This window comes from Hirundo rustica, chromosome 32 (genome assembly GCF_015227805.2).
Source record: "Hirundo rustica isolate bHirRus1 chromosome 32, bHirRus1.pri.v3, whole genome shotgun sequence".
Taxonomy (NCBI): Eukaryota; Metazoa; Chordata; class Aves; order Passeriformes; family Hirundinidae; genus Hirundo; species Hirundo rustica.
The window spans coordinates 154997-295312 of NC_053481.1; the positions used below are offsets into that span (position 1 = coordinate 154997).

The 140316-nt window shown below is 52.9% G+C and overlaps 5 protein-coding genes, 2 long non-coding RNA genes and 2 pseudogenes across 11 annotated transcripts; 6 read left to right on the forward strand and 3 right to left on the reverse strand.

Annotated features, from left to right (window-relative positions):
• The first annotated feature begins 22934 nt into the window (after window positions 1-22934).
• Window positions 22935-26352, forward strand: LOC120764591 (N-acetylmuramoyl-L-alanine amidase-like; annotated as a pseudogene).
• A 2487-nt stretch (window positions 26353-28839) lies between these two features.
• On the forward strand, window positions 28840-31497 carry LOC120764592 (zinc finger protein 664-like). 2 transcript variants are annotated; one of them, XM_058423842.1, is made up of 3 exons: window positions 28840-29311; window positions 29705-29786; window positions 29975-31497. In XM_058423842.1, exon 3 carries the CDS (start codon window positions 29977-29979, stop codon window positions 31231-31233), a length of 1257 nt encoding a protein of 418 aa, XP_058279825.1. In that variant the 5' UTR covers window positions 28840-29311; window positions 29705-29786; window positions 29975-29976; the 3' UTR covers window positions 31234-31497. The 2 variants fall into 2 exon arrangements, with proteins under 2 accessions (XP_058279825.1, XP_058279826.1); XM_058423843.1 differs by lacking the exon at window positions 29705-29786.
• Window positions 31498-33456: 1959 nt separating this feature from the next.
• LOC131378727 (zinc finger and SCAN domain-containing protein 20-like) lies at window positions 33457-36170 on the forward strand. Its single transcript, XM_058423849.1, has 3 exons — window positions 33457-33847; window positions 33954-34032; window positions 34941-36170. The coding sequence occupies exons 1-3, from the start codon at window positions 33604-33606 to the stop codon at window positions 35257-35259; spliced, it is 642 nt and encodes a 213-aa protein (XP_058279832.1). The 5' UTR covers window positions 33457-33603; the 3' UTR covers window positions 35260-36170.
• Window positions 36171-45425: 9255 nt separating this feature from the next.
• On the forward strand, window positions 45426-52058 carry LOC120764609 (zinc finger protein 501-like). Of its 3 annotated transcripts, XR_009208566.1 has the most exons (5): window positions 45426-45822; window positions 46481-48841; window positions 49107-51024; window positions 51434-51508; window positions 51593-52058. XR_009208566.1 is itself a non-coding variant. In XM_058423841.1 (2 exons), the coding sequence occupies exon 2, from the start codon at window positions 46495-46497 to the stop codon at window positions 47809-47811; it is 1317 nt and encodes a 438-aa protein (XP_058279824.1). In that variant the 5' UTR covers window positions 45426-45822; window positions 46481-46494; the 3' UTR covers window positions 47812-51098. The 3 variants fall into 3 exon arrangements, 1 of the variants encoding a protein (XP_058279824.1); XR_009208565.1 differs by having other exon boundaries at window positions 46481-51024; XM_058423841.1 differs by lacking the exons at window positions 51434-51508; window positions 51593-52058 and having other exon boundaries at window positions 46481-51098.
• Window positions 52059-59625: 7567 nt separating this feature from the next.
• LOC131378729 (uncharacterized) lies at window positions 59626-77450 on the reverse strand. The gene is made up of 4 exons (XR_009208569.1): window positions 77428-77450; window positions 61879-61962; window positions 60249-60401; window positions 59626-59747 (listed from the first exon to the last, which is right to left on the reverse strand). It is a non-coding gene; the product is annotated as an uncharacterized LOC131378729 (long non-coding RNA).
• Window positions 77451-77584: 134 nt separating this feature from the next.
• Window positions 77585-89931, forward strand: LOC120764621 (zinc finger protein 271-like). Its single transcript, XM_040088626.2, has 3 exons — window positions 77585-77905; window positions 78574-79549; window positions 88901-89931. Exons 2-3 carry the CDS (start codon window positions 78588-78590, stop codon window positions 89685-89687), a joined length of 1749 nt encoding a protein of 582 aa, XP_039944560.1. The 5' UTR covers window positions 77585-77905; window positions 78574-78587; the 3' UTR covers window positions 89688-89931.
• Window positions 83387-91786, reverse strand: LOC131378730 (uncharacterized). Its single transcript, XR_009208570.1, has 3 exons — window positions 91756-91786; window positions 85133-85227; window positions 83387-83713 (listed from the first exon to the last, which is right to left on the reverse strand). It is a non-coding gene; the product is annotated as an uncharacterized LOC131378730 (long non-coding RNA).
• A 22097-nt stretch (window positions 91787-113883) lies between these two features.
• LOC120764612 (zinc finger protein 239-like) lies at window positions 113884-116711 on the reverse strand. Of its 2 annotated transcripts, none has more exons than XM_058423848.1 (3): window positions 116426-116711; window positions 116049-116133; window positions 113884-115903 (listed from the first exon to the last, which is right to left on the reverse strand). In XM_058423848.1, exons 2-3 carry the CDS (start codon window positions 116101-116103, stop codon window positions 114909-114911), a joined length of 1050 nt encoding a protein of 349 aa, XP_058279831.1. In that variant the 5' UTR covers window positions 116104-116133; window positions 116426-116711; the 3' UTR covers window positions 113884-114908. The 2 variants fall into 2 exon arrangements, with proteins under 2 accessions (XP_058279831.1, XP_058279830.1); XM_058423847.1 differs by having other exon boundaries at window positions 113885-115903; window positions 116049-116130.
• Window positions 116712-130691: 13980 nt separating this feature from the next.
• Window positions 130692-137519, forward strand: LOC120764599 (zinc finger protein 850-like; annotated as a pseudogene).
• The last annotated feature ends 2797 nt before the right edge of the window (window positions 137520-140316 follow it).

Genomic DNA, 140316 nt, shown 5'->3' on the forward strand with positions numbered 1-140316 from the left:
CCCCACCCCCATCGTCCTGAAAGTCCAAAAATTGTCTCTTTAAAGGGCATTGAGATGCCCAATGTCCAGCCTGATCACACAGGAGACACATTGTTTGTCGCAGTGTCCCTCACGCCTGGCAGGCACTGACCACAGGCTAGCTCAGTCCTGCACTGTGGCTAACGTGAATTGGTCGGGGTTGCAGGCAGGGCAAGCAACCTCCTCCCTGTGGGGTCTTGGTTCCCTACACCAGTGACTGGACTGCTGCCTTCGCTGAGGCGTAGCGACCTGGTTCAGGAATGACATGGGGACCACCCCAAGGACGCTCAGGCCATCAGCTCACAGACACCAATGTGGTGGACGGCAAACGGCATTTATTAACGAGCTACATGGTGTTATAAAACTTCTGTTCACTGCGTCACTTCCATCTGCTTATGTTACAAACTAGGTGTTGCTTAGCTAATCAAGGGGAGTAAACAACTAACTGTTGATGGAGGGGTTCTGTCTATCCGTACAACGCAATATCTTCCGATCACCTGTCCCTAAATCACCCACACTGGACCTGCCCCATGATTAAGTAAAAAATGTATAAAAGTATAAATGTTATAAAAAATGCAAAAGCTGTTAAAATTAGTATAATAGGATACTAGCATGATATAACATGTTAGTAATAAGCACACTTCACGGTAATTGCAGGCGTTCAACAAATAAGATGTCGATTTTCTCTAAACGGCTCCTAACAAACGACACTAACTTGTTTAGAATGCAAGGCCCAAAAATCAGTGTCAGGAGTGTCATGGTGAGAGGGCCTATTAAGGTGGAAACAAGGGTGGCCAGCCATGGGGACTGGTTGAACCATGACTCGAACCATCCTTGTTGGGCTTCTCTCTCTCTTTTTCTCTGGGCTAGTCTTTCTCTTAGTTCGGCCATGGAGTCTCGCACGACTCCGGTATGGCCTGCATAAAAACAGCATTCTTCTCTCAAGGCGGCACACAGGCCTCCTTGCTGCATGAGCAAGAGGTCCAGTCCTCGCCTGTTCTGCAGCACGACTTCTGAAAGAGAGGAGATAGATTTCTCTAGAGAAGAAACGGATTTTTCAGTTCTTAACAAGTCTTTGTCAATGGTCATTTGCAGCTGAGAAAGTCCTTGCTGTTAGGTCACGAGAGCTGAAACACCTGTGGCTGCAGCAGTGGCCCATAGGCCAAGGAGCATTGCAATGGTTATACCTGTTATTATTTCTCTTTTGCAGAGCTGGATGGTTTCTTCTAAAAAGTGATACATTTCTTCTTCTTGGTGATACAGGACTCTAGGAACAATTAGAACTTGGACACAAAAGTCAACGTTATCGAATTTACCAAGGTACACACAGGGGGTTATTCCAGATTGTTGACAGACCCACATTCCTGGTATGAATGGGACCGCCCACTTATGGGTCTTTTGACTAGGTTGGATGAACTCAGTACAGATATTGCCCATTTGCTTTGCTAAGGTTACACTATCAAAGCACTTGCCTCGGCCTGTGACTTGACTCAGGGTAATTTCCCTCCGGGGGGTGTCCCACCTACATTTTTGTGGATTATCTGCTGCTGAATATTCAAAAGGAACATCAAGGGTGAAGCCCTCATAAAAAGGAGGTTCTGCATTATAACATAACCAGCATGATTTTGTAAAGTTTGGGTTGGATTGGTTCAATGACAAAAAGGTAGCATTTAACACACTAAGAAACGGATTATAAGGAGCTGACTTAGGTTTTTGGTAAATAGCTAAAGGGCTGGATGAGGAGGAGGTGCTAGGTGTGGCTTCCCTCTTGTGTCTGCGTGCTGTAAAAATCTGATAGGGTCTAAATGATCGGGGTACTGAAGGTAGGAGTCTGATAATTTGCACATTCGCCCAGATGTTGCGAAAGTCACGAACAAACGCTGACCATACTTTTCCTGTGGCCCAACTTACATGGGTCGGCTGCAGAATCATCATTGTGTAGCTCTTGCAGGTGTGTTTTCTCCCGTCCCAGAGCTTTCGTACATTTGTCCCATATATCTGGGTGGAGAATGTCCACCGGTCGGTCTATGACCCCAAGTTGCAAAAGCCTCGTCACAGCGAGGGTAAAATCTTTTGCTTTACAATCAATCCCCCATTGCTTATGAATCTGAGATACGACCTTCACGAGAGCTTCCATCCTCCTCGTTGGTCTGGGGGCGTCCCCCCCGCCGAGCTGGTCCAGCCGCTCGGCCGTCGTTCACCCATCCAGGTGATTCCCGTTTTCCCAGGCGATGTCCCGGGGTTTCATCACCACATGCTGCCTTCGCTGAGGCATAGTGACCTGGTTCAGGAACGACACGGCGATGACCCCAAGGACGCTCGGGCCATCAGCTCACAGACACCAATGTGGTGGATGGCAAATGGTGTTTATTAACGAGTTACATGGGGTTATAAAACTTCTGTTCACTGCGTCACTTCCATCTGCTTACGTTACAAACTAGGTGTTGCTTAGCTAATCAAGGAGAGTAAACAACTAACTGTTGAGAGAGGGGTTCTGTCTATCTGTACAATGCGATATCTTCTGATCGCCTGTCCCTAAATCACCCACACTGGACCTGATGGTGTCACGACTGTGGCGACGGACAAAGGGTCGACTCTCTCCTGAGCAGGAGGTTTAAAGGTGGTTTATTAAAGGGAAGTCCAGCAAGGAGCTCCGCCTCTGACCATTGCTGCCCAGAGAGAGCCCGTAGAACTGAGCTGCACGAACTTATAAACGGGGGAGGATCAAGGGGTGGCAACAACCGGTGAGCTAATCAGGGAATACGGTGGTGTAACAGGGGGTGTAAACTTTTAAACATCGGATCAATCACAGGACGGGAGAAGGGGATTTCCCAGGCGCCAGCATATCACTCGATGCCTCCCCTGGATATTTCCAGAAGCCAGGGAGGGTCCCTGAAGTGAAAGACAGGGTGCCCAAGAGGAGAGAGAGGGGATTGACAAGGACTGGTGGAGGAGTGGGGTGATTGACATAAAACGACTTGTTATATAGCAAACTCATAGAGGAGTAACCATTACAGAAAATGGGGGCACAGTGGAATGAACCATTACAAACAACTTCTTATAAAACATACAAAAATTACTTAAGAACTTAATAAAACAACTCTTGCACCATCACATCTCCCCCTTTTTTGTTTTTTAAGAGGAGGAAAACCGGAACTGGGGAGGAAGATACTCGGAGTCTGGATATGACTCGGCGAACCACTCCAGTTGTGTGGGCCACCCCATCTGAGGTTCTTCTTCGTCTGGGTTTCTGCCTTCCTCTGAGTCTTCCTCCAGTTCCATGCCCTCCTCCCATTCAGGCACGGATGGCATAGCGACTTGGTTTACGGAGGGGGAGTGTGTGGTGCTAGAAATTAATCTATTCAACATTCTTTTGATAATACCAATCATAATTAAAAGTAATACAATAATAAACAAAACTAACAGAACTGATCTTAAAATTGAGCCTACCCAGCCCGAAATGCCCCAGTTCCCAAACATCCCACTCAGCCAATCACTAGTCTCTTTTTTGATGTCATTCACCATGTCCCGGATGCTCTGGATGCCCTTGTGGACATCCTCAGCCTTTGTCGACAGATTGAAACAGCATAACCCCTCGAACTCCTCACAACGATGTCCATGGAGAAGGAGGAGGAGGTAGTCGATTGCTGCTTGGTTTTGCAGCGTTGCCTGCCTTGTTACCTCCTCGTCTGCTAGGAGGCCGGCCAGTGCGTTGGAAGTTAAATTCACTTGTTTAGCCACCCAACACTCTAGGGGAACCAGCTCACCTAGAGACTTCACAATTGATAGCCAAGGTAAAAAGACTGTGACTGCTACTCCTTTTACTTTCAACCAATGGATAATTTCTGAATCACAGTCAGCATCGAGCGAGGCCAAATCTCTTCTTTGGACCTTTATGCTGGTGGAATTTTTCCGCCACCTATTCATGAGAGTGGTCTTGTAGGGGGAAAAGAAGCCCAACCGTCCAAATGTACATGATCCTCCTACAAGGCGAGGGGGGATGCCTGCCCAGGCTCTATCCCCACAAATCAAAAACACACCTTTAGGAAGGATCAGGGGTTTCTCCTCAGTCGTCGATGCCATCTCCACATGGGCGATCCGGTCGCACCATATTCTGGCTGTGTAGACCTTCTTGGTCTGATAGAAAAACTGATAAGACTTCTCCTGACCTTGAGGGGGGGTAAACATAAAATGGACACAGAAGGAAGCATTGGAGGAACCTAAAATTTCCAACTCATTGGGGGGAGAACCTAAGGTCGAAAGGGTGGAAATATATTTCTTCCACAACAAAAACGGATTTCTAACGGGCAACGTAACTTTAACCTCAAGAAAGGAATCAGGTGGGGATAGCAGGGATACGGATTGACCATTAGAGGCACCCTCTCTATTAGTCTGCTCTGTGATCTCCAAGAGCTTGGCAGGTAACTCCTTGGGTCCATACGGGATCCTCACAAGGCAGGTGTTGAGGGTTAAGTTTCCTGTAGAATTTTTTTTCCCCCATAAGTTGCTAGGAGACTAAATACTGGTAGTTAAAGGGTGCTTGACCCGGACAAAAGGGAGTTGATCACTTAGTTTTGGGAGAGGAAAAAAAGCTCCTGGAGAGCTGAGGGTGGGGGGGGCTCGCTGCTCTGGGCTTCCAGGGAGCACGGTCAGGCGACTGGTAGCTGCCTGGAGTCCACGGCTAACGGAGGAGTCTGGTCCTGGGAATTCTATCATCTGTTGGAGCGCCCAGGAATTCAGAGTTTCTTCGCTGACCTGCTGGATTTTAGGTCAGCCCGGGTCCAGCCGCTGCGGGTCCTCCAGCACTGCCCATTTCATCTGCCAGGGCACCCCCCTGCCTGCCAAGGACAAATCCACCGCTTCCAGCCATCAGTACCGGAGCTTCCACTGTTTGCCCCTCGGGGTTCTTGGTTCTGTTTTACTATTATTATAATTGCTGTTGCTGTTTGTCTGTCCTGTTATAGTTACTAGTAAAGGACTGTTATTCCTTTCCTCATAGCTCTGACTGAAAAGGTTTTTTTTAATCTTCCAAATTAAAATAACACAGAGGGAAGGATTTAAATTCATCATTCCTAGAGAGGCCTGCCTCTCCTTAGCAGACACCTGTCTTTTCAAACCAAGACAGCAGGTCATGAGCGGGCTGTCTGCCGACGTGGCTGAGAGGCAAATGTGGTCCTGCCCCATCTCCCTGGCGAGAGTCGCCCAAATGTTGGCTTTGGGCTGGGGCACCAGCCATCCAGTGACAGGCGCAGCGAGACTGGCGAGCAGGAGGACGCTGAGGAGCAGGTGGAGTTTCCTCAGCATTGGGGACCGGTGCTGGACAGGTTCCATCGGGGCTGAAAAGACTGAAACAAATAATCAGTATCTGAGCAGGGGGTTATCTAGGAAAGGGAGCCCATCCCAGGAAAGATCTTCACTCCTTCTCCGTCTAAACGCTGCCTGGGTGACTTAGGGCTGTTTCTTCTTCTCCCCCAAGACCTTTGGGACATAGGGCCTCACCCATTTTGAGGGTAACCAGCCCCGTGGGGATGGACACGCAAGCGTATCCACGACCCTACATGACCAAATCGTGAGGTCCTTCTGTCCTTCCAATCTCAGGGTCCCGGACCATGACCAGTGGCCTCTCCTTGATGTTTAGTTATGGGTTTGCCACAAAATGGCAAACGATTGGAGGGTTCAAAACCTCAAAGGTGCAATTTAAAAAATTCAGGGTGAATAGAGCCCTGGCCAATCAGGTCTACGGTGTTCCTGTTTTTAACACTGGTTGTTGTTGGTTGAGGATCCTCTTGATCTCACGGTGGGTCCTCTCCACCATGGCTTGGCCTGTCAGGGAATGGGGGATGCCGGTCTTACGTCCCACTCCCCATTGTTGCAGGAAGCTGCTGAACTCCCTGGAGCGGTATGCCGGGCCATTATCAGTCTTTAACTCCTTCGGGATGCCCATGAAGGAGAAAGCCTGGTTGAGGTGTTTTATAACATCCGAGGTCTTCTCCCCTGTGTGGGCGGAAGCAAAGACTGCACCGGAGAAGGTGTCCACTGAGATGAGCATATATTTGGATCGGCTGAACTGGGGGATATGTGTCACGTCAGTCTGCCACACCTCACAGCTCTTAAGGCCTCTGGGGTTTACTCCCGCACTCAAGGTGCATGCTGGTTGCAGGAGGGACACGTGGCCACAATGGCCTTAGCCTGTTCCCAGGTGATGTGAAACCGGCGAACACGGCCAGGCGTGTCTTGATGGTAAAGCTGATGGCTGAGCTTTGCCTGCTCAAAAATACTAGGCAATGTGGCCATTGCTGCAGGAGCAGCAAGAGCATCAGCTCTTCTGTTTCCCTCAGCAATGAACCCTGGCAAATCAGTATGTGATCTCATATGCATCACAAAAAATGGCTGCTCCCTGTGGGAGACAAGTTTTAGAGAGCAGCTCAGAGTGGTGTTAGACACTTCCTGCAGTATGGCCTGATCTGCCCTGGATACCACTCCCACCACATAAGCAGAATCTGTCACTAAATTGAAGGGTTCGGGGAACCTTTCGAAGGCCCTGACAACAGCGGCCAACTCAGCAACTTCTGGTGATCCCTCCACCTCAGCAACATCTGCCTCCCACTGCTGAGTCTGAGGGTCCTTCCAAGTCATGACTGACTTGTGGGACCTTCCGGACGCATCAGTGAAAACTGTCAGGGCCTCTAAAGACTTCCTACTCCGAATACTTTTCAAACTCAATGTGAATTTGGCATCCTGATTAAAAATTTTATGGGCTGGCCTATGAATCAAAATTTGTCCAGTGAAGGAATCCAGAGCAAACTGCAGTGCTTTGTTCTCCTGAAGCAGGTGTTCTAACATCGCCTTTGTAATTTGGCCCGATCTTAATCCAATTGGAATGTGAATGCATTCGAAATCACATCCGGCCAATTCCCTGATCTGGACTCTAGCCTTCCGGATCAGTTCAGCCACCAGTTCCTGTGGACGTGTCATTCTCTTGGACCTTTGATGACTGAGAAAGACCCATTCTATGATTAAGAGCGGGTCTTCTCTGCCCTGGTCCGTCTTGATGTTGTTCCTCCATTGGAAAATGACCCCATGGAGGTGTGGCAATTTTCCCATTACTATGAATTTGAAAGGCAGGTTCGGATCACACCGGTGAGCCTGCCGAGTGGACATGAGATGCTGTACCTTTTCCAGTGTGTTCTTTGCTTCCAGGGTGAGTTTCCTAGGAGAACTCAGCTCCTGTCCCCCTTTCAATAAATTGAAAAGAGGGGCCAGGTCCTTGGTGGTCAGACCTAGCCAGGGTCTCACCCAGTTCAATGCCCCACACAGCTGGTGGACATCTGCGAGGGTCTTGATTTTTGCCTTAATTTCCAATTTTTGTGGCACAATGGTCCGCTTGCCGATTTCCAGCCCAAGGTACCTCCAAGGTGGCATCCTCTGAACCTTGTCTTCTTGCAGCTCGAACCCTGCAACAACCAATGCATTAATTGTCAGGTCAAGCGCGTGGGCCAAGACATCATCGGTGGGAGCACACACAAGCACATCATCCATATAATGATGGATGATTGCTTTCTCCGCGGTTATGTGGACCGGGGACAGCAAGGAAGCCACATACCACTGGCAGATGACAGGTGAATTCTTCATCCCTTGGGGGAGAACTTGACAATGGTAGCATTTCCTCGGGGCCGCTCAGTTAATGGTGGGAACCGAGAATGCAAAACGCGGGGCATCGTCAGGGTGTAGGGGAATTTGGAAGAAACAATCTTTTATATCTATAACTGCCAATTTCCAATTTTGTGGGAGCATGGTCAGGGAAGGCATCCCAGGCTGGAGAGAGCCCATGTCTTCAATTATGTTGTTAATTTGTCTGAGATCCTGGAGGAGTCGCCACTTGTCCTTCCCCGGCTTCTGGATGACGAAAACCGGGGAGTTCCAAGGGCTGGTTGTCTCTACAATGTTGCCTTTGGCCAACTGCTCCTCCACAAGCTCCTCAAGCGCCTTCAATTTTTGTTTTGAAAGCGGCCACTGTTCTACCCACACTGGTGAATCTGTTTTCCAATTCAGCTTGCGGGTCGGGCGCTCCTCAGCGGCCGCCACCCAAAAATCCTGTGAGGGGTCTGGGATGTCAATTGTGACCCCCCACTGGGCCATCAGGTCTCTCCCCAACAAGGGTTCTTTATAATCCAAAACAAAAGGGCGTAAACTGGACAATTGCCTTTTTGGCCCCTTAAGTTGCACCATGCTCTTTGATTTTTTGGCCAATTGCATTCCCCCTATACCTTGCACATGTCCAGCCACGTTTTGCAAGGCCCAATGTGACGGCCAATACTTGGTAGGCACGATTGTCACATTTGCCCCTGTGTCTAGGAGGCCAGTAATGTTAAGGGCCTCCCATCCACACTCAACTCACATACCACCTGGGGCTTCATCTCTGTGATGTTGTGTACTGGACAAGCTGTTGGTATGTTGTCTTCTTCCGGGTGTTCCCAGGCGGGTATGATCTGGGCAACTATCTGTCCTTTTGGTATAAATATTGGTGGGTGGGTGCAACGTAGCCAGAGAACGAATCTCCCGCGATTGTTGTAGTGTTCCCGGAAGGATTTCGATCTTTTGCGGAGTGTGTTTGCAATCCCCTACAATAATGAGCTTACCTTTGACCCTTGGCCAAGTGCCCTGCTCACCGTTGTCCACTGACATAAATTTCCAATTGTCATCTTTCAGGAGCAAACCCCCCGTGAGCTGTAACCTGTAGGGCGTGTAGTAAGAATTACTTGTCAAAATCAGTTGTGCAATGTCATGGTCCGTATAAGTCACCTCTGGGAAGTTATTTGTGCTGTCACCCCGAATGGGGCAAGGCAGCTTTTCATTCTTTTTCTCTTGGCTCCCTTCCCCTTCCCCTTCTGCCCGGTCCACCCCATTTTTATCATCACGCAGGGTGGACCTGCGCTCCCCCATTAGTTTTTTTGTGAGAGTTTAAACCCTCTCCCTTTTTCCCCTTCTCCTCCCCCTTTTTTGTTTTTGAAGTCCTCAAATTCTTTCTTAAGGAGGCATTGGGAGGACCAGTGCCCCAATTTCCCGCATAAAAAACATTTTTGTGAGCCTTGAATAGAAGGCTCCCTCCTGATGTTCAGTGTTTTTCAGGAATCTTCAGCGTCCATGGCCGCAACGTGGTGGGATTTGGGCCGCTGTCCTGTGGAGATGCTCGTGAATGGGACCTTTGACTGACATACCCAAAGCATGTCCTGTAGAGTGGGTGGAGGGTCTAGGGGAAGACTCAAAATTGCAGCACGACATAAATCATTCGAATTCGAAAATGCAATCTCCCCTAGGATGCCCTCCCGTGCCCCTTCACTTTTGACCTGGACCTCAATGGCCCTGGTGAGCCACTCCACAAATCAGCAAATGATTCACTTGGGCCCTGTTTCATTTTTGAATACGGGACCATGGGACCATGGGGCTGCGTCCCAAAGAATGCTGTCAAGGCTGACTCTTTCACTACATGGAGGCACTGCGGGGGAATGGCAACTTGGTCGGTTGCTACCATCCACTGCCCCTCACCAGCGAGATGGTCAAGAGTGAGGGGATTCCCTTGATCATCCACCCTAGTCTCCACATTGTTCAGGAGACCGGGCAGGGCGTCCCTGAGCAGCTGCTTCCATGCCCCCTCCCAGAGTTTATACTCTGTGGAGTTAAGCAAGCATGAAAACAGTTGCTTTAAATCAGCAGGGACTACCACTGCCCCTGAGAGATCTGCACGCAGGAGACCCCTGAAGTAGGGACTGTCTCGCCCATATGCCTTATGGGCTTTGCACAGATCTGTTATGGTGGCCTGTGGGAACGGGTGGTAAATTGCTTTGATGTTATGGCCTCCGCGTGAATTTCGGTAGGTGACAGGGGCTAGGGTAGGAGTGGGGGAGGATGGCGGCTGCCCCATCGCCTCCGGCACCAGCTCCCTAACTTCCGAGTCTGGACTGTGGGAACCGGAAGGAGGGGCATGGGAACCAGGACTCCAGGATAACCGCCTTCCTGAGGGGGGTGTGGTTCGCTCAAAGGGTGATGTCATCCAGGGGGAGGTATGATGGGCAGGTCTTGTGGCAGGGGATCTGGGAGGAATTTTTGAAGAGGGTGGGGAGGGGAAAGTGGCGTCACTGAGATAGAACGGGGTGAGGGGCAGGAAAGGATTGAGGGAAGATTTGGCAGGATAAAAGGGATTGTGGGAAGAAGGGCTAGGGGATGGCGATGATCTCGCCAGGCTATCGCCACCATTTTGTGGATAGGGGAAGGGGAACCCATCTTGTGACTCTGTTTCCCCATCAAGAGAAAAACAAACTTGGGGTTTTTGAACTGGGAAGCGTGGGGATGGGGAAGGCTCTCAAGCCGTCTGGCCAGGGCTGCCCGAGAGATCCCGGGCAGTCCGGCAAGGACTGCATGGGCGGGGGGATCGGGGCATTCCGGGGGAGCCTGAGCCGGCAGGTTGGATCCCTGCCGCTCCCTTCAGAAAGCTCTTCTGGGGACAAGGGGATTGGGTGGAGGGACAGGAGAACCGGGGAACGGCCGTCCGCAACCCGGCCCTCTCTGCATTCCCTTCAGGGACCTGATCGCAGAACAGAGCTGCGCGGCCAAATTAAAATACTTCGGAGCGTCTTTGTCTCCTGACCCAGCCAATTGAATCATTTTCTTTTCTACAGCGCCCCAAAATTCGGCGTTGCAGATCTGGTCAGGGGACACTTGCGGGAAATGCAAAAAGAGCCAGCAGACAAACTGCTTTAACTCACCCTTTGAAATTTTCAATTGGGCATTCTGAATAACCGAAAGAAAACTATAATATACACCCTTTTGAGCGACTGAGTTTCACACCCATCTCTCCCGACAAAAGCGTCGCCCCCAACTAACACCCAGGCAAACTCAACACACAATTAAAATCCAACAGCAGTTCAATCTCCTAAAACCGAGCAGGGGACCCCTCCCGCTTGCTCGGGGAGCTGCAAAAACAAAATCGGTGGCCACAAAATCTCAAAAAAATGCCACCATTCGAACCCGATTTGCGCCAAACTAAAAGATTAAACAACAAAAGATAACGAAAGAGGGTCCACAAGAGGGTTTCCAGCAGGGACTGGGGCTAACCTCCACCCCCTGGGCTGAGCAGCTGGAATCCTTTATGAGGATTCTTGAGGATTTTTCCTCCTAAATGGGTCTCCCTCTCCTGGGGGAACTCCACCAAAAGTAAGTACTGCTTGCGGGCGATACTTACCCCTCCTGGGACCTGGGAAGCCTGGGGTTGTTGGTCCGTTGCCTGAAGAGGACTCCGAGGACACTCCGGAGCTGCCCTCTTCTCCCCCAGGAGCGAGCTTCCGTAGGAGCCGCTTCCGCCAGGGGTAGCGTGACGCCCAAGGACTATGCTTCGGGCTCTTCAGTAGCCCTAGTCCGTGCCGCAGGGTGCGCCTCGTCGCCGGGGGGGCCCCATGCTGGGTGCCAGGCTGTGCTGTCGCAGTGTCCCTCATGCCTGGCAGGCGCTGACCACAGGCTAGCTCTGTCCTGCACTGCTCCTAACGTGGATTGGTCGGGGTTGCAGGCAGGGCAAGCAACCTCCTCCCTGTGGGGTCTTGGTTCCCCAGACCGGTGACTGGACCTGATGGTGTCATGACTGCGGCGATGGACAAAGGGTCAACTCTGTCCTGAGCAGGGTTTAAAGTGGTTTATTAGAGGGGAGTCCGGCAAGGAGCTCCACCTCTGACCATTGCTGTCCAGAGAGAGCCCGTAGAACCGGGCTGCACGAACTCATAAACGGGGGAGGATCAAGGGGTGGCAACAACCGGTCAGCTAATCAGGGAATATGAGGGTGTAACAGGGGGTGTTAACTTTTAAACATCGGATCAATCACAAGATGGGAGAAGGGGATTTCCCAGGCACCAGCATGTCACTCGGCATCTCCCCTGGATATTTCCAGAAGCCAGGGAAGGGCCCCAAAGTGACAGACAGGGCGCCCAAGAGGGGAGAGAGGGGATTGACAAGGACAGGTGGAGGAGTGGGATGATTGACATAAAACGACTGGTTATATAACAAACTCATAGGGGGGGAACCATTACAGAAAACGAGAGCAGAGTGGAATGAACCATTACAAACAACTTCTTATAAAACATACAAATATTACTTAAGAACCTAATAAAACAACTCTTGCACCACCACAGTTGTTCTTCTCTTGGGTGGTGGCTGTGGCGCAGGCACAGGTGGCATGGCGTCTGATGCGGCAGCGCTTTGCGTAGTCTGAATGCATTTCTGAAACTGTGATTAAGGTGTGCAGTCATGGAAGGAACTTTCTGGGTACAAACATGCAGCATGTCATCTGAGGTTGGCACTGGTGCCAAGGGCAGGCTGAGGATGGCTGCCTTGCACTGTTCATTTGCATTGGTCAGTGCCATCTCCTCCAGGACATGTTCTTGAGCTCCTTCATTCTTAACCTGTAACTCGATAGCTCGGGTTAATCGCTCCACAGACCTTACAAAAGGTTCTGATGGAAGCTGCTTTATTTTACTGTAAGGTTGGAAGGACCCATCGGGCTGGATTGAGAATGTTTTGGAAGCAGCATCTTTAATGAGCTCCAAAACAGCTAAAGGAATTTCCCGAGCCTGCTTGAGTGCTGAGACCTGTTCACCATCACCACATAGATGTTCTAATCGAATTGGCAACTTGTTATTATCAACAATCCATTTCAGGGTTTTGCCACAGCTCAGGAAGTAAATCTCTTAACTTTTTTTTCCATGCTGCTTCCCAAAGTCTAAAATCTGTGGACATTAGGAAGGAAGAGAAAAGCTGCCAGATGTCAAAGGAAACTGTAGGAATCCCTGCTGTTTGCTTTTTAAAGGTTGCGAAAGTATTCGCTTTTGCGTCCAAATTTGATATGAGCTTTGCATAAATCCTGAATCGCTTGTTGGGGGAAGGGGTCCCAATCACCATGGACAACACCTCCCTTTTTTGACCGTTGATATGTGACGGGGTAATTAATGTGCACTGCGCACCAGTATCGACCAAGGCCTCAGTCTTGTGGTTCAGATGTGCCAGGCCAACAAATCCACGCAGTCCAAAAAATGCGGTTTTCCCGAGCCTCTACCTGGCTAGAGGCAGGGCCCCTCTAAGCCTGGTTATCCTTCTTTCCTTGAGCATATGTCTTAGACATTCCTTCAAGGGGGTCGGACATATCACCATCATCATACCTGGCAGTTCGGCTACGGGCAACTGGAGCCCTTTTGGTGGAACTCCCTCTTTGAGTCTTGACTTCCTTCAATTCACGCACCCATTGTGCCAGGGCAGACGTAGATTTTCCATCCCATCTGTTCATACTTTCTCCGCAATCCTGCAGGAAGAACCACAGCTCAGCACGTGGAGTGTATCCTCTCTCCCTAGCCGGGGAGCGTCTGCGTTGGGTACCAGAACCTCTGATCTGTACTGCTGAGATTTGGAGAAGGTCCTCTGTAATCTCCTCCCTGAGTTTCTTATGATTCTCATCTATCTTATCCTCTAGTTTCTGTAGACGTGTTTCTACAGCTGCGATCCTGGCGTGTGTTGGGCCATGCACAGCATCTGCATATGCTCGGAGCTTCTTCGCCATATCAAGCACCGTCTCCTCCATGTCCTCCCGCTTCATTACTGCTAAAGCAGAAGCGTATTCTAATGGCCCGAGTCGTATAAGTTTTCGCCACCTCACAGATGTACATGATACCAAGTCTGGGTTCCTAGTGTTTATGTCATCTGAGAAGACCATCTCTGCCACTGCCATTTCTCTCAAGCATTGAATCCCTTGTTCTATGGTCTTCCATGGGGTTTGCTGCATATAGAGATCATCTGCACACAAATATCTTCCTGCCACACTTCCTAGGACCCGTACCCAGAGACTGCTAGGACTAGCCCCTCTCATCATCTCTTGGTCAATGACTGGATCTTGTGACAGGGATCCCAGACGTCTCGCTTCAGTGCCATCCAGAATTGTAGCCTCGCCTGCAGCACCCCAAAGATGGACTAACCAACTAATTATAGATTCATCAGGTTGTCACTGGTAATCCTTTCTTAGGCCCCGAAGGTCCTTCAGGGAAAAGGAATCAATATTGGCTTCTGATCCTGTGCTAGAAGCTTTGGCTTCTGATTTTGGTGAAGGTCCTTCTCTTGGGTCATCATCATCCACTGGTCGATCAGTTTTGACTGTGTGCTTCTTTGCCGGAGCAACTGCCAGGGGCTTAGGCTTACTGTCTGCTTTAGCTGCCTACTCAGGCTCCAGTTCTAGTTTAGCTGCTGGCTTCATAACTGGGATGTTGGCTGCAGCCTGAGTGACTGGGGTAGCTGTTGATTTGTATCCCTTCCCCCCTGCCCCCTCTGTCTGCTGCCCTACAGTATCTAACAATGTGCAATAAGCATATGCCAGGGCCCAGCTTACTGCAGCCATCTTTTCCCCCTTAGAGCCATCATGGTACCTCTCTTTCAGGTATTTCCCCAGCTCCACTGGATTCTGAATTTGTTCCTATGGAAAATCCCAGACTACAGGGTCAGAGAATTCCTTGAGGAGTTGGCCCATGTCCTCCCATTCTCCATACCACTCAGGATTTCCTCTGCCTGGGTCAGGAGTTTCATCAGCCCCTCTACAAATCTCAGCCCATATTCTAGAGAAGCTGCAGACTGTATAGAGGAGGCTTACCAGATGACATACCAGAAAGATGGTCTCTTTAACACTCAGGGGGAACTCAACATTCTCCAGCAATGATTTAACCGATTCAGAGGAGAAGAAGGAAACTAAAGACTGCAACGCTTCATCCTCTGCTCCTCCTCCCACAAACAGGGTGAATAACCATAACCATGACGCATGAAAAGACTAGGAAAAGATCTCAGCACCTTTATAAACTTCCTACAAATCATTATCATTAAATCAAGGCCAATAGCTACTCTAATCTGTGTCCCTCTACTGTAAAAACTGCATATTAGTGACAATATTGGGGCTATCTCTGGATATGCAAATAAACCTAAGGACCACAAAGGTATTAAGACCTCAGAGAAGCCTAAGGATCCAAAACACATCAAGGCCCCCACCCCAAGAGACATGAGGTCAAACAGCATAGTTACTGACTGCTAAATACTAATCAGTACAGGGTTTTTCCACTCTCTCGAGCCCCACATTTGGGCACCAGGAAGTTTGTTTTGTTTTTAGGCAGATTTTGGGAGAAACCCTCCCACGGGGCTCCCCTTCCCTCCCCCAGCCGGTTCGGGAAAAGACTTCCTCAGAGAGAAGTGGAAAAAAACTGTTTATTAAACAGGCAAAGCACTCCCAGCACAATACCCGATGACAAGAGCTTCATGCCGCTTACGGCGGGATAACAAACTTAAAGAAAGAAATTCTCCTCTTGAAGATAGTCACTGTGTTCCACCGCTCCGTCTCCGCTGGCGCTGGGAGAAAAGGAGATGTGCAGGGCTGGTCTTGGTGGGGTGGGTCCCCTGTGGAGGCCGTCGGTGCTTCCCCCAGGTCCTTAGTCCAGAGAGATTGGAACAGTTCCGAGGAGAGGGCAAAAAAGAAAAAAAGGAAAGGGAAAAAAGAGGAAAAAAGAAAAAAAAAGCAGAAAGCTTCAGCTATTCTACAGCGTCTAACTATGCTAGCACTAAACTAACTAACTAACTGCCAGGGAAAAAAACAACAGAGCTTCTTTAGTCTTGCAGTGTTCCAACTCCCCTGCTTCAAGGTCACTTCGATGAGCAGAGTTTTCCTGGGGGAAAACAAACAGCGCTTCCCCTCCCCTTTGCACCCAATAGATGATTGGGGGATACACAGTCACCCTAGGACAATCAGGTATCCCAAAAATTCGTCAGGGATTCCAGAAACCCAAAAACCCCATCAGGAATCCCCTTGGACAGGTCCCTCATGGTGTCCAGGACTGGGGATCTCAAAAACCCCAAAAATTCATCAGGAATCACAAAATCCCATGTTGAGGACATTCCCAGGGTATCCTCCCCTCCCAGTATTTCCTATGTCCCCTCCTTCCTTGGGGACATTTCAGGACACCCCCCTTTCTCTCCCATGTTGGGGACATCCTGGGGTGTCTCTTAACCAGCTGAGGACAATCCCAGGAAGTCCCCCCCATCCCCTGCCAGTGTGTCCCCCCTCACCCTCCCTTGTCAAGGACATTTAGGGATACCTCCCCTCACCCTCCCTATGCCACGGACATTTGGGTACCCATTTGGGGACATCCCCCTCAGCCAGGTATCACTTCTCTGGGTCCCTGGCGAGCTGCACAGCCAGGCCCAGGCCGATGCCCGAGGAGCAGCCAGTGAAAAGGACAGTGCGGGCCAAGAGGGTAGCCATGGTGTCACCTCCCCCACCCTGGGCAAAGGCTCTTAACGGGATCAGCACTCACATGGCACAGGCATCAGGGTCAGGATGAGGGGGGACAAAGCGGGGGGTGACACCCCAGGATGTCCCTAACATGGGGAGAACAAAGGGGGGAACCCCCCCCTTGGCTGCCTCAGGGGGTGGTGGAGATTTGAGGACATTCCTGGTGACAGCACAAAGTGTGGGGTTGACCCACCCCCCCCGGGGACCCTAAATTTGCCCCCCCTTCCCCACCTCAGGGGACTTTGGGAACACCAAATCTTCGCCTCCCCAAGCAGCCAGAGTAAGCTCCAGGACCAAACACTGGGAGTACCTGGACTGGGCTCCAAGCTCAGAGACAGAGCACCTGGAAACCACCAAGGACTCCCAGAAGGGGCTCCAAGCTCCCGTACCAAGCATCAGGAACCCCCCCGAAATCCACCTGAGATCCTTCATGCTCAGTCCAAGCACTAACACCAGAGCCCAGACGCACCAGGGACCCACGGCCTGAAATTTGCACTCCGGTACTGAGCACCAAGGACCCCCAGCATCCCCCCAGAACTCCCCCCACAGCCCCAGTATGTTCCCCCTGGGTCCTGTAGCCCAGTCCCAGCAGGTACTAAGCCCCATGGGGGTGACCCCACCCCCACCACAAAAATCATCCCCAGGAGGGAAATTTGGGGTCCCCAGAGGCCCCCAAGGGTGGGGAGGGGAAGGTTAAGGGGCCCCAGAGTCCCTTGGCAAAGGTGAATTGGGGGCTCCTGGCCAGATTTTGAAGGTCCTGAGGGTTTTGGGGGGTGGGATGCCAAAACTTCAGGTGGGGCCCTAAGCCCCAGGTAGGCACTTGAGCCTGAGAGTGATTCCCTGGGGCTCTGAGGAAGGGAAGGGCCCGAAATTGGGGGTGGTCCCAAAAACCCTTGCCCATCCTTGGTGGGGGGGGTTGTTAATAAGGCTTTGAACAAAGCACTGTGAAAGAACTGATCAATATTTGCACAGCCGCACCTACAGGATTCCAAAAATGCCCCACAACCAGAATAATTACAAAAAATGGTGCATGCGGCTCTCCGTAATGCCAGCCAATCATCGTGCAGTATTCGCACCTGTATTTGCATAACCAAGCCCTTTGGTTTGACCCCACCCATCACCAGCTGTAGCCAAGTCAGGGCGCTGTTTGCTCCCAGTTCCCCCAGTGCGCCCAGTAAGAGTAATACTGGGAAGAAAAGCACTCCCAATTCCTTCCCGCTGCTCTCAGGATCGCTCGCAGTGCTCCCAGTATCACTCCAGGTGCTGCACAGGGCCGCTCTGGAACCCCACCCAGGGCAGAGCCCAGCTGCTTTTGGTGTCAGCACTGCCCAGGCCGGACTGGGAGTAGAGGAGGAGCACCAGGGGGAGAAGGGACAGAGGAAGAGGAAGAAGAGGAGGAGCTGGAGGAAGAGGAGCAGCAGCAGCAGCAGCACCAACACCGCATGGTTCCACTGCCCACCTGCCCAGGCCACAGTTCTCCCGACTCTGGCAGCATTGTCCCCCCCGGAACCCACAGCTGAATGGGGAGAAGGAGCTCGCCCCAAATCCATGGGGAGAGGCGGTCTCTGGCAGGGTTTTTTGTAGGGCAGGGGATGTTTGGATATTTCAGGACCCCAAAGATGAGCCGGAAATGCTCCTGGAGGGATCTTGAGGGGTCTCACATGGAGATTGCCTGACACTAGCAGGAAGAGGGGCAATAAAGGATTTGGGGATCCCCCAAAGAGAGAGCTGGAGGGGAACACAGGAGCCCTAGAGCGGGGAGAGTGCAAAGGGGTGATCCCAGAGCCAGGGGGAACCTGGCAGCCTGGAGGGGTGGGGGAACCTGGACACAAACAAAGTGCGGGCCCCCCGAGGCTGAAAGGGGCACTGACTTCTCCAGCAGCACTTAGGCAGCAAGACCATCAAACCGAACATGCTCAGCCCTTTTGTCCCCCCCAAACCAGGATTTTCCATTCCCAAACTTTGGCCAGAGGAAGGAAGAGGAGGCTGCAAGGAATATGAAGATGGCTGGGGAGCCGCAGGCAGGTGAGAAGGAAGTCACTGCCCCTTTCCCCCTCTCCCCTGCTCCATCTCCCAGACCAGCCTGGCCCCCGGCTGCAGGACAACTCCACTGCCAATGCCATCCTGCCGGGGATGCATTGGGGGGATCTCCTTCCCCTTCCCTGTGGCACAGAGGCAAATCCCATCCTATCCTTGTCCTTCCTCAAAGGAGCTGAGGATGGAGGCCAGGGAGGACAAATCCCCATGGCAGAACCTTGTGGAAGAGGCTGTTTTGAGCAGCTCTACAGCACAGGAATCCAACAGGGAGGAAAAGCCACAGAGATACTAAACAAGGAGGAGCAGCAAATGCAGATCATGGGGATCTGAGTAGGAAAGACCCACCCTGGGCTTGGGAGACAGATGGATATGCAGCTGGAGCTCAGATCTGTGAGTCCATGAGCAGCTTCATGGGAGAAGCCCCACACTTGCTCGAAATGCAGGAAGAACTTCAGCAAGAGATCCTACATAAATTGCCGCTGGAGAATCCACACAGGGGAACGGCCCTATGAGTGTGGGAAGTGTGGGAAGGGCTTCAGTGAGAACTCCAAACTGACTGTTCACCAGAGGAGACACACTGAGTAAAGGTCCTAGGCGTGCAGGGAGTATGGCTAGAAGCTTGAGGTCTGGGTCTGATCTGATTGTCCACTAGAGGAGCCACACCAGTGAATGACCCTACGAATATAGCTTCCACCAGAGGAGTCACACCAGGGAGAGGCCCTACGAGAATGATAAATGTAGGAAGAGATTTCAGACCAGCTCCACTCTCCTCAAGCACCAGCGGATTCACACAGATGAGAGGCCTTTCTGCTGCTCCGACTCTACGAATGGATTCAGGCAAAACTTCACCCTCATCACCCACCAGCAGATCCACATCGGGGAGAGGCCCTGCAAGTGTCCCGAGTGTGGGAAGAGCTTCTCCAGGACCTTTGCCTTGATCCAACTCCAACAGAGCCCCCACTAAGGGAAGCCCTGGGAGTGCCCCAAGTGCAGAAAGAGTGCAGAGAGAGTGCAGCTCCATCCCCCATGGTGGATCCACACTGGATGATCGCCAGTGAGCTCTGGTGGGCAGAGTCCTGGTGATCTGTGGGGTCGGTGATCCATGTAGAAAAACGCCTGGCTGGGGGGCTTCACATCCTCCTGGCTTCCTGTGGGCACCTGGGCACATTCATAGATCAACATCAGAAATCCATTGTGGAAAGTGGATTTGTCAACTTCTGACCCCAGGAAAATCTCACTTTTTGTGTCTTCTGGTGGCATCAAGCAACACTGGATGGCCTTGGAGGTCTTCTCTAACATAAATCCATCATCTTCATTCTCCCTGGCCCAGAGGCGTATTCTACAGGCAAATGGGGACTGATTGTGGTAAAACCCATGACTGTAGAGACAGTGGGGTGGAAACCCGTCCTAAAGAGAATCTTCCCACCCACCCAAGCATGTGGATGCTTTGCCGGCAGGGACACAGAATTCATTTTCTTTTGGCCTTGAAAAGGTTTCTGTTCATCCATTTGAAATCCCTGTCACTGGGGTAAAAATAAAGACTTTGAACTAAGGCATGGATGGGGACATGTGGGGGACAATTACATGGGTGGGATATGGGAGGACATGGATGTAGATGGGGACACGGCCATGGGTGGGTGTCCTAGGTTGCAATGTAAGATGTGCCCAAAGTTGTATTCTATCACCATCTCCATGAGCTGTTGAAGCTAGGTTGGGCAGTGTTTCCCCTGTCCCCTCCCTCCAGACTATCTTCTGTTCATGGCCCATCAATGCCCTGCTGCATGACTCATAGATAACTCCCTCTGGGGGCTATCTCTGTTTAATGGGCAATCAAGGACCCATTGCATGACTCATAGAATGATATCAGCCCATTGTGAGGCGCTCTGCCCAGGGGGAGGAGCCAAGCATTCCCACCTGGATATAATCTGGGATTTGGGACAGCACAGGCAGCCTTACCCACTGGATTCCAAGAGGACAAGAGCTACCCGACCTTTCTACAGGATCACTGCCTCAACAAGACCACTTCATATGGACTGCTACCACCACCACAACTAACAAGGTGTCAGGTTGTATTCTGACTCTGTCAGTGATTTTTTTGTACTATAGCTTTTTTTTTTTTCTTTCTCCTATTAAATTGTTTTTCTGACTTGGAGGAGTATCTCACTGGTTTTGCTTTCAAGCCAGCACAGTGGGTTATGGCGAGACATAGACATGGATGGGGACATGGGGGAAAAGACATGGGCTGGACATGGACATTAGTGGGGACATGTTGGGGACAAAGACATGAATTGGATCATGAAGTGGGACAGTATCAGTGCCACCAGCACCTTCATCTTGGCCATAGCAAAGCACTGCCTGATGCAGTTCCTGCCACCATGTCACCACAACAGTGTCCCAGCCGAATGTCACCACCCACCAGGGTAGGACAGGGAACTTGTTCAGCCGGGGACAAGTGGTTTTAAAGTGGGTGATAGCCATCAGGGTGTTCCAGGGCCACCACACTTTGGGGCCCCAACCACCCCTGGGGACAGGCTGGGGAGAGGGCAAGGGTCATTGTCAGCCAGGGGGTCACATGGCCTGGGCAGCCTCCCCTAACACATCCTGGTGACTTCATGCACTGACATTTCCTGGTGGCAGCGTCCCCACAGGTGTGGCGACACTGTCCACTGATGTGTGTCCTGGGGCCATGGTGTTCCCTCCCCTCCGTGTGTCCCCATCCCATCCCCATGTCTCCCTGTCCCCTTTCTCTCTGTCCCTCTCCCCTCCTTGTCTCCCTGTCCCGCCATGTGCCCCTGTCCCTCTTCTGTGTGTCCCCACCCCCCTGTGTGTCCCCCGTCCCCCCTGTGAGTCCCCATCCCCATCTCCCCCCTGTGTCCCTGTCTCCTTCCTTCTTTCCCTGTCCTTCCCTCTATGTCCCCATCCCCCAACCCCAGCAGGGCTAAATTCCCCAAGATCCGAGGCCCATGTCCTGCAGGGTGTCCCCGTGTCCCTCAAGGTGTCCCCAAGGGTGTCCTCGTGTCTCTCAGGATGTTCTCATGGCTGCTTCTGGCGCTGAACATCTACACCCACCCCAGCACGGGCAGGGACATGCCTTGACACCCTGGGACACTCTATGACACCTCATGACATCCCACAACACACTTCGCCCTCTAATTTTGGGTCCTTTCCCCCGTATTTTGAGTCTCTTTTTCCTATTTTGTGTCTTTTCCTCCTTGTTTTGGATCTTTTCCCCTCTGGTTTTAGGTCTTTCTGACTATTTTGAGTTCTTTCTCCCTGTTTTGGCTCCTTTCCCCATATTGCATGTTTTTCTCCCTGTTTTAGGTCCTTTCCCCCTTATGTTGGTTCCTTTCCCCCCTGTTTTTGATCATTTCCCTCTATTTTGGATCCTTTCCCCTATTCTGGATTCTTTGTCCCCTATTTTGTGTCTTTTCAGCCTTGTGAGAAACGACACTCACTTTTAAAATTTCAAAGGTTTATTACATCTTAACAAAATACAATGAAAGACTGAATAAGGAGAGCAGCGCTCGGAGCATAAGACTAAACTGCCATGTGCTTATTTACAGAATGCATGCTTTGCCTTTTCTACTCCCAGCCCCTCCCAAAGTCTTGTCCGCCAACTCCTTCTTTGACGTCCATTGGTGGAGATCAATTTCTTACATCTTGATTGGAGGACAGGCGTTACGATAGTAACAAGCTGGCCTTCCCCCAATACCCCGACTACCAAAGCCATACCAAAGCCATCCCGTGACAACAGTGCAAGGTTGAGGGGAAAGAGGACTATGGGAGCGCATATCACTATAACATAACTATACATCTATAAAACTTCTCTTAACATACACATAATATTCATCCTTTAATTGTGAGAGCCAACTACTGCATTGCTCATCTATAACACCCTCTTTTGTGTTATTCTGCCCTTATCTTGCTTCCTTTCCCCTTATTTTGGGTCCCTTCCCCCTTTTGGATCCCTTCCCCCCATTTCCATCCTCTCCCCCAATTTTTGGTTCCCTCCTCTTGGTTTTGGCACATTTTTGAAAGCTTCCCTCCGCTCCAAAACCCTCCCCATCCCTTAACTCCTCTCACCCCCCACCCCCTGTCCCCCAAGTGTGTCCCGAGCTGTGATTGGGACACGCAAAGCAATCACATGGAGACGAGAGATTTTGCAGGACAGAGAGTTCCTCCAAGAGAGCTTAAGGCTGAGCTAAGGCCGAGAGCCTCTGCTTGTTTATTTCTTACTTTTTATACATTTGTGGGTCTGGCTGTGGATTGGCTTCTGGAGTTATCCCCTCCCAGCTGAATGGCCAGACCAACTGTCAGTTACAATTGTTTTCAGGTTAGAAATATGCAAACAAAGGACAGAGAATGAAAACCAAAGGATTTGTTTATGTTACATGTGTGAGAAAGGCAGAAACTGCTCCTAATATTGTACAGTAGCTAAAAGGTCTGACTCCATCTTATGAACAATCAAAAGGCTTTAAAAAACTCAGAAAACCCAGGGTGACACCGAGCTGACATCCTTCACCACATGGACTCGGTGCTCCACATCCTGGACTCCCTCAAGTCCCCAGCCCGGGGAGGCTCACCTGACACCGTCGCAGCACTGGGGAGGGGGCTGGAGGTCTGCAGCACCCAGGGGTGCTGGGCGGTGCTGGACAACCCACCCTGGATCCCCGAACACCCCCTGGCTCTTACCCTGAGCCAGTGGCAACTCCTGATTGAGCTCCTCCGGCACGACTCGACGACACAGGAGCTGGGGGCGGCGCTGGCCCCCGATGGCTCCATGGCGGCCCTTGGTCCCCGTCTGGCCGGAATCGAGGTGGGGCTGAGATCTGGCGGCTTGTAAGAGTCGGTCTGAAGTTCCCCTCCTTTGCCTCACAATCGTCACGAGGACGCCGAGGACCCCACTGCAGTTCTGGCCTGCTCGAGGTGGATGCTCGCCAATCGTCCGCAGGTGCATTGTCCTGTGTCACCACGTCACGGTACACTGGCTTTGAGCGGTGTAATGGCGATTCTGTACCTGAAGTTTGCACCTGCTTCACGGTCCCTGCTTCACGACAAGAGCCTATGAATTTCCCCACCTCTTGGCCAAGTGGACTTTCTGGGGTAACTCTGGTGGTCCCCCACAGAAAATCCCTCATCTGCTTCACAACCACCGTGACAGATGGAGATCAAAGTCCCCTCCCAAGGACTGAGATTGAGACCTCTATACAAAGCCCCTTTCAAGGACTGAGACATGAGATCCCTACACCTCCAGTACGGGGGGGTGGGGGCTGACTTAACCGAAGCGAGATGTTTGCCTGCAGGTGTGGTCATTGGACCAAGAAGACAATGGCTCTCGCTTACTGCTGAGAACATGGCCTACCTGTTCCCCCTCGGTGGCTTCAAAAAACTTATTACCTGTTCCCCCCATGATGGAGGACTATAATAAAAACCCCTGAGTTAACCAGAGATTTCCAGAGACTCTCCCCGATGTGACAGGCGGATCCATCGACCGGACCACGAGGACTTTGTCTCCACATTTGGTAGCTATATCCCCTCTTTCCTCTCTCTCTATCTTTTTCTCTCTCTCTCTTACTCCCTCTATCACATTTGCTGTGGTCAATCAATAAAAGGTGCATTTCTTTTGATTAATACTGAAATCCCCTCTGTGTTGTGTTTTGCACTCTGAGATTAGTAAACAAACCATCATGAGCCCTGCGTGTACGAGCGGATTGTAACACAGCTTTGGGCGACCTCTCTCCACCTTTGACCCGCCTGCTGACCCCCTCTTGGCTGTCACCATTGCGAAGGCTTTGGGGACATCCTGCCTCCTGGCACAGGGGAGTGACAACAATGCCACCACACTGGGACCTGGCAGCTGCTGGGGTCACGAGAATCCCCAAAATTACATTTTGAGGGGTCCCCCATCCCTGACCCTGTGGCCATTGGGATCATGGATGGAATGGTGCTGGGGGCACAGCTGGCCCAGGGACCCCTCCCGGTGGCCAAGCTGCTCCAGGGCTACTACAGGACTGAGAACGGCTTGGAAGCAGGGAGACCTCCCAGCAGTTATGGGTGCCAGGATTTTGAGGCACTGGCAGGACAGGGACAGCTAAAGAAGGAGGTGGCAGAGGTTTGGGGCATGCTGAGGACCCTGTCACCCAGCCCAGAGCTCCTGTCCTATGGGGACAGAGGAGGTGGTGGCTGCAGCTTGTTGGGTGGCGTGGGACTTCTGTGAGCACTACGTGGGTACGGGTGGGATGGCACCTCGTAAATGGGGGTCTCACCCCTCAAACAGGGGTTGTCAGACCCTAAACAGGAGTTGTCACCTCACAGACAGGGATTGTCACCCCTTAAGCAGTGGTGTAACCACCTAAATGGGGTGGTCACCCCCTAAACAGGGACTGTCACCACACAAATGGGCACTTTCATCCCCTAAATGGGGTTGTCACCTCTCAAACAGGGATTGCCACTACTCAAAAGGGCATTGTCATTCCCAAATGGAGTTGTCACCCCCTAAAGTGTTGTTGTCACCTCCCAGACAGGGGTTCTCACCCCCTATGTCCACACAAGGCCTCTTCCATATTCCCAATGATTCAGCAGACATATCCAGCCTCTTGTCCCCACATGAACTCTACCGTGTCCCCATCAAGCCCCATGTCCTCACAAGGCCTTTGCCGTGTCCCCAAGATCTCAGGTGACACCTCCACCTCCTCATCCCCAGAGAGCACTCAGCCATTGGGCCCCATTGTCTGTGGGATGCCTGTCCCTAGCGGGGCACCCCAGCCCCACTGCAGCCTCACTGGGCTCGGTGTCCCTGCACCACACCCTGGAGCCAGCACAACCCTGCTGGACCTTTGGTGCCTGCGCCCACGCCATGATGGACATGCAGCGCTTCCACCAGGACACTCGCGGCTGGGACATTGGCTACAAATCACTGTCACCTCCCCAGGGTGATGGCACCCACCACAGGCCCAGTACCCCCTGTGGGGGTGGCCATTGTACCTCTGTTGGGACTGTCACCCCCTTAGTTCCTGTCACCTCCCATGGGCCGTGTCATCCCGTGTGGTTCTCATCATCTCCTTCAGTCCCTGTCGCCCACCATGATCTTTGTCATCCCCGGGTGCTGGCACCCACCACAGTCCCTGTCAACCTCCATGGGGCTGGTCATTGCACCCCATTGGTCATGTCACCCCCACTGGTTCCTATCACCCCTCATGGGGCTGGTCATTGTCTCCCCATGGTCCCTGTCAACCTCCGTGGTCACTGTCATCATCCTGTGGTCACCATAACTGTCCCACCATGGTTCTTGACACCCTCCATGGTCCCCCTGCAGTCTGCATCACTGTCCCCTCATGATCCCCACCACTGTCCCCATCCCTGTTCTCCTTCTGTCCCTGTAAGCCCCTATAGCACTCACCATTGTGACCATATTTTCCCCACCACTGTCCCCCTTCAATCCCTTCAATCCCTACCACTATACCCTCACTGTACCCATCCCTGTCCCTTTGAAGAAACCACCATTGTCCCCCCACAGTCCCCACGATTGTCCTCCACTGTCCCCCTCACTGTTCCCATTGTGCCATCATAGCTTTCTGGTGGGGTCTGACAGGTACCTGTTTGAGGGCCAGGGGTGGCACTGGGGAGGTGCCCACACCAACAGCTACAAGACCCAAGGCTTCGGCATTGGCAATGTTGGGGACTTCATGGCCACCCTTCCAGACCCCAACACGCTGGCCCTGGTGCAGGATGAGCTCCTGCCCTGCGCCATCCACTCTGGCCACGTCTGGCTGGACTTCACCCTGGGCAGCCACTGCCAGCTCAGCCACACTGACTGCCCCGGCAATGCCTTCTTCCAGATCAAGAACTGGCTTGGCTTTCAGGGGACACCTGTGGCCCTGGAGTTCAGGGCGGGTGGCCTGGTGGGGTTGGTGGGAGGGGGTTTGGGGTCATCTTGGGACTGACCATGGGTCTTGTCCACTCTGCAGTGAGGAGCAGCCCCAGCTGGGAAGCCAGGGATGGATGAGGGCATGAGAGGTTGGACATTGGTCCAGATGGACATCAGAATCAGGGATCCCAGGTGGACTCTGGTCTGAACAGCCCCTGGCCCTGCAGCCCCCCAGCCTGACCAGCCCCCACCCCAGATGACCAAAAGCCTGGCACCACCCTGTTCCACCCCACTAGCCCACCAGCCCATCCCAGTAGTCCCAAGCCCAAAATTACCCAAAATAAACCCAATTCCAGAGCATCGACTCTGGGTGGTCCCTGCAGAGCGCAGGGGAAACTGAGGTACAGGCTGGGGGTGACTTTGTGGTGATGGGAGGGGACTTTGGGAGCCATCCTGGAGACCTGAACATCCCGCAAAGGGAGCACCCACTGCCTAAATTGTCACCTGCTGCATCCTGGGGACCCCAGCCACTATTTCAGAAGAGGAGGAGGAGGAGGAGGAGGAGGAGGAGGAGGAAGAGGAGGAGGAGGAGGAAGAGGAGGAGGAGGAGGAAGAGGAAGCAGAAGAGGAAGTTGAGAAGGAAGAGGTGAGGGGCTGAAACTCCTGCCTGGTCACATCAGGAAGCCACAACAGGAACTGAGGTCAATCACCAGCAGCAAAGTACCATGGGGCACCGGGGGTGGGGACACGGGGACAGCCCCCAAGGTCCCCCTGGGGGGATGCTGCAGCCAGGGCAGTGCAAGGGTACAGGGGTCAAGCAGCATCTTCAAGGGGATGCAGGGGGCTGGAAGTGGTGGGGGTGACCCGAAAATGTTGTCATGCCCTCCCTCCATAGAATGTGGGCCACCCCCTGCTTTTGGGTGCTGGTGACAAATTGGTGGGTGGCTGTGACAAAAAGCACAGGTGCCACCTCAAGGATGGCACAGAGAGGGGGTCCTGCGGTGCCACCACACCCTGCCCCCCTGCTGAGGGACACCACAGGGTGACAAAGGAGCATCAGGGGTGTCCCCAAGGGGTGAGTGGAGTGGTGGGAAGGGGGGAAGCGTGGTCAGGGCATGTTGGAAATGCCTCTGGTCCCACCTACACCTGGGGCACGGGCTGGCGGGGCACCTATCCCCCATGTCACCCTGTCTCCCTGGCATCCTAGCCACTTGTGCCCCTGTCACCCATTGTCATCTGCTGTCACTGACTGTCACATCTGCTAGGCAGGGAGGAGTGGTGGCAATCCCAGGGGACACCCCCATAGCCCATTGTCACCAATTGTCACCTACTGTCACTTCTGCTGGGCAGCAAGGGGTGGTGGCACTTCCAGACGGCCACATGGGTGTCCAGGTGGATCTGCACTTACCTCCTGTGGGCACAATTCCAAAATGTGACCTGGGGACACAGGGTGGCACTCACTGTCACTTTCACTGCCATTGTCACCATCACTGTCCCTGTTATTGTCACTGTCACCATCACTGCTATTGTCATTGTCCTGTCACTGTGTCCTGCGGTGACTTTATGATGCTTCCATCCCCAATTGTCTGTTCTGGTTTTGCTGGACATTAAGTTCTACGCCTTTAAGGCTGGTTCTGAGAGCGAAGGGGGGGAAAGAAGCAGCGCAGTGTTTGTTTACAGAAACCGCACTCACTCCTCTGCATTCTGCTCCTGGACTGTGCTGCCTACAGACAGCGAGAGAGAGCTCTCCTTTGCTTTTTAGCTAGTTTTTGGCTAGCTTAGGCACAGGATTTCCCTGGACTGTTTTTCTTCTTTTTCTTGGAACTGCTTCAACCTGTTCTGGAACTGAAAACCCAGAAAAACACCCGGAGCCCAAGCCTGCAGCCCACTGGGGCTCAGGATGGCATTTTCCAGTGCCCGTGGGATTTTTAAGAGACTGGGCAAGCTGAGCTGCAACCCACGGCAAGGGGGTTGCTCAATTTTGCCGTCTCTCTTCAGAACGGTGAGAAGCTTTGTTGTTTGATATTGCACATTGTTTTTGTGCTTGTGGGCGCTTTGCTTGTTGAATAAACAGTTTTTTCAGGTTTTCTCTAAGGATTTTTTTCCTGGACCAGTTGAGAGAGGGGCCACTTGGGTTTGCTTTCCAGAGGGACCCCATTCGGAGATTTCCTCCCAACTGGCCCTAAACCAGCACACCGGTCCCTGTCCCCACTCCCTAAGCCATTCCCGCTCCCAGTCTCCATTCCCTCTTCCCGTTCCTGGTCCCTGTCCCTAATCCCAACCCCAGTCCCGGTCCAAGTCCCCATTACCAGTCCCATTAACGGTCCCTGTCCTCATTACCGGCCCCTGTTTCCATTCCCTTTCTCAATCGCTGTTCCCGGTAGCAGTCCAGGTACCCGTCCCCATTCCCGGTCCCCGTCCCCATTCCTGCTCCCTCTCCCCTCAATAGATGCCGCCACCATAGCTCCGGCCGTCACGTGACTCAGTAAACCCCTCGCTACGCCCTCCCACCAATCACAGCGCGCGATCGCTCCCGTATTTGCATAACCACGCCCTCGATCTTGGCCCCGCCCAGGGCCGGCTGCAGCCGCCTCCGGGCGCTGTTTGCTCCCAGTTCCCTCCCAGTGCTCCCAGTACGGGCGATACTGGAAGGGAAAGCGCTCCCACTTCCTTCCCGCTGCTCCCAGAATCGCTCCCGGTGCTCCCAGTGTCGCTCCGAGTGCGGGGCCGCTTTGGAACCCTCCAAGGGCAGAGCGCGGCTGCTTTTGAGTGTCAGCACCACCCGGGCCGGGCTGGGAGCGAAGGAGGATCAGGAGGAAGAGGAGGGTCAGAGGAGGACAACAAAGAAAGGGAGAGGCAGGAGCAGGAGGAGCAGGAACAGCACAGACAGAGGAGGAGAAGGAGGAGGAGCGGGAGGAGGGGGAGGAGCGGGGGGAAGCGGAGCAACAGCAGAACCACGTGAATTCCCCGCGTGGTTGCTCGGACCGCAGCTCCCCCGGCTCCGGCAGCATCGCCCTCGCCCCCGGAACCCGCCGGTGAGTGGAGAGAGGGAGCTCGCCCCAAATCCATTGCGGGGAGGGGGCCTCCAGGCGACTTTCTTTGAGGACCAAGGGCTGTTTCGATATTGCAGGACCCCAAAGCCGAGCGGGAAATGCCCCTGATGCCCCTGGAGGGATCTTGGGAGAATCCCACGTGGCGATCACCCAGTACCGGCGGGCAGAGGGGCGATATCGGGTTTGGGGATCCCGGGTGAGCCAAGGAGGAACGCAGGAGCCCCGGAGCGGGGAGAGCGCAGAGGGGCGATCCCGGAGATGATCAGAGTCCGGACCTCCCGAGACTGAAAAGGGGCGCTGACTTCGGCAGCTGCACTTGGGCAGTGGGACCATCAAACCGAACGTGCTCAGGGCTTTTTTCCCCCCCCAAACCAGGATTTTCCATTCCCAAACTTTGGTCTCATAAAGGAGGAGGAGGTCACAAGGAAGAAGAAGATAGCCCTGGAGCCCCAGGCAGGTGAGGAGGAAGTCAGTGCCCCTTTTCCCCTCTCTCCTGCTCCATCTCCCAACCCAGCCTGGCCCCCAGCTGCAGGACAACCCTGCTGCCAACGCCGTCCTGCCGGGGATGCACTGGGAGGGGATCTCCTTCCCATTCCCTGTGGCAAGAGGCAAATCCCCATGCTCTCCTTCTTCTTGCTCCCCCAGACATGGAACTGAGGATGGAGACCAGAGAGGACAAATCCCCACAGCAGAACCTCGTGGAAGAGGCAGGTTTGAGCGGCTCCACGATGCAGGAATCCAACGGGGAGGAAAAGCCCCGGAGATCCCAAACAAGGAGGGGCTGCAAATACAGATCACGGGGATCTGAGCAGGAAAGACCCACCCTGGGCTTGGGAGGCACCCAGAGATCTGGCCGGAGCTTGGAGCTGGAGGTCCATGAGCAGCTTCACAAGGGGGAGAAGCACCACAAGTGCTGGAAATGTGAGAAGAGCTTCAGCCAGAGATCCCACTTGATTTGCCATTGGGGAATCAACACTGGGGATTGGCCCTACGAGTGTGGGGCCTGTGGGAAGAGGTTCAAGTCGAGTTCCACCCTCATTGTCCACAAGAGGATCCACACTGGGGAGAGGCCCTATGAGTGTGACCAATGCAGGAAGAGGTTTTTGAGGAGCTCCAATCTCCTACTGCACCAGCGGATTCACACGAATGAGAGGCCCTTCCGCTGCCCCGACTGCAAGAAAGGCTTCAAACAAAACTCTGCCCTCATCTGTCACCGGCGCATTCACACCGGGGAGAGGCCCTACAAGTGTTCCGAGTGTGGGAAGAGCTTCATCCAGCGCTCCACCCTGAATATCCACCAGAGAAGCCACACGGGGGAACGGCCCTATGAGTGTGGGGAGTGTGGGAAGAGCTTCAGGTCGAGCTCCGCCCTGACTATCCACCAGAGAAGCCACACAGGGGAACGGCCCTACGAATGTGGCAAGTGTGGGAAGAGCTTCAAGACTAGCTCCAACCTGCTTGTCCACCAGAGGAGCCACACAGGGGAACGACGCTATGACTGTGGTAAATGCAGGAAGAGATTTCAAACTATCTCTGATCTCCTCAGGCATCAGCAGATTCACACAGATGAGAGGCCCTTCCGCTGCCACGACTGTGGGAAGGGCTTCAGGGATAAGTCCCACCTCGTCAGGCACCGGCGCATCCACACTGGGGAAAGGCCCTATGAGTGTTCTGAGTGTGGGAGGAGCTTTTCCACCAGTTCCCACCTGATCAGCCACCAGCGAATGCACACTGGAGAGAGGCCCTACGAGTGTCCCGAATGCGGGAAGAGCTTCTCACAAAGCTCTACCCTGACTGCCCACCAGCGCATCCACACTGGAGAGAGACCCTACAAGTGTCCTGAGTGTGGGAAGAGCTTTAGGCACAGCTCAGTCTTGAAAAAACACCAACGGAGGCACCATTAAGGAAGTCCTGCAAGTGCCCCAAGTGCAGCAAGAGCTTCATGTGCTGCTCCAGCTCTGTCCCCCGTGGGAGTATCTGTGCTGGATGATCTCCAGTGATCCCCAGTGGGCAGAGCCCCGGTGATCCGTGGTGCCAGTGATCCGTGTTGGGAAGACACCTGGCTGGGGGGCTCCACATCTTCCTGACTCCCCGTGGCCTGGATTTTCTTTTCATTTCTCTTTATACTTTCAAAACAGCCAAAACCGGGGTAAAAATAAAATAATTTCACTAAGACGTGAATGGGGACATGAAAGGATCTTTGAGGGGATGTGGAGGATGCTGGGTGTGAGGGAGTTGAGGGTTCCTGGGAGGGAATCTGGGAGGTTGCTCAGGGTTTTGAGCACCCCAGGCCAAGTGGCCCGGCTGCCCTGGGAGACCCTGGCGGAGGTTCTGGGGCAGCTACTCAAGGACCCTTTGCCCTTTAACTTGTTCCCATGTCCCCCCATCCTGGTTCCTGTTATCCCCTGTCCAGCATCCCCCTCTCCCTGCTTTTACCCCCCTTGCCCACACTCATTCCCATGTTACCCCACTCCTGGTCCTGTCCTACTCACTCCAGTGCAGATCTCATTCCTGGTCTCATTCCTTCTTCCTGTCCAGTTTCCTTCTCTCTGGTTTCCGGTCCCATATTCCCAGTCCCATATCGCTGTCATGTTCCCAGTCTCTCATTCCCGGTCCCTCTGCTGGTCACACATTTCTGTTTCTATATTCCCTGCCCTGTTCCCGTATTTCCATTCCCAGTCCTGTTGCTGTATTCCTGTTTCTGATCCCTAGCCCATCTTCTTAATTCCTGTCCCATATTCTCTCTCCAGTCCTGTGTCCAAATTCCCTGTCCTGTTCCCATATTCCCATCCCAAGTTACATTCCAGGTCTCTCTCCCACATTCTTGCTACGGTTCCAGGTCTCTGTCCCCATTCCCAGTCCCATTCCTGGTCCTGTCCTGTATTCCAAGTCCCATTCCCAGTCTGTGTCCTCATTCTCCATCCCTGTCTCCATTCCCAGTCCCTGTTTCCTATTCCCAGTGCCTGTCCCCATTCCCAGTCCCATTCTCAGTCCCTGTCCATATTCCCGATTCCAGTCCTATTCCTGGCTGCAGTGCTTTCCCGGTCTGATTTCTGGTTCCATTCCCGGTCCCATTCCCCATTCCTGATCCCAGTCCTTGTCCTTGTCCTGTATTCACGGTTCCTGTACCCATTCTCGGTTCCTGTCCCTATTCCAGGTCTCTTTCCCAAGTCCTGCCTCTCGCATGGGGCCCTGAGGGCTCCACAGCTCGGGCTGGCGGTGGCACACGAACCGTTCAGCCCCGCTGCTGTCCTTGGCCAGCTGCAGAGAGCAAAAGGCTTTGGCCATTCCTCAGAGGCCCCCAGCTGGCCAGAGCAGCCCCTCCTGCCAGCACCCGCTGTGGCTCAGAGCCCTCCCTCATGCTGGAGACATGGAGCGGACATGGGCCTGCAGGAGGCTCCTGTTCTTGAGACAGGAGCAAGGCTGCAGCTCCGGCCTTTGGGCCCTGGGCCGCAGCAGCCCAGGGGAGGCCCAGCTGCAGAGCTCGCAGCACCGGATGGGTTTCAGAGCAACGCATTGGAACAATAATCCTCATCCTATATTCTCTCTGCGGTCGCTGTTTCCATATTCCCTGTCCCGTTCCCACATTCCCATCCCCACTGCCGATCCCATTCCCGCTCCCTGTCCCTCCTCACCGGACGCCGCCACCATAGCTCCGCCCCCAGGCCGTCATGTGACAAAGGAAACCCCTCGCTGCTCGCGCCCACCAATCACAGCGCGCGATCGCTCCCGTATTTGCATAACCACGCCCTTGGATCTGGCCCCGCCCCTCCCCGCCTGCAGTCGCCTCCGGGCGCTGTTTGCTCCCAGTTCCCTCCCAGTGCTCCCAGTAAGAGCGATACTGGGAGGGAAAGCGCTCCCAATTCCTTCCCGCTGCTCTCAGCATCGCTCCCGGTGCCCCCAGTATCTCTCCCAGTGCCGCGCGGAGCGGGCCCGCTTTAGAACCACCCCTGGGGCAGAGCGCGGCTGCTCTTGGGTGTCAGCACGGGCTGGGCCGGGCTGGGAGCGGAGGAGGATCGGGAGGAAGAAGAGGGACAGAGGAGGAAGACAAAGAGGAGGAGGACGAGCAGGAGGGACAGAGGAGGGGGAAGAGGAGGAGCGGGAGGAAGAGCAGCAACAGTACGCAGTTCTCCTGCCCGCCCGCTCGGGCCGCAGCTCCGCCGGCCCCGGCAGCATTGCCCCCTCTGGAACCCACAGCTGAGTGGGGAGGGGGAGCTCACCCCAAATATATCGGGGGCGGGGGTTTTCAGGAGGGTTTTTATGCGGGGCAGGGGATGTTTGCATCGTGCAGGAACCCAGAGCTAAGCCGGAATGGCCCTAGAGGGGTCTTGGTGGAGGTCCCACGTGGCGATTGCCTGGCACTGGTGGGCAGAGCGGCAATATCGGGGTCGGGGATCCTCGAGAGAGCCGGGGCTAAACGCGAGAGCCCCGGAGTGTATAGAGCACAGAGGGGCAATCCTGGAGCTGGGGGACCCCCCCGGCAGCCTGGAGGAGTGGGGGAGCCTCAAGATGAGCTGGGTATGTGTCCCTCGAGGCTGAAAGGGGCGCTGACTTCTGCAGCTACATTTGGGCAGTGGGACTATCAAACCCAACGCGTTCAGCCCTTGTTTTTCCTACAAACCAGGACTTACTCCCAAACGTTGGCAGGATGGAGGAGGAGGACACCACGAGGAAGAGGAAGATGGCCCAGGAGCCCCAGGCAGGTGAGGAGGAAATCAGTGCCCCTTTTCCCCTCTCTCCTGCTCCATCTCCCAGCCCAGCATGGCCACGGGTTTCAGGACAACCCCGCTGCTAAAGCTGTCCTGACAGGGATGCACTGGGATGATCTCCTTCCCCTTCCCTGTGGCACAGAGGCAAATTCCATCCTCTCCTCCTTCCTCCAACAGACAAGGAGGACAGAGACCAGGGAGGACAAGTCCCCACAGCAGAACCTCGTGGACGAGGATATTTTGAGCAGCTTCACTGCACAGAAATCCAACGGGGAGGAAAAGCTCCAGAGATCCCACACATGGAGGGGCTGCAAATGCAGATCATGGGTGTTGGGGGTTAAGTTTTCCTGTGGAATTTTCCCCCCCCATAAGTTGCTAGGAGACTAAATACTGATAGTTAAAGGGTGCTTAACCTGGACAAAAGGTGTGGATATCTTAGTTTAGGGGGAGGAAAAGGCTCCCGGGAGCTGAGGGTGGGGGTTCTTTTTTGGCTCTCGGTTTTCTGGGGAGGACAGGCGTGGATTCCATGGTTAACAGAGGGGTTCGGTCCTGAGAATTCTATCATCTGTTGGAGCGCCCAGGAATTCAGAGTTTTTCGTCTGCCCTGCTGGATTTGGGTCAGCCCGGGTCCAGCCGCCACGGCTTCTTCAGCACTGCTCACTTTGCCTGCTGGGACACCCCCCTGCCTGCCGGGACAACCCACCGTTTCCAGCCATCAGCCCCAGAGTTTCCACAATTTCGGTTTGGTGTTCTCGGGGTGCTGAGAGATCAGACTGCCCAGGACCTGTGAGACAAAGCCCCTCGGGGTTCTTGGTTCTGTTTTATTATTATTATAATTGCTGTTGTTGTTTGTCTATCCTGTTATATTTACTAGTAAAGGACTGTTATTCCTTTCCCCATAGCTCAGACTGGAAAGGTTTTTTTAATCTTCCAAATTATAACATGGAAGGGATTCCTAGAGATGCCTGCCTCTCCCTAGCAGATACCTGTCGTTTCAAACCAAGACAATGGGGATCCACCCTGGGCCAGGGAAGCAGCCAGAGATGCAGCCAGAGCTCAGAACTGTCAGTCCATGAGCTGCTTCATGATTGGGAGAAGACCCACAAGTGGTCAAAATGTGAGAAGAGCTTCAGCAAGAGATGCTCCTTGATCTGCCACTGGAGAATCCACAGGGGCGAACAGCCCTACAAGTGTGGGGAACGTGGGAAGAGCTTCAGCTAGAGCTCTACCCTCACTGTCCACCAGATGACCCACACTGGGGAAAGACCCTATGAGTGTGATGAATGCAGGAAGAGGTTTCCCACCAGCACTGCTCAAGCACCAGCAGATTCAAATGGATGAGAGGCCCTTCTGCTGCCCACACTGTGAAAAAGGCTTCAGAGGAACTGCACCCTCATCAGCCACTGGCACATCCACACCAAGGAGATGCCTGACGAGTGTCCAGAGTGTGGGAAGAGCTTTTCAGAGAGCTCTACTCTGACAGCCCACCAGCGCATCTACACCAGGCAACGGCCCTACAAGTGTTCTGAGTGTGGGTAGAGCTTCTCACAAAGCTCCCACTTGACCCAACACCAACAGAGCCACCACTAAGGGAAGTCCTGCGAGTACCCTTAGTGCAGCAAGAGCTTCATGCACTGCTCTAGCTCCATCACCCATGGGAGGATCTGCACTGGATGATTCCCATTGACCCTCAGTGGGCAGAGTCCCAGTGATCCATGGTGCTGGTGATCTGTGTTGGGAAGACACCTGGCTGGGGGCTCCACATCCTCCTGGCTCCCTGTGGGCACCTGGACACATCCACAGACCAGCATCAGAAATCCATTGTGGAGAGCAGATTTGCCGACTTCTGATCCCAGAAAAATCTTCCTTTTTTCATCTACTGGTGGCATCAAGCTATGCTGCATAGCCTTGGAGGTCTTCTCCAACATAAATCCATTGTTTCAATTCTTTCTGGCCCATGGGCATCTTCCACAGGCAAATGGGGATAAATGGGGTTAAAACCCACGATTCTGGAGGCAGTGGCATGGAAACCACTCCAAAAAAGTTTCTGCCAACTCACTCAAGCATGTGAATGCTCTGCCAGCAATTCCTTTTGATTTGGCCTTGAAACAAAATGGTTTCTGTTCATCTCCTTGAAACCCCATGACCCTGGGGTAAAAATAAAGACGTTAAACTAAGGCATGGATGGGGACATGTTGCGAACAATTAAATGGGGAGGGCCATGGGGTGGACATGGCCATGGATGGTGACCTTTGGGGACACAGCCATGGACATTGGGAGACATGGATGGGGACATGAACTGAGATTGCATCAATGCCCCCAGCTGTGACACAACAGTGCCACCAGCATCTTCATCTCAGCCATAGTGAAGCGGTGCCTGATGCAGTTTCTGCCACCACATCCCAGCTGTTTACACCGCGGTGTGCCAGCTGAATGTCACCTCCCACCAGGGTGGGACAGGGAACTTGTTCAGCTGGGGACAAGTGGCCCAGAAGCATGTGACAGCCACCAGGGTGTCTCAGACCCATTGCATTCAGGGGGTCCCAAGTGCCCCTCAGCACAGGCTGGGGACAGGGCAAGGGACAGTGTCAGCTGCGAGGTCACATGGCCCCACGCTGGGAATCCTTGGAGGCATCCCGGTGGGAGTTTCTCCACAGGTGTGGCAACATTGTCCTCTGATGTGTGGCATCATGTCCCCTCCCCTCCATATGTCCCTATGCCCGCCATGGCTCCCTGTCACCCCTCTATGTGTCCCTGTCCTACTCCATATGTCCCTGTCTCCCCTGTGAGTCCCTGTCCCCATCTCCCGTATGTGTCCCTGCCCCTCGCCCCCAGTAGGGCCAAAGTCCCTGAGGTCCCAGGGCTGTGTCCCTCAAGGTGTCCCCCTTTTCTCTCAGGATTTCCTCTGGCTGTTCCCGATGCTGAGCATCTTCACTTGTCCTGTCAGAGGTAGGGACATCCCATGATACTCCATGACATCCCATTACACCATTTGTCCTCTGGTTTTGGGTCCTTCCCCCTCCCATTTTGGGACCTTTCCCCCTGTTTTGGATACCTTCTCCCCTATTTTAAGTCTTTTCCTCCCTATTTTTAATTTTTCCCCCTCTTTTGGTTCCATTCCCCCTTTTTGGATCCTTTCCCTCTTTTCCTGTCCTTTCCCCCAATTTTGGGTGCACTCCTTATGACTTTGGCACATTTTTGGGTGCAATCCCCCCTCCAACCCTCACCTCCCCACTTCCTGTTCCCACAGACATGTCCCCAGCTGTGTCTTCAACTGTCCCCCCACACCACATAGACTTGGTGCTCACCATCCTGGGTGCCCTTGAGTCCCCACCCCAGGACTGCCAATCTCCTCTTCCAGGAGATCCAGAGATGGCCCAGCTTCCTGGGGACATCAATGGCCCCAGGGCTCGGGGTGGGTGGCCTGGTGGGGTTGGTGGGAGGGGGTTTGGGGTCATCCTGGGACTGGCCATGGGTATTATCCACTCTGCTGTGAGGAGCAGCCCCAACCAGGGAGTCTGGGATGGACGGGGGCAGGAGAGGTTGGATGCTGGTCCAGATGGACTCCAGAGCCATGGATCCCACTCTGGATGGGCACTGGTCCAGATGGACACTAGAGCCATGGATCCCAGCTGGACTCTGGTCTGGATAGCCCCTGGCCCTGCAGCCCCCCAGCCTGACCAGCCCCCAGCCCAGATGGCCACCAACCTGGCCAGTCCCACTAGACCACCAGCCCTTCCCAGAAGCCCCAGCCCCAAAACCCCCCAAACTAAACCAAATTCCAGATCAGCTCCACATGGTCCCTGCAGAGCCGGGGGGAAACTGAGCCACGGCCTGGGGGGTGACTTTGCAGTGATGGGAGAGGACCTTGAGACCCACCCTGGAGAACTGAAATTGAGCAACCACCCCCAAACTGTCACTGCAGCATCCTGGGCCCACCAGCTGTCACATCAGGGTGACTCCAGGAGCCACCGTGGCCCCAGAGTCCCTTTGAGGGCTGACCCACAGTGTCTGTCCTGGTGTCACCGGCGCAGTGCCAGTGGGAGAGACGACATCACCTCCTGGGGGAGGTGAGGATGTGACTGAAAACTCCTGCTTGGTCACATGGGGAAGAAACATCAGGAACTGGGACTGAGTGCCGGCGCAGCAGCGGAGGTGCTGTGGAGATGGAGGGGACACGACATGGGGACAGTCCCCAGAGTCCCCTTGGGGGATACTGTGGCCAGGGCAGCGTGGGGATGTGGGATCCCATGGCATCCTCGGGGGGATGCAGGGGGTTGGAAGTGGTGGGGTTGTCCCCAAAAATGTTGTAAAACCCCCCCAGTATGATGTGGGCCACAATTGGTGACAAATTGGTGGGTGGTGGTGACAAAAAGCACAGGTGCCACCTCAAGGATGGCACAGAGAGGATGTCCTGCGGTGCCACCATGCTCCCCCTCGATGAGGGCCACCCCAAGGTGACAATAGGGGTGTCAAGGGTGTCCCCAAGCTGCGGGGGGAGTGGGAGGGGATGGGAAGCGTGGTCGGGGTGTTACAGAAATGCCTCCGGTCCCACCTGCGCCTGGGGCACGGGGGTGGTGGGGCTTCTGTCACCATGTCACCCTGTCCCTGGCAATGGTGAGGGCTGTGGGGGGCTGGTGTGGGCACCCACAGGGTGGGGACCCCTTGGCTGGGCAAGAGAACCCAAAAAATTGAGACCCCCTGCGTGGGCAGAGCCACCTCGGGAATTTGGGACCCCACAAATTGGGAGCCTTCAAGGTGGGGATGCCAGGTTGGCAGTGCCCCCTCCCCCCACCCTCAAATTCAGCCCGTGGACTCCCCACAGATTAATCTCCCCAACCCATCACTCCCAAATTCAGCCCCCAAAATGCCTCCCCTGTCCCACCAACACCAAAATGTCTCTCCGTGTCCTACCACCACCAAATCCAGCCTTGGAGCCCCTAAAACTATTCTCCCCATCCCATCAGTCACAAATTCAAGCCCCAAAATGATTCCTCCAATCCCACAAACCTCAAATCGACCCCGTGGACCCCCCCATCTCAACTCCCCTTATCCCACCAACCCCATATCCAGCCCTTGAACTTCCCAAGTGACTCCTCCCATCTCACCATCCCCTAAATCCAGCTCCTGAACCCCCAAAACCCAATTCTCCCCCCACAACACATGGAGGTGGAAGCCCACCCGACAACCCCTGAGCCCCCCACCCTACTGAAGACCTACAAGTGGTGCACCACAACCACTGCCACCCCTGGAGGGGACCCCAGAAGGGGCAGAGGGTCTCCAGGGAGCCAGCGCTGGGCTTGGCTGCAGGGCTGGAAACGCTCCTGCAGCCACTCGAGCACCAACAGCAACAGGGCTGGTGACAGGGGTGTCCCCAAGGCCAGCGCATTCTGGTCACTGCCCCAAAGGGCATTTTCTGACCCCTCCAGGGTGCCCAAGGAGCCGCAGGGACCTGAGGCGTTATGGGGTGGGGTGTGGATTTTGGGGTGATTATGGGTGAGGAGTGATGACTTCTAGGATGGGTTATGGGATTACAGGTGCGGGTGGTGAAGATGGGTGGGAGTGATGAATTTTGGGCTGATTATGATAGGTGAGGGTGGCCATGGGTGGGCTTGATGGGTTATCGGGTGATGAAAGGGCCTCTCATCTGTGTGAATCTGCTGGTGCAGGAGACTGGAGCTGGTTGGAAACCTCTTCGGCATTTACCACACTCATAGGGCCTTTCCCCTGCGTGGATTCTCCAGGGACAGATGAGGTCAGATCTCCAGCAGATGCTCTTCCCACATTTCCAGCACTTGTGGGGCTTCTCCCCATTGTGAAGCTGCTCAGGAACCCCCAGCTCTGAGCTCCAGCCACATCTCCAGTCACCTCCCCAGCCCAGGGTGGATCTTTCCTCCTCGGATCCCTGTGATCTGTGTTTGCAACCCATCCTAATGTGGGATCTCCAGGACTTTTCCTCCCCATTGGATCCCTGAGCCATGGAGCCGCTCAAAACGGCCTCTTCCACGAGGATCTGCCATGGGGATTTCTCCTCCCTGGTCTCCATCCTCAGCTCCTTGTCGGGGGGAGGAAGGACAAGGGGAGGATGGAATTTGCCTCTGTGCCACAGGGAATGGGAAGGACATTCCCCCAACGCATCCCCAGCAGGACAGCTTTAGCAGCAGGGTTGTCATGCTGTCAGGGACCATGCTGGGCTGGGAGATGGAGCAGGAGAGAGGGGGAAAAGGGCACTGACTTCCTCCTGACGTGCCTGGGGTTCCCTCTTCCTCATGGTGTCCTCCTCCTCCATCCTACCAGCGTTTGGGAATGAGAAGTCCTGGTTTGGAGGGAAAACAAGGGCCGAGAGGGCTTGGCTGGGGATTTCTCCTGCCCAAGCCGATCTCTAGAAGTCACATTTGTGTCCATATAAATGTCCAGACCACCAAGATTCAGCCCCAAAATACTCCAGACCACCAAGACTTAGCTGAAAAAAACCTCAGAAATACCAAAAGTGAGCCCCCAAGACACCTGGATGGATCATGATCATCCCAAAAATCCACTCCAGGACTTCCCCCTCTCTGGTCTCTCCACTTTGGACTTCTGGGGATCCTGCATGGATTGAGGGTTCTCCTCTCTGGCATCCCCACCCTCTCCAGGCTGTCAGGGCTCCCAAGAATCCCTAGGGCCCCCCCTCTCTGCTCTTCCCACCTTGGGCTTCTGGGGCTCCCCCTTCTCTGTGCTGCTGGGGGTTCCCTGCAGCCCCTGGGGGTTCCCTGCCTCCCCCTCTCTGGGCTCCCCCTTACTGATGCCGGGGCTCTTGGGGTCCCAGCGCTCCCCTTTCCCCTGACTCCGCTTCAGGCTCCGGGGGTTCCCCCTCTCCAAGGTGTTCCCCTCCCCAGGCTGAATCCTGGGAGTCTCCTCTCTCTGGGCTGCACACTTTGGTGTTGCTGTGTTCTTCCCTGTCCTGCCTCCCCCCACAAAATACAACCTCTTGGGACACCCCCAAAATCTCCCCCAAGGGCATTTGTGGCTTAGCTTTGGAGTCCTTCAAGCCCCAAAAAATCCCCCTCTCTCTCCTGCATACACCCTTCCTCCCCAAAAATACCCTCCTGTGGACACCCTAGGATATTTAGAGGAGGTCCCCTTCCACGGTCACCTGCAAGATGCAGGGGAGGACAATGCCCGAGGGGGTGGGAGGGCTGAGGACACAGCGAGGGCTGGACCATGTGGTCCCTCTGCTTCCAGTTCCTGCTCCTCCCCCTCTGCTATCCTAGGTCTTCTTCCCACTCCTTTTCCTGCTCCTCCTCCCCCCCCTCCCCTTCCTCCTTCTTTTAATCCCTCCAGCCCTTCTCCCGCTGCTTCTCCATCACCGCTCCACCGTCGCCATTCCTCCTGCCCCATTCCCCAAACCTCTCGCAAGTCGCGGGAAGAGCAGGGATAGAGCTGGGACAGGTATGGGTATGGGCAGCTCGAGGCTCTTGGCTGCTTCCACCCACTGGGGCAGGGGAAACCCGGTCTGGGGAAAAGGAGAGGGAACCAGGGAAAATTGGAGCCTGCAGATCCAAACTGGGGCTTGGTAGGGACTTTCATCCCTTTGGGCTGATGCCCGAAAGACAGGATGGAAATAAATCCCCACAGACCAATGTCTAGAGAGCAGGTATTTCTTTCTTGCGGCACTGCTGGTGAGGGGGATATCTCTACCTAACTCACCCACCCTTGTCAAGTGCTCTGGTATATTTATACAGTAAGTATTCCTCCATGTCACTGTGTCATTACAACATCATCACACACCTGCCAAAACTAATTTACATTATATGCTCTAAAGGTTATTAGATAGTTCTTCTGCACTGCGCTTGCATCTTCCCAATTCAAGGGTCGTCGGGGGTCTTTAATGAAAGCTTCTAAGTTGTTCTTCACATCTGAACTTTTCAACTATGTCTTCGGAGTGTGTGTAGTTATGGTGTTTCTTGGTCCGTCTGGTCCTAACCGGTCTAAATTCTTTGTTTTGTGGCTAATTGGCTTTGCACTTTCCAATTTCTCATTAGTATTATACTTATCTATCTCTAAAGCTATCCACCTGGTGAGGTTTTTTCCTACTTTTTTAGTCTATTCAGCATTATGCAACCAGTTAACCATTTACTAGCCATTACATTGTATAAAAAGTTATTTATATCAGGTTAAACAGGTATTCAAGTTATGATTCAGGTTATATAGGTAAAAAGCACTATGAATCAGGTTATACAGGTATCAGATGATACAGATACATAAAATTATTTAGGTTATACTGATATCAGGTTATATAGAAATATCAGGTTATATTGATATAACTGAAGACATATAAGCATCTTGTACCACTGATACGAGTTATATCGGCATCAGGGCTCTTCCCAGAGGCTTGGAGATGTTGGGAGAGGGACTGCAGAGAGGGATGAGGCATCTCTGTACTGGGATTCTGGGGACAGGATCCATGGGGATGGGAATGTCACTCCCTTCCCGGGGCAGGGTCACACCTGAGCCAGGTGTGTAGGGCAGGACCTTGCCCTGACCCCAAGCCCTGTCCCACCTGCAGGATCTGCTTCCCCTCGGCCTCTTCCTCCTGCGGCCCCAAGCCCAGCTCGGTGCTAAACAAAGGGGTTGGGGCGGGGTCATCCCCCGGCGGGGGCTGCGCACCCCCTCTGCCCCCTCCCCAAATTCCCTCCTGGGGGCAGCAGGAGCTGGGGCAGGAGCCCTGTGGGGAGGGAAGAGGGAGTGAAACTGGGATGGGGGGTAACAGAAGGTCTGGGGGGGGACAAACACCACCCCTGGGGATCCCCCTCACTCCCATGGCGCCAGGAACACAAACCCCAATATCGAGCCCCTGTCCCCAGGCAGCACCTTGTGGGCGGTGTCTGGGGGTCATGACCAGCCTAAAACCCCCTCACAGCCCCACAGCCACTCCCAGCCCCCTCAAACGACCCCACAGGTGCCGGCTGTCCTGTACCCCCAAACCACTCCACTGCAATATCAATTGTCCCAAGATCCATCAAAACTCTTTCCCATCTCCTCCCCAAGACCCACTCAAATTCTCTCCAAGCCACACAGCCCTTCCAGAACTCCCAAAACTCCCCCAGACCCCTCCCCACACCACAAATGCCCCCAAGAGCCACCAAAACCCCCTCCAAATCCCCTCAGGATCCCCCAAGCTGTCTCTGGGAGGGATCCCTGGCACAGCAGGGGAACAACTCCTCTCCCTGAGCAGCGGGAAAAAACATGTGATGAACTGACCAGAACCCTCATTCCCTGTTTCCCTGCACCCACTGGGGGAAGAGGTAGAGCTGGAAAAGAGAGAGGCATGGGCAGAAGGTGCTTTTAAAGCTTTATTTTACTTCTCACTATCCTGCCTTGATTTTGATAGCAATAAATTCAATTAACGTCTCTAATTCCAAACCTGGTTTGCCCATGATTTCATGTGCTGAGTGATCAGTCCCAGTCCTTATCTCAAGCTATGAAACCTTCATTCTGTTTTCTCTCTCCTGTCCATCTCTGGAAGGGAGTGAAAGTGCAGCTCTGGTGGGTGCCTGGCATCCAGCCACGCTACACTGACTACACTTCCTTCCCTTCATTCTTTCTTTCTTTCCAGAGGGCACAGTGAAGATGTTGAGTGGGGCTTTGACAGAGGGAGTGAAGGTGGTGGGGACTAGTGGGGACAGGAGCCACAGGGATGTGGGACAGACATCAGAGGGGCCCAGGCAGCTGGCAGGGGGCAAGGCCTGTCCCCCTGGCCCAGCAGCAGCCCCGTGCCCCACCCAAGGTGCTCCCACCAGGGGCTGGGCCCCAGAGGCAGGGGGAGAGCCCAGTTCTGGGGGCGGCGTTTCTGCCCTGACCCCCGTCCAGCCCAGCCTCCCCCGTGTGTGCAGTGACCGCTGGCACGGGCTGCACAGGACAGTGTGACCTGCTGGGGACATGGAGAGCTGCCCCACTGTGACACTGCCCTTGGCATTTCACAGGCACCAAACAAATCACAGCCAGCCCAGCCCACTGTCATGTCCCACGCACCAGAGAGCATCACAGCCAGCCCTGCTCCTTGTGGTGTGACAGGCACCAGAGCACATCCCAGCCCTGCTCCTTGTGGTGTCACAGGCACCAGAGCACATCCCAGCCCTGCTCCTTGTGGTGTCACAGGCACCAGAGCACATCCCAGCCCTGCTCCTTGTGGTGTGACAGACACCAGAGCACATCACAGCCCTGCTCCTTGTGGTGTCAGAAGCCCTATGAGTGTATCAAGTGTGAGAAGAGTTTCTCACAGAGCTCAGCCTTGACCAAACACTCAATGGGGCCACCACTGAGGGAAGCCCTGTGAGTGCCCCGAGTGTGGGAAGAGCTTTCTGCTGCTCCAGCTGCATCCCTCATGGGGGTATCCGTGCTGGGTGATGCCCAGTGACCCTTGGTGGGCAGAGCCCTGGTGATCCATGGTGCCGGTGATCCATGTTGGGAACACACCTGGCTGGGGGCTCCACATCCTCCTGGCTCCCCTTGGCCTGGATTTTCTTTTAATTTCTCTTTCTCCTTCCAAATTACCCAAAATTAGCGTAAAAATAAAGATTTTGAACTAAGACATTGTAGGGGACCTGGTGGGATCTTTCAGGGGATGTGGGGGATGCTGGGTGCTAGTGACTTGAGGGTTCCTGGCAGGGACTTGGGGGTTGCCCAGGGCTTTGGGCAGCCCATGCCGAGTGGCTCTGGCTGCACTGGGAGACCCTGGCACAGGTTCCGGGGCAGCTGGTCAAGGATCCCCTGCCCTGGAACTGTCCCCATATCGCCCTGCCCTGTTCCCAGTGTCCCCTGTCCAGGACCCCCCTCTCTTCGCTGTCACTCCCCTTGCCCCCCGCCCATTCCCATGTCACCCCACTGCCTGTCCTGCTCCCATCCTAGTCTGGATCCCATTCCCAGTCTCATCCCCTGTCCCTGTCCAGTATTCTCTGTCTGGCTGCCATTCCCATATTCCCAGTTCCATATTCCCTGTCCTGTTCGCATTCTCGTATTCCTGGTCCCTCTGCCGTTCCCGCTCCCGTTCCCATCCCACATTCTCTCTCCGGAATGCTGTTGCTGTTTCCATCTTCCTTGTCTCGTCCAAATATTCCCATGCCCGGTCCCAGCCTCTGTCCCTCTCCCGTATTCCCGGTCACATTCCCGGTCCCATTCCCGGTCCCTGTCCCGATTCCCGCTCCCTTCTCACCGGACGCCGCCGCCATCGCTCCGATCCCCTCCCTGCCCCCAACGTGACCGGGGAAACCCCGCGCTGCTCCCATCCACCAATCAGAGCGCACGATCGCACCTGTATTTGCATAACCACGCCCTTGGATCTGGCCCCGCCCCTCCCCGCCTGCAGCCGCCTCCAAGCGCTGTTTGCTCCCAGTTCCCTCCCAGTGCTCCCAGTAAGAGCCAGACTGGGAGGGAAAGCGCTCCCAATTCCTTCCTGCTGCTATCAGGATCGCTCCCCGTGATTCCAGTATCGATCCCAGTGCCGCCGGCGGCTGAAGCGGTTCAGCTATACCCCCAGGGCAAAACGCGGCTGCTTTTGTGTATCGGCACCCGCACGGGCCGGGGTGGGAGCAAAGGAGGAGCGGGAGAGGAGAGAGAGAGAAGGAGGAAAAGGAAAAAGAGGAGAAGGAACAGGAGGAAAAGGACGAGCAAGAATAGGACGGAGAGAGGAGGAGGAGCTGGAGGAAGAGGAGCACCAGCAGGAACACCAGGAGGTTCCCCGCCTGCCGGCTCAGACCGCAGCTCCCCCGGCTCCGGCTCCATCGCCTCCCCCGGAACCCGCAGGTGAGCGGGGATGGAGAGCTCGCCCCAGATGCGTCAGGGGGATCTCCGGGAGGGTTTTCTTGTGGGGCAGGGGATGTTTGCATATTGCGGGACTGCAAAGCCGAGCTGGAAATGCCCATGGAGGGATCTTGGTAGGCTCCACGTGGCGATCGCCCGGTACCGGCGGTCAGAGGGGAGATATCGGGTTTGGGGATCCCTGGGAGAGCCGGGTGGGAACGCGGGAGCCGCGGTGCAGGGAGAGTGCAGAGGAGCGACCCCGGAGCCGGAGAAACCCCTGGCAGCCTGGAGCGGGGGTGGAGCCTCGAGATGAGCGGGGTCCGGGTCCCCCGAGGTTGAAAGGGGCGCTGACTTCTGCAGCTTTGGGCAGGGGGACCGTCAAACCCAACGCTCTCAGCCCTTGTTTTCCCCCCAGACCAGGATTTCCCATTCCCAAACGTTGGCCTCTGTAGGAGGAGAAGGCCCTGAGGAAGATGGCCCGGGAGCTCCAGGCAGGAGAGGAGGAAGTCAGCGCCCCTTTCCTCCCCCTCTCCATCTCCCAGCCGAGCAGGACAAGCCCGCTGCCGACGCTGTCCTGCCGGGGACGAATTGAGGGGATTTCCTTCACCTTCCCTGTGGCACAGAGGCAAATCCCATCCTGTCCTTATCCTTCCTCCCCCAGACAAGGAGCTGAGGATGGAGACCAGGGAGGACAAATCTCCACAGCAGATTCTCATGGAAGAGGCTGTTTTGAGTGGCTCCACGGCGCAGGAATCCAGCGGGGGGGAAAAGCCCTGGAGATCCCGCACAAGGAGAGGCAGCAAACGCAGATCACGGGAATCGGAGCATGGAAGATCCACCCTGGGCCCGGGAGGCAGCTGGAGCTCGAAGCTGGCGGTCCCTGAGCAGCTTCGGGATGGGGAGAAGCCCCACAAGTGCTCAAAATGTGGGAAGAGCTTCAGCCAGAGATCCTCCCTCATCTACCACTGGAGAATCCACACGGGCGAACGGCCCTACGAGTGTGGGCAGTGTGGGAAGAGCTTCAGGTCGAGCTCTGACCTGATCAAACACCAGAGGAGCCACACTGGGGAGAGGCCCTACGAGTGTGGGGAGTGTGGGAAGAGATTCCGGTCGAGCTCTGACCTGATCAAACACCAGATAATCCACACAGGGGAGAGGCCCTATGAGTGTGGGCAGTGTGGGAAGAGCTTCAGTCAGAGCTCCACCCTGATCCGCCACCAGATGATCCACACTGGGGAGAGGCCTTATGAGTGTGACCAATGCAGGAAGAGGTTTCAGACCAGCTCCAATCTCCTCTTCCACCAGCAGATTCACACGGATGAGAGGCCCTTCCGCTGCCAGGACTGTGGGATGGGCTTCAAGCAGAACTCCAGCCTTGTCAGACACCAGTGCATCCACACTGGGGAGAGGCCCTATGAGTGTCCTGAGTGTGGGAAGAGCTTCTCACAGAGCTCCACCCTGAGTGTCCACCAGAGGAGCCACAGGGGGAAACGACCCTACAAGTGTGGGGAGTGTGAGAAGAGCTTCATGTGGAGCTCCCACCTGATTGCCCATCAGAGGAGTCACACACGGGAACGGCCTTATGAGTGTCCCAAGTGTGGGAAGAGCTTTATCCATAGCTCCAACCTGATCCTCCACCAGAGGAGCCACACGGGGGAACGGCCCTTTGAGTGTGCAGAGTGTGGGAAGAGCTTCAGGACGAGCTCCAACCTGACTGTCCACCAGAGGAGCCACACTGGGGAGAGGCCCTACGGGTGTGATAAATGCAGGAAGAGGTTTCCCACCAGCTCCGATCTACTCCTGCACCAGCGGATTCACACGGATGAGAGGCCCTTCCGCTGCCCCGACTGTGGGAAGGGATTCAACCGCAACTGGACCCTCATCACCCACCAGCGCATCCACACCGGGGAAAAGCCCTACAAGTGTCCTGAGTGTGGGAAGAGCTTCTCACAGAGCTCTAACTTAACCCAGCACCAACGGAGGCACCATTAAGGAAAGTCCTGTGTCTGCCTTGAGTGCAGGAAGAGCTTCGTGTGCTGCTCCAGCTCCATCCCCAATGGGAGGATACATGCTGGATGATCCTCAGGGACCCCTGGTGGGCACAGCCCTCATGAGCCATAGTGCTGGTGATCCATGTAGGGAGAAAGCCTGGCTGGGGGCTCCACATCCTCCTGGCTCCCTGTGGGCACCTGGACACATCCACAGACCAACATCAGAAATCTATTCTGGGGAGCAGATTTGCTGACTTCTGACCCCAGAAAAATCTTCCTTTTTGCATCTTCTGGTGGCATCAAGCTACGCTGCATAGCCTTGGAGGTCTTCATCAACATAAATCCATTGTTTCAATTTTCTCTGGCCCACGGGCACCTTCCACAGTAAATGGGGACAGACTGGGGCAAAACCCATGATTGTGGAGACAGTGGGGTGGAAGCCCCTCCAAAATAGTTTCTTCCAACCCACCCAAGCATGTGGATGCTCTGTCAGCAGAGACACACAAATCCTTTTGTTTTGGCCTTGAAACAAAAAGGTTTCTGTTCATCCCTTTGGAAACCCTGAAAGTGGGGTAAAAGTAGCGATGTTGAACTAAGGCATGGATGGGCACATATGGGGGAAATTACATGGGTGGGGCCATGGGAGTAAATGGACATGGGTGGGGACATGCATGGGGACAGGATCAATGCCACCACCTGTGTCACCACAGTGCCACCAGCACCTTCATCTCGGCCATGGCAAAGCGCTGCCCGATGCAGTTCCTGCCACCGCAGTCCCACTGTCACCACCATGGTGTCCCAGCCAAATGTCACCCCCCCACCAGGGCGGGACAGGGAACTTGTTCAACTGGGGACATGTGTCCCAGAAGCGAGTGACAGCCACCAGTGTGTCCCAGGACTGCTGTCCTCATGGGATGCCAGCCACCTCTGGGGACAGACTGGCGACAGGGCAAGAGTCAGTGTCACCTGCAGGGTCACATGGCGTCGCGCTGGGTGTTACCTGAGGTGTCCTGGTGGCAGCATCCCAACAGGTCTGGTGACATTGTCCCCTGATGTATGTCCTGATGGCATCATGTCCCCTCCCTCCGTATGTCCCCATGCCCTGCTGTGGCTCCTTGTCACCCCTCTGTGTGTCCCTGTCCTGCTCTGTGTCCCTGCCCACCCCGTGAATCCCTGTCCCCATCTCTCCTATGTGTCCCTGTCCCCTTTCGTGTGTCCCTGTTCCCTGCCCCAAGCAGGGCAAAAATCCCCGAGGTCCTGGGGCCTCATCCCTCACGGTGTCCCCATGTCCCTCAGGATGTTTCTATGGCTGCTCCTGGCACTGAACATCTGCGCCCACCCCAGCAGAGGTAGGGACATGCGTCATGACACCCTGGGACACGCTGGGACACCCTGGGACATCCCACAACACTTTTTGGCCTCTGATTTTGGGTCCTTCCCCCTCCATTTTGGGTCCATTACCCCTGTTTTTGGTCCCACATCAAATCACCTTAAAACCTCCCCAAAGTTCTTCCCCCGCGATGCTCCCGCCATGACAGGTGCCGCATGGAGGCCAAGACTGCAATCCCAGAAATCAGTCAGACACCCTGAAAATTCATCAGGAATCCCAAAAACGCTATTAGAGACACCCCATCCCCCCCGCAAACTTGCCACAACAAGGCCAGCATGGTGGCCAGGACTGTGGCCCCAAAAGTCAGTCAGAAACCACAAAAATTCATTAGGGATCCCAAAAACCCCATTAGAGACCCCTTCCTAAACTCACTGTGACAAGTCCCACATGGTGGCCAGGACTGCGACCCCAAAAATTCATCACAGAAAATTGATCAGGGATCCCAAAAACCCATCAGGGATCTTAAAATCCTGTGTCAGCAATCATCCCAGCGATCGTCCTTTAATGAATTGGTGACAATTCCGGGGTGCCCCCACTCCCCTCCCAGTATTTCCCGTGTCCTCCCCTGCCTTGGGGGGTGGCAGAGATTTGGGGACATTCCTGGGGACAGCACAAAGTCTGGGGTTGGCTCCCCCCTTCAACTGGGGACCCTAAATCCACCTGTTCCACACGCAGGGGACTCTGGGGACCCCAAATCTTCCCCTCCCCAAGTGGCCACAGCGAGCTCCAGGGCGGGACACTGAGACCACCAGGATCAGACTCGGAGTTCTGGGACCGAGCACCAGGAACCCACCAAGGACCCCTAGAAGGAGCTCTGAGCTCCAGTACAGAGCACCGAGGGCCCCAGGGGTGCCCCTGGCACTACCCCCATGGCCCCGGGATGTCTCCCTGCGCCCCACAGCCTGGTCCCAGCAGGTACCGAGCCTTGGGGGGGGGACACACCCACCCTCACCCCAAAAGTCATCCCCAGGGAGGGAAATTTGAGGTCCCTCAAGATGCCCTGGGGTGAGGAGAGGAAGGTTCAGGGTCCCCAGAGGCTCCTGACAAGGGTGAATTGGGGGGTCTTGGGTGGCTTTCGAGGGTCATGAGGGCTTTTGGGGGTGAGATCCCAAAACTTTGGGAGGGTCCCCAAGCCCCAGATGGGCACTTGAGCCCCAGAGCGATTCCCTGGGGCTCTGGGGGAGGGGAGGACCCAAAACTAGGGGGGCAGTCCCCAAACCCCTGCCCATGCATGGGGGTGCTCATGGGACTTCCAACAAAGCATGGGGTAGGAACAGCTGAAATATTTGCATAACCCCATCCATGAAACCTCTAAAACCCCAAAAAACACAACGTTTGCATAACCACCCCAAAATAATACACAAAAACAACTGCACAGGGGCCTTCTTACTGCCCACAAATCACAGTGTGCTATCGCTCCTGTATTTAAACAACCGTGCCCTTTGCTTTGGCCCTGCCCAGGGCTGGCTGTAGCCGTGTCTGGGCACTGTTTCCTCCCAGTTCCCTCCCAGTGCTCCCAGTAACAGCAATACAGGGAGGGAAAGTGCTCCCAGTTCCCTCCTGCTGCTCCCAGCATCGCTCCCAATGCTGTGCGGGGTGGAGCCATTTTGCAACCCCCCCAGGGCCAAGCAAGGCTGCTTTTGGGTGTCCATACCACCCATGCTGGGCTGGGAGTGGAGTAGGAGCAGGAATAAGAGGAGAGGCAAAGGAGGATCGAGAGGAAGAGGAGCAGCAGCAGAAGGAACACCCCGTGGTTCCCCCGCCTGCCCGCTCAGGTTGCAGCTCCCCTGGCTCTGGCAGCATCAACCCCTCTGAAATCCACAGGTGAGTGGAGAGGCGGAGCTGGCCCTAAATCCATCAGGAGGTGTTTGTGGGATGGTTTTCTTGTGGGGCAGGGGATGTTTGCCTATTGCAGGACCCCAAAGCCGAGCCCTCGAGAGATCTTGGGGGGATCCCATGTGGTGATCGCCAGGTACCGGTGGGGAGAGGGGTGATACGGGGTTTGGGGATTGCCGGGAGAGCCACGGGGGAAAGCAGGAGCCCTGGAGCGGGGAGAGTGCAGAGGGACGATCTTGGAGCCGGGTGACCTCTGGTAGCCTGGAGGGGTGGGGGAACTTTGACATAAGCAGGGTCCGGGCTCCCCGAGGTTGAAAGAGGCGCTGACTTCTGCAGCTACATTTGGGCAGGGGGACATCAGACCTAACGCACTCAGCCCATTTTCCCCCCAAACCAGGATGTCCCATTCCCAAACCTTGGCCTCTGTAGGAGGAGAAGGCCAAGAGGAAGATGGCCCGGGAGCCCCAGGCAGGTGAGGAGTGTTACAGGTGTATATGATAATTTGTGCAAATAAAATTGTCATATATTTTTATGTACTGTTAAAATATACTCTTAGGAGTTTTAAAACTCACAAGCCAGAGATTGGAACATAATGTCAAAACCACCTGGACAGAGGAGGGAGGACTTCATTTACAATAAAATAAGCATGGCCAGCTCGGAGATGGATCGCCCATCAAGGTGGTCCGAGGAGCGCCCAGGCGATGAATATGTGATAAATATCTGGAGATTGAGTTAACCAGGGCCATCAGGGAGATACATCTCAATGCCGGATTCCAGGAACATGATCACGGGTGTTCATCACTTTCTGGATATGTTTTGTTCAACTTGCCACAGTGAAAGAACTCCTCATGAATACGTGTAGTCCGAAACAGAAGAAAAGGGGCTCAGCCTTGGGCGAAAAAAAGGTATAAAAATCGCTCAGACAGGACAGTCGGTGTGGAGCACAGGGACCCTCTGCTGCAGCAGGCAAACCTGTGTCTCACCCAGCGCTGACACCCGGGCTCGGCACTGACCTTTTTTTTTTTCTTTTTTTTTTTTGATAGTGGTTTTGTGTTGTTGCTCTCTAAAATTCTATTTGGACCTTTTTTAAATAAATTTCCTTCAATTAATAAATTGGAGTGTTTTTCATTTATAACAGGAGGAAGTCAGTGCCCCTTTCCCCCTCTCTCCTGCTCCATCTCCCAGCCCAGGTTGTCCCCTGGCTGCAGGACAGCCTCACTGCCAATGCCATCCTGCTGAGGACACAGTGGGGGATCTCCATCCCCTTCCCTGTGGCACAGAGGCAAATCCCATCCTCTCCTTGTCCTTGCTCCCACAGACAAGGAGCTGAGGATGGAGAGAAAGAAAGACAAATCCCTGAGGCCAAACATTGTGGAAGAGGCCATTTGGAGAGGCTCCACGGTGCAGGAATCCAATGGTGAGGAAAAGCCGTGTAGATCCTGCACAAGGGGGGTTTGCAAACACTGATCATGGGGATCTGAGTAGGAAAGACCCATGCTGGGCCAGGGAGGCACCCAGAGATGCAGCTGGAGCTCAGAGCTGGGGGTCCATGAGCAGTTTCACGATAGGGAGTAGCCCCACAGGTGCTCAAAATGGCTGATCTCTCTTGGCCAGAGATCCTACCTGATCCGCCATTGGAGAATGCACATGGTTGAAATTTCTCTATGAATGTAGGAAGTGTGGGAAGAGCTTCAGCCAGAGCTCCACCCTGATTGTCCACCAGAGGAGCCAGACATCTCTAGATTTCTAAAACTGTTCAAAAATCACCCAGAGAGGCCTTGTGATAATATCAGCAGTTCTTTGAGTATTCTTGGATGAAGAGAGTTAACCTGGTTAAAAGGTGAAGCTGTGCAGCTTCTTATGGTAAATAGATTTTTCACACCATTTTGTTCACATGGATACAATGCTGCTTATCATGGGCACTGGCAGCTACCCACAAAGAACTGCCCAAAGATATTCAAGTCAGTGCTCCAGTAGTGGATACATTGATGAAAACTGGTCACCATGTGTGGTGCTTAAGCTTAATTGGCTTGTTTGGTGAAAGAGATTTAATTCCTTCTGCCCTGTTCCAGCCCTGTAGCACCCAGGCAGAGAAATGGCTTTGGTTGGATGGAACTGGACTTGAGTAAATAACTGAACCACCTGAAAAGATCTTTGTGTGCTTTCACCTAGGGCTTGTGCTTGGGTTAGTGCAGACACACCCTTCACATTCAGGGTGGGAATACTTACAGGGTCTCCCACCTCTTAATCTAAGTGATCCGGAAATAACTTGGATATCCCAGTTGCCATGTATGGCACTGTTTGGTAGCAGTGTGCTGACCTTGACCATCTCTGTGTTCAATCCGGTTTAGGGCTATACACTCTACATCCTCTCATTCTCTCACTAAGATTCCCTACCTCTCATCTCCATCATCAAGCTCTGCCCAAGGCCTCCTCATACCATCGGACTTGGTGGTGAGCAGCACCACTGCCTGCAGCTTCTTTTCCTTCTCCTGATCATGCTCAGCAACAACACGGCCTTCCCCAAAGCCTGCTCTCCCTCTCCAGGGGATTTCAATCCCCTGAACAACAGACAGCCCTCTGCCTGTGGCACCAGAGCTTAGGAGGATCATTTACCCTTAGGAAAAGCCCTGGTTCCCAGGATCCCTGCACTTCCTCTTCTGCAACTTCTTTCTGCTCCCCAGCAGCTGCTGCCCACACTTCTGCTGTCTCTGCCTGCCCTTCCACAGCCTCTCCCTTTTCCTTAGGTGCCTCTTCTTCTCTTTCTTCCACTGCCTGCTCTCCTGCCTCTCCCTTCTCCTCCACAACCCCTTCTCCAGCTTCGTCTCCTTGTCCCACACTTCTGTCTTTTTCTCGTCCTTCTCTTCACCCTATGGATTTCCGTCCTGGCTTGGTCACTCTCTTGGCTTCTAAAAGTCTCCAAGCCTGATCCCTCCTCTCCCTTTCACCTGCTAATTCTTCCTGCACTTTCCCAACTCCTCCTCATCTGAACCGCTGTCCATGTCCTTGTGCTCACCCTTTGTGCTGCCTCCTCATCCCTGTCCGTGTACCCAACATCTGTCCCAATGCCTTCTCCCACTCTGCAGCTTTATGGAGCCCAAGGTGCATTTGTCTGCTAAGGCCCCTTTCCATAAATCAGCAGAGATTCCGATTTTGCTCTCTCATTTTGCTCTCCATCTGAATTTTTTGGAAGGAGATAACTAAATTTTCTAGAAATTTGTATCTCATCTTGCTCTTCATCCAAATGTTTTAGCAAGGAGTCATGAATCCTTTTATTCTTTTGAGCATCCATTGACGCCTTAGGATTTTAGCTTTTATATTTTCTTGTAAATTTGTAATCCTGCAATTCTTTAGTGTATAACTCTGAACTCCATAGAGAGTGTTCTCTGCTGCTTTCCCATTTTGGTGAGACAAAACAATTCCTCTCCAGGCCTGGGAATCAAGGACACCTCACTGTCTCAGGCCCTGAGAAATGTAAACAAAAGTGAGTTTGGGGGTGAGGAAAGTTGGGGTAAATGACTTCATTACCTGAAGCTGTAGTTGGAAAATTAACCCCCAATGTGCAAATGGACCAAAGTTATAAAAGTATGAAAACCTGAGACCCGTCGTCCATTTTTGGGTGTAGCCCCTGGGGGGGCTTTGTCTGCCTGAAATGTCCATTCAATAAATACAACTTCAATAAATTCAATAAATACAACTGCTTTTTATTCCCTTAATTTTGTCTGGCCTCTGTTTTTAGGTAGTCCCAAAAAGGCATCAGTCCAATGCCCTCTCTTTTCCCTCCTCTACCTCACTTTTCCTATTATTCCCTGAATCCCCAACTCCCACCCCAGATCTTGGTTTGTGGGGTCCCACTCCCCTCCCACTCCTTTTGGGGATCCCACCCCATTTTTCCTCCCTCTCCCCCACATTTCCTATGGCCTCCCCCTTCCCGTGCTCACCACTCATCCAAGTTCCCTTGGCTCCCAGCTGAAGGGTCTCCCAGCACCACCAGTATGGCCCCAGCTGCTCCCACAGGCCCCATCCGCAGCTCTGGGCAGGTGCTGACACCCCAAAAGCAGCCATGCTGTGCCGTGGGGGTCTCCAAGATCATCCAGTGCTGCTTGATGCTATCAGAAGAGTGAATAGGTGAGAAATTTTTGGAATTTAAAGTCAACAGATCTCTTCTTCCCAATCAATTTCTGATGTTAGTTTGCATCCACATAGATGTTCCTGCCCCTGCGTTCATGCAGGTGCCTATGGGGAACCAGGAGGATGTGGAGAGAACCAGCCAGATGTCTTCCCAACATGGATCACTGGGAATGTGGGACACCAGGGCCCATCCAATGGGGGTCCTCTGATGGGGGATGGAGTTGGAGCAGCAGACAAAACTCTTCCTGCAGTCGGGGCCCTCACAGGGCTTCCCTTACCAGTGGCTCTGTTGGTGTCTGGTCAAGAGCTCCTGGAGAAGCTCTTCCCACACTCAGGACACTCAAAGGGCCTCTCCTGGGTGTGGATGTGCTGGTGGGTGAGGAGGCTGAAGTTGTGGGTGAAGCCCTTCCCACAATCAAGGCAGCATAAGGGCCTCTTCCCTGTGTGTGTGTGCTGCTTGAGGAGATTTGAACTGCTCCGAGCCTTTTTCCCACGCTCGGAACACTCATAGGGCTGTTCCCCAGTGTGGATCTTCTGGTTGGAGGTCCGATTGGACCTAATGCTGAAGCTCTTTCAACATTCCAATCACGTGTAGAGCCATTCCCCAGTTTGGAACTTTTGGTGCCAGACCAGGTGAGAATTGTCACTAAAGCTCTTCCCATATTCCCACCCCTTATATGGCCATTCCCCCGTGTACACACTCTAATGGTAGAGGAGGTGGGAGCCATGCTTGTACCTCTTCCCACACTCCCAACACTTGTAGGACATTTCCCCCTTGTGGGTCCTCTGGTGGACAGTCAGGATGGAGCTCTGTGAGAAGCTCTTCCCACACTCGGGACATTCATAGGGTCTCTCCCCAGTGTGGATGCGCTGGTGCCTGATGAGGTGGGAGTTGTACCTGAAGCCCATCCTGCAGTTGGGGCAGCGGAAGGGCCTCTCATCTGTGTGAATCCGCGGATGCAGGAGGAGACTGTATCTGGTCAGAAACCTCTTCCTGCATTGGTCACATTCATAGGGCCCCTCCTCGGCGTGGATACTCCAATGGCAGATTAAGATCTCTGGCTGAAGCTCTTCCCACCTTTCAAGCACTTGTGGGGCTTCTCCCCATTGTGAAGCTGCTCAGGGACCCCCAGCTCTGAGCTCTGGGTGGATCTTTCCTGCTCGGATCCCCGTGATCTGCATTTGCTGCCTCTCCTTGTGCGGGATCTCTGTGGCTTTTCCTCCTCGCTGGATTCCCGCGCCATGGAGCCGCTCAAAGCAGCCTCTTCCACGAGGATCTGCTGTGGAGATTTGTCCTCCCTGGTCTCCATCCTCAGCTCCTTGTCTGGGGGATGAAGGACAAGGAGAGGATGGGATTTGCCTCCATGCCACAGGGAAGGGGAAGGAAATCCCCCCAATGCATCGTGCAGGACAGCATTGTCCTGCTGGGCTGGGAGATGGAGCAGGAGAGAGAGAGAGAAAGGGGCAGTGACTTCCTTCTCACTTGCTGGGGCTCCCAGGCCATCTTCCCCTTCCTCACGGCCTCCTCCACCTACAGATGCCAAGGTTTGGAAATGAGAAATGCTGTTTTGGGTGGGAAAACAAGGTGTGAGAGCATGTGGTTGGGGATTCCTCCTGCCTAAGCACAGCAGCCTACGGCTGTCTTGTTTCATTGTGCATGATGTGGAAGGCCGAATCACGCTGCAGACGCGTGTAAGGCAACGGTGCACATGAATGGTCATTCGTTGGTCGGTTCGGGAAACGCAACGCGGAGCACGAAGGTGAGACACGTGCCGACACAAATGTCTCTGCCTCAGCCCCAACCAATGGAGATCTGCTCAGCAGGCTTGCAGCAAGCACCCGCAGTTCAGCGGGTGTTGATGTCTGCACAGCCGAGTCTGTCGTGATTGATTTGGACAAAATACACAAGGTTCCCCTGGATGCCTTTGGTCCCTTGGGTGATGGCATGAGTGCTTTCTTGATGGGGAGGTCCAGTGCCACCATTCAGGGTATCATGGTGCACCTGGGACTGATTGATGCGGATTTCTCGGGACAGATTCACGCAATGGTCTCCACACCCACCCCCCCCTCTGACTATCCCAAAAGGCACACGAATTGCTCAACTTGTTCCTTTTAAGTCTTCTGTTTCCAGGACCGAGGACCGGTTGCGAGGTGACGGTGGCTTCAGCTCTACTGGGCCACCTCAAGTGCGCTGGACTGCTGTCCTGACCAAAGACCGTCCTGAGACGCTGTGTACCGTGTCCATGGCTTGGCAACTAAGTGGTTGCCAAGTTTGCCCAAGGTATCTCAGGAACCCCAAGAATCACAGTTATTCGGTTCCTCTCCTGCATCATACTGCATACATTTTTCTTTCTACCTAAATCAACAAGTACCACAATATAAAACAATATTGTGGGGAGTTTTCTGCAAAAAGATGGTGTCATCAGATAAGCCATATTGAGGCAGACAACCCATCTCACTCAAGACCCAGAAGCCTCCCTAAGGGATTGTTCTTGATTTGTGGGGATCAGGCATGGGCAGGAATTCCGTCTCGGCTTTTAGGAGGGCCATGTACCATAGGGCAGTTGTCCGTATTGACATCCAACCAAACTTTAATTGGTGAATGGACTCACAAAAACAAATTGGCAAACAAAATTTAAAAGAGGAGTGCTGACCAATTGGATCCAAATTGTAATTCCGAAATTTTTCATTGGGCCAAGTCAAAAAGAGTCGCTGTGTCCCTGTTCCTTCTGTGAGTCGCAGCAGCCAAAGCTCTAGGTGAATTGGGCCATCTAGAGTGCTGGGTAGTCAAACAGGCAAATTTAACGTCCACCGCCATCAGCTCTCTCCTAGAAGACGAAGAAATTACCAGACAGGCCACTCTCCAGAACCGTGCTGCTATAGATTATCTCTTCTTACTTCATGGACATGAGTGCCAGGAATTTGAAGGACTGTGTTGCCTAAACTTGACCTCAAAAGCTCCAAACATCCATGCTGCCCTTCGAAGCATGAACAGCTTGATCGGACAAGTGAAGCAAGAATCTGAGGACTGGATCAAAGAACTGTTCAAAGGCTGGGGACTTACAGGGTGGTGGACTTCTATAGTTAAAACAATTTTGTTATTTCTTGTTATTCTTTTCCTTGTAACAATAGCATTCAGGATCCTACGCTGTTTGATTTTCAAGGCTATCAATAGTCTCATACCTTCTACCTCAGAAGTCAACAACATAGAGTTGGCAAACCTAAAGCAGGCTGACTCCCCCACCAATTGTAATTGGTGGGAAAACCCACATTCCGTGTAACCTAATGTTCTTCTTCTAATTTTTTTACTAAGTTTTGTAGTTGAAAATGTATTTTTTTGTAGTTAGAAACTATGTATGTGGGATATTTTTTTAAAGAGAGGAAGGGGATACTTGCAAAGAGATAGCAGCCACAGGATACGTAAATCATTCAGAGAAAAAGAATTTATTACTCCCTTATCAAAAGAGACTAACTTCTCCTGGCTAGCTCAGCCCCCAAGATGCTGTAAGGATTAAGGGGAAGAAAGTGACTGACCAGAGAGAATCCTTTGTTTGAATGGAATTTATGCACCATGTATGAGATATATGAATATTCAACAGGACATTGCTTTTAAGAGTTAATCCTCTGTTAACAGGCTCCCTTTCTCAAAGCTTGTTTGCCTGGAAAAGTACCCAGACACCTGTAACTTTGTTTTTATTGTCTCGTATTGTCCTAAACCTAATTGTCTGTTGGAGTCCAGGGTATTCCTTTGGTTGCCCTGGAGGGTCAGGGACCTGGGCAGGGGGGTCTGGGACCCCAGCCCAGAGCTCAGAGAGACACTGGCTTTGATTTCAGTCCATGGGAAAAACTTCCTACACTGAGAGAAGGTTTACAGGCCACAAGAATGTGAGAAATAGTAGTTTAGGTTATCACAGAATGAGAAAATAATAGTTTTAGGTTCCTAGCATTGAAGTGAATGGGGACAAGATGGAGAATCTGGGGCGTTGTCTCCTTCTTCTCCTTCTCCTTCCCTCACTCCATTGCTGCATTGAGGTGGCACAAAGTAGTTAGTGAGGATTGGGTCAAAGTAAAGATGACCTTTTTAGTAATAGTGATAGACATTGGTAAGAAATAGTAAACAAGAAATACGTAGTAATTAGTATAAAAGATAAGGACAGCCCAGCTCGGGGGGAGACGTGAGGAATCCATGCAGCTGCGAACATCTTGTCGGACTCCGAGAAAATTGTAAGATAAGAAACAATAAACGAAGTATGCAACCTTGAAAAATCTAAACCTGAGAACTCCATCTCTTCCTTCGGCTCGGCTCGGAGCTGTGCAGGGGAGCAAGGACCCTGAAACCACCTCAATGTTGGGGTAAGCCCCCGACAGTTGTCCAAAATTTTATTACTCTAATTCTATTACTATTTTTTTAACCACTTTATTACTCTTAAACTTTTAAGATTTTAAAACAAGTGATTGGTGTTTTTCACAGTGCTAAACGAAGGGGCTGGGGCGGGGTCATCCACCGGCAGGGGCTATGCACCCCCTCTGCCCCATCCCCAAATTCCCTCACGGAGGGAGCAGGAGATTGATCAGGAGCCCTGTGGAGAGGGAAAAGGGAGTGACACCGGGATAGGGGTGGGACACACATGGTCTGGGTGGACAAACACCACCCCTGGGGATCCCCCCTCACTCCCATGCTGCCAGGAACACAAACGAGCCCCTGCCCTCTCCCCGGCAGCACGTTGTGAGCACTGTCTGGTGGCAGCTCTGGGGGTCTGAGTCATCACAACCAGCCTAAAACCCCCTCCCAGCCCAACAGCCACTCCCAACCCCCCCTCAAATGACTCCATAGTTCCCAGCCGTGCCCCCACCCCAAACCACTCCACTGCAATATAAATGGCCCCAAGATCCATCAAAACTCTTTCCCAACTCCCCCAAGAAACACCCAAATTTTCTCCAAGCCACACAACCATTCCAAACTACCAAAACTTCCCCAGAGACCCCTCCCAGCACCACAAATGCCCCCAGGAGCCACCAAGACCCCCTCCAAATCCCCTCAGGATCCCCTAAAGCCCTTCCCAGCCCCCCATGGCACTGACCAGGAGAGGTTTGTGGACAGGAACATCCACAGATGGGAGCAGTTTGGGCACTTCAGCAGCATTTTAGGCCCTTCCATCCCTTTGGGCTCTTCCCAAAGCCTGGAGATGTTGGAGGGGGGACTGTAGAGAGGGATGAGGGATCCCAGGAGTGGCCTTTTGGGGACAGGATGAGAGGCTGTGTGAGCCACTTGCTGGGGTGTCAGTCTGGGGGCTCCCTTGGTGGTACCAGGCCCCAAGCTGCAGAGCTGTCACCACCTCCTACTTCGGGTGGTGGTTCTGGGGGGGCCTCCATTCCTTGGGGCTCTTCCTGCAGCCAGAGAACTTGTAGGCACCCTCCTCCAGGTGGGTCCTCCTGGTGCTCCATGAGCTTTGGGCTCCTGCTGGAAGTGACTGGGCACTTGAGGGGTCACACAGTGGTCATACTGGGAGTGACTTGGAATGACTCCAAGCATGCTGAGGACAATTGGGGTATTATTGGGAGTGTCTGTGACCATACTGGGGGGACTGGAACCACACTGGTAAGAACTGGGACCATGCTGGGGACAACTGGGACCATGCTGGATGCAGCTGGGAGAAAATGGGAGTGACTGGGTCTAACTGCACATGACTGCAGCCCTGGTGAAAGAGATTGGGGTAATATGGGGAATGACTGGGACTACACCAGAGGCCACTGGTATCACACTGGGAGGAACAGGGAACAATCAGAACCATGCTGAGAGCAACTGGGGTCACACTGGGAGTGGCTGGGCTCTGGGAAGCCCAGGATGGTGAGGAGCAGGAGGACAACTCCCATCCCAGACCCACAAATACCCCCTATTCCCATGGATCCCCCAGGCCCTGGCTCCCTCTACTCACCCCTGCTCTGACTGTACTGGACCTGCAGCATCTCCAGGTCAGTGCTGGATGTGCTGGGTGCACTCACCAACCTGGGTCTGGGAATCCCGATATTCCAGCTCAAATCTGACCCTGCTCTAAGGGGGTCCCATCCAGGTGCACCCAACGGTGGGTGAGGAGGCTGGAGCTCCAGCTGAAGCTCTTCCCACATACCAAGCACTTGTAGGGCATCTCTCTGCCATGAAGCTGCTCAGGGAACACCAGCTCGAAGCTGCATCTGGATCTTCAGCCACCTTACCATCACAGGGTGGGTCTTTCCTCCTTGGGGCTCCCTAGGTTGGGTTTGGAGCCCCTCCTCATGTGAGATCTCCAGGGTTTTTTGTCCCCATTGAATTCCTGTGCTGTCGAGCTACTCAAAATGGCCTCTTCTACGAGGTTCTGCCACAGGGATTTGTCCTCCCTGGTCTCCATCCTCAGCTCAGTTTCCGGGGGAGGAAGGACAAGGAGAAGAAAGGACAAGGAGAAGAAAGTACAAGAAAAAGAAAGAAGGACAGAAGGCAGGAAGGCAGGAAGGCAGGAAGGCAGGAAGGCAGGCAGGCAGGAAGGAAGGAAGGAAGGAAGGAAGGAAGGAAGGAAGGAGATTCATAGTCATGTCAGAGAAAAGAAGAAACAGATTTCTCCAATCCATCCCTGCCAGGGTGGCACTGGCAGCAGGGTTGTCCTGCAGATGGGGACCATGCTGGGCTGGGAGATGAAGCAGAAGAGATGGGGAAATAGGCACTGACTTCCTCCTCACCTGCCTGCATGTCCTGGAGCATCTTCCTCTTCCTAGCAGCCTCCTCCTACATCTGGCCAAACTTTGGGAACTGGAATTCCTGATCTGGGGGAAAAAAACCAAGGTAGTGAGCACATTGTCTTGGGTGTTCCTCCTGCCCAAGTCCATCTCTAGAAGTCACCTGGTGTCTGGTGGTCATAAAACCTCTAGACCACTAAGATTCAGCCACCCACAAAAACATCCAAACCACCAATGAAATGAATAAGAACCCAAAGACTCCAAGTTACGTTGCTTGTTTTATTGTTAAGAAGCTTATACTGTTTGCTATATTGCTAAAATGTTATGCTGTTACTTACCCCATATTCCAAACTGTTCATGCTGACACTGTACCCTTAAATCCCAGACTCTTGTATTCCAAAGTTATATATTCCTCCCCAAATCCCGAATTCCCCTTACATCCCGGCCGGCTGGGCCTCCACTGCTCCCTGCCTGCTCGTCACCATCTGCTCCCCTCCTGCCCGTCAAACTACTGACACTGCCTGCTCCTCACCTGCTCCTCGAACTACTGACACCACCTAATAGGGAAATCAAGAGACTCCCATGATGCTTAGCTCCAAGCGGTAGTCCAGTTAGCACCAGAAAGCCCCTAAAACAATGAGCCAACACAAGATCTCAACTTGGAAAAGACATTCTTATATAGGCAGAACCTCAGGCTGCCCAAGAGCAGTTTTTATCTCCTCACCATAACCTAAAAGTGCTAAGAGAAAGAGACACCCCTAGATTACATGAGCCAAGGCGAGTTCCTGGGAACCCCCGTAAGGCAGGAATCCCGACTCTGCAGTGTGAGCAGCAGATTTGACTTGAACCTCCTCCTCAGCAGTGTCCAGAGGGAGCAGCGGCGGTGTGTGCCTGTGCCACCCCCTGAGTTCCCCCTTAAAAGAGCTGATTTTAATAAAGGCATTAAAAGGGAGCTGGTCTCCTGGCCTGTGTTCTTCAGCTGGGGCCTCGTCCAGGATTTAAGTCACGCCTGAAGAGGACTACAGATGGGAGGGCGCCGCCCAACCCTGGACCTCCAGGACAGCTGGCCACCCCAGACCTGAGGACAGCGCAGGACACCACTAAGGATCACTGTTGAGTCACCAGTGGCGGGGGTGGAGACGAGCGAATGAGGTGTGACAGAGACGAGGACCAGCAGCTTGGAGCCCCAAAGTGAGTGAGGACCCCTTAGAACTGCGATTCCGGACTCCTGCGAGGGGGACAGCCAGGAACGGGGGGAAGCAAAAGGCAACTGGGTGAGTGAGGTGTCTCCAGGGGCATAGTGGGCCCCCCTCCGGATGCGTGGAGGAATTTAGAGAGTGAATGGCGCATCAAAGGGTACATAATAGGATAAGCCCCATTTAAGTGTCCATATGGGAAGGCCGCTCGTGTTGCTTCAAGTGCCCAGAGGACCCTGAGCAGTAACGTGACGCACACACCATACCAGCTGAGGTTACAGCCCGGGGTCCAAGCACTGGCTGGGGTATTGACTTATTAAAGAAAGCAGGGTATTGATCTAGTATCGATACCCAACTGTGACGGACAAAAACTCTCTAACAGTTTAAAGTTAGAAAGTGTATGTTTATCACGGCGCCGGACAGTGTGTGGGATAGCTCCCAAATTCACACCGTAATTTACAGGTGATTACAGAGTCCTTTTATTTACAAAAGTATTGAATACCCAAAACACAAATGCATATTCATAACCCTGGGACATCCCATTCCCTGCTTTGTATGGTAATTAGCTCAAAAGCTATTAAGCATGCGTAGTTTGTTCCTTGAAATGGTTTGGTGGTCCTTTTCATGGGGAGGGGTCCCCAAAATGAGGAAGTAAAGAAGTCTTCCTCGCTCTGACCTTTCTACCTTTTCAATGCGAATGTGATAAATGAACCCTTGGTAGGACTCCCACTTCATGTCTTCATGACCGTTCAATGAGTTTCTGGGCAGAGGAGGCCTACAATTGTCTTATGTTCCTAAAAGCTATTCATCAGTTTCAATATTCTTCATTATAAACACAGCTAACCAAACAAAGTTGACAAGTAATCCGTTATTCTAATATGGAAGAGTGATCCCAAATCCAATTTCTCTTAGTTAATTACTAACTTTTAATTTCAGCAAAGCCTACCTATCTACTTTAATTAATTTCAGCAGAGCTTATCTCTAACTAAAATCTTAACCCCTCTAAAAATCCTTAATTCTCTAAAGTTTATGTCTCAGTATCAGCTGGAACTCTAAGGGTGGGTTGCTGGGCTACTTTTGGGGTGCTTGTGGAGACTGGCTGGGGTAACTGTCAGGGTGCGAGGAGTGTTTGAGCACTGGCTGGGGTAGTGGCTGGAACCCTAAGGGCGGGTTGCCAGGCTACCTTTGGGGTATCCCGAGTACTGGCTGGGGTCGTGGCTGGAACCCACCCAGGCTACTTTCAGGGTACTGGGGGTGAGAGAGCTGCACTGGCTGAGGCTATTGTCCGGAGTAGCTGCCAGGGTGCAGGGGGTGAAAGTTAGGGAGGTTTCAGAGCACGAGAGGCCTAAAAGTAGGGAAGAGAGAGAGAGAGAGTCATGCACTGTGTCCCTGAGTACTGGCAGGGGTAGCAGCCGGAACCCTGGGGGTGGGTTGTCCAGGCTACTTTCGGGGTGCTCATGGCATGCAGGAGAGAGTGTCTGAGTGCTGGCTGGGGTAGCAGCCAAAACCCTAAGGGTGGGTAACCGGGCTACTTTCAGGGGCTCGTGGAGAGAATGAGCAAATACTGGCTGGGGTAGCAGCCAAAACACTAAGGGCAGGTTGACGGGCTACTTTTGGGGTGCTTGGGGAGAGAGAGTAGGAGTTAAGATTTAAGTTGCCCGTCTTTAATTCCAAGTTCAAGTAGGGGCATGTTAAAGAAAAAAATTTAATTTAGAATAAGGGTCAGATATTTATAATTTGTATTGCCCTCTCTTAAAATTTCCGTTAGGGTAAGGGCACCATATAACTCTTATTTTAGACCCAGTGAGAATGGGAACATGTATGAGTAAACAGAGACAACCTGGAAAGAAGGAAGAGGAAAAGGTGAAAAATATCCCACCAGACAGCCCACTAGGGCAAATGCTACAACAATGGGACACCAATGAGGTCACTAAAGAACTAAGCAGAGTTAAAATGATTCATTACTGTATAGAGGTTTGGCCCACCCTAGATCTATCTGGAGAGTAGCCATGGTGTGGGACCAAAGACCCCTGGATGTGCTCACGATTAAACCAGTAAATAAGAACCTGAGGGGACTCTAATACTGAGCAGATCCTTTATGCTGCCTGCTGGCAGAAAGACACAACTGAGAGTGAAACAGCAAAAATTTGTAAGCTCCAAGAGCAGAAAAAGAAAGATGAAAAAGAGAAGAAGGAGAAGGGAAGCCACACTTGGGATCCTCTTGATCATTTGCCCCATCCCCCGGTATACCCAGAAGTACCCCAAGCTATTCCTATCAATTCCCCTATCTTTCCTGTAAATCCTTCTACACCCCCCCCAAACTAGGACTCCTATTCCTCCTCCAGCTTGCTCCCCGAAGAAACTACCCCCAACAACTACACCCCCTCTACCCCCTCAGTCTATCTCAAAAACTAACCCCTTCAACTTCCCAGCTCTGCCTCCAATGCCCCCGAACACTGGTCTGGTCTCTTCCCCTTCACTGTCCACAGTCCCTGCTCCTCCCCCTAGCTGGGAGTTGAGCTTGCCAACTTCTAGTACCAATTCTTCCCCTGAAACCAACAAGTCCCTATGCCGACATATCCGTTCCAAGCAATAGAAACCCCAGAAGGGCCCTATTGTAATACTCAGTCAAAGGCAAAACTTTTCCCCTAAGGGAAGTCCCGATGGGTGGGGCAGCTGGAGGGGTAGGTTTTGTAAATGCACCCCTAACAGCCTCGGAAGTTAGGGGTTTTAAGAAAGAGTTAGGGAATTTAGTTGAAGACCCCTTCGGTATTGCCAATCAAATAGATCAATTTTTAGGCCCAAACATTTACACATGGGGGGAGTTGAATTCTATTTTAAATATAATTTTTAATCCTGAAGAGGTTCGGCTGATTAGAACAGCTGGAATGTGCATTTGGGAAAGGGAGAATAGGATGGGTCCCCCAGGTGACCATAAGCTACCAGTAATTGACCCAGGGTGGAACCCAAATAGGGAAGAAGATAGGAGGACCATGGAGGACTATAGAACTTGATTGGTAAGGGGGATCAAAGAATCCATTCCCAGAAGTAATAACATAAAATTGGCATTTGATGGAACCCAAGAGAAGGATGAGACCCCAGCAGCTTGGCTGAATAGGCTCAGAAGGAATTTCCAGCAGTATTCAAGCTTGGATCCAGATAGCCCAGAAGGCCAGGTATTTTTAAAATTACAGTCTGTTACCAAATCCTGGCCAGATATAAGGAGGAAACTAGAAAAAATGGAAGATTGGCATGAAGAAAGGATAAATGAGTTGCTAAGGGAAGCTTTAAGAGTCTATTTGAGGACATGTCCTGGTTTAGGGACAAATTTGGGAGAAAGGCCCTGAAGGGGATCCCTCTGGGAAGCAAACCCAAATGGCCCCTCCCTCCAACCGGTCCGGTAAAAAAAACTTCTTTGGAGAAAAGTGGAAAAAACTATTTTACTTAACAAACAAAGTGCATATAAGTATAAAGAATGAATAATATGAAACAATAAACCCTCTCGTTCTGGAGTGAGATGGCAAATTGAGAAGGTCCTTGCCGTGGGTGGAGCTCGGCTCTCTCTCAGTCTCTCATCAGTCCCAGTCCCTCTGGCACTGCTGGAAAATGCCGAGGTCCAGGCCCCGGTGGGCCGCAGGTGCAAGCCCCCAGTGCTCCCCTGGGTTTTCAGTCCAAAGCAGGTTTAAACAGTTCCAAGAAAAAGGAGGGGGGAAAAAAAACCCATCCAGGGAACCTCTCTGCCCTAGCCAGCTGAAACTAATGAAAAGCAAAAAAAATCTCTGTCCTGCAGTCTCTCCAAGCCTCCGCTGAACACCCCGTCTGGAGAAGAATGTGGAGGAGTCAGGCAGTTTTCTCAAAACACACTCCATGCTTCTTCTTGCTCTTAGAACCAGTCTTAAAGGCACAGAACTCAATATACGGCACAAACACAACAGACGATTGGGGATACAAGCATCATAAAGTTACCCTAGAACAGGAGAGAAGAGGAAAAAACAAGAACAAAGGCAAGGATTATGGTAGCAGTGGCCAGAAAAAAGTGTAAGAGCCAGTAAGGATCCACAAGATGGAGGAAGTGAGAAGCCTCTGCTGTGGAGAGGACAAGGAGAGGTCCTACAGCCTTGGGTTTCCCCTCAGAGGCCAGGAGAAACCTGAACATGCTGCTATCATGGGGAAGTAGGACATGTGAGGCGAGATTGCCAGAAAATATCCTTTGATGAGGCTATTACCAGGGAGCAAGAAGCTGTAGAAAAATTGTTAAAAGGAGAGGGCAATGAAGACTAGGGGTGTCATGGGCTCTATGCATTAGGAGACCCAATAAAGCACTAAGAGGAGCCCATAGTAAAGTTTGAGGTGGGTCCCCATCATGAAGGGCTTGTATTCTTTGTAGACATAGGTGCAGATAAATCAAGTGTTAAGCAACTCCCCATTGGAACTGCACTTGGAAAACGAATGTGTGATGTCTTAGGAGCAGAAGGGAAACCTTTCAAAGCTCCTATTATAGAAAATGTGGAGATTAAGGGTAATTCAAGGAGGTGAGTTACTGATCTCATATACCTACCCAAATTAGACAGTAATCTACTTGGAAGGGACCTACAGGTTCAGTTGGGGGTAGGGAATTTTCCTAAAGGGGGTAAAATGATGGTTCAGATTATGAGAATGACTACTGAGGATCTGAAAGAGGTCAAACCAGAGGTATGGCTGAAGAGGGGAAATGTGGACATTTAGATATCCAGACCATAAAAATAGAAATGCAGGAAGGAGCATCCCCTATAAGTTAGGCAATATCCTATTTCTATAGAGGGCAGGAAAGGGCTAGCCCCAATCATAACCCATCCAGTCGCAAGGGGATGGCCAACTTGTCCCCAGGCTATAGCGGCCACAGCAGTCCTTGTAGAGGAAGCACAAAAGCTGACACTACAAGGAAAAATCACTGCACACACACCTCATGACCTTAGGGGCAGTGTTAAGCCAAAAGGCTCAACAATGGTTAACTGACTCTAGAATCTTAAAATATGAAATGATACTAGCAAATGCTAGTGATCTAGAGTTGACTACATCTAAGAGCCTAAATCCTGCACAATTCCTCTCAGGGGAGCCCACACCAGAGTTGGAGCATGACTGCTTAGAAGTCATAGACTTACAAACAAAAATGAGGGAAGCTACCTTGAAGATATCCCTTTACAACATGGGAGTGTGTTATTCACTGATGGATCATCTAAAGTATTAGAAGGAAAAAAAGAGTATCAGGATATGCAATAGTTGAAGGCATTGAAAGGAAAGAAAGAAAAGTCTTAGAAAAAGAAAAATTACCCTCAAATTGGTCCGCCCAATGTTGTGAGGTCTATGCACTTAAGAGGGGATTAGATTTGTTAGAACAAGACCAAGATATAATATACACAGATTCACAGTATGCCTCCAGGATAGTACCCACATTTGGAAGAATTTGGGAGGAAATGGAGTACCAATTCCAAAGGAAAATATTTAATACATAAAGAATTAATCAAGTCAGTATTGGAATCACTCATGAAGCCTAAAGAGGCCGCAGTGGTGCATATTAGGGGGCATGAAAAAGGAGACACCTTTGAAAGGAGGGGGAACCGAGTAGCTGATCAAGCTGTCAAATCAGCAGCCCAAAACTCAGGGAAGCCAATAAAAATTTTTAAGTTAAGTAACACACTGTCTAATAAAGTAAAAGAACCAATATATAATGAGAATGAGCTGAGAGAAATAAAGAAGTTAGGATTCCATCAAGGGAAGCAAGGGGAATGGTTAACCCCAGATGGATGAAAATTTTTGAATAAGGCCCGAGCTCAGAAAATACTAACAGAAATACACCACTTAACTCACTGGGGCACCCAAGGGTTGTGTGATCATTTTCTAAGAGTTTATCTATGCATTGGCGTATACAGTCTTGCAAAAGCAGTTACTGAAGGATGCTTAATATGCCAAAAAGTAAACCAAAAAGTAATGAGAAAAACTACACCAGCAGGAAGACAGGTAACATTGAGGCCTTTTCAAAATATACAAGTGAATTTCATGGAAATGTGTTGGGAAGGATGAAGCCAGAAAGCCCTATAAATATGATTGCTTAGATTCTGAGAATGTGAAACCTGTAACTGAGATAGAATTGAAAGTAAGTTTTGATGTTTGAGATGTCCTAGCTGCTGGATGCCTAGGAAAACAACCCCCAATGTATGATTTATCCCACACTTGTAACACCCCCCTGAAGTATCAAGTATCTGTAACCCCATTGGCACAACCCTGTTACAGCCCACCTCGAGACCCCTTATCAGGGGGCTGCGAGAGTGGGCCTCCCTTCTTCTGTTTCTTCTGTCTCTTCTGTTTCCTCTCTCCTCTTGTCTCTTTGTTTATCTCTTGCATCTTGCTCTTGGAATTTCCTTATCTCTCACTACCCCCACCTTCCAAGGCCATGCTTCAGCTGCGCCTGGCGGCTCTGAGCAAGGCCTCCCATCTTATACAATAAACCCCTTCTTCTAAAACCCAACTTCAGAGATCTCTCGTCTACATTCATCTACACCGTCCTGGAGTCCTCAGCAGCAGCAAGAGGCATATTTCTACAGAAATGCCTCCAGTGCAAGGATGCAAGCATCTACTCGTTATAGCTGATCACTTAACCCATTGGGTGGAAGCTTTCCCTACTAAGAAAGAAACAGCACAAGTGGTAATATTATTAGAACGCATCATCCCCCAGTATGGGTTAGTAAATAATATTGATTCAGACCGTGGCCCCCCATTTTGTCACACAAGTACTACATAATGTCATCAAAGCTTTAGGGATCAAGTGGCGGTTACATACACCCTGGCACCCCCAAAGTTCAGGGAGAGTGGAGAGGATGAATAAAACCCTCAAAAATATATTAACTAATTACAGAAACAGGAATGAATTGGCTTAAGTGTCTGCCCCTAGCCCTTTTGAGAATTTGAGTCCAAACGAGGTCCGACATAGGAGCTTCACCATATGAAATGATGTTTGGACTCCCGTTCTTACTATCCCCATATAGCACTGGGGATTATGTGGAAGGAGAGGTGGTTACACAGGAATATATAAAGACAATTGGAAAAACATTAGCAGAACTTAAGGGTATCCCTCAAACCTCTCCCTTAGATACTGACATGCACCAAATCAAACCAGGAGACTGGGTTTTAATTAAATCTTGGAATCTTACCCCACTAACACTTAGACTCGAAGTTCCGTCCAGGTCTCGTTAACTACTTACACCGCAGTGTGAATTCAAGAAAAGGGCTGGATGCACATTACCAGAGTGAAAGGACCATTACCACCCCCAAGTAACCTGTCAGGCTCAGACTCTGCAACACCAACAGAGTCTTCCTCCAAGAGGATCACCATTCGAGATCCAGAACGCTTAAAGTAACTTTCAAGAAACAACCAAAAACCCATTAAGGAAAGTAAGAGACTATAAAGGCACTACCAGTTGTTACCATGAGGTAGAAAAGTGATCACTTTTGCTCAGTTATCACTATGGTTAAGAGTCATTGTAAGCTGTTAGAGTAAATAATTATAAGGCATTAAAATAAAGTTGTAAAAGCAATAGTTATCAAACTAGAAGTTGAAATATTATTATTATTATTATTACCAATCTTCCATAGGGCACCACCCCAGGAAAGCTAACCAAAATTGATAAAGAAGTGGGAATAAACAGAGGAGAACTCTGGAAGTCCAGCCTAAGAACTCCCTGACCCAAGAGGCAAGACCAGGTGAGACCAAGAAAACCACAGGCGAAATGGTTCATACTGGACTCTTGGGAGGACTAATAATAGTCCTAATAATGAGCAAATTTGCGAAAGGAGCTTGCTCCAAATGTTACTATCCCATCTATGACAGAGAAAATCTACAGTCCTTGATAAGAGTTCACCATGTGAATCCCACGTGTTTTGACATGACTCAATTATCTATGTCAGAAGGACATGAAACAATATTGGATTGCTAGAAATGCTGCAATTTTTAAGCAGCACTTAACTAGGGAGTGCCCTATCAGAGACTGGTTTTGTTTTGAGGAATTAGATCATTTGGAAGGAGTCAAAGACTTGATAAAAGAGAGACCACTAGCGGTAAGAAAAACTGAAATAGATGAATCCCTTGGTAAAAACTTGTTTATTGATTTAAAAAAAAAGAATCAGACACGTACTGAATATAACAAATTGTTGGATATGTGGAAGCCTAGCACCCCTAGACATCTTAAGGCAGAAATTAATGAAACAAGAACTTACAAATAAAGGGGAAAGAAGAAAAGAACAATGGGATCTAAAGTCAAAAGTAATTGGGGAAGAGTGTATAAGGAGGACAGGGAAAAGGTATAAGATATTCGTGGGGAGAATGGCTTGTAAGAGGTACTTGGTGATAAAAGAGTTAGAACAAGAGTGGATCCCCAGGGAACCTAATACATTATTGGTCCATTGGAAAAAAGAAACAGGGTGAGTCTATAATGAAGGTTATCATTTAAATGAGTGCACTGACCGAGGAACCAATACTTTTTGAGGAATCAGAGAAATAGCTAAGTATTGGGAACACCCCTTTGACACCCAGAACACATCCTGGAGAGCCCCAAAACACCTATTTTGGATTTGTGGGGACAAAGCATATACCCACCTCCCAGGAGATTGGGCAGGTAGTTGCACCATAGGGGTCATTAAGCCAGCCTTCGTGAGGCAGGAATCCTGACTCAGGAGTGAGAACAGCAGATTTGACTTGCGCCTCCTCCTCAGCAGTGTCCAGAGGGAGCGGCAGCGTGTGCCACCCCCTTAAAAGAGCTGATTTTAATAAAGGCGTTAAAAGGGAGCAAGTCTCCAAGATTCTGCAAAGAAAACCCATCTGCACAGGATATCCCCATCTCTGGTCTCTCCACTTTGGGGTTCAGAGGGTCCCTCCTTGTCTGGGCTTCTGCAGCTCCAGTGTGTATTGGTATCCCCTCTCCCTGGGCTGCTGGGGCTCCTGGGAATCCCAGAGGTTCCCCTTCTCTGGGCTCCCCAGCTGAGACATTAATTTTGAAGAACTAAGGACTTTTAGAAAGTTAAGATAGTAAGTTGCTGAATTAGCTGAAGTAGATAGGCAAGCTTTGTTCGCAGTTAACAAAAGCCAGATCTTAGATAAAATATCCCAGATTTAGTAACTCATTGCTTGTCAGCTTTATGTAGCTGTGCTTGTAACAAAACCACAAAATGTGGTAAATAAGATATAAAATAACTGCAGACTTCCTGCTTAAAGAACCCATTCAATGTAGGAAACTCTAAGTTCTACCAAGGTTTCTTTGTCACGAATGCATTGAAAAGGTAGAAGGATCAGGACAAGGAAGACTCACCTTACTTCCTCATTTCGGCTGACCCCTCCCCAGAATAGACCCCCGTCTCATTTTAAGAAAAAAACTACTCGTGCTTAATAGCCTTTTTGCCAATTAGCATACGAAGCGAGGAATGGGAGGTGACAGGGGTATGAATATGTATTTGTATTTTGGGTATTCAACACTTTTGTAAATAAAAAGCTTTTTAATTACCTGTGAATTTGGCAGTGTGTATTAGGGAAATATCCCGCCGTGCTGCCCGGCCATAATAAACATACACTTTCTAACATTAAACTGTTAGAGTTTTTGTCCGTCATAGTTGGGTATCGATACTAGATCAATACCCATATTTCTTTAATAAGTCACAGCTGGGTGTCAGAGGGCCTCCAGGGGTACCACCTGTCTGGAGTCCCCATTCCAAGGCCCTGGGGTACCCATGGGTCTTCCTTGCCCATGGTCCCAAAATGTCCAGGCTGCTGGGGTTTCCCCTATCCGGGCTCACATTCCAGGGTCCCGGGGGTCCCTTTACCGACACGTCCGCCCCCGCAGGCTGCACAGGGTCCCCCAGCTCCGGTACCGCCCTTCTCCGCTCTCCCAGCTCCCACCCCCGCCGGTACCGGGCCATCGCCACGCAGCTCCGGGCTGACAACGCAGCGCCTGACCCGGGCAGTCCAACCCCCACCGCGGGAGGGTCCCACTCATCCCCCGGCCCAGCGCCGGGGCTCTGCCGGCAGCCAACACCGGGACCCCCCCAAAATTCTGCCCTCTCGGAACCACCGAGCAGGCGCCCGGCCCTTGGCCCCGAGCACAGAGCTCTGCCCGGGGGCTCCCGGGGAAATGTGGCAGCGGCCCCAGCCCGCCCAGCCCCAAAATCCTGCCCCAAAGATGCCGGCAGCTGCCCCGCTGTCGCACGTGGGGCTTTGCAGCAGGGAGGCTCTGCGGGCCCCCCCGGGCCGTGCCCCCTCCCGGGCCGTGCCCGCCCCGGTGCTGATGTTCGGCCCGGGCTCTCTCGCTGTTCCCCGCTGCCGCAGAGTCCCGGGCTCACCGGGCACCGACCGCCCGGCGCCGCAGGGCCCTGAGCCCCTGCTCAGCAAAGGGCCAGTGTCCATGGCCGGGCCCTTGCCGGGCCCTCCGGCCATTCCCCACCCCGGCACAACCCGCAGCTCCCACCGCAGCTCCATCCAGCCGGGTTCTGCACTGCGGGTTCTGCAACGAGGCAGAATATTCACTTCATGGAATCTTTGTCATCTCTCCTTACATGTGCAAAACCAGCTGCTGCTGAGACAATCCCATCTCACACTGAAGGCTTCCCACCCAAAATGCTCTATTCAGTCTTGACATACCAATAAGAAATCCAAGAGCAAAAGAGACAGCTGATTACAGAATCCTGCAAAATCACACACCAGAACATTTTGGTATAAAATCACCAATATGGACGGAAGCTGAGAAAGTCAACAACATTAGAAAACAAGCTTTGAACACTGGGACTAGAAGAGCTCAGGCAATGCCTTTGACTGGAATGGGCTGTCTCTTTCTGACATGTGAGCAATGCCATTGAATTTCCCAAATCAGGGAAATAGGGAGCCCTGGCAGCAGCAGCTTCACACAGCAATGACACAGAACAGGGCAGGGCAAGTGGCTGCCAAAATTGTAACTTCTACTTGCAATTAAGAAATTTGGTTCAAGTTCTACTATTAATATAGCTATTAGCCACTATTTATATAGAGTCAAAAGGCTAAAATATTAGGAATAGTAATAATAATAATAACTGTAATATTATTAGCATAAAAAGGCATAATTGCAATAATAAGAATTAATGATAGTAATAAAAAACCGATAATATTTATACTAGGTTTGCACGTCCAGGTTTTGGTAAGCAGGGCTCTAGGAGCGTATTCTGAGAGAGGATGCTGGAAGCAGCTGCTCCTCCACATCCCACAGAGGCAACGGCAGCAGGCTCTAGGATGGACCGGCTGCAGGCCAAGGCTGGACAAGCTAGAAATGGTGGTAACGCCTTTGGGATAACAGATTTAAGAGAACTGGTTATCATGCAGTTGTAACTGTGACCTGGGAAGAGCAGGGTGAGAACATGTGAGAGGAACAACTCTGCACACACCCGGGGCAGGGCAGGAGGAGGGGCAGGAGCTGCTGCAGGTGCTGGAGCTGATTGCCCTGAGATTCTGTGGTGCAGTCCCTGGTGTGAAGAGTGACCCACAGTGCAGCAGTTCGTGAAGAACTGCTGTCTGTGAGATGAACTCATGTTGGAGAAGTTCATGGAGAATTGTCTCTGGGAGGGATCCCTGGCACAGCAGGAGAACTCCTCTCCCTGAGCAGCAGAAGAAAACATGTGATGAACTGACCAGAACCCTCATTCCCTGTTTCCCTGCACCCACTGGGGGAGGAGGTAGAGCTGGAAAAGAGGGAGGGATGGGCAGAAGATGCTTTTAAAGCTTTATTTTACTTCTCACTATCCCGCCTTGATTTTGATAGCAATAAATTCAATTAACGTCTCTAATTTCAAACCTGGTTTGCCCATGATTTCATGTGCTGAGTGATCAGTCCCAGTCCTTATCTCAAGCCATGAAGCCTTCATTCTGTTTTCTCTCTCCTGTCCATCTCTGGAAGGGAGTGAGAGCGCAGCTCTGGTGGGTGCCTGGCATCCAGCCAGGCTACACTGACTACACTTCCTTCCCTTCATTCTTTCTTTCCAGAGGTCACAGTGAAGATGTTGAGTGGGCCTTGACGAAGGGAGTGAAGGTAGTGGGGAATAGTGGGGACAGGAGCCACAGGGATGTGGGACAGACATCAGAGGGGCCCAGGCAGCTGGCAGGGGGCAAGGCCTGTCCCCCTGGCCCAGCAGCAGCCCCGTGCCCTGCCCAAGATGCTCCCACCAGGGGCTGGGCCCCAGAGGCAGGGGGAGAGCCCAGTTCTGGGGGCGGCATTTCTGCCCTGACCCCCGTCCAGCCCAGCCTCCCCCGTGTGTGCAGTGACCGCTGGCACGGGCTGCACTGGACAGTGTGACCTGCTGGGGACATTGAGAGCTGCCCCACTGTCACACTGCCCTTGGCATTTCACAGGCACCAAACAAATCACAGCCAGCCCAGCCCACTGTCATGTCCCACGCACCAGAGAGCATCACAGCCAGCCCTGCTCCTTGTGGGGTGACAGGCACCAGAGCACATCCCAGCCCTGCTCCTTGTGGTGTGACAGCCACCAGAGCACATCCCAGCCCTGCTCCTTGTGGTGTGACAGCCACCAGAGCACATCCCAGCCCTGCTCCTTGTGGTATCAAAGGCTCTTTGAGTGTATCAAGGGTGAGAAGAGTTTCTCACAGAGCTCTCACTTGACCAAACACCAATGGAGGCATCACTGAGGGAAGCCCTGCGAGTGCCCTAAGTGCGGGAAGAGCTTTGTGTGCTGCTCCAGCTGCATCGCCCATGGGAGAATCCATGCTGGATGATTCCCAGTGACCACAGTGGGCAGAGCCCCGGTGATCCCTGGAGTCGCTGATCCATGTTGGGAAGACACCTGGCTGAGGGTTCCACATTCTCCTGGCTCCCTGTGGCCTGGATTTTCTTTTAATCTTTTGTCCTTTCTAAACACCAAAACCTGGGGTAAAAATAAAGATGTTAAACTCAGACAAGGACTGGGACATGGTGGGATATTCCAGGGGATGTGGGGGATGCTGGGTGTGAGGAAGTTGAGGGTTCCTGGCAGGGACTTGGTTGTTGTTCCGGGCTTTGGGCTCCCCAGGCTGAGTGGCTCCGGCTGCACTGGAAGACCCTGAGCAGCTGATCAAGGACCCCCTGCCCTGAAACTGTCCCCATGTCCCCCCATCCCAGTTCCCAGTGTCCCGTGTACAGGATCCCGTTCTCCCTTCTGTCATCCCCCTTGCCCCCTTCCCATTCCTTTGTCACCCCACTCCTAGTCCCATCCTATTTCCATCCTAGTCTGGATCCAATTCACATTGACATTCCCTGTCCCTGTCTCCTATTCTCTGTCTGGTTGCCTCAGTTTTCTCCCAGTTCCATATTCCATGCCCTGGTCCCCTCCCCTGGCTCTTCCCGCATTTCCATTGGTTACTCCTTGTCCCATTTCCACATTCCCAACCCCAGTCCTATTCCTAGTCCCTGTCCCCTTTCCCAGTCCCGTATTTTCTGTCTCACTCCCACTCCCAGTCTGGAATTCTTGGTCCAATTCTTGGTTCCTGTTCCCATTCCCAGTCTCAGATTTCCAGTCCCATTCCTAGTCCCAGTCCTGTAATCCCAGTCTCCGTCCCATATTCCCTGTCCCCATTCCCAGTCCTATATTCCCAGTCCCTGTCCTCTCTTCTAGTCCCTGATCCTCTCCCCATTCCCAGTCCCATTTCCAGTCCCTGTCCCCATTCCGCATCCCAGTCCCACTCACTGTCCCCATTCTGGGTCCCAGTCCCCATTCCCAGTTGTGTCCCCATTCCCAGTCCCAGTCCCACTCCGGGTCGCTGGACCTATTCCCTGTCCTGTTCCATATTCCCGGTCTCATTCCCGGTCGCTGTCCCCATTCCAGGTCCCCATTCCCGGTGCCACCATTCCCATTCCCCAGGGCTGCCTCTCACATGGGGCCCTGAGGGCTCCACAGCTCGGGCTGGCGGTGGCACACGAACCGTTCAGCCCCGCTGCTGTCCTTGGCCAGCTGCAGAGAGCACAAGGCTTTGGCCATTCCTCAGAGGCCCCCAGCTGGCCAGAGCAGCCCCTCCTGCCAGCACCCGCTGTGGCTCAGAGCCCTCCCTCATGCTGGGGACATGGAGCGGACATGGGCCTGCAGGAGGCTCCTGTTCTTGAGACAGGAGCAAGGCTGCAGCTGTGGGCTTTGGGCCCTGGGCCGCAGCAGCCCAGGGGAGGCCCAGCTGCAGAGCTCGCAGCCCCCGATGGGTCTCACTGGAACACCTTGGAACACTAATCCCCATCTCATATTTTCTCTCCGGTCGTTGTTTCCATATTCTCTGTCCCGTTCCCATATTCCCATCCCAGGTCACATTCCCGCTCCCTGTTCCCTCTCACCGCACACCGCCGCCATCGCTCCGGGCACCCTCTGGCCCTATCGTGACCGGGGAAACCCTGCGCTGCTCCCGTCTACCAATCACAGCGCTGGATCACTCTCTATTTGCATAACCACGCCCTTTAAATCGGACCCGCCCCTCCCCGCCTGCAGCCGCCTCCGGGCGCTGTTTGCTCCCAGTTCCCTCCCAGTGCTCCCAGTAAGAGCGATACTGAGAGGGAAAGTGCTCCCAGTTCCCTCCCGGTGCTCTCAGAATCACTCGCGGTGCTCCCAGCATCGGTCCCGGTGCTCCCAGGTTTGCTCCCAGTGCCGCGCGGAGCGGGGCCGCTTTGGAACCCCACCGGGGCAAAGCGCGGCTGCTGTTGGGTGTCGGCACCGCCCGGGGCTGGCCAGAAGCCGAGGAGGAGCGGGAGGAAGAGGAGGGAGAGAGGACGAAGAAGAGAAGGTGCGGAACGAAGTTCTCCGCCCTGGGATCCGCAGGTAAGCGGGGAGGGGGAGCTCGCCCCAAATCCATCCGGGGAGTCTCGGGAAGGGATTTTGTGCGGGGGTAGGGGATGTTTGGATCGTGCAGGACTCCAAAGCCAAGCTGGAAATGGCGCTGGAGAGAATTGCAGGGTCCCACGTTGCGATCACCTGGTACCAAGGGGCAGAGGGACGATGTCGGGTTTGGGGATCGCCGGGAGAACGGGGTGGGATGTAGAACCCTAGAGTGGGGAGAGCGCTCTAGGAGGGATCTTAGACTCGGGGGACCCCCGGCATCCTGGAGGGGTTAGGGGGGGCCTGCACATGATCGGAGTCCGGGACCCCTGAGGCTGAAAGGGGCGCTGACTTCTGCAGCTGCACTTGGGCAGGGGGACCATCAAAACCAATGCGCTCAGCCCTTGTTTCCCCCCCCAAACCTTGGCCTCTGGAGGAGGAGGAGGACGTGAGGAAGAGGAAAATGGCCCAGGAGCCCCAGGCAGGTGATGAGGAAGTCACTGCCCCTTTCCTCCTCTATACTGCTCCATCTCCCAGCCCAGCACGATCCCTGTCTTCAGGACAACCCTGCTGCTGACACCGTCCTGCTGGGGATGCACTGGGGGGATGTCCTTCCCATTCCCTGTGGCACAGAGGCAAATCCCATCCTGTCCTTGTCCTTCCTCCCCCAGACAAGGAGCTGAGGATGGAGACCATGGAGGAGAAATCCCCACTGCAGAATTTTGTGGAAGAGGCCGTTTTGAGCAGCTCTACAGTGCAGGAATCCAACGAGGCAGAAAACCCTTGGAGATCCCACATGAGGAGGGGCTGCAAACGCAGATCACGGGGATCTGAGGAGGAAAGATCCACCCTGGGCAGGGGAGGCGGCCAGAGCTTAGAGCTGAGGGTCCCTGAGCAGCTTCACAATGCTGAGAAGCCCCACAAGTGCTTGAAATGTGGGAAGAGCTTCAGGTCGAGCTCCGATCTGATCCACCACCAGAGGAGCCACGCAGGGGAACAGCCCTACGAGTGTGACCAATGCAGGAAGAGGTTTCAGTCCAGCTCCCATCTCCTCCTACACCAGCAGATTCACATTGATGAGAGGCCCTTCTGCTGCCCCTACTGTGGGAAGAGGTTCAAGCACAACTCCAGTCTCATCACCCACCAGTATGTCCACACTGGGGAGAGGCCCTATGAGTGTCTGAAGTGTGGGATGAGCTTCTCAAAGAGCTCCATCCTGATTGTCCACCAGAGGAGGCACACAGGGGAACGGCCCTACGAGTGTGGGGAGTGTGGGAAGAGCTTCAGCCAGAGCTCCACCCTGACTGCCCACCAGAGGAACCACACTGGTGAGGGGCTCTACGAATGTGGGGTGTGTGGGAAGATTTTCAACCGGAGATCCAACCTGACTGCCCACCAGATGATCCACACTGGGGAGAGGCCCTACGAGTGTGATAAATGCAGGAAGAGATTTCGTACCAGCTCCCATCTCCTCAGGCACCAGCGGATTTACACAGATGAGAGGCCCTTCCGCTGCCCCGACTGCATGATGGGCTTCAGGCACAACTCCCACCTTGTCAGCCACCAGCGCATCCACACCGGGGAGAGACCCTACAAGTGTCCCAAGTGTGGAAAGAGCTTCTCACAGAGCTCTACCTTGACCCGACACCAACGGAGGCACAACTAAGGAAAGCCCTCGAGTGCCCTGAGTGCAGGAAGAGCTCTGCGCCCTTCTCCAGCTCCATCCCCCATGGGAGGATCTGCACTGGATGATCCCCAGTGAGCCCTGGTGGGCAGAGCCCTGGTGATCCGTGGTGCCAGTGGTCTGTGTTGGGAAGACACCTGGCTGGGGGCTCCACATCTTCCTGACTCCTTTGGGCACCTGGACAGACACACAGACCAACATTAGAAATCTGTTGTGGTGAGCGGATTTGTCAACTTCTGACCCCAAAAAAATCTTCCTTTTTGCATCTTTTGGTAATATCAAGAAACGCTCCATGGCCTTGGATGTCTTCTCCAACACAGATTGTTTCAATTCTCTCTGGCCTATGGGCATCTTCCACAGCGAACAGACTGGAGCAAAACACACAATTGTGGATAGAGTGTGGTGGAAACGCCTCCAAAAAACGGTTCTTCCTGAGTCATTGAAAACCAATATAGTCACAGACAAAGACCCTCTAACCAATTAAAATTAGAAAGTGGTATATTTATTCACCGGCAGGTGGCACGGGAATCATCTCTGAAAGGCATGGCCATCCCAAACACGGCTCTTTGCTCTCTATTTATTTTCCAAGATCTTGCATACAATACATATGCATAACCCCAGCACCTCCCATTCCTGCTCTGTATTAAAATGAGGCTATTAGTCCTTCACGTGTGCGCAGTTCTTCTCTTGAATTGGGTCGGTGGTCTCGAATTGGGTCAGTGGTCTCAAAGGATGAAGTCAGGAGAGTCTTCATCAGGTCTCTGTGACCCTCTTGCATGATCCAAGGTCCTCTGCTTTGTGATTGATTGATACCAAGTCCAGGTGCTGGCCATTGTTCTTACTGGTTTCAATGTGTTCTTATGATGGTTCACTTACTCCACTTTTTCTATAAACAAGCTCATAATATAACAGCTCTAGCTTGGGCATCTAATAATCATTAACCTACCATTTACTAATCTAACTTACATCTTGATCAATATGAATTGCTTGCCACCCTTAGCTAAAATCTTAACTCTTTAAAATCATGATTCATTCCCACCCCCCCCAAGCATAGGGATCCTCTGCCAGCAGGGACACATAAATCCTTTTGTTTTGGCTTTGAAATGAAAAGGTTTCTGTTCATCCCTTTGAAAGCCCTGAAACTGGGGTAAAAATAAAGACATTGAACTAAGGTGTGGATGGGGACGTGTTGGGGACAATGACATGGGTGGGGTCATGGGGGGACATGGACATGGGGAACATGGATGAAAATATGGGAGACACAGACATGGATGAGTGTGGCAACTGAGTTAGCTGAGATGGATAATAACTTAGAGCTGAGATGGATAATACCTTAGCAGAAGCATGGTAGCTTATGCAGAAACAAAAATAGGTCATGTCTCCAGTTCTAGTTCTCTGTTGGTGTGGGACCTTTGACACATAAAGTCATACCCCTATTCCCTGTTGGGGATTGGACCCCTGCACCCAGATAACCTTATATATTTTTAAGTTAGCCATGTCCCCAGGTCTTTGGATGCTGCCTTCCAGAACCATGCAGTCCCAGTGTTTGTGATTGGACCACCATTAAAGTTCTGGTTTTGGGCACTCCATCATTCCTGTCCCATTTATTTATGCCATGCTCCGCCTGGCCGGACAGACCCGCAATCATAGTGGTAGATGGGGCATGAGGGGACGTGGTCATGGGGAACATGGATGGGGACATGAGATGGGACAGGATCAATGCCACCACCTGTGTACCGCAGGGCTACCAGCACCTTCATCTCAGCCATGGTGAAGCACTGCTGATGCAGTTCCTGCCACAACATCCCCACTGTCACCAGTGTGGTGTCCCAGCCAAATGTCAGCACCCACCAGGGCAGGACAGGGAACTGGTTCAGCTGGGGTCAAGTGGCCCGGAAGTGAGAGACAGCCACCAGGGTGTCCCAGGGTCACAGCGCTTTGGGACCCCAACCGCCCCTGGGGACAGGCTGGGGACAGGGCAAGGGTCAGTGCCCACACTGGGTGTCACTGGAGGCATCTTGGTGGCAGCATCTGCACAGGTGTGGTGACATTGTCCCCCTGATGTGTGTCCTGGTGGTATCGTGTGCCCTCCCCTCTTTGTCAGCTCCCTGTCTGCTCCCCATGTCACCCTGTTCTCCCTCTCTGTGTCCCCATCCCCTCTGTGTGTCCCTGTCCTGCCCCATGTGTTCCTGTCCCCCCTGTGAGTCTCTGTCACCATCTCCCCTGTGTGTTCCTATCCACTTCTGTGTGTCCCCATCCCTCCCCCTATATCACTGTCCACCGCCCTCAGAGGAGCTGAAGTCTGGGAGGTCCTGGCCTGTGTCCTGCAGGGTGTCACTGTGTCCCTCAGGATGTTCCTGTGGTGCTGAGCATCTGCGCCTGCTCCAGCACAACACACACCACAAGACACACTACAACAACCTGTGACACCCAATGACATCCCATGACAACATTTGTCCTCTGATTTTGGGTCCTTCCTCCCCTGTTTTGGGTCCTTTTCCCCTCTTTTGGATCCTTTCCCACTTTTGGGGCCCTTCTCCATATCTTGTGTCTTTTCTTCCCTATTTTGGGTCCTTTCCCTCTTTTTCATCTTTTCTCAAATTTTAAATGCCCTCCTCTTGCTATTGGTACATTTTTGGGTGCACTGCCTGCCCTCCAACTCCCTCCCCACTCCTTAACCTCCCTCACCCTCCATGCCCTATCTCCCCAGGCGTGTTCCAGCTGTCTCCCCATACCACATAGATTTGGTGCTTGCCATCTTGGATGCCCTCAAGTCTCCAGGCTGGGACAGTGGATCTCTTCCAGGAGATCCAGAGCTGGCCCGGTTTTGAGGGGACACTGGTGGCACTGGGGCTTGGGGTGGGTGGCCTGGTGGGGTTGGTGGGAGGGTTTTTGGGGTCATCTTGGCACTGACCATAGGTATTGTCCACTCTGCAGTGAAGAGCAGCCCTGGCTGGGGAACCTGGGATGGACAGGGAGAGGAGAGGTTGGACACTGGTCCAGATAGACTCCAGAGCTATGGATCCCAGCTGGACTCTGGTCTGGACACCCCCTGGCCCTGCAGCCCCCCAGCCCAGATGGCCACCAACCTGGCCAGCCCCATCGGACCACAAGCCCATCCCAGTAGCCCCAGCCCCAAAATCTCCCAGACTAAACCAAATTCCAGATCAGCTCCACATGGTCCCTGCAGAGCAGGGGGGAAACTGAGCCACGGCCTGGGGGGGTGACTTTGCAGTGGTGGGAGGGGCCCTCAAGACCCACCCTGGAGACCTGAAATTGAGCAGCCACCCCCAAACTGTCACTGCAGCATCCTGGGCCCACCAGCTGTCACAGGGCGACTCCAGGAGCCACCGTGGCCCCAGAGTCCCTTTGAGGGCTGACCCACAGTGTCTGTCCCGGTGTCACCGGCGCAGCGCCAGTGGGAGAGACGACATCACCTCCTGGGGGAGGTGAGGATGTGACTGAAAACTCCTGCTTGGTCACATGGGGAAGAAACATCAGGAACTGGGACTGAGTGCCGGTGCAGCAGCGGAGGTGCTGTGGAGATGGAGGGGATGACATGGGGACACTCTGTCCACTCTGCACTCAGCAGCAGCCCAGATGGGGAGGGTGGGATGGACGGGGGCAAGGAGAGGTTGGATACTGGTCCAGATGGACACCAGAGCCACAGATTGCACTCTGGAGGGACACTGGTCTGGATGGACACCTGTTGGGTTTTGTTTAGTTTTGTTTTTTTTTCTTTCCCTATAGAATTCCCACCCCCCCCCCCCCCCCACAAGTTGATAAGAGACTAAATACTGATGCTTAAAGGGTGCTTGCCCCACACAAAAAGAAGTGTCGAGGGTGGGGGAAGATCACTTAAAGTTTGGGGGAAGGAAAGGCTCAGTGGCTCCATGAGCTGAGGGTGCCCTCCTCCTGCTCTTGGCATTGGAGAGGATGGTCAGGCGACTGCTAGCTGCATGGAGTCCAGTGTTAACGGAGGGTCCGGGCCTGGGAATTCTATCATCTGTTGGAGCGCCCAGGAATTCGGAGCTCATCGCCTGCTCTGCTGGAGCTGAGTCAGCGCCGGTCCAACCGTCAGGGCTTCTTCAGCACTGCTCACTCTGCCTGCTGGGACAGCCCCCTGCCTGCTGGGACAACCCACCATTTCCAGCCATCAGCCCCGGAGTGTCCCACTTAGTTCCAGCTTAGTGCTCTCAAGGTCCCAAGAGATCAGACTGTCCCGGGCTTGTGAAACAAAGCCCCTCGAGGTTCTTGGTTCTGTTTGTTATTAATATTATTGCTGTAGTTGTTTGTTTGTCCTGTTATATTTACTAGTAAAGGACTGTTCCTTTCCTCATAGCTCTGACTGAAAAGCCTTTTTAATCTTCTAAATTATAACTTGGAGGGAAGGGATTGGAATTTCCCATTCCTAGAGAGGCCCCGCTTCTCCTCAGCAGATACCTGTCTTTTCAAACCAAGACAACTTGCAATTAAGAAATTTGGTACAAGTTCTCCTATTAAAACAGATACTAGCCACTACATATATAGAGTCAAAAAGACTAAAAATACTGGGAATAATAATAATAACTGTAATATTATTAACAAAAAAAGACATAATAGCTATAAAAATAATTAATCATGGTTATAAAAACCCTATAATATTTGTACTAGGTTGGCATGACCAGGCTTTGGTAAGCAGGGCTCTAGGAGCGTATTCTGAGAAAGGCTGCTGGAAGCAGCTGCTACCCTGTGTCCTGCTGAGGCCACGCCAGCCAGGTCCATGACGGACCAGCCACAGGCCAAGACTGGACCAGTTAGAAATGGTGTTAACACCTTTGGGATAACAGATTAAAGGAAAAGAAAATTGCTTATCATGGAGTTATAACTGACCAGGGAAGAGCAGAGTGAGAACATGTGAGAGGAACAACTCTGCACACACCCGGGGCAGGGCAGGAGGAGGGGCAGGAGCTGCTGCAGGTGCTGGAGCTGATTGCCCTGAGATTCTGTGCTGCAGTCCCTGGTGAGGCAGCTGGGCCCCTGCAGCCCATGGAGGGCACTGGAGTGCAGAGATGCACCTGCAGCGCCTGCAGGAGCCCCTGCTAGAACAGGGGGATGCCTGAGTGGAGGCTGTGACCCCATGGGAAACCTGTACTGGAACAGGGACCTAGCAGGGACCTGCAAACCTGTGGAGAGAGGAGCCCACGCTGTAACAGGGTCCTGGTAGGACCTATGAGTCCATGGAAGAGTGACCCCCCCTTGCAGCAGTTTCTGAAGAACTGCTGACCATGAGATGAACTCATGCTGGAGAAGTTCATGGAGAATTGTCTCTGGGAGGGATCCCTGGCACAGCAGGAGAACAACTCCTCTCCCTGTGCAGCAGAAGAAAACATGTGATGAACTGACCAGAACCCTCATTCCCTGTTTCCCTGCACCCACTGGGGGAGGAGGTAGAGCTGGAAAAGAGGGAGGCATGGGCAGAAGGTGCTTTTAAAGTTTTCTTTTACTTCTCACTATCCTGCCTTGATTTTGATAGCAATAAATTCAATTAATGTCTAATTTCAAACCTGTTTTTCCCATGATGGCATGTGCTGAGTGATCTGTCCCAGTCCTTGTCTCAAGCCATGAAGCCTTCATTCTGTTTTCTCTCTCCTGTCCATTTCTGGAAGAGAGTGAGAGACCAGCTTTAGTGGGTGCTGGCATCCAGCCAGAATCAATTGACTACACTTCCTTTCTTCCATTCTTTTTTTCCAGAGGTCTCAGTGCTGAGGTTGAGTGGGGCTGATGGAGTGAGTGAAGGTGGTGGGGAGTAGTGGGGACAGGAGCCACAGGGATGTGGGACAGACATCAGAGTGGCCCAGGCAGCTGGCAGGGGGCAAGGCCTGTCCCCCTGGCCCAGCAGCAGCCCCGTGCCCTGCCCAAGGTGCTCCCACCAGGGGCTGGGCCCCAGAGGAAGGGGGAGAGCTCAGTTCTGGGGGCGGCGTTTCTGCCCTGACCCCTGTCCAGCCCAGCCTCCCCCGTGTGTGCAGTGACCGCTGGCACGGGCTGCACTGGACACTGTGACCTGCTGGGGACATTGAGAGCTGCCCCACTGTGACACTGCCCTTGGCATTTCACAGGCACCAAACAAATCACAGCCAGCCCAGCCCACTGTCATGTCCCACACACCAGAGAGCATCACAGCCAGCCCTGCTCCTTGTGGGGTGACAGGCACCAGAGCACATCCCAGCCCTGCTCCTTGTGATGTCACAGGCACCAGAGCACATCCCAGCCCTGCTCCTTGTGATGTCACAGACACCAGAGCACATCCCAGCTCTGCTCCTTGTGGTGTCACAGGCACCAGAGCACATCCCAGCCCTGCTCCTTGTGGTGTCACAGGCACTACGAGTGTGTCAAGTGTGAGAAAAGCTTCTCAGAGCTCAGCCTTGACCAGACACCAACAGAGGCACCACTGAGGGAAGCCCTGAGAGTGCCCCGAGTGTGGGAAGAGATTTGTGAACCGCTCCAGCCCCATCCCCTATGGGAGGATCCGAGCTGGATGATTCCCAGTGACCACTGGTGGGCAGAGCCCCGGTGATCCATGGTGCTGGTGATCCATGTTGGGAAGACACCTGGCTGAGGGTTCCACATCCTCCTGGCTCCCTGTGGCCTGGATTTTCTTTAATTTCTCACTGTCCTTTGAAAACACCCAAAACTGGGGTGAAAATGGATGGGGACAAGGAAGGATCTTCCAGAGGATTTGGGATATTCTGAGTGTGAGGGACTTGTGGGTTGTACAAGGCTTTGGGCTCCCCAGGCTGAGTGGCTCCAGCTGCATTGGGAGACCCTGGCAGAGGTTTTGGGGCAGCTGATTCAGGACCCCCTGCCCTGAAACAGTCCCCATGTCCCACCGCCCGGTTCCCAGTGTCCCCCTTGCTTCCCACCTGATCGCATGTCACCCCACTCCCAATCCTATCCTACTCCCATCCCAATCCAGATCCCATTCCTGGTCTCATTTCCTGTCCCTGACCCATATTCTCTCTTTGGCTGCCATTCCCATATTCTCAGTCCCATATCCCCTGCCCTGTTCCCGTCCTCGTATTCCTGATCCCCCTGTTGGTCTCACATTTCTATTTCTATATTTCCTGTCCCATTCTCATATTCCCATTCACAGTCCCATTCCTGTATTCCCATTTCTGATCTCAGTCCCACCTTCCTAATTCCTATCCCATATTCTCTCTCAGGTTCCCGTTTCCATATTCTCTGTCCCGTTCCCATATTCCCATCCCGGGTCGAATTCCATGTGCCTCCTCTAAATTCCCTGTTCCTGTCCCCGTTCACAGTCACATCCCCAGTCCCACTCCTGGTCCTGGTCTCCATTCCCGGTGCCATTCCCCAGGGCATGGGGCCCTGTGGGCTCCACAGCTCGGGTTGGCGGTGGCACACGAACCGTTCAGCCCCGCTGCTGTCCTTGGCCAGCTGCAGAGAGCACAAGGCTTTGGCCATTCCTCAGAGGCCCCCAGCTGGCCAGAGCAGCCCCTCCTGCCAGCACCCGCTGTGCCTCAGAGCCCTCCCTCATGCTGGGGACATGGAGCAGACATGGGCCTGCAGGAGGCTCCTGTTCTTGAGACAGGAGCAAGGCTGCAGCTCCGGCCTTTGGGCCCTGGGCCGCAGCAGCCCAGGGGAGGCCCAGCTGCAGAGCTCGCAGCCCCGGATGGGTTTCACTGGAACACCTTGAAACACTAATCCCCATCTCATATTTTCTCTCCGGTCGTTGTTTCCATATTCCCTGTCCCGTTCCCATATTCCCATCACAAGTCCCATTCCAAGTCCCGGTTCCCTTTCCGAGTTCCTGTCTCTATTCCCATTCCCATTCCCGGTCCCATTCCCGGTCCTTGTCCTCTCTCACCGGACACCGCCGCCATCGCTCCGCCTCCCCCCGCCCTCTCACATGAACGCGAAACCCGCGCTGCTCCCGCCCACCAATCACAGCGCGCGATCGCTCCCGTATTTGCATAACCACGCCCGATGACTTGGCCCCGCCCAGCTCCGGCTGCAGCCGCCTCCGGGCGCTGTTTGCTCCCAGTTCCCTCCCAGTGCTCCCAGTAAGAGCGATACTGGGAGGGAAAGCGCTCCCAATTCCTTCCCGCTGCTCTCAGGATCGCTCCTGCTGCTCTCCGTATCGATCCCAGTGCCGGGAAGGGCGGAGCCGCTTTGGAACGTCCCCAGGGCAGAGCGCGGCTGCTTTTGGGTGTCGGTACCTCCTGGGCCGGGCTGGGAGCGGAGGAGCAGGAGGAAGAGGAGGGAGAGAGGAGGAAGACAAGAAAAGGCAGTAGCGGGAGGAAGAAGAGGACCAGGAATAGGAAGGAGAGAGAAGGAAGAAAAGGCAGAAGACAAGGAAAAAGACGAAGAGCAGCAGCACCAGCACGCGGTTCCCCTGCCCGCTGAGGCCGCAGCTCCCCCGGCTCCGGCTCCATCGCCCACCCGGAACCCGCAGGTGAGCGGGGAGGGGGAGCTCGCCCAAATCCATCGCGGGGGATCTCCGGGAAGGTTTTTTTTTGCGGGGCAGGGGATGTTTGGATCTTGCAGGAGCCCAAAGCCGAGCCGGAAAAGGCCCTGGTGGGATTTTGGGAGGTCCCACAAGTAGCGATCGCTCGGTACCGTCGGTCAGAGCCTGAACATGAGTGAGGTCCGCGCCACCCGAGGCTGAAAGGGGCGCTGACTTCTCCAGCTGCACTGAGGCAGCGGGACCATCAAACCCAACAGGCTCAGTCTTTGTTTTCCCCCCCAAAGCAGGATTTCCCATTCCCAAACCTTGGCCTGACTGAGAAGGAGGGGGCTGCGAGGACGAGGAAAATGGCTTGGGAGCCCCAAACAGGTGAGGAGGAAGTCAGTGCCCCTTTTCCCCTCTCTCCTGCTCCGTCTCCCAGCCCAACATGGCTCCTGGCTGCAGGACAACCGTGCTGCTAAAGCTGTCCTGCCAGGCGTGCATTGGAGTGATCTCCTTCCCCTTCCCTGTGGCACAGAGTCAAATCCCATCCTTTCCTTATCCTTCCTCCCCCAGACAAGGAGCTGAGCACGGAGACCAGGGAGGAGAAATCCCCACGGCAGAACCTCGTGGAAGAGGCCGTTTTGAGAGGCTCCACAGCACAGGAATCCAACGGGGTGGAAAAGCCCCAGAGATCCCACACGAGGAGGGGCTGCAAACGCAGATCACAGGGATCCAAGGAGGAAAGTTCCACCCTGGGCCAGGAAGATGGCCAAAGATCAGAGCTGGGGGTCCCTGAGCAGCTTCATGATGTGGAGAAGCCCCACAAGTGCTTGAAATGTGAGAAGAGCTTCAGGTGGAAATCCTCCCTGATCTGCCACTGGAGAATCCACATGGGGGAACGGCCCTATGAGTGTGGGGAGTGTGGGAAGAGCTTCAGCCGGAGCTGCCAGCTGCTTGAACACCAGAGGAGCCACACCGGGGAGAGGCCCTACCAGTGTGCAGAGTGTGGGAAGAGCTTCAGGTCGAGCTCCCATCTTACTGTCCACCACATGATCCACACTGGAGAGAGGCCCTATGAGTGTGACCAATGCAGGAAGAGGTTTCAGACGAGTTCCAATCTTCTCAGCCATCAGCGGATTCACACAGATGAGACACCCTTCCACTGCCCTGACTGCGGGATGAGCTTCAAGCACAATTCCAACCTTGTCACCCACCGGCGCATCCACACTGGGGAGAGGCCCTACGAGTGTCCCGAGTGTGGGAAGAGCTTCAGCCAGAGCTCTGCCCTGACCATCCATCAGAGGAGCCACACAGGGGAACGGCCCTACAAATGTGGGGAGTGTGGGAAGAGCTTTAGGACCAGCTCCCATGTGATCAAACACCAGATGATCCACACCGGGGAGAGACCCTACCAGTGTGACCAATGCAGGAAGAGGTTTCAGACCAGCTCCGATCTCCTCAAGCACCAGCAGATTCACACGGATCAGAGGCCCTTCCGCTGCTCCAACTGCGGGATGGGTTTCAAGCAAAACTCTCACCTTATCAGGCACGTGCGCATCCACACTGGGGAGAGGCCCTACGAGTGTCCCGAGTGTGGGAAGAGTTTCTCCAGAAGCTCTCACTTGACCCAACACCAAGGGAGCCACCACTAAGGGAAGCCCTGTGAGTGCCCTGACTCTTGGAAGAGCTTTGTGTGCTGCTCCAGCTCCATCCCCCATGTGAGGATCTGAGCTGGATGATCCCCAGTGACCCCCAGTGGGCAGAGCCCCAGTGATCCATGTAGGGAAGACACCTGGCTGGGGGCTCCACATTCTCCTGGCTACCCATGGCCTGGATTTTCTCTTTGTCCTTTCAAAACACCCAAAACCAGTGTAAAAATAAAGATGTTGAACAAAGACGTGGATGGGGACAGGGGGGGATCTTCCAGCGGATGTGGGGGATGCTGAGGGTGAGGGACTTGAGATTTCCTGGCAGGGACTTGGGGGTTGCTCAGGGCTTTGGGCTCCCCAGGCCAAGCAGCTCTGGCTGTGCTGGGAGACCCTGGCAGAGGTTTTGGGGCAGCTGATAAAGGACCCCCTGCCCTGGAACTGTCCCCATGTCCCGCTGTCTCCAGTCCCAGTGTCCCCTCTCAAGGATGCCCCCCTCCCTGCTGTTTCTCCTCTTGCCCCCTGCCTGTTCCTGTGTCACCCCACTCCCAGTCACATTCTGCTCCCATTCCTATCTGGATCCCATTCCCAGTCTCATAACTCTTCCCTATCCGTATTCTGTTTGACGTTCCCACATTCCCAGTCCCATATCCCCTGCCCTGTTCTTGTATTCCCAGTCCTGCTGCAGGTTTCACATTTCCACTTCTATATTCCCTGTCACATTCCCATATTCCAGTTCCCAGTTCCGTTCCTGTATTCTCTTTTCTGATCCTGGTCCCTCCTTTCTAATCCCCATGTCATATTCTCTCTCACATTGCTATGTTCCGTGTCCTGTTCCCATATTCCCATCCTTGGTCTCATTCATTGACGCTCTCCCATAATCCAGGTCTCTCTCCCATATTCCTAGTCCCATTCCCAGTCTCTCTCTCTCTCTCTCCATTCTCAGTCCCATTCCTGATCCCAATCCCATGTTCCCTTTCCCATTCTTGGTCCCTGTCCCCATTTCCAGTAATATTCCCAGTCCCTGTCTCGTATTTCCAGTCCTATCCCTGGTCCCCTTCCCCATCCCTGGTCCCATTCCTGTTCGTGTCCCCATTCCCGGTCCCCATCCTGGTGCCATTCCCCATTCCTGTCCCGTATTCTCTGTCTGGTTGCTGTTCCCATATTCCCAGATCCATATTCCCTGTCCTGTTCCCGTTCTCATATTCCAGGTCTGGCTGCAGGTCCCACATTTCTATTGCTTTATTCCCTGTCCTGTTCCCATATTCCCATTCCCAGTCCATTCTCATATTCACATTTCTCATCCCGGCCCCATCTTCCTAATCCTCATCCCATCTTCTCTCTCCCATTCCTGTTTCCATATTCCCTGTGCCACTTCCATATTCCAATTCTCAGTCCCATTCCAGGGCTCTCTCCTGTACTCCTGGTCCCATTCCCACTCTCCACCTCCATTCCCAGTCCCAATCCTGTATTCCCTGTCCCATTCCCTGTCCTTTTCCGGTATTCCTGGTCCAATTCTTGCTCCGTTTCCCCACTCCCGGTATCACTTCCAGGCCCTGTCTTGTATTTCCACTCACAGTCCCGGTCCCGGTCGCATTCCCAGTGCCATTCCCCAGGGCTGCCTCTCGCATGGGGCCCTGAGGGCTCCACAGCTCGGGCTGGCGGTGGCACACGAACCGTTCAGCCCCGCTGCTGTCCTTGGCCAGCTGCAGAGAGCACAAGGCTTTGGCCATTTCTCAGAGGCCCCCAGCTGGCCAGAGCAGCCCCTCCTGCCAGCACCCGCTGTGGCTCAGAGCCCTCCCTCATGCTGGAGACATGGAGCGGACATGGGCCTGCAGGAGGCTCCTGTTCTTGAGACAGGAGCAAGGCTGCAGCTCCAGCCTTTGGGCCCTGGGCCGCAGCAGCCCAGGGGAGGCCCAGCTGCAGAGCTCGCAGCCCCGGATGGGTTTCACTGGAACGCTTGTGAACACTAATCCCCATCGCATATTGTCTCTCTGCTCGCTGTTTCTACCTTCCCTGTCTCGTTCCCATATTCCCATCACAAGTCCCATTCCCAGTCCCTGTCTCCGCTCACCAGACGCCGCCGCCATCGCTCCGCTCCCCGCTCCCCCGTCCCTCACGTTACCGGGGTAACCCCGCGCTGCCCCCGCCCACCAATCACAGCGCGCGATCGCTCATGTATTTGCATAACCACGCCCTTTGAATTGGCCCCGCGATCCCGCGCGCGGCGGGAGGGAGTTGGGAGCGCTTTCGCCCCCCGGTATCGCTTCACTGGGAGCTGGGGCTACACTGAGGGCAAATGGGCATGACTGAGCTGCTGGTGGAAGAGAACAGGGATCACATGGGGAGTAACTGGGACTGTACTAGAGGCCACTGGTATCACACTGGGAGGAACAGGAAGCAATAAGAACCATGCTGAGAGCAACTGGGATCATACTGGCAGTGGCTGGGCTCTGGGAAGCCCAGGATGGTGAGGAGCAGGAGGACAACTCCCATCCCAGACCCACAAATACCCCCTATTCCCATGGATCCCCCAGGCCCTGGCTCCCCCTACTCACCCCTGCTCTGACTGTACTGGACCTGCAGCATCTCCAGGTCAGTGCTGGATGTGCTGGGTGCACTCACCAACCTGGGTCTGGGAATCCCGATATTCCAGCTCAAATCTGGCCCTGCTCTAAGGGGGTCCCATCCAGGTGCACCCAACGGTGGGTGAGGAGGCTGGAGCTCCAGCTGAAGCTCTTCCCACATACCAAGCACTTGTAGGGCATCTCTCTGCCATGAAGCCGCTCAGGGAACACCAGCTCCAAGCTGCATCTGGATCTTCAGCCACCTTACTGTCACAGGGTGGGTCTTTCCTCCTCGGGGCTTCCTGGGCTGGGTTTGGAGCCCCTCCTGATGCAGGATCTCTGGGGCTTTTTGTCCCCACTGAATTCCTGTGCTGTTGAGCCTCTGAAAACGGCATCCTCTACGAGGTTCTGCCACAGGGATTTGTCCTCCCTGGTTTCCATCACCAACTTATTTTCTGGGGGAGGAAGGACAAGAAGGAAGAAGAAAAAAGAAGAAAGACAGAAGGAAGAAAAGAGGAAAGGAGATTGATTTTTGTGCCAAAGGGGAGAAAAAGATTTCTCCAATTCATCTCTGGCAGAACAGCATCGGCAGCAGGGCTGTCCTTGTTAAAAATGACCCTATAATTTTGGCTTTTGCATTTATGTATTAGCTTTTTCATGTTGTTATTGATCAAAATTATTGACATATAGCATAATTTATTACTCTTTTAAGCTGCTTGCTAATATAACATAATCTGTCATTCTAAGTATGCACTGTAAACCCATGGAAATAGTATTATGATAAATATATCTATATTTGCACCGTATAGTGTATAGAAATAATGGTGTAGTAACTGTATTCTACTGTAGGCCTTAGCACAACATAAATTGCTAAATTACTTCTGTTACTAAGAGAACCATGTAAAGCAATGCTGTTGTTTCCCACATATACTGACTGACCTCTCCAAGTGATAACAGTGACCCAAACCAGAGCACCTGAGGAGAATTAGAAAAGAACTTGTTAACTCCTCTTATCAAGGATGTGTGAAACAACAGGATGAAACCACAAAAACGAATAAAATATATTGACCTGATCAGCAGGATGACATGCAGATAAGTCAGAGTGTAAAACTAAAACAAGAGGGAGTTCCTGCAACAACAAAAGCTCCCAGGAATGTTTGAATAATGCATGGACCTTAAGAATATGTCTGTGTGGATGCTGAATGAGAGCGATCAGGCAGCAGCAGCACAGTGTCTGTATGAAACTTAGTCGCATAACTTTCTAACACTGGCCTGAGGAATTGTGGCCTGAGAAATTGTGAGGAGGAATTCAAAAAGTCTTTGGAGAAGGAAAACATTTGCAGGTGTTTGTCTCCCTGCTGTTTACTTGCAAGAAACGGTTGAGGTCTGATGTGTTGGTTTGCTGACCAATGAAACTTTATTCTCTTGGAACTGTCTGTAAAAGGATTTTGAAAAGTGAAGATCACTCTCATTTTGTTTCTAAACCGGAGAGCCTCGTGTCGTTATTATCGCCGTCCGTAATACAATAGCGACACGTATGTACCTCAGTACATTGTCATTTAACCTCAGTAAAGTAACAGTGTATAGATAACACAGGCTTAAATTACCTTTGTGTTCTTTGGCAGACAGCCAGGAACACCCCAGCGCTGGACACCTGTCTCTTTTTATTCCCTTATTAAACTTTTAAAAATACGCTAAAGAGTGAACTTTTGTTTTTCACATCTTGCAGCCAGGGGCAATGCTGGTTGAAAAATGAGGTCCACTTTCCTGGTAAATTTTAAGAAATAGGTTTAATAAAATAAAAATAAGACAATTAGGAGACAGATTAAGCAAAATTACTTACACTGCTCCATGCCACACCACAGCACACTGTTGCATCAGTCTGTTGCATATTCATGTCTCTTGGCTGTGTCCTCATTATCACCTCCAGGCTGGTCCTTGTTCCATACTTTCTTCAGATGGTAAATGCTGATTGGTGGTAAATCAATAGCAGGGTCTTTTTTACATGTTCCCTGGATGTTATCCCCACCAAAACAGACAGTTTAAGCATACTATATCAACTACTACCACTATGCCTAATTTTTTACTAATTGCAGAAATAAAAATTTATATCCTTACAACAAAGTTATTAATCATATAGCACACATCTTGCGAAAAGCCAACTTTATAATATACACTTATAACACTGGGCTGGGAGATGGAGCAGGGCAGGTGGAAAGGGACAGTGACTTCCTCCTTACCTGCCTGGAGCTCCCAGGCCATCTTCCTCTTCCTTGCAGCCTCCTCCTGCATCTGGCCAAACTTTGGGAACTGGAATTCCTGATTTGGGGGAAAAAACCAAGGTGTGAGCATGTTGGCTTGGGTGTTCCTCCTGTTAGGAAAATTAATCCACAAACACCAGAGGTTTATGTCCAAAAAGGAGACAGAGGAGTCCTTTTACTGTATTCGAATAAAAGGAGAGGCCATGGGGCATTTCCCCTGGGGTCTCTCAGATTTTCAGAGGATGCAGCCTCTTTTTTATCCTAATTTCCCGGCCACATTTCCCTCTCTCTTTCCCAATTAGCTGAGGTAATTGAGAAGTACAGATTTCCCAAAATGCCTAAGGCCTAAGATTCTCCTTTTACTGTATAACCCCTCTTTTAATGCTTAATTCTTATGGAATTTATAGGTTTTCCCCATTGTTGCTTTCATCTTTCAATATTCAAATTCATTGAATAGGTTTGTTTGTAAAGGCAAGTATCTTCTTTTCCATTCATCAGTCAGTGGAATCCTTCCCATTGTTTCTCTTATCTCTCAGTGCTGGTTTTATCTACCAGCAGACCCGGGGCTTGTTTGTAAAGACAAATCTTGTCATTCCTCTCACTCCTGCCCAAGTCCACCTCTAAAATTTAACAGGGGTTTAGTGGCCATAAAAACTTCCAGACCACCGAGATTCAGCCACACACAAAAACATCCAAACCACCAAGACTCCATAAAAATCCATCCATCCAGGATTTCCCTGTCTCTGGTCTCTCCACTCTCGGGTTCAGAGGGTCCCTCCTGTCTGGGCTTCTGCAGCTCCAGTGTGTATTGATATGCCCTCTGGGCTCCTGGGAATCCCAGATGTTTCCCTTCTCTGGGTTCCCCAGCTGGGTGTCAGAGGGGCTCCAGGGGTACTGCCTGTCTAGGGTCCCTGTTTCAGGGCCCCAAGGGCACCCATGGGTCTCCCTTGTCCATGGTCCCACCATCTGGGGCTGCTGGGGTTCATCAGCCTCGCCTCAGCCTTTACCTTTTCCTCATCTCTCCTTACATATATCTGCTGTGGTTTTTTTAATTCCTCCAGAGGCTTGTTCTGCCACTCTTCATCTTTCTGTACCCCTTTCGTATGCCAGGCCAGGCCTTTGTAACAAATTGCACCTTCAGCAGTGTGTCAAAGGCTGGCCCCTCAGGATCCATCCCCCTTGTTTCCACAAGGCCTCTCTAATCCTCTCCAACCAATGAAAGGGTCTTTCATGTTTCTTCTGTTCTAACAACATAGCCTCAGCTATGATGTTAGTCCTGGGAGCTGCTGATTGATTGCTCTAACCAAATAAGCACAGTAATTGCAGAGGCAAGCCAGACAGGCCTGGTTATTTGGGTTCCTCTTGTTGCCCAACAAAGAGAAACACAAACCACAAAGTAGTTTATGCGGTGCTTTATTCGGGCCCGGGGACTAGCGTCCCAAATCAGAATCCCACCAACCCTCATTTTCTTACAGGTTTTATACTATTTCTTACAGATTACATCATCAACGTACGTGCTATACATGACATTTCAGTTTAACATTAATCTTCTAATTTCTATAGGCTATATCCCGTTCCCACAACACCTGCTTCCCAATCTTTATTTACACAAAAGGCTCCCACCATAAATTCTATTCTTCTTTGACCACCGTGATCACCTAACCGCAACGTCTTGGTCCGTTCCTCATGCTTCGTTTGTCAGCACATTCTTTCCTTGTACTTCTCCTAGCAACATGGTTAATTTCCAACACTCTGGGGGTCTGCCTGGGGGATGGCACCATCCACTGTAGGTACATTAGGTACAGCCCACCCCACTGCTTGTACATGTTCATCCTCCCACAGCTGCCAAGCTGCAAATGCAAAATCATTTGTTTCTCTGATGACCCAAATAAAATACCCAGGAGAAAATCTGTCCTAGGTTACAATGTAAAATGTGCCCAAAGTATGTATTCTATCACCATCTACATGAAATGTTGTTGTGCACCACTGTTTCCCGTGCCCCCTCCCTCCAGACTATCTTCTGTTAATGGCCCATCAATGCCGTCCTGCATGACTCATAGATAACTCTCCCCAGGAGCTATCTCTGTTTAATAGGCAATCAAGGACCCATTGCAAAACTGATAAAATGATATCAGTCCATTGTGAGATGCTCCGCCCAGGGGGAGGAGCCAAGCATTCCCACCTGGATATAATCGGGGTCTTGGGACAGCACAGGCAGCCTTACCCACTGGATTCCCAGAGGACAAGAGCTACCAGACCTTTCTGCAAGAACACTGCTTCAACAAGACCACTTCATCTGGACTGCCACCACCACGGTTTCAGGTTGTATTCTGACTCTGTCAGTGATCTTTTGTACCATTGCATGTGTTTTATTTTATTTTACTTTTTTTTTTTTCCTCTCCTATTAAATTGTTTTTTCTGACTTGGAGTCTCTCGCTGGTTTTGCCTTCAAGCCAGCACATATATTTTGGCGCCCAACGTGGGGCAGGAGGTACTGAGAGAAGTCAGAATTACAATTTTGTAGTGAGGAAAAAAGAAACAGCTGTCCGCTATGATGCTCAACATGCTTTCATATATCTTATACCTAGCTCTCTACATTTTCCCACACATGGGGCAGTATTTGCCGGTCTTAATGCTCATGTGTAGACCAGGGTATGGTACCAGAATTGCTGTATTGGTCTATTATGTTTATTGTATGATAACCTCTGAGGCAATGAGCATCATTCGGAATATATACTCTATTTTGTGTTCTTGTCCTGGTCCAGAATGCTACATCTGGGCTCTCAATAATCGCACCCAGCCCCTGTGGGGAGGGGTAAAGAATGATTTTTTCCAGTCTTTTAGGTATGGCACAGCAGTTTTCAAAAGTATTGAGTTCTCTCTAGGTGCCAAGGACAGCATAATATTGTTGTTAGTTCTGCTTTGCCTTCTCTGCACGGCCTGCACCATGCTCACCATGTTTAGAAATCAAACACTACATGGGGTGGTGCAGCGTCTCCTTGAGGAGGAGGGAAAAAGAAACAAATGCAAAACAACGGCATCCGTGTCTACACAAACTGTCGTAGAGGAAACAGGAACCGCATCTATGCAGACTGTCACAGAAGAGAAAAGAACCAAAAACAAGGCAACAGTTTCTGCATCTACTCAGACCATCACAGAAGAGAAAAGAACCAAAAACAAAGCAACAGTTTCTGCATCTACTCAGACCATCACAGAGAAGAAAGGAACCAAAAACAAAGCAACAGTGTCAGTGTCTACACAAGCTGTCACAGAGGAGAAAGAAACCAAAGGTGCCATCAGCATCTCCACACAAACTGTCACCGAAGCAGAACAACCTAAACCAGTGGCAGTTGCCCCTGTTCAGAAGAAGAAATCAAAGAGCAAATCAGTCCGCATAATGACTGATGAGGATGTGGCAGGACCTTCACACTCAGCAGAAGAGACAGAGCCAGAGATCATCACCCGCTCTCTATCCCTGGGTGAACTGCGTGACCTGCGGAGGGAATTCACCCGCCAGACAAACGAGTCCATCCTGACCTGGCTGCTCCGCATCTGGGACGCTGCAGCCAATGACACCATTCTGGATGGAAGTGAGGCCAGGCAACTGGGATCGCTGTCTCGGGATGTGGTCATTGACCAGGGGATCGGGAGAACCCAACAAACTCTCAGCCTCTGGCGGCGACTGCTAACAAGTGTGAGGGACAGATACCTTTGTAAAGAAGACCTCCAGGTGCACCAAGGAAAATGGAGCACAATGGAACAAGGTACCCGATGCCTGAGGGAATTGGCTGTGCTAGAGATCATTTTCTCAGAAGACGAGAGATTTCCTAAAAGCCCAGATGATGTCCAGTGCACATCGCAGATGTGGTTGAGATTTGCACGGCTTGGACCAGAGATGTACTCCCGTTACCTGGCAACGCTGCAATGGAGGGAAGGTGAGGACAAGGTGGGTGTCTTGGTCAATAAACTAAGAATTTACGAGGATACTGTCACCGCCCCATTTCGTACCCATGTCTCATCCGTGGAAACAAGGCTGGCTGAGCAAGTCCGGAGCTTGATTGAAGAGGGCCATCAGAAACTAAAAAAGGAACTTAAGGAAGAAATTTACCACATCTCGCCAGAACCAACAAGAGTCTCTGCCATTAGGAGCAGGTACCCACCAGCCAGGGAGAGAGGATACACTCCACGGGGTAACCTCTGGTCTTTTCTTCGGGAACATGGAGAAGACATGAGGAATTGGGATGGAAAACCCACCTCCTCCTTAGCAGCCCGGGTACGTGAACTGAAGAGAGAGACACCTACCATGAAGAGCTCATCTAGAGCCAACACTGCTCCAGTCTCAAAGGCACAGAACCCCAGACAGTATAAGAAGAATGATATGACTGATCCACTTGAAGGGACCTCAGGAACATATTTACAGGAAGAAAGCAACGTGTACCATGACCAGGAATAGGGGGGCCCTGCCTCTAGCCAGGTAGAGGAAAGGGACAATCGGATCTATTGGACTGTGTGGATCCGATGGCCTGGCACATCTGACCCACAAAAATATACGGCTTTGGTTGACACTGGTGCCCAATGTACCCTGATGCCATCAAGGTATGTAAGAACAGAATCCATTTCTATTTCTGGAGTGACAGGAGGGTCCCAGCAGCTGACTGTATTGGAGGCCGAAGTGAGTTTAACCGGGAATGGGTGGCAAAAACACCCCATCGTGACTGGCCCAGAGGCCCCATGCATCCTTGGCATAGACTACCTCAGAAATGGATACTTCAAAGATCCAAAAGGATATCGCTGGGCTTTTGGGATAGCTGCTGTAGAGACAGAAGACATCAGACAACTGAGTACCTTGCCTGGTCTCTCAGATGACTCCTGTGCTGTGGGACTACTAAGAGTTGAAGAACAACAGGTACCAATCGCCACAACAACAGTACACCGACGGCAATACCGCACCGACAGAGACTCTGTGACTCCTATCCATGAGATGATTCGGAAACTGGAGAGCCAAGGGGTGGTCAGCAAGGCTCGTTCACCTTTCAACAGCCCTATATGGCCAGTGCGTAAGTCCAGTGGAGAATGGAGACTGACTGTGGATTACCGTGCTCTGAATGAAGTCACCCCACCACTAAGTGCTGCTGTGCCAGACATGTTAGAGCTTCAGTACGAGCTAGAGTCCAAGGCAGCAAAGTGGTATGCGACCATTGATATTGCCAATGCCTTCTTCTCCATTCCTTTGGCAGCAGAGTGCAGGGCCCAGTTTGCCTTCACCTGGAAGGGCGTACAGTACACCTGGAACCGACTGCCCCAGGGGTGGAAACACAGCCCCACCATCTGCCATGGACTGATCCAGACTGCACTGGAAAAAGGTGAGGCTCCTGAACATTTACAGTACATTGATGACATCATTGTATGGGGGAACACAGCAGGGGAAGTCTTTGAGAAAGGAGAAAAGATCATCCAGATTCTGCTGAAAGCTGGTTTTGCCATTAAGCGAAGTAAAGTGAAGGGACCGGCCCAAGAAATCCAGTTCCTGGGAGTAAAGTGGCAAGATGGACGGCGGCAGATTCCCACTGAGGTCATCAATAAGATCATCGCCATGTCCCCACCGACCAGCAAGAAGGAGACACAAGCTTTCCTAGGCGCCATAAGTTTCTGGAGGATGCACATTCCTGAGTACAGCCAGATTGTGAGCCCTCTCTACCTGGTCACCCGCAAGAAGAACGATTTCCACTGGGGCCCTGAACAGCAGCAAGCCTTTGCCCAGATCAAGCAGGAGATCGCTCATGCGGTAGCCCTTGGCCCAGTGAGGACGGGACCAGAGGTGAAGAACGTGCTCTACTCAGCAGCCGGGAACAATGGCCTGTCTTGGAGTCTTTGGCAGAAGGTGCCTGGGGAGACTCGGGGCCGACCACTGGGATTCTGGAGCCGAAGCTACAGAGGATCTGAAGCCAACTACACTCCCACAGAGAAGGAAATCTTAGCCGCCTATGAAGGACTTCAAGCTGCCTCAGAAGTAATTGGCACTGAAACGCAGCTGCTTTTGGCACCTCGACTACCAGTGCTGGGATGGATGTTCAAGGGAAAGGTTCCTTCCACGCATCATGCCACTGACACCACATGGAGCAAATAGATTGCCCTCATCACACAGCGCGCCCGTATTGGAAACCCGAATCGCCCTGGGATTCTGGAAATTATAACTAACTGGCCTGAAGGTGAGACTTTTGGATTATCTTTTGAAGAAGAGGAAGAACAAGTGACACGTGCCGAGGAAGCCCCACCATATAACGAGCTACCGGAGACTGAAAGACAATATGCCCTTTTCACTGACGGTTCCTGTCGAATTGTAGGCGCTAACCGGAAATGGAAGGCTGCAGTATGGAGCCCCACACGACGAGTTGCACAAGCTACTGAAGGACAAAGTGGATCAAGTCAAATTGCAGAACTTAAAGCCATCCAGCTAGCTTTAGATATTGCCGAACGAGAGAAGTGGCCAAGACTCTATCTCTACACCGACTCGTGGATGGTAGCTAATGCTCTGTGGGGATGGCTGAACCGCTGGAAAAAGGCCAATTAGCAGCGCAGAGGGAAACCCATCTGGGCTGCTGAGATTTGGCAAGACATCGCCGCCCGAGTAGAGAAGCTGACTGTTAAAGTTCGACACGTGGACGCACATGTGTCCAAGAGTCAGGCTAATGAAGAGCATCACAACAACGAGCAGGTGGACAAAGCCGCCAAGGTGAAAGTATCACAGGTGGATCTAGACTGGCAACACAAGGAAGAAGTATTCTTAGCCCGTTGGGCCCATGATGCGTCTGGTCATCAGGGGAGAGATGCAACATACCGATGGGCCCGTGACCGAGGGGTGGACCTTACTATGGACAACATCTCACAGGTCATCCACAACTGTGAGACCTGCGCTGCAATCAAACAGGCCAAGCGGGTAAAGCCTCTGTGGTACGGTAGACGATGGTTAAAGTACAGGTATGGGGAGGCCTGGCAGATTGACTACATCACCCTTCCCCAAACCCGCCACGGCAAGCGCTATGTGCTAACTATGGTGGAAGCCACCACTGGATGGTTGGAGACCTACCCTGTGCCTCATGCTACTGCTCGGAATACTATCTTAGGCCTTGAAAAGCAGGTCTTGTGGAGACATGGCACTCCTGAGAGAATCGAGTCAGACAATGGTACCCATTTCAAGAACGGCCTTATAAACACCTGGGCTAGAGAACATGGCATTGAATGGATATATCACATCCCTTATCATGCACCAGCTGCCGGGAAAGTTGAACGGTGCAATGAGTTACTTAAGACTACCCTGAAGGCGCTTGGTGGGGGGACTTTCAAAAATTGGGAACTGAACTTAGCAAAGGCCACCTGGATGGTCAACACTCGAGGGTCAATCAATCGAGCTGGTCCTGCCCTGTCTGAACCCTTGCACACAGTGGATGGAGATAAAGTCCCTGTGGTACACATGAAAGGCATCTTAGGGAAAACTGTTTGGATTAATCCCACATCAAGCAAAGGCAGACCCATCCGTGGGATTGTTTTTGCTCAAGGACCTGGTTCCACTTGGTGGGTAATGCAGAAAGATGGGGAAACCCGTTGTGTACCACAGGGAGACCTAATTTTAAGTGAGAACTGAGTGTAGGGTTTCATTCTGTATATGTGTATATTTATCTATCTAGCTGTAAGAATGTATTAATTTAGGTATAATGTAGATGGTCATAGAATAAGGGGTGGATTATGTCCTAGGTTACAATGTAAAATGTGCCCAAAGTATGTATTCTATCACCATCTACATGAAATGTTGTTGTGCACCACTGTTTCCCGTGCCCCCTCCCTCCAGACTATCCCACTGTTTCCCGTGCCCCCTCCCTCCAGACTATCTTCTGTTAATGGCCCATCAATGCCGTCCTGCATGACTCATAGATAACTCTCCCCAGGAGCTATCTCTGTTTAATAGGCAATCAAGGACCCATTGCAAAACTGATAAAATGATATCAGTCCATTGTGAGATGCTCCGCCCAGGGGGAGGAGCCAAGCATTCCCACCTGGATATAATCGGGGTCTTGGGACAGCACAGGCAGCCTTACCCACTGGATTCCCAGAGGACAAGAGCTACCAGACCTTTCTGCAAGAACACTGCTTCAACAAGACCACTTCATCTGGACTGCCACCACCACGGTTTCAGGTTGTATTCTGACTCTGTCAGTGATCTTTTGTACCATTGCATGTGTTTTATTTTATTTTACTTTTTTTTTTTCCTCTCCTATTAAATTGTTTTTTCTGACTTGGAGTCTCTCGCTGGTTTTGCCTTCAAGCCAGCACAAAATCCCAGTCCTTCCATGTGTAATCCACATTTCTCAAACAGTCTTCTATCTTTTCCCCCACCCCTATGGGTTCATCCAAATATGGGGGTAATTCTTTTTTCAACCCCCTTATATCCTGGGTAGTAAGTGGTACAATTACAAACCCAAAGCCTCCCCCTTGACCCCCCCAAAAGGAACTTGGTGGAGTGGCATCTGGTGTACCCCTGTCTCTTGGGTCCAGGGGACTTCTGATATCCTGAATTGAATTCCTGTTCTAGTTCTAGGTGGTGGTATGATATGCTGCTCCCCTCCCTCTACACCATTATTATTCTCAGGTGGGGCCGTAGGAACAAAATTTCCCCGATCCTTTTGCTCCAGAAGTTGAGGATACAGGGGACCTGCAGCTGGTCCTGGTTCAGCTGGCAACACTGGAGGACAAGACAGTGGAAGGTACTGAAGAACATCCCAATTCTCACTGCGTTTCCTCTTCCTTCCTTTTTTCCTCTTTGCCCTTTTTTCTTAACACATAAATTTCTCTTGTTGCTTGTCTAAACCATATTAATCCACATTCCTTTTCAATCCATCTTTTCCAATTCTCCTCTAAATACTTCAAAAAAATTCAACACAAATGAATTCTATCTGTTCCATAAGGTGGCCACATAAGCCCCTTAGGCAACTTATATTCCGGACACACAAAATAACAATATTTTACCATTATCTTCACAGTTACCTCTGGGTGAATGCGTAGTCTGTCCCAAGACCTCAGCATTCTCCCCAGGGGACTCTCCGGGGGTATTATAGGATCGTCATCCCTTTTGCCAGGGCCCCTTCCCGGCTTTACCCTGGCAACCCTCCATGGGTGCTGTGTTTCACCTGTGCTACTCTCCATGGGTGCCCTCTCAGGTTTTACCTGTGCTACCCTCCATGGGTGCTGTGTTTTACCTGTGCTACTCTCCATGGGTGCTGTGTTTTACCTGTGCTACCCTCCATGGGTGCCCTCTCAGGTTTTACCTGTGCTACCCTCCATGGGTGCTGTGTTTTACCTGTGCTACCCTCCATGGGTGCCCTCTCAGGTTTTACCTGTGCTGCCCTTCATGGGCGCCCTCCCAGGTTTGCTCCCCGAAGATCCCATTTTACTCACCAGTGAGATTTTCAGTGGTCCTTCCCTGCGGACTCTTCACGGACGCCCCTGCCCCGCCACTCGTCTGTCCCTGGACAGTCTCGGGAACCCAAAATGCCCGGTGCTGGCTGCCACCAAGGGGAGCTGATCACCGAAACTGGGTGAGGTGCCTTCAGCTCCGCTCGCTGCCCGCCGCCCCGGACGGTGGAAATATCCTGGACAAGAGCCCCCAAATTGTTAGGAAAATTAATCCATGAACACCAGAGGTTTATGTCCAAAAAGGAGACAGAGGAGTCCTTTTACTTTATTCGAATAAAGGGAGAGGCCATGGGGCATTTCCCCTGGGGTCTCTCAGTTTTTCGGAGGACGCAGCCTCCTTTTTATCCTAGTTTCCTGCCCACGTTTCCCTCTCTCTTTCCCCACTGGCTGAGGTGCTTGAGAGGTACAGACTTCCCTGACTGCCTAATACCTAAAATTCCCCTTAAATGTATAACCCCCCTTTTAATGCTTAATTCTTATGGAATTTATGGGTTTTCCCCATTGTTTCTTTCATCATTCTGTGAAAAGTGCATATTATGTGGCTCTACGCAAGATATTTACTATATGTATTATGTTGTAATGATTAGTAATGTATTAATATTTTGATAGTATGGTAAATGTAGTTTTGTAGTTAAAATGTAGATTTTGTCGTTAAAATAGAAATTATGTATTTTTTAAGAGAGGGAGAGAATACTCACAAAGATATAGCAGCCACAGGAAAACATAAATCTTTCAGAGAAAAAGAATTTATTACTTTCTTATCAGAAGATACCAACTTCTGTCTCGCTCAGCCCTGAAGATGCCATAGAGATTAAGGGGAAAAAAAGTGACACTAACCAGAGAGAATTCTTTGTTTGAATGGAATTTATCCATCATGTATAAGATGTATAAATAGTCAACAGGACATTGCTTTTAAGAGTTAATCCTCTGTTAACAGGCGACCTTTTTCGGAGCTTATTTGCCCGGAAAGTCACCCAGACGTCTGTAACTTTGTTTTTATTGTCCAGTATTGTCCTAACCCTAATTGTTCAAATTTTTATTACTCTAATTCTATTACTATTTTTATAACCATTTTATTACTATTAAACTTTTGAAATTTTAAAACAAGTGATAGGCGTTTTTCACGATTAAATATCTAATCTCATTCATCAGCAAACCTACAGTTTGTTTGTAACAGCAACTATCTTCTTTTTCATTCATCAACCAGTGGAATCCTTCCCATTGTTTCTTTTATCTCTCAGTGCTAGTTCTATCCACCAACAGACCGACTGCTTGTTTGTAAAGACAAATCTGTCATTCCTCTCAGAGTTTTGCTCTTGGATTACTTAATGCAGTGTCAGAACGGAAGCATTTTGGGTGGGAAGCCTTCAGTGTGAGATGGGATTGTCTCAGCAGCAGCTGGTTTTGCACATGTAAGAAGAGATGACAAAGATTCCATGAAGTGAATATTCTGCCTCGTTGCAGAACCCGCAGTGCCCGGCTGGATGGAGCTGCGGTGGGAGCTGCGGGTTGTGCCGGGGGTGGGGAATGGCCGGAGGGCCCGGCAAGGGCCCGGCCATGGACACTGGCCCTTTGCTGAGCAGGGGCTCGGGGCCCTGCGGCGCCGGGCGGTCGGTGCCCGGTGAGCCCGGGACTCTGCGGCAGCGGGGAACAGCGAGAGAGCCCGGGCCGAACATCAGCACCGGGGCGGGCACAGCCCGGGAGGAGGCACAGCCCGGGAGGGGGCACAGCCCGGGGGGGCCCGCAGAGCCTCCCTGCTGCGAAGCCCCACCTGCGACAGCGGGCAGCTGCCGGCATCTTTGGGGCAGCGAGGAGCCGCATTCGGGCGTTCGCAGTGCATCCTTTGGGGCAGGATTTTGTCCCGATGTGGGGGAATTGCCGCGGGCTGGGCGGGCTGGGGCCGCTGCCACCCTTCCCCGGGAGCCCCCGGGCAGAGCTCTGTGCTCGAGGCTAAGGGCCGGGCGCCTGCTCGGCGGTTCCGAGAGGGCAGAATTTTGGGGGGGTCCCGGTGTTGGCTGCCGGCAGAGCCCCGGCGCTGGGCCGGGAGATGAGTGGGACCCTTCCGAGAGGGCAGAATTTTGGGGGGGTCCCGGTGTTGGCTGCCGGCAGAGCCCCGGCGCTGGGCCGGGGGATGAGTGGGACCCTCCCGCGGTGGGGGTTGGACTGCCCGGGTCAGGCGCTGCGTTGTCAGCCCGGAGCTGCGTGGCGATGGCCCGGTACCGGCGGGGGTGGGAGCTGGGAGAGCGGAGAAGGGCGATACCGGAGCTGGGGGACCCTGTGCAGCCTGCAGGGGCGGACGTGTCGGTAAAGGGACCCCCGGGACCCTGGAATGTGAGCCCGGATAGGGGAAACCGCAGCAGCCTAGAGATGGTGGAACCATATACAGGGGAGACCCATGGGTGCCCTGGTGCCCTGACACGGGGACCCCGGACAGGCAGTACCCCTGGAGCCCCTCTGACACCCAGCTGGGGAGCCCAGAGAAGGGGAACCTCTGGGATTCCCAGGAGCCCCAGCAGCCCAGAGAGAGGGGATACCAATACACGTTGGAGCTGCAGAAGCCCAGACAGGAGGGACCCTCTGAACCCGAGAGTGCAGAGACCAGAGATGGGGACATCCTGCATGGATGGGGTTTTTTGCAGAATCTTGATGGTTTGGATGTTTTTGATGGTGTCTGAATCTTGGTGGTCTGGAGGTTTTATGACCACCAGACACCGGGTGACTCCTAGAGATGGACTTGGGCAGGAGGAACACCCAAGCCAATGTGCTCTCACCTTGTTTTCCCCCAAATCAGGTATTCCATTTCTCAAAGTTTGGCCAGATGTAGGAGGAGGCTGCTAGGAAGAGGAAGATGGCCTGGGAGCCCCAGGCAGGTGAGGAGGAAGTCAGTGCCCCTTTGCCCCTCTCTCCTGCTCCATCTCCCAGCCCAGCATGGCCCCTGGCTGCGTGACAACCCTGCTGCCGATGTCATCCTTACGGGGATACACTGAGGGGATCTCCTTCCCTGTGGCACAGAGTCAAACCCCATCCTCTCCTTGTCCTTCCTCCCCCAGACAAGGAGCTGAGAACGGAGACCAGGGAGGAGAAATTCCCATGGCAGAACCTCGTGGAAGAGTCCGTTTTATAAATAGCTCCACAGTGCAGAAATGCAACAGGAAGGAAAATCCCCAGAGAGCCTTCACAAGAAGGGGCTCCAAACCCAGCTCAGAGTGCTCCAAGGAGGAAAGAACCTCCCAGGGCTGGGGAGGTGGCCAGAGATGTGGCCACAGCTCAGACCTGGGGATCCCTGAGTAGTTTCATGATGGAGAGAAACCCCACAAGTGTTTGGCACGTGGGAAGAGCTTCAGCTGGAGCTTGCACCTTCTCACTCTGGGTGCACACGGGGGAGTGGCCCTAGGAATGTGAGAAGAGCTCCCACCTCCTCCACCACCAGCAGGTGCACATGGGGGGAACAGCCTTTTAAGTGATTGGAATGTGGGAAGAGCTTCAGCATTAGGTCCAATCTGACCTCCCACCAGAAGATCCACACTGGGGAATGGCCCTATGAGTGTTCCAAGTGTGGGAAAAAGGCTCGGAGCCGTTCAGATCTCCTCAAGCAGCAGCACACACACACAGGGGAGAGGCCCTTCCATTGCCTCGACTGTGGGAAGGGCTTCACCTGCAACTTCAGCCTCCTCACCCACTGGTGCATCCACAACCAGGAGAGGCCCTTTGAGTGTCCTGAGTGTGGGAAGAGCTTCTCCAGGAGCTCTGACTTGACCAGACACCAACAGAGCCACTGGTAAGGGAAGCCCTGTGAGGGCCCCGACTGCAGGAAGAGCTTTGTGCACTGCACAACTCCATCCCCCATCAGAGGACCCCCATTGGATGGGCCCTGGTGTCCCACATTCCCGGTGATCCATGTTGGGAAGACACCTGGCTGGTTCTTCGCAGGCACCTGGATGAATGCAAAGGAAGGAACATGCATGTGGACAGAGACATCAGAAATTGATTGGGAACAGGAGATCCGTTGACTTTAAACTCCAAAAATGTCTCACCTGCTCTGTCAAATCATTTCTTCAGATAGCATCAAGCAGTGCTGGATGATCTTGGATCCTCCCACGGCACAGCACGGCTGCTTTTGGGGTGTCAGCACCTGCCCAGAGCTGCGGATGGGGCCTGTGGGAGCAGCTGGGGCCATACTGGTGGTGCTGGGAGACCCTTCAGCTGGGAGCCAAGGGAACTTGGGTGAGCGTGGAGTACGGGATAGGGGAGGCGATGGGAAATGTGGGGGAGAGGGAGGAAAAGTGGGGTGGGATCCCCAAAAGGAGTGAGAGGGGAGTGGGACCCCCCAAACCAAGATCTGGGGTGGGAGTTGGGGATTCAGGGCACGATAGGAAAGGTGAGGGAGAGGAGGGAAAAGAGAGGGCATTGGACTGATGGCTTTTTGGGACTACCTAAAAACAGAGGCCAGACAAAATTAAGGGAATAAAAAGCAGTTGTATTTATTGAAGGGCCTTCATGCACATTTCAGGCAGACAAAGCCCCTCCAGGGGCTACACCCAAAAATGGACGACAGGTCTCAGGTTTTCATACTTTTATAACTTCGGTCCATTTGCACATTGGGGGTTAATTTTACAACTACAGCTTCAGGTAATGAAGTCATTTACCCCAACTTTCCTCACCCCCAAACTCACTTTTGTTTATATTTCTCAGGGCCTGAGACAGTGAGGTGTCCTTGATTCCCAGGCCTGGAGAGGAATTGTTTTGTCTGACCAAAATGGGAAAGCAGCAGAGAACACTCTGTATGGAGTTTAAACACTAAAGAAATGCATGTTTACAAATAAACAAAAAAAAATTTAAAAACTAAAATCCTAAAGTATCAATGGCAGCTCAAAAGGATAAAAGGATTCATGACTCCTTGCTAAAACATTTGGATGGAGAGCAAGATGAGAGAGAAATTTCTACAAAATTTGATTAACTCCTTCCAGAAACATTCAGATGGAGAGCAAAATGAGAGAGCAAAATTGGAATCTCTGCTGATTATGGAAAGGGGCCTTAGCAGACAAATGCACCTTGGGCTCCATAAAGCTGCAGAGTGGGAGAAGGCATTGGGACAGATGTTGGGTACACGAACAGGGATGAGGAGGCAGCACAAAGGGTGAGCACAAGGACATGGACATCGGTTCAGATGAGGAGGAGTTGGGAAAGTGCAGGAAGAATTAGCAGGTGAAAGGGAGAGGAGGGATCAGGCTTGGAAACTTTTAGAAGCCAAGAAAATGACTAAGCCAGGACAGGAATCTGTAGGGTGAGGGGCATGAGAAGAAGGAGAAAAAGACAGAAGTATGGGACAAGGAGATGAACCTGGCAAAGTGGTCGTGGAGGAGAAGGGAGAGGCAGGAGAGCAGGCAGTGGAAGAAAGAGAAGAAGAGGCACCTAAGGAAAAGGGAGAGGCTGTGGGAGGGCAGGCAGAGACAGCAGAAGTGTGGGCAGCAGCTGCTGGGAGCAGAAAGAAGTTGCAGAAGAGGAAGTGCAGGGATCCTGGGAACCAGGGCTTTTCCTAAGGGTAAATGATCCTCCTAAGCCCTGGTTCCACAGGCAGAGGGCTGTCTGTTGTTCAGGGGATTGAAATCCCCTGGAGAGGGAGAGCAGGCTTTGGGGAAGGCCGTGTTGTTGCTGAGCATGATCAGGAGAAGGAAAAGAAGCTGCAGGCAGTGGTGCTGCTCACCACCAAGTCCGATGGTATGAGGAGGCCTCAGGCAGAGCTTGGTGATGGAAATGAGAGGTAGGGAATCTTAGTAAGAGAATGAGAGGATGTAGAGTGTATAGCCCTAAACCGGATTGAACGCAGAGATGGTCAAGGTCAGCACACTGCTACCAAACAGTGCCATACATGGCAACTGGGATATCCAAGTTATTTCCAGATCAGTTAAATTAAGAGGTGGGAGACCCTGTAAGTATTCCCACCCTGAATGTGGAGGGTGTGTCTGCACTAACCCAAGCACAAGCCCTAGGTGAAAGCACACAAAGAGCTTTTAAAGTGGTTCAGTTATTTACCCAAGCCCACTTCCATTCAACCAAACAAATCCATTTCTCTGTCTGGTGCTACAGGGCAGGAAAAGGGCAGAAGGAATTAAATCTCTTTCACCAAACAAGCCAATTAAGCTTAAGCACCACACATAGTGACCAGTTTTCATGGATGTATCCACTACTGGACCACTGACTTGAATATCTTTGGGCAGTTCTTTGTGGGTAGCTACCAATGCCCATGATAAACAGCACTGTATCCATGTGAACAAAATGGTGTGAAAAATGTATTTATCATAAGAAGGTGCACAGCTTCACCTCTTAACCAGGTTAATTCTCTTCATCCAAGAATATTCCAAGAACTGCTGATACCATCACAAGGCCTCTCTGGATGATTTTTGAACAGTTTTGGGAATCTGGAGATGTCAAGATCCTGACTGGATGCTGGCTAACCTTTTACAAAAGGTCAGCAAGGATGATCCTGGAAACAACAGGCCTGTCAGATTCACTTCAATGCCTGGTAAAATGATAGAGGAGATTATTCAGGAAGGCATTGAAAATCATCTGGAGAACAATGCAGTCCTTGGTCACAGGCAGTGTGGCTTCATGAAGGGAAAGTCCTGGTTCTCAAACCTGATGGCCTTTTACAAGTGTGTAACACACTGAGTTGATCAAGATAGCTGATGGTGTCTTTTTGAATTTCAGTAAAGCTTTAGATCCTGTCTCTGGCAGCATCCTTCTGGAGAAAATGTCCAGCCTCCAGCTGGACAAACATGTTAGGTGATGGGTGAGCTCACAGGTCAGGCACGGGTGACAGTGGCTGGGGTGACACTGGACTGGCGACCTGTCACTAGTGGGTTCTGCTCCACTGTCAGCCCTGTGCTCTTCAACATCCTCATGAAGGACCTGGATGGAGGACTTGAAGGAACAGTAAGGAGAGTTTGCAGACAACACTGAATGGGAAGGAGCTGTTGACTCCCTCCAGTGCAGAGAGAACTTAACAAATCTGAGAGGTGGGCAATCAGCAACCACATGAAGTTTAACAAGGCACTTGGAGGACACCCCATAACAGTCTCCAGCTTCCTCCTGAGGGGTGGTGGAGGGTCAGGCACCAATCTCTGAGTTCTGCTGACCAGTGACAAGACCTGAGGGGTTGGCTTGAAGTTGTGCCAGGGCAGGGTCAGGCTGGAGATCAGGAAAAGATTCTTCCCCCAGAGGGTGATCAGGAACTGAGCGGCTCCCAAGGGAATGGTCACAGCCCCAAGGCTGCCAGAGCTCCAGGAGCATTTGGACAATGCTTTCAGGCCCAGGCTGGGATTGTTGTGGTGTCCTGTGCAGGGCCAGCAGTTGGACTTGATGACCCTTGTGCATCCCTTGCAGTTCAGGATATTCCATTATTCATTGAAAATCACTGGAGGAAGTGCCATTTTCTAAACCACCAAGGGTAGTTCCTGGCTCCTGGGCAGACACCAGCTGCCTGCTTTGCAGTTAGAGATCCCCATGAAAACATTTTGGGTTTCTAGGTTCTGAAAGAAGGCATTGCCTCCACAGCAGTGTGTGGGCCTTTAGTTTACTACTCTTTGTGTCTAGAGTTGACCCAGGAATGTCCCATGGTAGGGTGCCCCTTTCCTACAGTCACATCTATACTGGGACCAGACCTGGAGTGCGGGGAGCAAGCTCCAGATCCAAGCACCATCCCGTCAAACCACAGAATAATAAAGTGTCACCCTGGTTTTTCTGAGTTTTCTTAAAGCCTTCTGATTGTTCATAAGATGGAGTCAGTCTCTTTAGCTTATGTACAATACTGGGAGCAGCTTTTGCTTTTTCTCACACATATAACATAAACAAATCTTTTGTTTTTCATTCCCTCTCCTTTGTTTGCATATTTCTAACCTGAAAACAATTGTAACTGACAGCTGGTCTGGCCATTTGGCTGGGAGGTGATAACCCCAGAAGCCAATCCACAACCAGACCCACAAATGTATAAAAAGTAAGAAATAAACAGGCAGAGGGGCTCTCAGCCTTGGCTCAGCCTTGGGCTCTCTCAGAGCAACATCTCTGCCCTGCAAATCTCTTGTCTCCGTGTGGTTGCTTTGCGTGTTGCGATCACAATAAAGTGTCTCCTCAGGAGTGCCAGAGGCAGGGGAAGTTTGGGCCAAGGGGGGACATGGCAACACCCCAAGAAGCCCCCCATCTTGTCCCTCTGCCCTCCCCAATCCAGCTCACGTTCACCCCTAAAATGGCTTCAAACTGCCCCATAAGTTTTGCATGGGTTGGGGGTCATGGGGGAGGCATCAGGACCATGCCATGTGTTGGCAGCTCCGTGCCCTGCTGGGAGGAGGACAGGGTGGGGGGCGTATGTGGGGGTCTCCCTGTTGGAAATAATACAACTTTTAACATTTTCATCATTTAAAACTAATCACCCCATGACCCATCACTGCCTAAGCCATCCCCATAATCCCCCAGCCCATCATAATCATCCCAAAATTCACCACCCCATAACCCATCAACCCCTTTCATGACCACCTCCACCCATAATCACCCCAAAATCCACGCCCTCATCCCTTAACCCCTCACCCCCCATCCCGTACCCCCCTCACCTGCCCTGTCCTGCACCCCCAGCTCCACCCTGGCTCCGCTGTCGCCGTGTCCCCTCCTCCCACCCACAGAACGGAGGTACCAGTGCAGGGGTGGCCTCGTCTCCTTGTGTCCCCTTGGGTCCCTGTGGCTCCTTGGGCTCCTTGGAGGGGGCGGAAAACACCCTCTGGAACAGCGACCGGTGCGCGCTGGCCTTGGGGACACCTCTGTCAGCATTCCTGTCACCATCAGTGTCAGGGTGGCTGCAGGAGCATTTCCAGCCCTGCAGCCACGCCCAACGCTGGCTCCCCGGGGACCCCCCATCCCTTTTGGGGTCCCCTCCGGAGGTGGTGGTGGGCACAGTACACTACTTGTAGGTCTTCAGTGGGGCAGGGGCTCAGGGGTGGCTGGCAGGCTTCCACCTCCATGTGTGGGGCAGGGAGAGTTGAGTTTCAGGGGTTCAGGAGGTGGATTTGAGGTGGAGGTTGGTGGAATGGGGGTGTTGAGTTTGGGGGGCTCCGAGGTGGATTTGGGGTTGGTGGGATGGGGTAGTTGAGTATAGCAGATCCATGAGGCTGGATTTGGGGGCTGTGGGGTGGGGGGAGTCACTTTGAGGGGTGCAGGGATTGGATTTGGGAGTGGTGGAATGGAGGAAGTAAAGTTTCAGGGATCCATGGGCTGGATTTGGGGATTGTGGGGTGGCAGGAGGCATTCTGGGGAGTGCAGGGGTTGTATTTGGGGGTGGTGGGACTGGGAGAGTCATCTTGAGGATTGGATTTGGGGTTAGGGGGATGAGGGGAGTCATTTTGGAGGGTCCATAGGCTGGATTTTGGGGCAGCAGGATGGGGAGAGGCATTTTGGGGTTGGTGGGATTGGGAGAATCATTTTAGGGGCAAAATTTTGGATTGATGGGATGGAGGAGAATAATTTGGGGGGGTCCAGGGGCTGGATTTGGGGGTAGCAGGGGGACACCCCCAACCTGGCATCCCCACCTTGAAGGGTCCCAATTTGTGGGGTCCTAAATTCCCGAGGTGGCTCTGCCCACCCAGGGGGTCCCAATTTTTTGGGTTCTCCTGCCCAGCCAAGGGGGTCTCCACCCAGTGGGTGCCCATGCCAGCCTCCCACAGCTCCCAGCCCTACTGCCGGGGACAACAGGACAGGGGAACAGGGGACAGGAGGACAGGGTGACAGATACCCTGCCACACTCATGCCCTGGGTGCAGGTGGAACTGGAGGCATTTCATTCGCTCCTGACCACAGGGAATGGGGACATATGGAGAGAGGGGACATGAAGCCAGCAGGATACACATCTGGGGACATTACCACCACAGCTCTGGGGACACTCCCATCAGAACACATCAGGTGACACCCAGTGTAGGGCCATGTGACCCCACTGGAGACACTGACCCTCGCCTTGTCCCTAGGGCCTGCTGGGGTCCTTAGAATGCCTTGGGTGGCCCTGGGACACCCTGGTGACTGTCACTTGCTTCTGGGCCATTTGTCACCAGCTGAACAAGATCCTCGTCCTGCCCTGGTGGGGGGTGACATTAGGCTGGGACACCGCAGTGGTGTCAGGGGGGACATGGTGGCAGGAACAGCACTGGGCTGTGCTTTGCCATGGCTGAGATGAAGGTGCTGGTGGCACTGTGGTGGCACAGGAGGCGGCATTGATGCTATCCCAATTCATGTCCCGGATGTCCCCAATCATGTCCAAGTCCCCCCATGGCCCCACCCATGTCTGTATCCCCATCCATGCCTTAGTTCAACAGCTTTAATTTTACCCCAATTTCAGGGCTTTCAAAGTGATGAATAGAAACCTTTTAATTTCAAGGCCAAATCAAAAGGATTTACATGTCCCTGCCGGCAGAACATCCATGTGCTTGGGTGGGTGGGAAGAATTTATTCTGAAGGGGTTTCCACTCCACTGTCTCCACAATTGTGGGTTTTGCCCCAATCTGTCCCCATTTGGCTGTGGAAGATGCCCATTGGCCAGAGAGAATTGAAACAATGGATTAATGTTAAAGAAGACCTCCAAGGATATCCAGTGTTGCTTGATACCACCAGAAGACACAAAATGTAAGATTTTTCTGGGGTTAGAAGTCGGCAAATCTGCTCTCCACAATGGAATTCTGATGTTGGTCTGTGGATGTTTGCAGGTGCCCACAGGGAGCCAGGAGGATGTGGAGCCCCCAGCCAGGTGTCCTCCCAACAAGCATCATTGGCACCATGGATCACTGGGGCTCTGCCCACTGGGGTCACTGGGGATCATCCAGTGCAGATCCTCCCATGGGGGAGGGAGATGGAGCAGCGCACAAAGCTCTTCCTCCACTCAGGGCAGACACAGGGCTTTCCTTAGTGGCACTTCTGTTGGTGCTGGGTTAAGTTAGACCTCTGTGAGAAGCTCTTATCACACTCGGGACACTCATAGGGCCTCTCCCCGGTGTGGATGCGCCGGTGTCTGACAAGGGTGGAGTTCTGCTTGAAGCCCTTTCCGCAGTCAGGACAGTGGAAGGGCCTCTCATCCGTGTGAATCTGCTGGTGCACGAGGAGATCAGTGCTGAGCAGAAACCTCTTCCCACACGCCCGACATCTGTAGGGCCGTTCCCCCGTGTGGCTCCTCTTGTGGACAGTAAGGCTGGAGTTCTGGCGGAAGCTCTTCCCACACTCTACACAGTAGTAGGGCCGTTCCCCCGTGTGGATCCTGCAGTGGGAAATCAGGGTGAAGATCCGGCTGAAGCTCTTCTCACACTCTCCACACTTGTAGGGCCTCTCCCCAGTGTGGATGCGCCGGTGGGGGATAAGGTGAGAGTTCTGCTTGAAGCCTTTCCCACATTCGGGGCAGCGGAAGGGCCTCTCATCTGTGTGAATCCGCTGGTGCAGGAGGAGACTGGAGCTGGTCAGAAACCTCTTCTTGCACTGGTAACACTCGTAGGGCCTCTCTCCAGTGTGGCTCCTCTGGTGTTTGATCATGTCAGAGATCCAGTTGAAGCCCTTCCCACACGCGCCACACTCATAGGGCTGTTCCCCTGTATGGATTCCCAAGTGGCGGTTTAGGAAGGATCTCCACCTGAAGCTCTTCCCACATTCTGGACACTTGTGGGGCTTCTCCCCATCATGAAGCTGCTTAGGGACCCCCAGCTCCGAGTTCTGGCCATCTTCCTGGCCCAGGGTGGATCTTTCTTCCTCAGATCCCTGTGCTTTCCGTCTGTAGCCCTTCCTCGTGTGGGATCTCTGTGGCTTTTCTTCCCTTTTGGATTCCTTTGCCATGGAGCCGCTCAAAACAGCCTCTTCCACGAGGATCTGCCGTGGGGATTTCTCCTCCCTGGTCTCCGTGCTCAGCTCCTTGTCTGGGGGAGGAAGGACAAGGAGAGGATGGGATTTGCCTCCGTGCACAGGGAAGGGGAAGGAGATGTTGTCCTGCAGCCGAGGGCCAGCCTGGGCTGGGAGATGGAGCAGGAGAGAGGGGAAAAGGGGCAGTGACTTCCTCCTCACCTGCCTGGGCTTCCCGGGCCATCTTCCTCTTACTCGCAGACCTCTCCTTCTCCATCCGGCCAAGGTTTGGGAATGGGAAATCCTGCTTTGGAGGGGAAAACAAGGGCTGAGCGTGTTGGCTTTGACGGTGCCGCTGCCCAAGTGCAGCTGCAGCAGTCAGCGCCCCTTTCAGCCCCGGGGGGCCCGGACCCCGCTCATCTCCAGGCTCTGCCCGCCGGTTCCGGGCGATCGCCACGTGCGACCCCCCAAAATCCCACCAGGGCTTTTCCGGCTCAGCTTTGGGCTCCTGCAAGATCCGAACATCCCCTGCCCCGACAAAAAAACCCTCCCGGAGACATCCCCGATGGATTTGGGGTGACCATCCCCTCTCCCCTCACCTGCGGGTTATGGAGGCGGGGAACTTCCTCCCGCTCCTCCTCGTCCTTTTTCTTTCTCCCTCCTCTTCCTCCCGCTCCTCCTCCGCTCCCAGCCCGGCCCGGCCGGTGCCGACACCCAAAAGCAGCCGCGCTCTGCCCTGGAGTTCCAAAGCGACTCCGCCCCGCGCGGCACTGGGAGCGATCCTGAGAGCAGCAGGAATGAAGTGGGAACGCTTTCTCTCCCAGTATCGCTCCTCCTGGGAGCACTGGGAGGGAACTGGGAGCAAACAGCGACCGGAGAAGACCACAGCAGGCCCTGGGCGGGGCCAAAGCGTAGGGCGTGGTTATGCAAATACATGAGCGGTCGCGCGCTGTGATTGGTGGGCGGGAATAGCGTGAGGTTTGCGCTGTCACGTGAGGGGGAGGGGGTGGTGCTGGAGCGATGGCGGCGGCGTCTGGTGAGGGGGGACGGGGAGTTGGACTAGGACCGGGAATGGGACCGGGAATAGGGTCAGGAACCGGGGTCCATGACCGGGAATTCGGACAGCCAGTGGAGACAGGGATCAGGACTGGGGACGGGGAATGGGACGGGATGGGGAGAGGGATCGGGAATGGGACCGGGAATTGGTACAGGGGCAGGGAACAGGAATGGGACCTGCGGATGAGAATATGGGAACGGAACAGAGAGTATGGAAACAACGACCGGAGAGAGAATATAGGATGTGGATTAGTGCTCCAAAGCGTTCCAGTGAAACCCATCCGGGGCTGCGAGCTCTGCAGCTGGGCCTCCCCTGGGCTGCTGCGGCCCAGGGCCCAAAGGCCAGAGCTGCAGCCTTGCTCCTGTCTCAAGAACAGGAGCCTCCTGCAGGCCCATGTCCGCTCCATGTCCCCAGCATGAGGGAGGGCTCTGAGCCACAGCGGGTGCTGGCAGGAGGGGCTGCTCTGGCCAGCTGGGGGCCTCTGAGGAATGGCCAAAGCCTTGTGCTCTCTGCAGCTGGCCAAGGACAGCAGCGGGGCTGAACGGTTCGTGTGCCACCGCCAGCCCGAGCTGTGGAGCCCTCAGGGCCCCATGTGAGAGGCGGCCCTGGGGAATGGCACCGGGAATGGGGATAAGGACCTGGATTGGGAATGAGGACAGGGACTGGAAATGGAGATGGTGCCCAGGAATATGAGAGAGGGGGCTAAAATGGGACCGGAAATGGGAATATGGGAATGGCACAGGGTATATGGAAACAGGAAGCAGGCAGAGAATATGGGATGGGGATTAGGAATGTGGGGCCAGGATCAGAAAAATGAATACAGGAACAGCACTGGGAATATGCAAACAGGACAGGGAATATAGCCATGGAAATGCAGGCCTGGCAGTGGGCTCAGCAAAGGGACCAGGAATTCCAGGGATGGGAGAATGGGACCAGGACTGGGAATATGGAACTGGGAATATGAGAACATAGTCTCTGCCAAGAACTCTCAACTGCCTCACACCCAGCATCCCCCACATCATCTGGAAGATCCCCCCCATGTCCCCATCCAGGTCTTAGTTCACACTCTTTATTTTTACCCTGGTTTAGGGTGTTTTGAAAGGACAAAGAAATGAAAAGAAAATCCAAGCCACAGGGAGCCAGGAGGATGTGGAGCGCCCCAGCCAAGTGTCTTCCCGACACAGATCACCAGCACCATGGATCACTGGGGCTCTGCCCACCAGGGATCACTGGAAATCATCCAGTGCATATCCTCCCATGGGGGATGGAGCTGGAGCAGTGCACAAAGCTCCTCCTGTGCTCACAATCGCAGGGCTTCCCTTAGTGGTGGCACCATTGGTGTTGGGTCAAGTGAGAGCTCTGTGAGAAACTCTTCTCACACTTGATACACTCATAGGGACCTTGACATCACAAGGAGCAGGGCTGGGATGTGCTCTGGTGCCTGTGACACCACAAGGAGCAGGGCTGGGATGTGCTCTGGTGCCTGTGACATCACAAGGAGCAGGGCTGGCTGTGATGCTCTCTGGTGCGTGGGACATGACAGTGGGCTGGGCTGGCTGTGATTTGTTTGGTGCCTGTGAAATGCCAAGGGCAGTGTCACAGTGGGGCAGCTCTCAATGTCCCCAGCAGGTCACAGTGTCCAGTGCAGCCCGTGCCAGCGGTCACTGCACACACGGGGGAGGCTGGGCTGGATGGGGGTCAGGGCAGAAACGCCGCCCCCAGAACTGGGCTCTCCCCCTGCCTCTGGGGCCCAGCCCCTGGTGGGAGCACCTTGGGCAGGGCACGGGGCTGCTGCTGGGCCAGGGGGACAGGCCTTGCCCCCTGCCAGCTGCCTGGGCCCCTCTGATGTCTGTCCCACATCCCTGTGGCTCCTGTCCCCACTACTCCCCACCACCTTCACTCCTTCTGTCAAAGCCCCACTCAGCCTCTTTACAGTGCCCTCTGGAAAGAAAGAAAGAATGAAGGGAAGGAAGTGTAGTCAGTGTAGCGTGGCTGGATGCCAGGCACCCACCAGAGCTGTGCTCTCACTCCCTTCCAGAGATGGACAGGAGAGAGAAAACAGAATGAAGGCTTCATGGCTTGAGATAAGGACTGGGACTGATCACTCAGCACATGCCATCATGGGAAAAACAGGTTCGAAATTAGACATTAACTGAATTTATTGCTATCAGAATCAGAGCAGGATAGCAAGAAGTAAAATAAAATTTTAGAAACACCTTCTGCCCATCCCTCCCTCCTTCCCAGCTCCACCTCCTCCCCCAGTGGATGCAGGGATACAGGGAATGAGGGTTCTGGTCAGTTCATCACGTTTTCTTCTGCTGCTCCCAGAGACAATTCTCCATGAACTTCTCCAACATGAGTTCATCTCATGGACAGCAGTTCTTCACAAACTGCTGCAAGGGGGCTCACTCTACCATGAATTCACAAGTGCTACCAGGACCCTGTTACAGCGTGGGCTCCTCTCTCCATGGGTTTGCAGGTCCCTGCCAGGTCCCTGTTCCAGCACAGGTTTCTCATGGGGTCACAGCCTCCACTCAGGCATCCCCCTGCTCTGGCAGGGGCTCCTGCAGGCACTGCAGGTGCATCTCTGCACTCCAGTGCCCTCCATGGGCTGCAGGGGCCCTGCTGCCTCACCAGGGACTGCAGCACAGAATCTCAGGGCAATCAGCTCCAGCACCTGCAGCAGCTCCTGCCCCTCCTCCTGCCCTGCCCCGGGTGTGTGCAGAGTTGTTCCTCTCACATGTTCTTACCCTGCTCTTCCCTGGTCACAGTTACAACTACATGATAATCAATTTTCTTAACTGCTCCAGTCTTGGCTTGTGGCTGCTCCATCCTGGAGCTAGCTGGCGTAGCCTTTGCTGGAGGCAGAGGAGGATCAGCTGCTTCTAGCAGCCTCTCACAGAAGGCACTCTTCGAGTCCTCCCTTGCCAAAACCTGGCCATGCAAACCTAGTATAAGTATGGTAGGGGTTTTATTACCATTATAAATTCTTATTATTTCTATTATCTCTTTTTTGCTAATAATATTACAGTTATAGTTATTCTCAGTATTTTTAGTCTTTTTGACTCTATAAATAGTGGCTAATATCTATATTAATAGGAGAACTCGAAACAATTTTCTTAATTGCAAGTAGAAGTTATAATTTTGGCGGCTGCTTTCCCTGCCCGGTTGTGTCATTGCTGTGTGTGGAGCTGCTGCTGCCAGGGCTCCCTATTTCCCTGGTCTGGGAAATTCAATGGCATTGCTCACGTGTCAGAGAGAGACAGCTCATTCCAATCAAATGCATTGCCTGAGCTCTTCTAGTCCCAGTGTTCAAAGCTTGTTTTCTAATGTTGTTGACTTTCTCAGCTTCCGTCCATATTGGTGATTTTATACCAAAATGTTCTGGTGTGTGATTTTGCAGGATTCTGTAATCAGCTGTCTCTTTTGCTCTTGGATTTCTTATTGGTGTGTCAGGACTGAAGGTAGCAGTTTGGGTGGGAAGCCTTCAGTGTGAGATAGGATTGTCTCAGCAGCAGCTGGTTTTGCTCATCTAAGGAGAGATGACAAAGATTCCATGAAGTGAATATTCTGCCTCGTTGCAGAACCCGCAGTGCCCGGCTGGATGGAGCTGCGGTGGGAGCTGCGGGTTGTGCCGGGGGTGGGGAATGGCCGGAGGGCCCGGCAAGGGCCCGGCCACGGACACTGGCCCTTTGCTGAGCAGGGGCTCGGGGCCCTGCGGCGCCGGGCGGTCGGTGCCCGGTGAGCCCGGGACTCTGCGGCAGCGGGGAACAGCGAGAGAGCCCGGGCCGAACATCAGCACCGGGGCGGGCACGGCCTGGGAGGGGGCACGGCCCGGGGGGGCCCGCAGAGCCTCCCTGCTGCGAAGCTGCACCTGTGACAGCGGTAATGGCAGCTAGCTCCAGACAGGAGGAGGCTCAGGAACTCCGGAGCTGAAGCTGAAGTCGGGAGAAGTCTCGGACGCACGGGTTGTGGGTACAGAATAGCAAATGCCTCGGAGTGAGAGATTAATTTTGAGGAACTGTGAAAAGTGCATATTATATGGCTCTACGCAAGATATTTACTATATGTGTTATGTTGTGCTAATTGTTGATGTGGTATTAATATTTTGATAGTATGGTAAATGTAGTTTTGTAGTTAAAATGTAGTTTTTATGTACCAACCACAGGAAAATATAAATCTTTCAAAGAAGAAAGAATTTACTACTTTCTTATCAGAAGAGACCAGCTCCTCCTGCTTTTCTCAGCCTAGTGGACGCCATAGAGATTAAAGGAAAAAAGTGATACTAACCAGAGACAATTCTTTGTTAGAATGGAATTTATGCATTATGTATAAATTGTATGAATATTCAACAGGCTATTGCTTTTAAGACATAATTTTTTGTTAACAGGGGTCCTTCTTCAGAGCTTGTAGCTCGGGAGAGGCACCCAGACGTCTGTAACTTTGTTTTTATTGTCTTGTATTGTCCTAACTCTAAAACTGTTAAATTTTTTACTCTAATTCTATTTTTATAACCATCTTATTTACTATTAAACTTTTAAAATTTTAAAACAAGTGATCGGTGTTTATCACAGGAACTAAGGATTTTTAGGAAAGTTAAGAGAATAAGTTGCCGAATTAGCTGGAGTAGATAGGCAAGCTTTGTTCACAGTTAACAGAAGCTGGATCTTAGATAAGATACCCCGGATTTAGTAACTCATTGCTTGTCAGGTTTATGTTTATGTAGCTGTGCTTGTAATGAAAAACAAAATGTGGTAAATAGGACCTAAGACAGCTGCAGATTTCCTGCTTAAAGAACCGACTGAACACAGGAAACTGTAAGTTCTACCAAGGATTCATTTGTCACGAATGCATTGAAAAGGTAGAAAGGTCAGGACGAGGAAGACTCATCTTACTTCCTCATTTTAGGTGACCCCTCCCCAAAATAGACCCCCGACTCATTTTAGGAAACAAAGTACGCATGCTTAATAGCCTTTTTGCCAATTAGCATACGAAGCGGGGAATGGGAGGTGACAGGGGTATAAATATGCATTTGTATTTTGGATATTCAACACTTTTGTAAATAAAAGGCTTTGTAATTACCTGTGAATTTCGCAGTGCGAATTAGGGAAATATCCCGCCGTGCTGCCCGGCCATAATAAACATACACTTTCTAACTTTAAACTGTTAGAGAGTTTTTGTCCATCACAGTTGGGTATCGATACTAGACCAATACCCGTATTTCTTTAATAAGTCAGGAGCGGTGCAGAAGCATCAGGGGGCGGGACAACAGCAACCCCGCTCCCAGCACGGCGACAGCCCCGTCCCTCTTCCAGCGAGGCAGGAGGGTACAGTCCGAGAGCTCCCAGTTCAGTGGCTGCTCCCAGGAGCAGAGGGCTCACCCCACACCAGAAGGAGCAAGCCCAAGCTGGACTTTTGTAGCAGGAGTGAGTTCTTTTTGCCAAGCAAGCAGTTCCATTGCTCTCCTCCGAAGGCTCAGATCTATTGGAGAGTTTCCCCTCCCTTTCCTGTCTGAAGCACCCAGCCATCAGTGCCTCTTAGCAACACAATGGGAAAAAATTCCACTGGTAACAGGTAAAGAAAAAAAAAAAAAGAAAGAAAGAAAAATATTCCCTCAATCCCCACCATTTTCCACCCCGACTTTTTTCCCCATACCAACATGTTACATCAAATTTGAACCTTTCAGTTATATACTTACATGCACTACCTTAATTATATACATATGCATATGGATACAGACACAGTGTCATGGGTAGTTCACCCTAAAACTGTCCCCTTGAGGGATGCATTGTGTCTCTCCATCCCTTTGCATCACCCACCATGTGCAACCAGGTCCCTGAGTGAAAACAACCCCACGAGTGGGATTGAGTCATTGAAAACCAGTATAGTCACGGACAAAGGCACTCTAACTAATTAAAGTTAGAAAGTGGTATGTTTATTCACCATGGGCAGCACGGGAGTCATCTCCGAAAGGCGTGGCCGCCCCTGAACAAGGCTCTTTGCTCTCTATTTATTTTCCAAGATCTTACATACAATACATATGCATAACCCCAGCACCTCCCATCCCCGCTCTGTATTAAAATGAGGCTATCGGTCCTTCACGCGTGTGCAATCCTTCTCTTGAATTGGGTCAGTGGTCTCAAATTGGGTCAGTGGTCTCAAAGGATGAAGTCAGGAGAGTCTTCATCAGGTCTCTGTGACCCTTTGGCACTGTCCAAGGTCCCCTGCTTCGTGATTGATTGATTGATACCAAGTCCAGGTGCTGGCCATTGTTCTTAGTGGTTTCAATCTGTTCTTATGACAGTTCACTTACTCCACTTTTTCTATAAACAAGCTCATAATATAACAGTTAGCTCTAGCTTGGGCATCTAATAGTCATTAACCTACCATTTACTAATCTAACTTACATCTTGATCAATATAAATTGCTTCTAACCCTTAGCTAAAATCTTAACTCTTTAAAATCATGTCTCAGGATTGTCTTTGCTGGAGGCAGAATTAATCCAAACAGTTTTTCCCAACATACCTCTCATGTGTACCACTGGAACCTTATCTCCATCACTTGTTCTGTGGGGCTCAGATTGGGCAGGGCCTGCTCAGTTGGTGGAACCTCGAGTGTTCACTAACCAGGTGGCCTTTGCTAAATTAATCTCCCAGTTCTTGAAAGTCCCCCCACCCAGTGCCTTCAAAGTGGTTTTAAGCAGGCCATTGCTCTGTTCAACTTTCCCGGCTGCTGGCGCATGATAAGGAATATGGTACACCCACTCAATGCCATGTTCTCTAGCCCAGGTGTTTATAAGGCTGTTCTTGAAATGAGTCCCATTGTCTGACTCAATCCTCTCAGGGGTACCATGTCTCCAAAGAACTTTCTTTTCAAGGTCTAGAATGGTGTTACAAGCAGTAGCATGAGCCACAGTAGGTCTCCAGCCTGGGGCCCCTGAGCCAGTCACAGTTGGATGTTTCTGCCACTCCTTCCCAGTCAGGCTCACCTTAGCTTCCAACAGAGTCAATTCCTGTGATCCTCCCATCACCCTGGCAATGGAAATAGGTTCTGTCCCCACATATTCCGATGGTATCAGTGTACACTGCGCACCAGTATCAACCAAAGCTTCATATTTCTGTGGCTCTGATGTCACAGGCCATCGGATCCACACCATCCAATAGACCCGGTTTTCCCGTGCCTCTCCCTGGCTAGAGGCAGGGCCCCTCTAGCACCGGTCATTATTCCCCTCCCGGGCATACATGGTAGAGGTTCCTTCACGGGGATCTGACATATCATCCTCACTTCTATAATACCTGGCAGCTTGGTCATGGGATGTTGAGGCTACCTTCATCTTAGTGGAACCCCCTCGGTTAGTGTTTCTCTCCTTGAGCTCACGCACCCGTGCTGCCAGGGCAGAAGTGGGTTTTCCATCCCACCTTCCCATGTCTTCCCCATGGTCATGCAGAAAGAACCACAGGTCAGCTCGTGGGGTGTACCCTCTCTCTCTAGCTGGGGGCTGTTGACCTCTGACTCTGGGGCCTGTAACTCGCACCGGTGCCACATGGGAACTGTTCCTCTTCATTTCTGCCCTCATCTCCCTCATTTCTTCTTTGTGTTTTTTAACCACAGCAGAGACCTGAGCCTGCATTGGGCCACTGATCATACTCTCATAATTTCTGAATTTGTTGGCTACAGAACCCACTGTCTCTCGGTTGTTATCAGGATGAATTGTTGCAATGAATGTGGCGTATTGAGATGGTCCTAGAGCTGCCAGATTCCGCAGCATTTGCCCTGTGCACCTGACTTTGTCAGGGTCATTATCATGCTCTCCACCCCTCCCAAAGAGTACCTCCAATACCACCACTTCCCTCAGCTTTTGGATCCCTTCCCCAAGGGTCTTCCAGTGCATTCTATGGTGGTGCTCCTGCATTTGTTCCTTGTGGACAAACCTCTCCCTTACACTCATTAAAAGCCTCTCCCAGAGGGAAAGGGGCCCTGGCTCCCTTACGATACCTGATTCACACCTGAGTCCTGGGTCAAGGGTCCCAAATTCCTTGCCTCACTACTATCTAGTTGCACGCCTGTACCTATAAGATCCCAGACTCGAAGTAACCAGGCTGTATAAGTTTCACATCCCCGTCGTGCAAGATCTTTTTGCAGATTACGGAGACTTTCATATGTCAGGGACTCAGTGATGATCTCAACCTCTGACTCCCCCCCCGGGTTGTGAGGGCCCTCCTTTCTTACCCTTGTTGCCTGGGTGCTCTAATTTCACCTTATACTTCTTTGTTTCCATAGGGGCAACTGCTGCTGGCTGTGGCTGCCCCTGTGGTTCAGCTGGAACCTGGACGGTTGTAACATCTGTGGGTTCTGCTGCTGCACCATCAGACTCTCCTTTGTCGGGGCAGGGGGAGGGTTTCCCACCAGCTGGGGCTAATGAGGCTACTACAGGGGAAAGGTACTCTCTCAGCATCTGGCCCATCTCACGGATCTCCTTCACCCAGTCTGGGTGGTTTATTCCTGAGGCAGGCTGTGGGGCAGGGTCAGGCTGTGGGGCAGGGTCAGGCTGTGGGGCAGGGTCAGGCTGTGGGGCAGTATCCTTATTCCCTAGGGTGGTTATCAGGGTGGTTATCCAGGTCAGTCTCCCCTTATCTCTAAATGCTAAACAGAACAGGCATACCAGCAACACCAGCCACTGTATGATATCATTAACATTCAGAGATTTGAACCCTTCAAAGACTGGTGGGGTAGACCCAAAGAACTGGGTGAAGGGTTGGGAAAAGGTTTCCCCTGGTGTCATTTCCACACAGTAGGTAGCATTGTTAAAGTAACCCCAAAACCACATAGTTAGTGTACAATAGCCCTGAATCCATGTGCCTGCCTTCCAGAGGAAATTGAAAATCCACAAATTCCTCATCTTGTTAACCGATATAGCAAACTGGATGACAGCCACAGTAGCCTTAGTTACAGGGCCCGTGTTTAGATAAGGGCCTGCAAATGGGAGAAATAACGGTCACCACCACATGCCACCGGCACCAGGGTAAGCCAGACCATGCTATCCAGTACACAAAAATGTAGGCACTTAAGAACAGTTATTCCTTTTTCTCTCAGTGCTCCCGTGCCCCACTTTGGGTGCCAAATTCTGTCTTGGTTTTGAAAGACAGTTGTCTGCCAAGGAAATCTAGAGCCTTCCTCGGAATGGAGAATGTAAACCCCCTTCCCCCCAAATTATTATGATTTTGCAATTAGGGGCTTTCAGGCAAAGATATGGGAATAGAAGTAACAGTTCTTTACTAGGAATATTTTAAAAAAAGGAAAATGCAAATGTAGTAGTAAAAAAAAAAAAAAAAAAAAAAAAAAAAAAAAAAAAAAAGAAGCAAGGCAGCAAACAAAAATCCAGGAAAAAACCCTGCCAGGGTCAGGGATACGACCTGGCACCGTGTTGTTGAGGGTGTTGGAAGCAGTCCAAATAAGTCCTCCTGAAGTAACAGATGTGGTTCTGTGGAGTAGAGATAGTTCTGTAGAAAGTCCAGTGGCGAAGAGATGGGTCCGGTCTTCCTCCGGGAATCCAGTGGAAAAACCTATACCTTGTGTCCTTCAGTCCCAGTTTTTATCTAGCTAGGAACAGCTGGCTCCTCCCCACTGTGTGGAGCATCTCCCAATGGGATGATGGAATGTGTCATGTCATTGGTGGGCCCTAATGGTCCATTTATCAGAAGATGCCTCCCTGGAGGATGGAGGGTATCATGGGTTGGCACAAATTTGTTTTCTGGTTATAGAGAAATGAGAGATGTTTTTCCCTGCCAGGGAGTGGTTTGGGGGGGGAGGACAGGGACCTATCAAAAAGCTGGCTGGGATATTGGCAACTAGATTGACCAATGGGAAATGTCGATGCAACTTTGGAGGGGACATTTAAAACTAATCTGCTGCTGATCCGCCTCTCTCGTTTTGGAATCAGCCATGAGGTAACACTGGAGGCCGCGGGCTGGCCTGGGTCGGGGCCCTGCGGCGTCTTCCCATGGGGTGTTCACAAAATGGGGTTAACTCAAGGGGTCCTTTTTATAGTCTTTGTCAAAGCGACAGGCAGTTGGCCAAAGGGTGGGGAGATCCTTTGAGAGAACAGGTGCGGGACAGACCAGTCCTCTGCAACAAGCACAGCCAGTCCACCGTGACCTGCCCGTTGTTCCTGCATGGGTTCCCATGGGAATTCACACCAGTTTTTTGGTCCAGCAAACACTCCTGCAGGCAACACTTGGCAGACATCCCACCTCAGCCAGGCCAGAACTCCTGTGTTGGGGTTTCAGGGTTTCATTCTCTGTCTTTGGCGATGGTCATGAGGCAGATGAAGGTTCTTCGGACCGTCTCTCACAGGGAGGTGATTTTGCGGTGATGGGAGGGGACTTCAGGAGCTATCCTGGAGACCCCAGCCTCCCTACAAACAAGCATCCACCCCCCAAATCGGCACCTGCAACATCCTGTACCCCGCAGCTGCCATTTCAGAAGGACTCCAGGAGGCACCGTGGCCCTGCAATCCCTTCAAAGAGTGACTATGATGTCCACCCAGTGTCACCAGTGTGTCACCGGTGTGTCCCCAGCGGGAGAAGTGAAATCACCTCCCAGAGGAGAAGGAGGAGGAGAAGAAGGAGGAGGAGGTGAGGGTGGGACTGAAACTCCTTCCCGATCACATTAGGAAGCCACAACAGGAACTGGGGCTGAGCGCGGGCGCAGCAGTAGAGGTACTGTGGAGGAGCAGGGATGGGGACACCGGGACAGTCCCTAAAGTCCCCAAAGCCCCAAGGTCCCCTCGGGGGATGCTGCACGTATTGGGTGTGGGGTGGCGCAGCATCCTTGGGAGCATGTGGGGGGGGTGGAAGTGGCGGGGGTGACCCAAAAAATGTTGTCACACCACACACACACACACACACACACACACACACACACCCCACCCAGGATGTGGGCCACCCCCCGCTTCAGGGCACTGGTGACAAACTGGCATGTGGCTGTGACAAAAAGCTCAGGTGCCACCTTGGGAATGGTAGAGAAGGGGTCCTGAGGTCAGGACTGTGCCACTGTGCCTCCTCCTAAAGGGCACCCCAGGGTGACAAAAGGTGGTCAGGGTGTCCCCAAGGGGTGAGGGGAGTGGTGGGAGGGAGGGGAAGCGTGGTTGGGGTGTGGCACAAAAGGCCTCCAGTCCCACCTGCAGCCAGGGCATGGGGGTGGTGGGGCACCTGTCCCCATGTCACCCTGTCCCTCTGTCACTGTGTCACCCTGTCCCCTTATTCCCATCACCCACTGTAATCCCTTGCCACCCACTGTCACCTCTGCCTGGCAGCAAGGGGTGGTGGCACTACCAGGGGACACCCCCATAGCCCATTGTCACCAGTTGTCACCCACTGTCACCTCTGCTGGGCAGCGAGAGGTGCTGGCACTTCCAGATGGCTGCATGGGTGTCCAGGCAGTTCCACACTCACCTGCTGTGGGCACAGTTGTCAAATGTGACAGGGGGACACAGGGTGGCACTGTCATTGTCATTGTCACTGTTATTGTCACCATCACTGTCACTGTCTGTCGTGATCTGCTAATACAAGCGGGGGTCATGATGGTCCCTTTGGTGTTCTCAGAGCACAAATGACACAGCAGGGGACAAGGGCAGTTTACTCAACAACAATACACTTTAATGAGTGCAATCACCGTATTCAATAGAGGGAGAGAGAGAGCGTGAGAGAGAGGGGATTATAGCTACCAACCAAGAAGGAATCCTCATGGTGATGCCAACAGAGATGTGTCTTCCCGTGGGGTGATCACAAAATGGGGTGAGCTCAAGGGGTCCCTTTTATAGTCTTTTTCAAAGCGAGAGGCAATTGGCCAAAGGTGGGGTGGTTGATGAGGGTCTGTTGCTCTGGGAACATGTGCAGCTGTTGGGCCTGTTTCAGCCCAGGCTGGTCCAGCCTCACTTGCTGGTTTAGGCAGCAAGTACCAGTTGTCCAAGTCCATTGTTCTTGCACTCTGGTTCCCATGGGAAAGCGTACCAGTCTTTGGTCTGGTGAGCACTCACCTGCAGGCGAAACTTGGCAGACGTCCCACCTCAGCCAGGCCAGAACTCCTGTTCCATGGGGTCTCAGCCTCTGTCCTTGGCGACAGTTGTGAGGCAGACGAGGGAACTTCAGACCATCTTTTACAGCTGTTATTGTCACTGTCACCATCACTGCCACTGTCATTGTCTTGTCACTGTCACTCTGTCCTAGGGTGACTTTGTGATGCTTGTATCCCCAATTATCTATTCTGGTTTTGCTGGACATTAAGTTCTACATCTTTAAGACTGGTTCTGAGAGTGAAGGGGGGGAAAGAAGAAAAACGTGCTTTGTTTGTAGAAATTGCACTCACTCCTCTGCAATCTGCTCCTGGACTGTGTTGTCTGCAGACAGACACTGAGAGAGAGCTTTCCTTTGCATTTTAGTTAGTTTTTAGCTAGCTGAGGCATGGAATTTCCCTGGACTGCTTTCTCTTCTTTCTCTTGGAACTGCTTCAACCTGTTCTGGACAGAAGACCCAGAAAAACACCCCAAGCTCACGTCTGCGGACCACTGGGGAGCAGGATGGCATTTCCCAGTGCCTGAGGGACTGATGAGAGACTGGGCAAGCTGAGTTACAACCCACGGCAAAGACTTTCTCAATTTTGCCATCTCTCTTCAGAACAATGAGAGGTTCTGTTGTTCGATATTGTTCATTGTTTTTGTGCTTTTGGGTTCTTTGCTTGTTGAATTAAGTCTTTTCCACTTTTCTGAGAGGAAATTTTTTTCTGGACCAGTTGGGGGTAGGGGGGCTGCTTGGGTTTGCTTTGCAGAGGGACTGCATTTGGAGGTTTACTCCCAAATTTTGCCTCAACCAGGACACCGGTCCCTGTTGCCATTCCTGGCCCCGGTTCATATTCCCCATTCCATTCCCGATCCCTGTCCCCATTCCCGGTCCTTTTCTGCATTCCTGGTGCCATTCCCAGGCCCTGTACCCATTCCAGTTCCCTATACTGTATTCCTGGTGACATTCCCAGTCCCTGTCCCATTCCCGGTGCCATACCCCAGAGTCACCTCTCACATGGGGCCCTGAGGGCTCCACAGCTCGGGCTGGCGGTGGCACACGAACCGTTCAGCCCCGCTGCTGTCCTTGGCCAGCTGCAGAGAGCACAAGGCTTTGGCCATTCCTCAGAGGCCCCCAGCTGGCCAGAGCAGCCCCTCCTGCCAGCACCCGCTGTGCCTCAGAGCCCTCCCTCATGCTGGGGACATGGAGCGGACATGGGCCTGCAGGAGGCTCCTGTTCTTGAGACAGGAGCAAGGCTGCAGCTGCGGCCTTTGGGCCCTGGGCCGCAGCAGCCCAGGGGAGGCCCAGCTGCAGAGCTCGCAGCCCCGGATGGGTTTCACTGGAACGCATTGGAACACTAATCCCCATCCCATACTCTCTCTGCGGTCGCTATTTCCATATTCCCTGTCCCGTTCCCATATTCCCACCATGGGTCACATCCTCGTCCCTAATCCCGGTCCTTGTCTCCATTCCCGGTCACATTCCTGGTCCCTGTCCCCATTCCCATTCCCCGTCTCGTACCCTATTCCCTGTTCCTGGTCCCTGTCCCCGGTCCCGGTCCCTGTCCTCTCTCACCGGACACCGCCGCCATCTCTCCGGTCCTCACGTTAACAGGAAAACCCCGCGCTGCTCCCGCCCACCAATCACAGCGCGCGATCGCTCCCGTATTTGCATAACCACGCCCTTGTGATTGGCCCCGCCCAGCGCCGGCTGCAGCCGCCTCCGGGCGCTGTTTGCTCCCAGTTCCCTTCCAGTGTTCCCAGTAAGAGCGATACTGGGAGGGAAAGCGCTCCCAGTTCCTTCCCGCTGCTCTCAGGATCGCTCCCGGTGCTCCCAGAGTCGCTCACAGTGCTCCCGGGATCGCTCCCAGCGCCGCGCGGGGCAGGGCCGCTTTGGAACCCCACTGGGGACAGAGCGCGGCTGCTTTTGGGTGTCGGCACCGCCCGGGCCGGGCGCTGAGGAGGAGCGGGAGGAAGAGGAGAGACAAAGGAGGAGGAAAAGCGGGGGAAGTTTCCCTCCCGGAACCCGCAGGTGAGCGGGGAGGGGGAGCTCGCAACAAATTCATCGGGGGGTATCCGCGAGGGGTTTTTGAGGGCAGGGGATGTTTGGATCTTGCAGGAACCCAAAGGCGAGCCGGAAATGGCCCTGGTGGGATCTTGGGGGGCCCGCGTGGCGATCACCCGGTACCGGCGGGCAGAGGAGCGACATGGGGTTTGGGGATCCCTGGGGGCGCCGCGGGGGAACGCGGGAGCCCCGGAACGGGGAGAGCGCAGAGGAGCGATCCCGGCAGCCTGGAGGGGTGGAGGAGCCTGGAGATGAGCGGGGTCCAGGCCCCCCGAGGCTGAAAGGGGCGCTGACTTCTGCACCTGTACTTGGGCAGCGGCACCGTCAAACCCAACGCGCTCAGCCCTTGTTTTCCTCCCAACACCAGGACTTCCCATTCCCAAACTCTGGCCCGATGGAGGAGGATGACGCAAGGAAGATGGTCCGGGAGCCCCAGGCAGGTGAGGAGGAAGTCAGTGCCCCTTTGCCCCTCTCTCCTGCTCCATCTCCCAACCCACCCTGGCCTCTGGCTGCAGGGCAACCCTACTGCTGACACTGTCCTGCTCAGGGTGCATTGAGGTGATGTCCTTCCCCTTCCCTGTGTCATGGAGACAAATCCCATCCTGTCCTTGTCCTTCCTCCCCCAGACAAGGAGCTGAAGATGGAGACCAGGGAGGACAAGTTCCCACGCCAGGACCTTGTGGAAGAGGCCGTTTTGAGCGGCTCCAGGGTGCAGAAATCCAGCTGGGAGGAAAAGCCCCAGAGATCCTGCAGGAGGAGTGGCTGCAAACGCAGATCACAGGGATCTGAGGAGGAAAGATCCACCCTGGGCTGGGGAGGCAGTCAGAGATGCAGCCAGAGCTTGGAGTTGGAGGTTCATGAGCAGCTTCACAATGGGAAGAAACCCCACAAGTGCTCGAAATGTGAGAAAAACTTCTTGACAAGCTCTGACCTGATCAAACACCAGAGGAGCCACACCTGGGAGAGGCCCTACAAGTGTGATAATTGCAGGAAAAGGTTTCCCACCAGCTCCCGCCTCCTTGAGCACCAGCGGATTCACACAGATGAGAGGCCCTTCTGCTGCCCTGACTGTGGGATGGGCTTTAAGCAAAACTCCCACCTCGTCAACCACCGGCGCATCCACACCGGGGATAGGCCCTACAAGTGTCCCAAATGTGGGAAGAGCTTCAGCCGGATCTCCATCCTGATTCTCCACCAGAGGAGCCACACCGGTGAACGGCCCTATGAATGTGGGGAGTGTGGTAAGAGCTTTAGCCAGAAATCCAACCTCATTGCCCACCAGAGGAGCCACACTGGGGAGAGGCCCTACGAGTGTGATAAATGCAGGAAGAGGTTTCTGACCAGCTCCAGTCTCCTCAAGCACCAGCGGATTCACACGGATGAGAGGCCCTTCCGTTGCCCCAACTGCGGGATGGGCTTCAAGCACAACTACACCCTCGTCACCCACCAGCGCATCCACACCGGGGAGAAGCCCTACAAGTGTCCCAAGTGTGGAAAGAGCTTCAAATCGAGCTCTGAGTTGATCAAACACCAGAGGAGCCACACTGGGGAGAGGCCCTACGAGTGTGGGCAGTGTGGGAAGAGCTTCAGCAGGAGCTCTGACATGGTTATCCACCAGATGATCCACACTGGGGAGAGGCCCTATGAGTGTGACCAATGCAGGAAGAGGTTTCAGACCAGCTCCAATCTCCTCAAGCACCTGAGGATTCACACAGATGAAAGGCCCTTCCGCTGCCCCGACTGCGGACTGGGCTTCAAGCACAACTGCACGCTCATCAACCACCGGCGCATCCACACTGGGGAGATGCCCTACGAATGTGACCAATGTAGGAAGAGGTTTCAGACCAGCTCCAATCTCCTCAAGCACAAGCGGATTCACACGGATGAGAGGCCCTTCCGCTGCCTTGACTGCGGGAAGGGCTTCAAGCAAAATTCCCACCTTGTCAGCCACCAGCGCATCCACACTGGGGAGAGGCCCCACAAGTGTCCTGAGTGTGAGAAGAGCTTCTCCAGGAGCTCTCACTTGACAAGACACCAACAGAGCCACCACTGAGGGAAGCCTTGCGAGTGCCCTGAGTGGAGAAAGAGCTTTGTGTGCTGCTCCAGCTCCATCACCCTTGGGAGAATCCACACTGGATGATCCCCCAAGTGATCCCCAGTGGACAGAGCAGTGGTGATCCATGGTGCTGGTGATCTGTGTGGGGAAGGCACCTGGCTGGAGGGCTCCACATCCTCCTGGCTCCCCATGGCCTGGATTTTCTTTTCATATCTCTTTGTCCTTCCAAAACACCCAAAACTGGGGTAAAAATAATGATTTTGAATGAAGATGTGGATGGGGACATGGGGGATGCTGACTGCAAGGCAGTTGAGGGTTCTTGGCAGGGACATGGGGGTTGCTCAGGGATTTGGGCACCCGAGGCTGACTGGCTCCAGCTGCACTGGGAGACGCTGGCAGAGGTTTTGCGGCAGCTGATCAAGGACCCCCTGCCCTGGAACTGTCCCTATGTGCCCCTGTCCCAGTTCCCACTGTCCCCTGTCCAGGAACCCCCTCTCCCAGCTGTCACTCCCCTTGCTCCCTGCCCACTCCTGTGTCACCCCACTCCTGGTCCCATCCTGCTCCCATTCCAGTCTGGATCCCATTTCTGGTCTCATTCCCTGTATTCTCTGGTTGCTGTTCCCATGTTTCTTGTCTCTCATTCCCTGCCCTGTTCCCATTCTTGTATTCCTGGTCCTGCTGTAGGTCCTGCATTTCCATTTCTATATTCCCTGTCCCATTCCCCTATTCCCAGTACCATTCCTGTATTCCTGTTTCCAGTCCTGGTCCTATCCTCCCAATGCCCATCCCATATTTTCTCTCAAGTTCCTGTTTCCATGTTCTCTGTCCTGTTTCCATAGTCCTATTCCGAATCCCATTCCAGGTCCCATATTCCTGTATTTCCGTATTCCCAGGAATAATCCCGAATTTCCGGTCCCATTCCTGGTCCACGTCTCCATTCCCATTCCCTGTCCCGTATTCCCAGTCCCAGTCTGGTACTCCTGGGCCCAGTCTTCTTCCCTGTCCCCATTCCATGTATCATTACAAGTCCCTGTCTCGTATTTACAGTCCCATTCCTGGGTCCTGTTCATATTCCCCATCCCATTCCTGGACCCCATCCTCATTCTCAATCCCTGTCCTCATTCCGGTCCCTGTCCCCATTTCCTGTGCCTGTCCCCATCCCTGTCAACATTCCCGGTCCCTCTCTCAACTCCTATTCCCAGTCCGGCATTCCTGCTCCAATTCTTGGTCCCTGTCTGCATTCCCAGTATTATCCCCAGTCCCTGTCTTATATTTCCAGTCCCATTCCTGGTCCCTGTCACCATTCCCGGTCCCTGTGCCATTCCCGGTGCCATTCCCCAGGGCTGCCTCTCACATGGGGCCCTGAGGGCTCCACAGCTCGGGCTGGCGGTGGCACACGAACCGTTCAGCCCCGCTGCTGTCCTTGGCCAGCTGCAGAGAGCACAAGGCTTTGGCCATTCCTCAGAGGCCCCCAGCCTCTAATCCCCATCCCGTATTCTCTCTTCGGCCGCTGTTTCCATATTCTCTGTCCCGTTCCCATATTCCCATAGCCGGTCCCATTCCCGGCCTCTGTCCCCATTCCCGCTCCCCGTCCCCTCTCACCGGGCACCGCCACCATCGCTCCGGCCCTCACGTTAACAGGGAAACCCCGCGCTGCTCCCGCCCACCAATCACAGCGCGCGATCGCTCCTGTATTTGTATAACCACGCCCTCTGGATTGGTGCCGCCCCTCCCCGCCTGCAGCCGCCTCCGGGCGCTGTTTGCTCCCAGTTCCCTCCCAGTGCTCCCAGTAAGAGCGATACTGGGAGGGAAAGCGCTCCCAATTCCTTCCCGCTGCTCTCAGGACCGCTCCCGGCGATCTCAGGTTCGCTCCCAGTATCGCTCCCAGTGCCGCACGAGGCTGAACGGATTCAGCTACACCCCCAGGGCAGAGCGCGGCTGCTTTCGGGTGTCGGCACGGCCCCGGCCGTGCTGGGAGCAGAGGAGGAGCGGGAGGCAGAGGACAGAGAGAGAAGGAGGAAAGAGAAGATGAGCAGGATGAGGGGGAAGAGGACGAGCAAGAACAGGACAGAGAGAGGAGGAGGAGGAGGAGCGGGAGGAAGAGAAGCAGCAGCAGCAGGAACGGCACGCGGTTCCCCCGCCCGCCCGCTCAGGCAGCATCGCCTCCCCCGGAACTCGCAGGTGAGCGGGGAGGGGGGCCTCGCCCCAAATCCAAAGGGAGGATCTCCGGGAGGGGTTTTTTTGCGGGGCAGGGGATCTTGCAGGACCGCAAAGCCGAGCTGGAGATGACCCTGGAGATATCTTGGAGGGGTCCCACGTGGCGATCGCCCGGTATCGGAGGGCAGAGGGGCCATATCGGGGTTGGGGATCCCAGGAGAGCCGGGGAAGGAAACGCGGGAACACCGGAGCGGAGAAAAGAGAGAGGGGTGATCCCGGAGCCCGGGGACCCCTGGCACCCTGGAGGGATGTGGGAGCCTGGAGATGAGCGGCGTCCGGGCCCCCCGAGACTGAAAGGGGCGCTGACTTCTGCAGCTGCACTGGGGCAGCGAGACCATCAAACGCAACGCACTCAGCCTGTGTTTTTCCCCCCCAAACCAGGATTTTCCATTCCCAGACTCTGGCCCGGTGGAGGAGGAAGCCCTGAGGAAGAGGGCCCAAGAGCCCCAGGCAGGTGAGGAGGAAGTCAGTTTGCCCCTCTCTCCTGCTCCATCTCTCAGCCCACCATGGCCCCCGGCTGCAGGACAACCCTGCTGCCAACGCTGCCCTTCCAGGGCTGCACTGGGGCGATGTCCTTCCCCTTTTCTCTGGCATGGAGGCAAATCCCATACTCTCCTTGTCTTTCCTCCCCCAGACAAAGAGCTGATGATGGAGACCAGGGAGGACAAATCCCTGTGGCAGAACCTCGAGGAAAAGGCCGTTTTGAGCGGCTCCACACCACAGGAATCCAACAGAGAGGAAAAGCCCCAGAGATACCAAACGAGGGGCTGCAAACGCAGATCACAGGGATCTGAGGAGGAAAGACCCACCCTTGGCAGGGGAGGTGGCCAGAGATGTGGCCAGAGCACGGAGCTGGGCATCTCTGAGCAGCTTCATGATGGGGAGAAGCCTCACAAGTGCTTGAAGTGTGGGAAGAATTTCAGCAAGAGATACTTCCTGATCTGTCACTTGAGAATCCACACGGGGGAACGGCCCTACAAGTGTGGGGAATGTGGGAAGAGCTTCAGGCAGAGCTCTTACCTAATCAAACACCAGAGGATCCACACTGGGGAGAGGCCATACGAGTGTGGGGAGTGTGGGAAGAGATTCAGCCAGAGCTCTGATCTGATCATCCACCAGAGGATCCACACTGGGGAGAGGCCCTACAAGTGTGATCAGTGCAGGAAGAGGTTTCCGACCTGCTCCCGCCTCCTCCTGCACCAGCGGATTCACACAGATGAGAGGCCCTTCTGCTGCCCGGACTGCAGGATCCGCTTCAGGCAAAAGACTCACCTCATCAGCCACCAGCGTATCCACACTGGGGAGAGGCCCCACAAGTGTCCCGAGTGTGGGAAGAGCTTCAGGCATAGTTCCAACCTGATTGCCCACCAGAGGATCCACACAGGGGAACGGCCCCACAAGTGTAGGGAGTGTGGAAAGAGCTTCATCCAGAGCTCTGACCTTATCAAACACCAGAGGAGCCACACTGGGGAACTGCCCTATGAGTGTGGAGAGTGTAGGAAGAGCTTCAGATTGCGCTCCCGCCTGACTGTCCACCAGAGGAGCCACACTGGGGAGAATCCCTACAAGTGTGATCAATGCAGGAAGACATTTCCAACCAGCTCCTATCTCCTTAAGCACCAGCGGATTCACACAGAGGACAGGCCCTTCCGCTGCCCTGATTGCAAGAAGGGCTTCAAGCGAAACTCTGCCCTCGTCAGTCACCGACGCATCCACACTGGGGAGAGGCCCTACGAGTGTCCCGAGTGTGGGAAGAGCTTCAGCCATAGTTCCACCCTGACTATCCACCAGAGGAGACACACAGGTGAACGGCCCTACAAGTGTTCCGAGTGTGGGAAGAGCTTCTCACAGAGCTCAATCCTGATCATCCACCAGCGGATTCACACTGGAGAGAGGCCCTATGAGTGTCCCAAGTGTGGGAAGAGCTTCTCGAGCAGCTCAGCCTTGACCCAACACCAACGGAGGCACCTATGAGGGAAGCCCTGTCAGTGCCCTGAGTGCGGGAAGAGCTTCATGTTCTGTTCCAACTCCATCCACCATAGCAGGAACTGCACTGCATGATCCCCAGTGAACCCCAGTGGTCAGAGCCCTGGTGATCTGTGGTGCTGGTGATCCGTGTTGGGAAGACACCTGGCTGGGGGCTCCACATCCTCCTGGCTCCCTGTGGCCTGGATATTGTTTTCCTTTCTCTTTGTCCTTTCAAAACACCCTAAAACATGGTAGAAATAAAGATGTTGAACTAAGATGTGGACAACAACATGGGGGGATCTTCCAGGGGATGTGGGGGATGCTGTGTGCAAGGGAGTTGAGGGTTCCTGGCAGGGACTTGGGGATTGCTCAGGGCTTTGGTCTCCCCAGGCCGGATGGTTCTGGCTGTGCTGGGAGACCCTGGCAGAGGTTCTGGGGCAGCTGATCCAGAACCCCCTGCACTGGAACTGTCCTCATTTTCCCCTGTCTTGGTTCCCAATGTTCCCTGTCCAGGGTTCCCTTCTCCCTGCTGTCATTTCCCTTCCCCCTACTCCTTTCTGTGTCACCCCTTTCCTGGTTCCATCCTACTCCCATTGTACTTTGGATGCCATTCCCAGTCCCATTCCCTGTCCCGTATTCTCTGGATGCCATTCCCATATTCCCAGTACCATATACGTGTTCTGTTCCCATTCTTGTATTCCTGGTCCCCCTGCTAGTCACACATTTCCATTTCTGTCCTGTTCCCATATTCCCAGACCCATTACTGTATTCCCATTTCTGATCCCGTTCTCATCTTTTAAATCCCTATCCCATGTTCTCTCTCCGGTTGTGGTTTCCATTATCCCAGTCCCATTCCTGGTCCCTGTCCCATATTCCCAGACTCATTCCCGGTCCCTGTCCCCATTCCCGGTCCCTGTCCCCTCTCACCGGACACTGCTGCCATCGCTCCAGTGACCCCCAGCCCTCACCTGATCAGGGAAACACCGTGCTGGTCCCACCCACCAATCAGCGTCCAACTGCTCCTGTATTTCCATAACCACGCTCTTTGGTTTGGCCCCACCCAGCACCGGCTGGATCCAGTTCTGGGCACTGTTTGCTCCCAGTTCCCTTCCAGTGTTCCCAGTAAGAGTGATACTGGGAGGGAAAGCGCTCCCAGTTCCTTCCCGCTGCTCTCAGGCTCGCTCTCCGTGTTCCCAGGATCACTCTTGGTGCTGTGCAGGGCGGGGCCGCTTTGGAACCCACTCAGGGCAGAGCGCGGCTGCTTTTGGGTGTCGGCAACACCAGGGCCGGGTGGGGAGTGGAAGAGTAGCAGGAGTGGGAGGAAGAGGAGTGACAGAGGAGGAAGACAAGGAAAGGCAGGAGCGGTAGGAAGAGGAGGAGCAGGAACAGAGGGACAGAGGAAAGGGAAGAGGAGGAGTGGGAGGAAGAGGAGGAGGAGCAGTACCAGGACCACAAAGTTCTCCCGCCCGCCTGCTCAGGCCGCAGCTCCCCAGCTCCGGCAGCATTGCTGGCCCCAAACCCACAGCTGAGCAGGGAGGGAGACTTCTCTCCAAATCCATCGGGGAGTCTCGGGGAGGGGATTTTTGAGGGACAAGGGATGTTTGGATCCTGCAGGACCTCAAAACCGAGCCGGAAATGGCCCTGGAGAGATCTTGGGTGGTCCCACGTGGCGATCAGCTGGTACTGGCAGGCAGAGAATGGAGATGAGCGGGCTCCGGGCCTCCAGAGCCTGAAAGGGGTGTTGACTTCTGCAACTGCATTTGGGAAACGGGACCATCAAACCCAATGTGATCCGTCCTTGTTTTCCCTCACAAACCAGGGTTTTCTATTCTCAAACTTTGGCCCAATGGAGGAGGAGGAGGCTGGGAGGAAGAGGAACATGCTCCAGGACCCCCAGGCAGGTGAGGAGGAAGTCAGTGCCCCTTTGCCCCTCTCTCCTGCTCCACCTCTTAGCCCAGCATGGCCCCTGGCTGCAGGACAACCCTACTGCCAATGCTGCCCTTCCAGGGACGCACTGGGGGATGTCCTTCCCCTTGTCTTTGGCACAGAGGCAAATCCCCATCCTCTCCTTGTCCTTCCTCTCCCAGACAAGGAGCTGAGCACGGAGACCAGGGAGGAGAAATCCCCACTGCAGATCCTCGTGGAAGAGGCCATTTTGAGCGACTCCATGGCGCAGGAATCCAACAGGGAGGAAACGCCCTGGAGATCCCACATGAGGAGGGGCTGCAAATGCAGATCATGGGATCCATGGAGGAAAGATCCACCCTGGGCCGGGGAGGCAGCCAGAGCTCGGAGCTGCGGGTCCCTGAGCAGCTTCACAATGGGGGGAAGCCCCACAAGTGCTTGAAATGTGGGAAGAGCCTCAGGTGGAGATACCACCTGATCCGCCACTGGAGAATCCACATGGGGAAACAGCTCTATGACTGTGGGGAGTGTGGGAAGAGTTTCAGCTGGAGCTCTGAACTGATCAAGCACCAGAGGAGCCAGCTGGGGAGAGGCCCTACGAGTGTCCTGAGTGTGAGAAGAGCTTCTCACAGAGCTCTAATCTGACCAGACACCAACATAGGCACCACTAAGGGAAGCCCTGAGAGTGCCCCAAGTGTGGGCAGAGCTTTGTGCGTTGCTTCAGCTCCATCTCCCATGGGAGGATACATGCATGGATGATCCCCACTGACCCCTGGTAGGCAAAGCCCCGGTGATCCGTGTTGGGAAGACACCTGGCTGGAGACTCTACATCCTCCTAGCTCCCTGTGGGCACCTGGACACATCCACAGACCAACATCAGAAATCCATTGTGGAGAGCGGATTTGTCGACTTCTGACTCCAGAAAGATCTCACTTTTTGCATCTTCTGGTGACATCAAGCAACACTGCATGGCCTTGGAGGTCTTCTCCCACATAAATCCAGTTTCAATTCTCTCAGGCCAATGGGCATCTTCCACAGCAAACGGGGACAGACTGGGTCAAAATCCACAATTGTGGAGACAGTGGAGTGGAAACCCCTCCAAAAAAGGTTCTTCCCAGCCACCCAAGCACATGGATGCTCTGCTGGCAGGGACACATAAATCCTTTT

Excerpts from the sequence above, each read along its gene's own strand:
- LOC120764609 (XM_058423841.1), top strand. The coding sequence starts at position 46,495 with ATGGAGACCAGGGAGGACAAATCTCCACAGCAGATTCTCATGGAAGAG.
- LOC120764621 (XM_040088626.2), top strand. The coding sequence starts at position 78,588 with ATGGAGACCATGGAGGAGAAATCCCCACTGCAGAATTTTGTGGAAGAG. Across the intron at positions 79,550-88,900 it reads AGCTCTACCTTGACCCGACA|CCTGATCTGCCACTGGAGAA; the intron begins CCAACGGAGGCA and ends GTGGAAATCCTC.
- LOC120764592 (XM_058423842.1), top strand. The coding sequence starts at position 29,977 with ATGGAACTGAGGATGGAGACCAGAGAGGACAAATCCCCACAGCAGAAC.
- LOC131378727 (XM_058423849.1), top strand. The coding sequence starts at position 33,604 with ATGTTTGCATCGTGCAGGAACCCAGAGCTAAGCCGGAATGGCCCTAGA. Across the intron at positions 33,848-33,953 it reads GGAGCCTCAAGATGAGCTGG|GACTTACTCCCAAACGTTGG; the intron begins GTATGTGTCCCT and ends CCTACAAACCAG. Across the intron at positions 34,033-34,940 it reads GGCCCAGGAGCCCCAGGCAG|CTCAGACTGGAAAGGTTTTT; the intron begins GTGAGGAGGAAA and ends CTTTCCCCATAG.
- LOC120764612 (XM_058423848.1), bottom strand. The coding sequence starts at position 116,103 with ATGGAGAAGGAGAGGTCTGCGAGTAAGAGGAAGATGGCCCGGGAAGCC. Across the intron at positions 115,904-116,048 it reads GGCCCGGGAAGCCCAGGCAG|ACAAGGAGCTGAGCACGGAG; the intron begins GTGAGGAGGAAG and ends TTCCTCCCCCAG.